The sequence below is a fragment of the Cajanus cajan genome, chromosome 7 (genome assembly GCF_000230855.2).
Source record: "Cajanus cajan strain Asha chromosome 7, NIPB_CcT2T_4, whole genome shotgun sequence".
Classification (NCBI taxonomy): domain Eukaryota; kingdom Viridiplantae; phylum Streptophyta; class Magnoliopsida; order Fabales; family Fabaceae; genus Cajanus; species Cajanus cajan.
Window position 1 is genome coordinate 51,142,617 of NC_138523.1, and position 144,179 is coordinate 51,286,795.

The window sequence follows — 144,179 nt, forward strand, 5'->3', positions numbered from 1 at the left end:
AAAAATTGCTATAAAATCTTTTACCGGCATTTTCACATTAGTCATTATATGTGGTGTCGCTAAAATATTTAGTTGTGGTATTTTTTTATTTTCTAGTCGATGTGCAACTTGTAAGATACAAATACTCTTTAATTATCTTATTCCTAGTCGATGTGAGACTTGTAAGATGAAAGTTTTCTTTTACTTATATATTCTTTAATTTCCTTATTTTTTTAATTATCTTATCTTTTATTGAGTTTGGTAATGGTGAGTAATCTAATACAACTTAGAATAATAAGTTATAAGTTTAATTCAACCATACAAAATAAACTTGTAAGGTGAGAGTTATCATTCATTTATATATTTTTTAATTATTTTATTTCTAGTTAATGTAAGACTTAAGTTTTTTTCAATAAATAATTGTCGCTATTAGTAAAGTTTGGTGTGATGTAAATACATTTTTAGTAGTCATTATATATTAGTCATTAATATTTGTATTAAATAATAAAATAAAGACAATTAATTTATTATCATTAAATAATTGTCGATAATAATAAATTTTGTTGTAATAATATATCTATGTATATATGAATGAGTTTAATACGTAGTTAGTCCTAAAGTTTTTATACTATTAACTAATTATCAAAACTTATTTTTTATAACTTTTATTATATATTTATCGTAAAAATCAACAAATCTAATAACATATATATAATATTTTGTAATTAAATGACAATGAAGTACATAAATAAGTTATTTTAGAATAAATTACATTATTAACATGTTTGAATATAAATTTAAAAGTGTTTTTAAGAATTTATCTACTAAAAAATATTATTTATTTTCAATAAAAAAAGTTTTTAAAAACACTTCTAGTTTAACTTATATCCAGACGAACTTAATATAATTTTTTTGTATTTTGGAATTTGACATTAACCTCTCATAAGAATACGTAGTATATAATGTGTTTCACATATTATTTTTGGAACAATTAAGGATGATATATCGGTGTGATTTACTCATTCTGTGTATATGTATACATGTTTTTTATATTTGACATAATGTTTTATCGATCCAATGATCTGATAATATAGTTAATTACAGATGACAGAAGATTAGTTATGATGGAGGTGTTGCACTATGCAGAGAATGCAAATTCTAGAGCACACCCGGCTAAACAATAATCGGATAAACTTTGGTGGAGGTCTCATGGTATGCATATGAAAACACTAAAGCCACAAGACACAAATGATTAACATATTGATATGGACAGCTTAGGAGTCTGTGATAGCTTCCACATGTCCAAAAAGCAATGGTGCCAAATGTCCAGGGACGGCGCACCAAACAGACAATTGTGAAACCTCAATGTGGTGAAGGAGGAGAAGAATGTGACATGCATGTATACATACACTAATTGTGTTTAATTGTTATATAGTGTGAGACCCTCTGATCTAGTGGAATGATTCATTAATATTAACCAAGCATGTTTATGAGACTATGATCCATTAATTGCATATAGTTAATAATATATTTGGTTAAAATTAAGCAGAACTGTAGCATTGTTGTTTAAAGTGATGGAAAAGGCTTAGGGTACAATATAGCGGTGGAAGGGGGTGGCGTGAAAACTCGGTGTCACGCCGTCCAAACAAAGACCTTTCCATCTATCTGCCACCCCACGCGCAATCAATAACCTCATCTACAATATGTTTCTATATATGTCTATATATATATTATTCTTCTGCTTCTTTTCTGTACAACATTCTCTGATCTCATGCTCTTGCAAATACATATATATATATATAACTCTTCTACCTCTCTTTAAACAAACATTCACCTTCACTTTACTTCAACACATCTCTCTCTCCCTCCTTTTCTCTCTCTCTCTCTCTTCCTTTAATCCTATTTCAGTGCCTTTAGCTAGCAAGGTCAAGAAGAAGATGACGTTAACCCAAATTCCTGTGAGTATTCATATGTATAACGGTTGTTTCTTTTTTCTTTTCTCAACAGCATGTCAAGAGAAGTCTGAAACCTCCTTGAATCCATTTGGTAATAATCTTCTGGAGGGTTTTTCCATCTCAAGGGACTACAGCATTTAAAAATTAAAAAAAAAAAAAAAAAAAAAAAAAAAAAAAAAAAGAGCTTCTGATGTGTTATTATTCATGTGATCATGTCATGTCTAATTGTCTATCTACATTCTACAAGCCTCAAAAATGATAAATGGGTTTCTAGCTTGCTTTTCTTTCACATTTGTTAGTACTTTAATTTTCTTAACAAGAATGAATGGCACCAATCCAAGTCTGGTATGATTTGGTTTTGTCAACTGAGAACGTGTATATATCATGATCTTAACAGTAGAAAAAGAGAGAGATATGATGAATTTGAAAATTTTCAAACCATGAATGAAATAGTCTCCCCCATTAGCGAGAAAAAAATTAAGTCTATTAGTATTAGTTAGTTAGGGCTACATGGGTAGTGATTGTGTCTCTGGAAAATTGTGAAAATTAGCTTAAGTTGATGAGTGGAACTTTATCTGTATGATGGTTGCTAGCTGCTACATGGTGGTCGTGAATTGTGATCACGACAGCTAGGGCAGGTCTTTCTCCACCACCAGCAGGCGTTGGGAGTGCACTGCACTCAAAGAAATGTGACATGCTTGTGACAGCAAAGTCAAGCTTTTCGGCCAACTTTTGTGTTCAATATACTTTTGCCAACTTCATGTCATGCAAATAAAGGCACAATAAAAAGTGCTTCTTAGGATTAATCATAGGCCTATCTTGTTAGTTAATTTTTTTTATTAATGGTGGGTTCCACACATGGTCTGCCAATTTTGTCATTGCACATGCTGCACAATTGTTGGGTCCAATAACAAAGTTATACATCATCATCGTCATCATTACTTCTAAATATCTCATCCCTAGAGTTTTCTTTAGAGCTATAAGGTTGTAAATTTAATGACTTTGATGAAGAGCAGTGCAGAGCCAATGGCCATTGAATTTTGTTCCCTTATCTTCCAGTGCTGCCCCTTACCTGGCCAAAAGAATTTGAGCATCTTTTTTTTTTATGTTTGATAATTATTATTTTTCTCTCTTGGTGCACGTAAAAGAGAACAAGACAAACTTAATTTTATACTCATATTCAAATCAAAGCTAAAACATAAATGGTCTTATTGATTTCACATAACTAATTATGATCCTTTTCCTTTGTTTCTTTCAGGAGAGATCATCATCAATTGATATGGAATCATGTGTGCCTCCAGGATTTAGATTTCATCCAACAGAAGAGGAGCTTGTGGGGTACTACCTCAAGAGAAAGATCAACTCGCTAAAAATCGACCTAGATGTTATTGTTGAGATTGATCTCTACAAAATGGAACCATGGGACATACAAGGTATATATTAGTTATCACAATGCAATTTTGTCACTAATGTTTAAAGGCTCATAATAATCTTTTAAGTGACAATAATTAAAAAACAAAAGTCAACTTTAGAGATTATACCAATATATGTCATAACACCTAGCTTACATGGAGATATACATATTATGACATTATATATTGTTACAATAAGTTGATGTGGTTGAAATATGCAGATAGGTGCAAGCTAGGGTATGAGCAACAGAATGAGTGGTACTTTTTCAGCCACAAAGATAAGAAGTATCCAACAGGGACAAGAACTAACAGGGCCACTGCTGCTGGATTCTGGAAAGCAACAGGAAGGGACAAAGCTGTAATGTCGAAAAATAGAATCATAGGGATGAGGAAGACCTTGGTCTTCTACAAGGGACGTGCCCCTAATGGAAGGAAAACAGACTGGATTATGCATGAATATAGGCATCAAACCTCTGAACATGGCCCTCCACAGGCAAGTTAATTCATTTCTTCTCTACTTAAATTATACATAATATGTTTGGACATGAGTTAAAAATATTTTTAAAACTACTTTATTGAAAATAAATAGTATTTTTTAATTAAAAAAAATTTCAAAGTTAGTTCTAAATTTGTGCTCAATCAAACTTTATATCAAGAATTATCAATTTAAGTTGTCTATCTACTAACAATGAAAATTATAATTCAATATGGTAGTTTTCAATAATTTGTTTACTCTAATATTATGGAGAAGAAAAATAATCTCGTATGCATTACGTAAGTTAAGGAGAAGCAAAACATGTCGCCATTTTGATCAATATAGTGGGGTCATCAAAACTATTTTAACCACTCAAAACAGTACTTTTCCTGCTCCATACACTTCATTTTCAAACATATACGCTCTCTTTTTCAAATTGCACCAATGGAATGACACTTTTGAACACAATTTTTTTGGAATTTTTTTATTTTTTACAATATCCTTGTGAGTCTTGTTGAACGGTATGGAATCCGGCCTCTTGCTTCTCTTTTCTCCCTTTTATATACATGCATTTGACCTTTAAATTCTTTCATGTAATAATTTGAACCAAATGGTTTTTAGATTATTTAATTTTTTTGGGAGAAATTCTATTTAAATATATACTTCGGGTTTATCCTCTTTTTTTTCTTTCAGTATTTCAATTTTTAATTATTTTGTTAATAAGTACTTAAAATACTAATTAAAGTAATATTCAACATATTATATTAAAAAAATTTATAGTTACCTTAAACAATTATTGGACACTTTTTTTTTATATTTTCAACATAATAAATATTGTTTCATATCAATGCATATTTTTTAATTTTATTTTCATATATCACTATCCTAACTGCACGAGTTAAACATTGATCGACCTTAAACTGTGGTGATGAAATCATGCTTATTAATTATTTTTTTTTACAATAAAACTCATTACAAATTTATATTATTATTATTATCATTATTATGAAATTTTCAAATCAAACAATGATGTGTTAATTTGTTTTAATTTAATGACATCCTTATAAATGAAAGCTATTTAAGGTTGGAAATTGAGTATCAAAATACGCTTTTGTGTTCAATACCAAACACGTACGTAGATATCCATTAGTATATATATATATATATATATATATATATATATATATATGTGTGTACATAGAATATTTCATAAATTTGAAAAACTTGGTAGCTAATCTCAGCAAAAGTTGCTTTGTGTGATTCAATATTTCTATTCCTATGATGCAAAGTAACAAAAGATAGCTTAAGTAATATTTGTGGAGAACTTTTCTATTTGTAAGCCTTGGTATATATTTTCACACTTATTTAACATAATCATAAAACGTAATTTATTTTTTGTCTGTCTTCATCGATTTGACATCTTACTGTGGAAGTGCGAAAGAGTATAAAAAGTCTATGCAAATAAAATATCTTTTTACTGAATTTTGTTTATATATAGTAAAAGAAAAAAGTTTGATATTGACTCTCTTTCATTTCCTTTACTTTTCAATCACCTTTTAATATTATATACTTTTCAAGAACGAGGCAATACTTGATAAGGGAAAAAAAATTACACTCGAAATTCTATACCATTCTTTTAATTTATTTTTTCTTTTTTGCTTGCTTTCCAGCAACAAGTAGAGGTATAGCTATAGGGTATAAAATTTTTGGATAGTAAAAGAATCAAATTATTTAGTTTAAGAGGTATATAGCATCTTTAGGACTCGTTACACATACCCAAATTTTCAAACATGCAATGAAAAGAAATCCACTTTCTCAAAAGGCACTTTGCCTTTCATAAAGCTCAAAGAAGCAAACGCAAATTACGACACGCTTGTCCTTCTTTATATTATGTTCATAACAATAATAATACAGAAGAACGTATCTCATGAAGAGGTGATGAAAAAAGCTGAACATGGTAGCAAATTCCCATTGCAGGAAGAAGGATGGGTGGTGTGTCGAGCATTTCGAAAGCCTAGTCCAAGTCAAAGGCAAGGTTATGAACCATGGTGCAGCAGTAGCAGTAGTCAACAACAACACTTCTTCAGAGATCAAAGCTACGCAAGACCCTTATCCATTGCTGACATTTTGAACGAAACAAATGTGGTTCAGGTTCTTCCTTCTGAAGGTGCAAGTTTTAGTCACCCCTTCAGCTCGGATCAGCAACACTTGATGAATTTGTCAAACCAAGCTGTTATGGACAACAAATTACAACTCATTGATCTTCCACAGCTAGATAGTCCAACTGAAATCAAAGAATGTAACAACCCTAATAATGCCCTAACAAATGAGGAATATTGCAGTGATGAAATTGAAAGGAGCAATAACAGTACTGGACAAGGTGGCATTGATTGGAAGAGCTTGGACAACTTGTTTGGGTCACAATTGAGTGATGCAGCTTATTTTTCACATCCAAACTTGCCCTTGATGATGCCACATAACCATGAGCTACAACCTCAAAATCAAGCTAGTCATATCCTAGGATGCTTCCCTGCTGATTCATAACTTGTGTGTCATGTCACCATCGATGATCCATAGCCGATTAATGAATAAAGTCTAAGTAAGATAATGGATATTCTTCGTTATATCATAGTTTTCCATTTATCTTACTACCATAAGCTAATTTAGAAGTTGCAGCTGGAGATTGAACCAAAGCCTTTTAGGTGATGATGATATATATTATATAGTATATTTTTTCGTGATAAAAGGAGATTCGCTTGAAGAGTGAATCTCTCCTTTGTTTAGATTTCAGAAGATCATTTTCTTTTTCTTTTTTGGGTACTATATGTTTAACTTTTTACTGTCCTTCCTTTGTTATGTCACTTATAAATGTACATTCTCTTTATTGCATGTAGTGTGGCTTTTCTTTGCTTTAATCTATTCCTATAAGACGTCATCATCTGTATTTTGTGAGAGCATTGTGTGTTATATATTCATCAATACATGAGAGGAGGGGAGTTTGACTTTTGAGTTCATTGCTATCTTCACTATTTTCTTTTCTCAATTAGAAGGAATATCTTAAGACCCACATTAATTACATTAAAATTATTTTCTGAGTGGTTGAATTATATATATATTATAATAACGATAATACGGCTCGAACTTTAAATATAAGTGAGAATTATTAAGTGTAATTTTTTTAAGTAATATTATTTTAACAATACTTTCTCAACTAAAACACTATTTAAGAAAAGAGAGAGAGAGAGAAAATATATGTGAAATAAGATGAGTGATGATAATAGAAGAAAAAAATGACTTGTAAAATATATTGTAATCATTTTTTTTTACGAGAACAATATCAATCTTCTATTATTAATAAACAACATTTTAATTTATAATACTATCGTGAGGTATTGAAATTATTTGTTCCTATTTTTCTATTTCTTTTTTTGTTCCTCTGACTAAAAAATAGCATTATCTTAATTTTTCACTCTTTTTTTTTTTTCTTGGGCCAATGTGTTGTTTTTATAATTAAATAGACGTAAGAATGAGTTGTAGTCATTTATTTTTTTACCTATATATATATATATATAAAGTAAATGAGTGATAATGATAAGTTGTGTATAATATTACATTTAATGTCAGATTTTTATGTATAAAGACTTTATATTTTAGTAATCCTTTGACTGGTTTTAAATTAGTGTGTTTACGAGGCAATTAATAAAATGTAGGCTTGAGTTTTTTCAACACATTATGAATTGGCTAAGATATATGAGGTTGAGGACCACATATGCTTTGGGAGACCCAACCAATTAGTATTTTTAATTAGTGAGAGAAGGAATGGAAACAAATGCTAATGTCATTGGTATTGACTTGAGCGTGGTCAACCAGACATCAACCACCAAGCCTGTGTTTTCAAAATATTCAAAATGCCTTTTTATTCTGTGGGGCATTATTGTGAGCTGCGAAATAAAAAATTAAAAGTAGAAATTCAATTATTAGAGGTCTGAAAATATTTGCATGTAAAACATGACTATATATATAATATAATTAAGAACGTACTGTATCATTTTCTTTAGTTTATTAAATATTAATATATACTATTAATTAGTAGTTCATGGAATTTTGAGAAAGCTTGTTGAAAAAAAAAAAAAAAAAACGGGTAAACAAAAGAATTACAAAGTTTTTAACTTAATTTATCTTCCTCCTTTGTTTTTTGTTTGGTCATTTTCGTAAACCAAGTAGGTCTCAGCTTACGTCAAACGACTAATTTCTTCTTTTTTCATTTCGCCTTTTTTTTTTTGTAAATCAGGTAAATCTTAGTTTTCGGTTAAGGATTTTTAAAATACTAAATATATTTATTTAAAGAGTTGACATTATCTAATAAATATTTTTATATAATTATAACTTGAGATTTTATTATATACTTAAAAAATAAAGTTATCTACCGATTTATTATGTCATATCTTGCTGGTATTTGTTCTTGTTTGGTATGAAATTCCTTAAAAAAAATTTGGTCTAAAATAATTAGTGCTATCTCATAAACATGCAACAAAAACTCACGAAGATGTGTGTCCCACACACTTGGCTCCATTTAGAACTAACTAATTACATCAATTGAAAATAGGAACCTTCAATTCCAATGCATGTGACTGCAAGATGTAAACGTTAATTGACATATATATATATATATATATATATATATAATTGAGTCGATTTAGCGGCGTAACCTGCGTTACACAAGAAAATTACAATATTGTTGTAATCATATTAGCCTACTAGTATATCATTGTGTATTAGATGACTGCAATTAAAATATCATATATTTTTAATTATATTTTTTTAAGTTACAAATAATATCTTGCTATAAAAATATTTAATGGAATATATATAGAAATATATTTATATTGTGAAAAAAAATATATAATTATAAACTAATAAAATAAATATTTATATCACGATTTAAAATAAAAATTTATAGCATGATTTTTAAAGTCTTATTGTAAATAAAAATCAAGTAATTTACACTTTTATTATAGATAAAGCTTATTGTGATTTTTATCTTGCACATTAAGAATATAGGCTAAAAAATTATTTTTATTAAAAAATTATTATATTTAAGCAAAAAATATTATTAATATTTATTTTTTACGTAATTAAAAATATTTAATGATAAAAATTTAATATTTTTTAACTTATTCAACTTAAAAATTTTCTTTTGGAATAAACTTATTGAACTAATACACGAGAATTATGAACTTATAAATAAACAATAAATAAATGACAAATTTTTAGAAATAAAATAAAAGATTTTAAAAAATTGAAAATATTATATTGAGTCAAATATATATATATATATATATATATATATATATATATCAATTATTCAAATAATAATATATATGATATTTTTTTAAGTCCTTCAGGTATTATATAATTTTATTTTATTATTTAACTTGATAAATTATTTTGAATAGTATTGGCTTTATTTTGGTTCAATTTTATTATGCTCAGGTCCAAAACATTTGTCTAGTTGGACCAAACAAATGGCTGACGCAAACCATTGACGAGGCTTAATGGGCTGCCCCATTGTTTTGCATAAATTTGTAAGCTTAACACTCATCCTTACCTTACCCTTACGGTTACTTTTATTTCCACTTTCCTTTTTTCTTTCTTTTTTCCACACCTCTTTCCTTATTTTGTAGTTTTTTAAAAAAATAAATTTTCTAAATCCAATTTCTAGAATATCTATTTGACAATACGTAAATATTTTAAAATATAGTTTCCAAAAGTATTTTATAACTTTTTAGAAACAAAACTTTGGAATCTACCCAAATGCTGCTTTTCATACTGTAACACTTGAAGCAATGCATGTTTTAAGTTTGTATATGATATATGAAAATGGCAACACACTTAATTAGAGAAAAGAAAATTTTGGTGAATGAATTCACCTTGCATGAAAATTTGACTGTCGAGTACAAATACTTCAATTATTTGAAGAGACTAAAGATTAACTGGTTGGATTGTGGAGTTTATGTAACATCCTAAAATTTTATTTTTATGTATTGGGATTGTTAAAAGGATTATCATATTTTTTTTTATATGTATTTTACTATTATGTATACGTATTTTACTATTCACGTATACGTATTTTTGAATAGTAATATATGTATTTTTGAACAGTAAATCCGTGGACGAACAGTAATCTCGTGAATGCACAGTATTTTACTATTAATATTATTTTAATGAATAGTGCATAGTAAATATAATATTATTTTAATCTGCATAGTAATTCCAGAATTTCTATAAATAGAGGCTAGGGACTGAAGGAAATTCATAACTTGAGATAAGGAAATTCTGGAGGAAGAAAGAGAGAGAGAGAGAAGAATCTAGAAAGAGAGGAGGTTCTGCTCTAGTTCCGGTCCTAGTTAATAAAAAAGAAGAGGAAGTTCTACTCAAATTTCTATTTAATCAGGTACGGGGGAAAAGAGGGTTATTTATATGTAAAATACATGAGGGTATTGGGTAGAATTTCTTAGAATAACGTTTGATTTATGTGAATGGACGGCCAAGCCTCCTATTGATTTAAAATTTGGAATTTATGTGAATGGACGGCCAAGCCTCCTATTAATTTCTAATTTGGAATAATTAGGAATTTCACTGTTATTCTATTAACTTTTATGTTAAGGAAAGTTAATTGCTATATTACTTGTAAGAATGAAGAATATTGATATAATATGCTTGAGGGGTATGTAGATCTTACTTTGTTAAGTTTATTTGTTATATGGAATTATACATGTGTTATAAATTTGATGAGATGTTGTATGGTTGTGATATGATTGTGATTGTGATGTCTCACATCGATGGCTAGTATGGCACGGCTCTGTATAAGTGGTGTTACAGGGAAGGCGTGACCCTAGCATGGTGTGAGATGAGAAAAACAGTTAACACCACCACTTATGTCAGTTATGGCAGCCCTGACATAGGGTTAATTGCAAGAGATTGTACTGATTGTAATGTGATTGTTGTTACTCACACTAAAGGATTAAGGATGATACGAACCCTGTGTGGTGGATACTTCAGGGACGAGCGTACTCCTCGTAAATCAGGGATGATACGAACCTTGGGTAGGTGATGCTTCAGGGACGAGCGTACCCCTGGTATGGTGTGAGTAAGGGAGGCAATTAACCTGTATCACTTGTGTCAGATGTGGCGAGGTCTTGGCATAGTGTTAATTGTGATATTGATGGACATGAAAATGATTTTATGATTGTGAAAGTGACATGTATAATGGTTTGTGAAATGGTTGAATATTTGATAATTAAATCTATATACATTTATATGAAATAAACAAGTTGTTATAATAAATTATACTGTGATGTGTTTGTATGTGTTTTGCATATAGATAATTTTTCTTTTCTCACCGTATAAATTGTGGATATTTTTAGGTGGAGAGGATCCAGCTGCAATTGGTATATAGTATGTCAGCAGTTTTATTTGGAAAAATGCTCTGATAGTGTGACATCGGGGCAGAGGATTTCTAGTTTAAGATATTTATGAAAATTCTGTAATATTATTTTGAAAACAATTTTAGAAACTCTTGTATTTTAGGTTTGATATTTCTATTAATGTGGTGTATTGAATTTTTGTTATGTGAACCCTTTTACCAATTTCAAAAGTTTATTTTCTTTAATTTTGTTACACTATTTCGATATATGTTTTGGGGTAGTAAGGGTGTCACATTTAGTGGTATCAGAGCAGGTCGATTCAATCGGCCGTGAGTTATGAGTCTATTGTGCTTGTTTGATAAATGAATGTTGTAGTAAATTGATTGTTGAACATATTGATTTGTTAAAACGACAATTGATTAAAATTGTTGTTTTTAAAACATAATTGTTAATTTTTCTGGGAGGACAGAAAAACAATGGCAGGAGGTAGAAATGATCTTGCAATCGCCGACGCTCTGCAAGCAATGGCTCAGGCTCTTGGTAATTTGAACCAACGACCAGAAGTTGATTGGCTAGAAAGATTCCAGCGAAATAATCCACCAAGTTTTCGTGGAGGCTATAATCCTGACGGAGCTGCTGACTGGATATTTGAAATTGAAAAGATATTCCAAGTCATGGGATGTCCTGTGACGCAGAAGGTGACTTTGGCTACCTTCATGCTCTCTGGAGAAGCTGGTATCTGGTGGCAAAGTACTTGGCAAAGAATAATAGCCATAGGAACCCAAGTAAGTTGGGATTCTTTCAAGCGGTTATTCTTGGAGAAATATTTTCCCCGAGATGTAAGACACAAGAAACAGGTAGAATTTCTTGAGTTAAAACAAGGAGAAGATTCGGTGGCCGAGTATGTGACTAAGTTTGAAGATTTGGTGAGATTCTGCCCTATGTACGACGGTGTGGGCAATGAGGAGGACAAATGCGTAAAGTTTGTGAGCGGTCTTCGCCCAGAGATTAAACAAGTGTTCAATTATCAAGGGATCACGCACTACCATGAATTGGTAAACAAGTGTAGAGTTTATGATGAGGACAACCAAGCTAGGGTAACTCATTATAAAAGTGGAGGACCAATGAGAAATAATAAGTTTGGTTCATCCAATAAAGGTAAACCTTATAACAAGCCTGCTGGAAATGCGAATACTAAAGTGAATAATCAGGACTTTGTGCAAGGAAACCAAGCTAGCCAACTTTCTGGAGGTGGAAATCGGAGTATTGTTCCACACAAAAACTGCTATAACTGTGGAAAGTCAGGTCATAAAGCAGCTGAGTGTCGGATGCAAAAGGTACTGATATGCTTCAAATGCAAAGCAGAAGGACACAAGGCTAGTGAATGTCCTCAGAATAGGAAAGAAACAACAGAGATTGAAGGGAACGCTAACAAACCTCGAACCACAGGAAGAGTATTTGCTTTGAGTGGTGCTGAAACTACTCAATCCGAGGACTTAATTCAGGGTATGTGTTTCATTAATGGAACTCCTTTAACCGTTTTATATGATTCTGGTGCAACTCACTCTTTTATATCACACGCATGTGTGTCTAAGTTAAAATTACCTGTCTCTTCCTTATCTTTTGAGTTAATTGTCGAAACACCCACTAATGGTTCTGTAATTACTTCTGATGTCTGTCCAAAATGTCCTCTAACTATTGAAGGTAGAGATTTCCTGGTTGACTTAATTTGTTTACCTCTAAGTCAACTAGATGTTATTCTGGGTATGGACTGGTTATCTTCCAATCATGTCCTTTTGAACTGTGCTTGTAAATCTATTGTTTTTGGTGAACCTGTTGAAAGAGTGAGTAAGGATTATTTGACTGCCAACCAAGTTAAGGTGTCTATGCAAGCGGATGCCCAAGTGTACATGTTGTTAGCTTCTTTAAATTCTGAGAAAAATGTTTCAGTAAATGAACTGCCTGTTGTATGTGACTTTTCGGATGTCTTCTCTGAGGTGTCTAGCTTACCACCTAGAAGAGAAGTAGAATTTTCCATAGATTTAGTTCCAGGAGCAGGACCTATTTCTATTGCACCTTATAGGATGTCACCCATAGAGTTAGTGGAACTGAAAAAGCAAATAGAAGAATTGTTGGAGAAGGGGTTTGTGAGACCTAGTGTATCACCTTGGGGAGCACCCGTACTCTTAGTCAAAAAGAAAGATGGTAGCATGAGATTGTGTGTGGATTATCGCCAGTTGAACAAAGTGACCATTAAGAACAAATATCCATTGCCTAGGATAGATGATCTTATGGATCAGTTGGCAGGTGCTTGTGTGTTTAGTAAGATTGATCTTAGATCAGGATACCACCAGATTAGGGTTAAGGAAGAAGATGTACCTAAGACAGCCTTTAGAACTCGCTATGGACACTATGAGTATCTAGTAATGCCTTTCGGTGTGACAAATGCTCCTGCAATTTTTATGGACTACATGAACCGGATTCTTCATCCATACTTGGATAAATTTGTAGTTGTCTTTATAGATGACATACTAGTTTATTCTAAGACTAATGAGGAGCATGAGGAACACTTAAGGGTAGTACTACAAACTCTCAGGGAGAAACAACTTTATGCTAAGTTGTCCAAGTGTGATTTTTGGCTAGAGGAGGTGAGTTTCTTAGGACATGTAATTTCAAGTGGGGGAATAGCAGTGGATCCATCTAAGGTTGAGGCTGTGCTTAATTGGGAGACACCTAAGTCAGTTAGTGAGATTAGGAGTTTCCTTGGATTGGCTGGATACTATAGAAGATTCATAGAAGGATTCTCTAAGTTAGCATTACCCTTGACAAGTTTGACTAGGAAAGGAGTTATGTTTGTATGGGATAGTAAATGTGAAGATAGTTTCCGAACCCTTAAGGAAAAATTGACTAGTGCACCTGTTTTAGTATTGCCTGATCTTAGTAAGACTTTTGTGGTTTACTGTGACGCTTCTAAGATGGGTTTGGGTGGTGTATTAATGCAAGAGGGTAGGGTTGTATCTTATGCATCCAGACAATTGAAGGTACATGAGAGGAATTACCCCACCCATGATCTTGAATTAGCAGCTGTGGTATTCACACTTAAGATTTGGAGACATTATTTGTATGGTTCAAAATTTGAGGTGTTTAGTGATCATAAGAGTCTTAGGTATTTATTTGACCAAAAAGAATTAAATATGAGACAAAGGAGATGGTTGGAATTCCTTAAAGACTATGATTTTGATCTTAATTATCATCCAGGAAAAGCTAATGTGGTAGCTGATGCCTTGAGTAGAAAATCTTTGCATTTGTCTTCTCTTATGATTAGAGAGATGGATCTTTTGACACAATTTAGAGACTTGAGTCTGACTTGTGAAGTGAACCATAATAGTGTAAGACTAGGTATGACTCGGGTGACTAGTGAGTTGTTGGGGGAAATTAGCGAAGCACAGTTAATGGATTCATTTCTAGAGGCTAGACGAAAGGATATAGGACAAGGGATTGGAGAAGAATTTACCTTGGGTGCAGATGGAGTGGTAAGATTTAAAGATCGAGTATGTGTGCCTAGTAACCCTACACTTAAACGACTGATACTAGAAGAAGGTCATAAGAGCAAGCTTAGTTTTCATCCAGGAGCAACTAAGATGTATCAAGACCTAAGGAAGATATTCTGGTGGCCTAGGATGAAGAAAGATATAGCTGAATTTGTGAGTGCCTGTCTAGTATGTCAGAAGGCTAAGATAGAGCATCAAAAACCTTCAGGACTACTTCAGCCTTTGAGTATACCCGAGTGGAAGTGGGATAGCATTTCTATGGACTTTGTAGTTGCTTTGCCTAGGACTAGGAAAGGGCATGATTCCATTTGGGTTATAGTTGATAGGTTGACCAAGAGTGCACATTTTCTACCTATTAACATTAGGCATTCTCTAGAGAAATTGGCTAGATTGTACATTGATGAAATTATGAGATTGCATGGGATACCATCTAGCATAATTTCAGACAGAGACCCTAGATTCACCTCTAGATTTTGGGAGAGCCTACAACAAGCCTTGGGAACCCAACTGAGACTTAGTTCAGCATATCATCCTCAAACTGATGGTCAGACTGAGAGGACTATTCAGTCTTTAGAGGATTTGCTTAGAACCTGTGTTTTGGACCAAGGAGGAAGTTGGGATAGCCTTTTACCTTTGATAGAGTTTACCTATAATAATAGTTACCACTCTAGCATAGGTATGGCACCCTATGAAGCCTTGTATGGTAGGAGGTGTAGAACTCCTTTGTGTTGGAGTGAGCCTGGAGACAATGTCATCTTAGGACCTGAGATTGTGCAACAAACTACTGAAAAAGTTAAATTGATACAGGATAGGATGAGGACAGCTCAGAGTAGACAGAAAAGTTATGCTGACAGAAGAAGAAAGGATTTAGAATTTCAAGAAGGTGACCATGTATTCTTGAAAGTCACTCCGTGGACTGGGGTTGGCAGAGCATTAAAATCCAGAAAACTTACTCCTCGATTTATTGGTCCTTTTCAAATTCTTAAAAGAGTCGGCAATGTTGCCTACCAAATTGCTTTGCCTCCTAATTTGTCAAATCTTCATGATGTCTTTCACATTTCTCAACTTCGAAAATATATCCACGATCCTTCGCATGTGATTGAGTCGGATCATATTGAGGTTAAGGAGAACTTGACGGTGGAAGCTACCCCGATAAGAGTCGAGGATCGAATGGTAAAGCAACTTAGGGGTAAAGAAATTCTTTTGGTAAAGGTTATTTGGGGAGGAGCTATACCTGAAAGTGCTACTTGGGAATTAGAGGAAAAGATGAAAGCTTCATATCTATTTTTATTTGCATCAGGTAATTTCGGGGACGAAATTTCTAAAAGGAGGGGAGTAATGTAACATCCTAAAATTTTATTTTTATGTATTGGGATTGTTAAAAGGATTATCATATTTTTTTTTATATGTATTTTACTATTATGTATACGTATTTTACTATTCACGTATACGTATTTTTGAATAGTAATATATGTATTTTTGAACAGTAAATCCGTGGACGAACAGTAATCTCGTGAATGCACAGTATTTTACTATTAATATTATTTTAATGAATAGTGCATAGTAAATATAATATTATTTTAATCTGCATAGTAATTCCAGAATTTCTATAAATAGAGGCTAGGGACTGAAGGAAATTCATAACTTGAGATAAGGAAATTCTGGAGGAAGAAAGAGAGAGAGAGAGAAGAATCTAGAAAGAGAGGAGGTTCTGCTCTAGTTCCGGTCCTAGTTAATAAAAAAGAAGAGGAAGTTCTACTCAAATTTCTATTTAATCAGGTACGGGGGAAAAGAGGGTTATTTATATGTAAAATACATGAGGGTATTGGGTAGAATTTCTTAGAATAACGTTTGATTTATGTGAATGGACGGCCAAGCCTCCTATTGATTTAAAATTTGGAATTTATGTGAATGGACGGCCAAGCCTCCTATTAATTTCTAATTTGGAATAATTAGGAATTTCACTGTTATTCTATTAACTTTTATGTTAAGGAAAGTTAATTGCTATATTACTTGTAAGAATGAAGAATATTGATATAATATGCTTGAGGGGTATGTAGATCTTACTTTGTTAAGTTTATTTGTTATATGGAATTATACATGTGTTATAAATTTGATGAGATGTTGTATGGTTGTGATATGATTGTGATTGTGATGTCTCACATCGATGGCTAGTATGGCACGGCTCTGTATAAGTGGTGTTACAGGGAAGGCGTGACCCTAGCATGGTGTGAGATGAGAAAAACAGTTAACACCACCACTTATGTCAGTTATGGCAGCCCTGACATAGGGTTAATTGCAAGAGATTGTACTGATTGTAATGTGATTGTTGTTACTCACACTAAAGGATTAAGGATGATACGAACCCTGTGTGGTGGATACTTCAGGGACGAGCGTACTCCTCGTAAATCAGGGATGATACGAACCTTGGGTAGGTGATGCTTCAGGGACGAGCGTACCCCTGGTATGGTGTGAGTAAGGGAGGCAATTAACCTGTATCACTTGTGTCAGATGTGGCGAGGTCTTGGCATAGTGTTAATTGTGATATTGATGGACATGAAAATGATTTTATGATTGTGAAAGTGACATGTATAATGGTTTGTGAAATGGTTGAATATTTGATAATTAAATCTATATACATTTATATGAAATAAACAAGTTGTTATAATAAATTATACTGTGATGTGTTTGTATGTGTTTTGCATATAGATAATTTTTCTTTTCTCACCGTATAAATTGTGAATATTTTTAGGTGGAGAGGATCCAGCTGCAATTGGTATATAGTATGTCAGCAGTTTTATTTGGAAAAATGCTCTGATAGTGTGACATCGGGGCAGAGGATTTCTAGTTTAAGATATTTATGAAAATTCTGTAATATTATTTTGAAAACAATTTTAGAAACTCTTGTATTTTAGGTTTGATATTTCTATTAATGTGGTGTATTGAATTTTTGTTATGTGAACCCTTTTACCAATTTCAAAAGTTTATTTTCTTTAATTTTGTTACACTATTTCGATATATGTTTTGGGGTAGTAAGGGTGTCACAGTTTAAGATGGCGAGTCTGAGTTGTGGAATTTTGAAGATGTATCCACGAGAGACAGATGAAGAATAATCAAGAAATTGTAGACATATGAAATGGCATATATATATATAAATATATATATATATATATATATATATATATATATATATGAAACCCTCTTCCCTTTATGATTAATTTTTAAAAAAAAAATATTATACATTGCTACGCATTTTGATTTTTTTTTTCCTACACTGACACACATTTTTAGATTATTATTATTATTATAAGTTGTAACTTCACAATTTTGTGACAGACTTTTTTGCGGTAAATAGTGACATACTTTTTTTTTTTACGAGGTCATTTATACATAAAAAAATTTCTTTTCTTTTATTAGTCAGTCGAGTGCGCGTTTTGATGGGTTATCTTTTTTCAACCTGCAGTTGCCAAATTGTCCATCTGAAACCGAAACTTTATATTATTTCATCCAATGCCCAAAAAACAGTAACCCAATGTGCATGCATTATCTGAGTTTGTTAGTTTACAAATAGTTCGGCAAATTTTGATCACTCCTATCATGTAGTGTTACAAAAATATACCATCTTTGTTTATGGACTAAAGTTGCATAATTAACATAACATATTTGAGGAATAGAATAATGTAATTGTCATAAAATATATAAGATTTAATATGTATACACTTACCAAACAAGGATGAAAGTCACTCGAATTATACTTTGCCGTGCTAGTCCAACAAAATTGTTATAACACCTTTTATAGTAGATTAAGGTGCACTGATGAGTCACATTTGAAGTAGCCTAACAATAACAAATGTCGTAAAAATACCTCTACTTACGAGAGATCATTCATTTGCAATACATTCATTATAGTGCAGAGTGGGAACATGTTACTTGCAAGTTGCATCCCTAACACGTGCCCACCAACAGGCAAAGGATGCGTCCTTCGTATATTCAAGCATCAATCGAGAATAATCAATGTTCAAAAAGTGCTTAAAAATCCATGTTTTAACTATATTTTACATGGCTAATTGAATTAACACAAATATACAACAAAACTCTATAAAATAAAATACACACTTTAATACTTGTAGAATAGTCGTATAATATCCTAATTCACATGAATAATATATAGAGTTAATCATCCATACACTACCAATATAAAAAACTTTACACTGACAATCGATCATATCTTTTAAATTATTTTTTTTATTTTTAGTTTATTAAATAAGCAAATAACATGACACTATTAAAAGATATGATTGGTTGACAGTTACACTGACAGTATATAGATGATTAACTCTAATACATATTAGTAAGTTTAGTCTAAGGGATATTTAAAAGTTATTTTTTGTATTTAAAATTTTATTTTTAAATATTTGTCTCTAAAAGATATATAAATATTTTTTTTTTCAAGATCCATCTCTAAAATATTTTTATTTTTTATCAAAAGATATCATTAATAATTTTTAAAAAAACTCACATTGAGATTTATTTTAGGCATAATAATATATTGGGTTGACATTGCATGTTAGCATCATCAGGATGATCAAACAAGTAAACAAAAATATATTCACCTTATGCATACTTGTCATACATCTAGAATATCTCTAAGAATGTCTCATCAACATATGTGACACTCTTGTTAACAAAGATGATGAAACACAATGTAGAAAAGTTCTTGTTGCATACTTAAAGCACCAATCAGTGTGTATCTTGAACAAAATTTGCAACCAACTTAATCCGATTTGTGTGTCCCCAAGTCATGAGAATCTATGTGAATGTCTCTAAAATGGTAACCTCAAGAAGATTCATAAGGTACAAGTAAGCATCATTTTTGACTAAAAATGATAATGAACACAACTCCGTAATGAAAAAAAAAGTATAAGAGAGTTGACACATTATCTAGAGTGATGACCATCTCCTTAATTGAAAGGTAAAAGGAATTTGTGTTCATGTGTCACCTCTCATCAAAAGTGAACAACAACCTCTATTCACTATGAAATAGTTGCATAGTAAAGGAGATGTTAACTTAAATGTCTAAACCATGGTCCAAACTTATTTCTTCTTCAAGATAAACCCATCACAATGACCACATTCAACTAATGACAATCCTACATAAATACAAACTTATATGTGTGTATAAAATATAACTAAAATTATAATAATATGAAGATTTGTTATCTCTCTTAGCCACAAGTAAGGATGATAATGAATCAAATTAGCTCAAACTTAGTTTGAGACTTAATTCGACAATTAATTCGTTAAACTTAACTTATGAACCAAATGAGAGAAACTTGGGTTAAAAAATGAATTGTTAAATTGATAAGTTAAACTTGAGTTATGTGTAATTCGACTCATGAATCATTTCAACATATACAAATATACATATATAAACACATATTATTAAATTTATATATTTTTTTAATTATTATTTTTATTTACATGTAAAATAAATAACAAAATATGTAAAATAATTATGAAAAAATCATAATAAATTCTAGTTGAATTTGATTTAACTAAACTTGATTCAACACATTGAGCAAGTTGTGTATATCTTTTAACATTATATTATTATATTTCAATTTTCTTTTAACAATGTTGATTTTTCAATTGAAACATAATCACAAATTCTTATTTTCATGATATCTAAAATTTTAGGTAGCTCACTAGAATCTTCCTTTGAAGACAACATTGTTTACTACACTATTGGACATTAAATGTAGATACTTTTCCAAGTAAAAATTTAAACATCTAATTGTGACGTTATGAAAGACTAGACTCTTTTCCTTATAGATATTAAAACGAGTTTCAAATTGTGAACTAACTTAACTTATGAGATAAAAAAGTTAGAAAAATATTGTCTTATTTTATTGTAGGTTAATTTGACCTAATTCAACTATTCTAACTACCAAAATGTGCTAAGCCAACCAACATTAACTTGTTTCTATTTTTTTTCTTTCTAACATTTAAAAAAAAAAGTCCTTTGTTTTTATTTTCATATTATTTCAGTTTGTTGTTATTTATTATTACATTATATGTCTTTTTGTAATTATGTTATTATATCTTTTTTGTATTTATTTTTTAAATTAAGTGACATAATTTATAAGTCAATTCACTTAAGTCACTAACTTGTAGCCAATTAAATTAAATTATGTATTTTTTACTTATATTTTATGAGTTGAATTAGATTAACTCATTTTTAAAGTAATTCGTACAAGTGAATTTGAGTAAACTCATTTTAACATTTTTGTTAGGCCTTACCATGTTGGTGGAATGGTGGTTAATAATTTTATATGCTGATTTTTTTCAAAAAATTTTATGATTAATCAATTTTATACGCTGATTTTTTCAAAATTTTTTTGTGTGTTTGTTGTTTGATTTCTCCTTTTAATAAGCAGCACATAGAGAGAATATTCTTCTAAAATTCTTTGGAATCTGGTCAAAATTGTAATAGACACTACTTGTAAAAGAATAAGGGATATTCAAATATGAAGTGATATTATCCCTTATTAAGAGGTTTTATTGGATTGCATTATACTTGCTGGTCCATTAAATATATCTTTTTGCTGAGAATGTGACATTATCTTATTTTAAGAGGATTTTTTGAAATATATATTAAGAAAACATTAATTACATAATTTTTAAAAAGAAAATTATTAAATATTATTCGTTTGAGAATATTGATTGATATTAAAAAAGTTCAGTATAATTGATAGATAAGTATGTTTTTATTGATTTTTTTATTATATTAAAGTAAAATTTATTAAAAATGATAATATGTTTTTAAAATTTTACCGACAAATAAGGAAAGACATGTTAGAAAAAGTGTGGCTACTTGATCTATTTATAAAAATAAAATCCTGTAATAAAATTATAAAAGGAAAGCATGAAACTTTGCAATAAGAATAAAAAAATGACCCTAAAAAACAATGACACTGTTCTTCTTTAATTCTTATGTTGTTCAAAGTTGAAAAGCTCTCTCTCTCTTTCTCTCTCTCTCTTGTTCAAATCCATTGCAGCGCAGAAGCATCCTTTCTCTCTCTAAATCTTAGGGTTTCCCCCAAATCGAAGGAGAAGAAGCATTGGGCGGTTGAATAGAATTCGATGAGACTTGGGTGATTGGATCTGAGATGGCGGCGCCGAGGAACGTGACGGCGACGAGGGACGAAGAGAAGGGAGAGGACGACGATTCACCCTCCGCCAAGAAGCCCAAATCGGAGAGGTTCCCACTGAACACGTGGGAATTCGCCGTCGCCGTCACCGTCTTCTTCGTCTTCTCCACCGGCCTCTTCTGCATTTACCTCACCATGCCCTCTTCCGCTTACACCAACCTCACACTCCCCCGCACCCTCTCCGATCTCCGCCTCCTCAAGTCAATACCCTAAACCTAACCTAATCAAAATCTTTTCTTTCTTATTTTTCTCCCATTGTTGTTTATTTGTTTCGATTATTGCAGGGAACACCTCTCGACCTATGCGCGAAACCACCCTGCACAGTTCATTCTTGGGTACTGCTCCACCTACATCTTCATGCAGACTTTCATGATTCCCGGCACAATCTTCATGTCCCTCTTGGCGGGGGCGCTCTTCGGAGTTGTTCGAGGAATCTTGTTGGTTGTTTTCAACGCCACTGCCGGTGCTTCTTCCTGTTTCTTTCTCTCCAAGTTAATTGGAAGGCCTTTGGTTTCTTGGCTCTGGCCTGAGAAGCTCAGGTTCTTCCAAGCTGAGGTTTGTTTTTCAAAACAAATAGTTTTTTGTTTTTATATGGCTACGCATTCCAATTTGGATTTTTCTTCCAGATTGCAAAGCGTCGGGATAAGCTGCTGAACTACATGCTTTTTCTGAGGATAACCCCCACATTGCCAAATCTCTTCATCAATTTGGCGTCTCCCATTGTTGATGTTCCGTTTCACATATTCTTTTTGGCCACGTTGATTGGTCTTGTTCCGGCCTCTTATATTACTGTCAGAGTAAGCTTCTGAGCCTGCTTTGCTATGTTATTTTAGGACATAATTGCATTTCTAGTTTCACTCAGATTACTATTTTTTTTTTTTTTTGAAAAGCTTGTGTTGTAAGTGTGCCTCGAGTATTTTGTGTTTGAGCTCATTTTAGTTAGTGAACATCTTGTATAGGATTTTTAAGGTTGTCAAGATCATGATTTTGCACTCCTACTATTTGTCCTGCTTCTTGGTGCTTAAGCCAATGCAGGATTGCCACATGGTAGAATTGGACTAGGATATGGGGAAACATGTGAACCCCTGTGATCTTTGCTCCCCACTTGCCACTTGTTTGAGCCCCAAAACCTACTGGGTCAGATTTTGCAATCCGGTATGTAAAGTTTCTGTTTCCCTAATCCCTTTCTGCCAGTTGCAGACGGGTGATTTTGTGGATCAGGTTGTGTGAGTGAGACGATAAAAACATGTTGCCTTATTGAACACCAAAAAAATATTTATTTAAATATAATTTTGTATTTTTTGTAGGATCTTACCATGCAAGTAAGATCCAAGGGATTACGTGTTTCTTTTCCCCCGTCTATATGATCTTGATTTCAACAACTCGGGCTTTTGCATTTGGAACTTTTAACTTTTGAAGCTTGAAACCTCATCTTATTTGGAGAAAAATGAAGAAAAGAAGGATGAAGGGTCTTTGTGCATGTTTCTTACAAAATATATTGGATGGATGATCAACTTAAGTTAAGCATCCCCAATCCTTGTGACTTAGGATTTAAGATATTTCCCTAATTCTCAAGCTTTGCAAATGAAAATCCACTGGCTGGATGAGGTATTTGATGTGATAAGGAATTGAGGACAGTTCCTTTGTTTATTGATCATATACATTTTGTTTTTCTTCGTTTGAACTGGGCTGTTGCCGATCACATGTTAGTACGGTTTTCTTAATTTCACCTTGTTATCTCATTTTGATTTCAATCAACATGATTTGTCGTTTCTTATAATTCCTAAGTTATGGATGAAGAGGTTAAATAGCTTCTATGCTAGTTTGTCCTCGCATTTGTGGTTACGATTCTTTTGCTTTTCTTTAATCATACTCCTAACGTCTCCATTGTTGTTCAACCAGGCTGGTCTCGCCCTTGGGGATCTAAAATCAATTAAGGACCTATATGATTTTAAGACATTATCAGTACTTTTCCTCATTGGTTTTGTTTCCATATGTCCAACACTTCTGAAGAGGAAGCGAGTATATGAATGAAGTTGCGCTGGCTGAGCTTGCATAATCCATTTTGTCAAAAGGCAATTTACGTGATCTAATTAGATGATGACAGTGGATCAGAGAAGATAATATTTAAGAAAAATATCCATGAAAAAGAAAAGAAAGAAGGATGTATCGTTATTAACTAGAACAGTGGCATATGCTCCATTTTATTTTCTGTGGTGGAGCCAAAGTGTTTTTTTTGTTTCCCTTTTTTTATTTTTGATCGTGTGGAGAGAGTAAGGGTAGACTTAGCTGAGTGGTGAGCTACCAATTCAGCTACGGCTCACGAGGCTTTGTTGGAGCATTAAATTACTACTCATATATTGGCCTTGATGGCATCAGGAAGGATGTGGTGATTGTTTAGCGTCAGCTATGCTGTATCAATACGTGCTTCGCACCATATAGGAACTGACTTTTTACCCTGTACTATTTTTCTTTATTCAATATAACATATAATATTAGGGAATTTCGATCATTACTCTTCCTGTTATTACATTCACCCTCTGATATTGTCCAATCCATGATTGCGTTTGAACTTAGGTTGAAACGTACTGATGTTAATATAATATCAGCAAATGTTGCAATCTGTACTTGAGTTGGTGTTTAGTTTCATTCCATTGCTTGCGTTCTAGATAAGATGAATTCATCACGATTTATTATGTACTTCCATCAAAATTATAACACATTATGTATAGTTATTACTTATTATTAATAATATTGTCGAATTCTGATGAACAGTATGCCATTAATAAACGAGTTATGATTTGCATTATCATTGTAAAAGATTTTATACTATCGATCAAATAAAAGTTATTATTGATACGGGATTTTAAGATAATTTTGTAAAAGTCAACAAATTTGACATAATTTTTTTTTTGTAATTGGATGATTGTGTTTTATGCTGTCAGTTTGTAACATTTTTTCTCTTAAAAGTCATTATTTAGAAGCTAAAACAGAAGAAAAGGGGTTGGGATATTTTTCTCTTAAAAAATTTGCTCTTGAAGTCATTATTTAGAAGATAAAACAGGAGAAAAGGAGTCGAGATATTTTTTTCTTGGCAAATGGATGTATGGATGTATATGTATGGCCAAGGGTGGATTTAGAGAAAGAGCCTATGGCCAAGGGTGGATTTAGAGAAAGAGCCTATTCGAATATGATTGATATTTTTGAAGTAGAGAATCAATATCGGTTAAAAGAAATGCCATAATCACTCGAATTTTCCTATTTTCCTATTTTCCTTTTGCATGGTTCGGGTACAACATTGGTAATTGGCCATTGGACATCAAGTGGCTAAGTAGCGCAATTGTCCCGTCATAAGTAGCACAGGTGCCAAATGGAGCTACATTAACAATTTTGAATCCATTGTTCCTTTCGTGAGAAAATATGAGAAAGGAGAGGAAATTCAAATTTTTTGAAATGATAGCAAACATGGGAATTTAGGGGGTTTTTTCCTCTTAAAAAACTTGAATATAAAGTTTTCTTTCTTTTAGTTTTATTTTTGACCAATCAATAAAATTTGTTCCCCTATTTTCTTATTCTCATAAAAAAAATGGAGTATAATTAAAAATCATTGTCAAAAATCAAAATAAATCCAATAACATAAAAAGCATGGAAAATGATATTGCAACAAAACAAGGTTCCTACAAGGTCTGCTTGTTTTGATGTGCACAAATAAATGTGTATTTACCTTTGATGTTTGGAGGGTTAAGATCATGACAAATTAAGAGAATAAGTAATTGAACCAAAATCATATTTCCAAAAATCACATTCTTAGAAACAATATATTTAGGAATATTGTTCCCATAAGTATGTTTGGTTTGTATTTAGTAATTTCAAAGAAAAAATATTTAATTAAAAAATAAGAGTGAAATGGTGATAAATAATTATTGTAGAAAATAACTTCCACTCCTATTAAAATACAAGATATCCATTTTTCTCTACGAAAATAAATAGACAAATGTTGGTCATTAGTATTTTTGCGAATCAACAATTCTCCTATGCAAAACTTGTACCATACAGGCTCATTATATGATGTTTCCAACTTCACTTACCCAGAAATCTTTCTTGATATTTTGAAACAAACTACTCTAGTTAACAGGCTCATTATAGGAGGGATTAAAATTGGCACGTGAAAATTGGAGAGAGAAAAATAGCAATGTATTAGGAAACATGGGATTACAAAAATACAATGTTACAATATGGCATACATTACATTGCATTTCTAATTAAAGCAAAACGAATAATGGCGAAATGATAGCATGTAATTAAAAAGATAAAGCAGCTACAGTATAGGCACAGTGCATAAGATGTTCATGATTGGGAATCCTCCGTTTGGGAATCCTCCGATTTTAAATCGTCCATAGTAACCTTCGGGTAGTTCTCATAGCCCATAATGCTATTTATCCGTAAACGTGTATTTGGCTGTTATATGTTGAAAATCAGCACAATGTCAAGCAATTCAAACACAAGGTCAAAATCATATTTTTAAATTAAAAAGCTAAAAGTTAAACGCAAATCTAACAAGCTTTATTTGGTGAGATGCTAATTTAATTTTCATATCAGATTCAATAAATCATTAAATGATTTTAATTAGCATAACATTAATTGCATTGTAAAATATCTTGCACCACTCAGTGTGATAGGTGAACCATTCTAGATGTGATTATAGCCACCTTAAGAAGGCATGGTGAAGTGATTATGACTGCCATGGAATGAGATATCTGATTCCCGAAAATTATGGTTCCAAAGGCATGAAAAAGAAAATGATAACCAAAATTTGCCATTTTGCTTCTACATTTCTCAAAAGCTCAGACAGCTCATTCTACCAAATTGTTCCACTAAAAGGGACAAGTTCACTAGTGTTTTGTCTCCCACTTTTTTTTTTTTTTTTCCTCTCCAAAACAAGATTATGAACTAATGCAAAACGGAATTTGTAATGGAGATTGGCCTTTCCTAATTGGTTCATCATAATGAACCAAAATCAGAGATAAAAAAATATGAAAAAGTACTATTTGAATGAGAAATAGAAGCTTAATGGAAACGATAAATATAAAGATAAAAAACAATGCAGTGGTTTATTAGTTTCTCCCCTGGTTGAGTTCAACTTCACCAAAAATAACTACATAAAAGAAATAGAAATTAAAAATTCAAGGACGGTAAATACATTTAAACAATTTTCATGCATGTATTACTGCTTCTTGTAATGACTTATTCTGACCAAGAACATATTTACCCCTAGTCACACACAAAAAAAATGGATTCAAATATTTTCAGGCTCCCCTCAGAGTTAAAGGTACAAGAATTCACCCCTTCAAATAGATAATTCTCAACTACTCTCTAGCCATGCAAAATATTTGATAAATAATTTGATTGCACAAGTAAAAGCAGAACTGTAGTACCTGTCTGTGTCCAATGGTTCTGCGATAGTGTTTCTTCTTTTTATATTTGAAGACAATTACTTTGGGGTCTAAACCCTGCATTAAGAGGAAAACAAAAAAAAAGAAGTTAAGGTAGAAGCTTTTTATTTGTTTTTTAATCCTACATGGAGAAAAGGAACAAAAAGAAAGAGGTGTACCTGCTCTTCCACCGTTGCATATACCACAGCATTAGTTACTATTGGTTTCCCAATGTAGCAAGATGTATCAGTGCCAACCAGCAAAACCTTATGTAAGGCAATCTGTAGTTCCCAACAGCTAAAATTAAACTAATAATAAAATAAGCTTTGAAAATAACAGCAGTTATTTATATAATATTATCACTTTAGCCTGAATCACCCCTAACCACTGGTAAATGATTTCATTCCCCAGCTTAGGCCAAACTCTTAAAATATATTTGTGTTGGAACCCTTAAAATTACAGGTCATAAGCGATGGTTCAGATCATTTATAAGTCTCAATCATATATTGACAAAAAAATTATAGATATAATCAGGTAAAATTTCACGATTATCAATCTTACAAACACAAAAAGGGAATTGAGAATTCATATTTTTGCGAGCAACATATGAGCCAAAAGTTTACAACATCTATCGTGTCCTCTGAGAGAGACAGAAGTTTGATTTAATGAATGAACAGATAATTGTCAGTTTGTTAATGAGATACTGTAATTCATGCATTTGTGCATACATAAACACTATACTGGTATTCACTATTCAATTAATTATTATCCAGCTTCCATCACATTAAAATGGCAGAAATAAAGTTTAAGGAGAAAGTGGTGGTAGTAAGCTGGTGATGGTCTTAATTAAATACAGAAAAAAAGTATTGAATGAATGTAAAAAATGATGCACAAAGCTTGACTATTGTGGTTAAATGACAGAAGTTAAGAACAAGTAAATAAGACATGTACCTTATCATTAACATTAGCACCTTTCAACCTCTGAACAACAATCCATCTCCCGGGGTGAACAATGTATTGGCGTGAACCAACCTAAACAAGGCAACAGCACAAGTTCAGAAGCACACAAAAACAAGATAATATTTGTATAAACCCTCCCAAAAGCACCTATTTACCCATCCAGCACAAACTTCAGTTAATCAGATTTAGCAATTATTTTACTCAATGACAATAGCACTAAGAAATCTAATCTGGGTCAATAATTTAAAATCAAAGCTTGCAACTTTTCCACATTGGGTCACCGAAAAAGAGTTAATTAAGAATTGAGCACTCACCATTACAACAGCGAAGAGACCAGGTTCCCAGGAGGGAGGCTGGGCCGGGACAATTTGGGCCGGTTCGGGGTCGGTCGAACCGGTTTCGGTTTGGGCCACCGCAGATTCTGTGGACTTAGGAAGGGGCGAGAGAGGTAAGCGGGGCGAGAAAGTGAGGTTGTAAGAGTGAGAAGAAACGCGATTGAAATTGAAAGGTTGAGAAAATTGTGATTTGGGGTTGTGGGAAATGGCGCAATGGGTTCCGAAAGTAGCGCAGAGTGTTGAAATTGAAACAGTGGCAGTCGCCATTTTTTGTTTCTGAGAGACCTCTCTCTCGCTCTCTCTGTCTCAGGCTCAGGCCTATCTATCCTCTCTTCCTTTCCTATCCGTTTTCTCTTCCCACAAAGCCTTTTTTTATTATTCACCCAACAAAATAATTTTTAAACGGGTTTTACTTCTCTCTCTCTCTCTCTCTCTTTTTTTTCATACCATCTTAAACATGTTTTATTTCAATTTTCTTTAAACCACCATCATCAGGAATTGAGATTCTCTACTTTTAGATTCTTAATTTTTTTAAAATCTTTTAATCTCAGTTAATTTTTTTTTTTTTTTTATTTTCAATTCTATAACGAGTTTTTAATTCATTTTATAGATCTTTTATTCCCTAAATAGTAGATTAATCCCTAAATATGTTCAAATTTTATAAAATTAAAATCGATGATCGAGCCAACGTAGTATCACTAGTAGTGGCCACAAGGTAAAGAATGTCTTTTATTCTCTATCCTTTTCTCCCTCTATTTGCTCGAAAAATAATAGCATCACATTTCCTTTCTATTTGGTGAACGCAACCCATTCAAGCCAATTTACATTTTATACATGTTGAATATAGTCAACTTCACTGAATGTTTCTAAAGAATTTGACTATGATTGTAACCATGCAGCTATGCAAAATTGACTATGATTTTTTTTCTATCATCGTGCTTCCTCTCTGTACAAAAGAATTTATGTATGTAGTATGTCAAGACTTCTTCACGCCAAATGCATCTGAAATATTGAAATTCAAATTCTCTTTCTTACTCCTGCTCCTACCAACATCTGGATTACCCTTTCTCATCATTGCTGCAAACTCCGCATAATCAATTTTCCCATCCTGGAAAAAAGGATATAGAGTTAGAACCAAAAGCCCCACAACATAGAAGAAAAAAATGCCTCAAGCACCTAAGAGAGAAAGGTATCGTAGATAACTTCATTCAAATATCACGGAAGGAAAAGCCGTATTGGGATATCTGTTTAGGCAAACGGAGCATACTAAAATCCCAAGGACTTGAGAGGCCATTGTCAAGAAAGGACTGCTAACATTTTCCCCAAAGTCAGCAACACAGATTAATGCAGCATGATCCATAGAGCTGAAATAAAAGTAATGTGGGGTGATGATATTTAAAAAGTTGTTTTAAAAACCTGAGTATTTTGTAAATATTTACTAAAAGCACTTTCCCTGTTGAATGAGATTAAAATAGACACGTCAATGGTAGAAATCAGAAGTGGAAAAACAAAGCAAAAGTTTCTTTGAACTAGAAATCCTTATGGAGTCACTATGAACCCACAACAGATAATTCATGTCAAACCCATACTAATGAAACAAACATTTGACTCCAGAATGTCATCTCTTTACTGTCATGAGAGGATCTAAATTATTATTTTGTTGGAAATTAATAAAGAATATTTCTCATGTATTAATAATGAAAAATATATTGAAGTTATAATTTGAGAAATACTTCAAACTTAATGTAAAAGACAACTAGTACCATAGTAGCCATTACTTGGACAGAATCAAGAAATAAATAGTTTCAATAAAATAACAAATAAATTGGAAAAACTCTATAAAAAAGATATTGGAGAGTCTCCCATTGTCTGCTTCAATATTGGGGTTCAACTTATATTTTTATCGGACAACTTTACTTAACACCAATTGACTTTTTGATGAAATCTAACAAAATATCAAAACCTAAAATCTATCTTTGTAAATCGTCAATTCTAGTAGACATCTTGTTGTGGATGGGGAGAGGAGTGTTGGATGCAACTTATATATCTGTTGGAAAACTTAATTTTAATTATTTTTAAGATAAAATTTAACAAAAAAAAAGAGCAAAACAATTCCACAATTATTTATATTCAACCCAAATCATAATCTATCTCTTTGCTTTGTTAACTTCATCCTTATAGAATTACCCATGTGGTGAGTAAGATTTTTTTTCTTTGTAACATCCAAAACGAATTCCACAAATGTTTACATTCAACCCAAATCATAATTCACAGCCCAATACATGATTATTGACTTTTATTCCTGTAATGGGTTAATTTTAAAATTCCGCAATCATAATTTTCAAATAATGATACAAACAACTGAGCTACAGCTTGCAATAAATAGCTAAATTTGGTATCATCCAAAATTTTCTTCTACTTAACTTTCCAAAGGCATCCCAGGTCTGTAATCCAGATGGCCGACTTCCAAAAGAATAAAAAAAGTAGAAGTATATTTCTCTTTCACTAACTTTAGAGATAATAAGTTCAAGTAATGTCATCAACTTTATTGTTAAACTAAAATTGGAATCAACAACGAAGTTGTTTGTGAACATGTACTAGTGATTTCACAAACACATATAGAGGAACTTACATCGTCTTGATCAATCTCTTTGATCATATCATCCAACTGCACATCACCTAGGCCAAAGTCTTTACAAGCCTGTTGAATCTCATCAATGGTGATGGAACCACTACCATCTTTATCAAAATAGGCAAAAGCAGCAACCAAATTATTTTCTCTTTCCATCTTATTCAAATGCAGCGTAGCAGCAAGAAATTCACCATAGTCTATTGTTCCATTGTTGTCTATATCAGCCTGCCAAAATTCACAAGGGAAGGCAATTAACGATCACAGAATAAAACATACACGAAAGAAGCAAAAGTTATATGAACTTATGTTTGTTTTACAATCTATGATAATGATAATCTACCTACCGCATCCATAAGTGATTTAATTTCAGATTCCATGAGATCACAGCCCACACTTTTCAAACCTTCCTGGAGTTCCTCAAAAGTTATTGTCCCACTATTATCTTTGTCAATCATTTTGAATAACTCTTTTAATCCACCTATCTCTTCCTCCGAAAGTCTCTCTGCTATGACCTGAAAAGAATTTTTGAATGTACAATATATGTGCATCATTTAGATGACACCAGACTAAATAAAAAACGGATAGAGCATACAAATCTTACAAAATATATATGAATTGATATGCTGAAATGAAGAGATTATATAAATAATTTAATCATCATTAACGGGAACAGCATAAACCTTGCAAAGGATAAAAATAACCATCAAATGTGGAAATCTCAAATATGAGAGAGAAATGGATTCATGGAAATTGGCAATTCTGTATATATAATTTCAAATAAATACTAAGTGACATGACATCCAGATTTAGATACCCCGTCTAATAAAAAAGACTCATGCAACTTCTATGTCATCTATAAGTTATGAGGTTATCTCATTGAACAAGTTGATAATATCAAGGCAAAATTGATATTATCATTGAAATCAACAAAAATAGGGTAAGGCATTCAATGATAACTAAACATACATGTAATGCCATCTTCTTAAGTTTATTCATTGTTGAGAAATGCTTTAGGCGTGTCAAAACAGCGGGATCCAGAGGTTTGTCCGGGGCCACATTATCATCAACAATCCAAGGGTGACCTGATTATACAAGACTCCATAATCGTTAGATCTTCTACAGAGCCTTGACACTAATGAACTGCCATACACCAGTTGCACATGAAAATCTAGTACTCAAGGAACTCACACAAGACTTCATGAGCAGAAATTCTTTTCTTGGGGTCCCTATCCAACATCCGTTTTATCAAATCCTTAGCACTTTCTGAGATACTTGGCCATGGATCAGAAACCAAATCAATCTCTCCATGTAAAATCTGTTGAAAAATTCCTGATTCGGTTGCTGAAGGTAATAGAAAAAGCGAATGCAACTCAAACACAAGGAAGATAGGAAGTAGATCAACAAATGATATATATAGAGAGAGAAAAAAAAAAGCTTCATAGTTGTTAGCCCAAGAGAATTACAACACACACGCATTAGGATCATTACCAGCCCAGAAAGGTGGGATCCCTCTCAATAAGATGTATAGGATAACACCAGCACTCCATACGTCTACTTCTGGTCCAGATTGTCTGTGAAACACCTCAGGGGCCATATAAAAGGGGGTTCCGACTATATCATCAAATGTTTGTCCTGAGAAGAAACAAGAAAAGGCAACGGTAAGTCATTCACGTGTACTAAGTAGATACTCTAAAATGACTGTTAGATTCTATTTTAAAACCGCACTAAGTGTCAAGTGGAGTTGCAATGGCCTAATCTGATCTATCCCTATATATATATATATATATGCACGTGTGTATGCGTGTCTTGTATCTTAGACATTAGCCGTGTCCCATATATATGTTTGTGTCATCGGGTTGGTGGTTGATAGCCTATTGCACTACTTCTCCAGCAATTTAGGGATTTGTCTCTGGAGTATTCCTTAGCCTAATAGAAGTTTGGCTGTCCACAATTTTCTAAAAAGTTCCTAGCAACTACCTGCAATCTTTTCATTTTGTTTGGTTCGTCTCCTTCAAGAATTTATCGACGAATTTTGGCAACCCGATTTGAAAATGTAATGCGAATTGGTACACACGTATTAATTTGTGGTTCTTAGTAAAATGAGTGAATCATGTGACCAAGATTTGGAATTGTATGTGAATGGGTGTATGATAGATTGAACTTTCACTTGGTACCCAAACCAGGGATATTTCGTGACTATAAAATTATTGCTCCATTAGAAAATTTTGTGATGCACAACAATGTGGGAAATCTTAACTGTCAAATAGAGATAAGCCTTTCCTCGTTCCATTGCTCGCGATTCTAATGAAGTTACTAAGTATCGATTCAATATGCTTTTCATTTATATGTTTCTCGACCCCTGTCTGGATAAATTGAATTGAATAGAAAAAGAATGAAGGAACCTGGCTTGTAGAAGACAGAGAAGCCAAAGTCAATAGCCTTCATCTGAGCATTCTTGGCAGTGGTATCAAACAAGAAATTCTCAGGCTTGAGATCTCGATGAATAACACCAAGAGAGTGACAGGCCTGGACCACTCCAACAATGTTCTTCATCAACTTTGCAGCCTCTCTCTCACTATAATGGCCCTTCTCACTGATCCTATAGAAAAGCTCACCCCCGGCACAGAGCTCCATGACCAAATTGATGGTGAATTTGTCCTCATAGGTTCCCTCTATTCTTGCCACATTGGGGTGCTCCGACAAATGGTGCATTATCTGAATCTCCCTCCACACGTCGTTGCAATCCTCTTGGCTCAACAGCTTCGCCTTTGGGATGGTTTTGCAGGCGAAGACCTTGCGCGTTTCCTTGTGCGTGCACGCGAACGTCGTCGCCAGGTGCCCTCTCCCCACCACCTTGCCCACCACGTAGTGCTCCTTCAATGGAGGGGTCGCTTGCGGCAACACATTTTTTGACCTGTTACTGTTACTCTCCTTCGCCACTTTGTTTCCTCCCTCAGACATTTTCTGTCAATTTTTCTATGCTGCTACTATTACTACTATATATTAATCTATATTTCCATTCCCACGATCACCGTGCCACATTTTCAGTGCTGTGTAACAATTGTCAACTCAATCCAACACTTTGAACGCATCACCACCATTTTCTCACTTCAATTCTCATCAACACACGTGCATGATCATTTCATTCAATTTTTTCTCTCTCTTTCTTCTATATCTACTTTAAATTATCAAAATTACTGGCTACTAAGCAATTGGATCAACTGTTACATGTTGTTCCAATATGGAGTTCTCAAACAGTATTACCTGTCGTCTGTACTAAAAAAGTAAAAAAAAAAAAAAAACTATAAATTTATGGACGACTAACAATAATCTTTTTATAACAATACTTTTTTTTTTTGTAAAGAAAAAAAATTGTGTAAAAATAAGTTATATGTTTAAAACAACAACTAAAATTTGTGTAAAAAAAAAGTAAATAATCATTTTCATCCTTATACTTAGAATGTGTTATCATATTAGTACCTAAGATTAAAAAAAATGTCAAATAAGTCTTTGAAAATGTAAATTAATAATTATAATATTCCTAAATTATTGTATGTCAAAAATGACAATATTGGAAAGATCAAAATATAATAAATAATAAAATTCAAGAGTTTATTTGACATTTTTTTAGTTTGATGAACTAAATATATAACACTGACTACTTTTATTCTTTGTAAAAAAAAAAAACCTTCTTCTTTTATACGAAAAATAAGCCGCTGGAAACTTAAAGTTTATAATTATTTCTTAAACAATTTTTTCTTCTAAAATTGATTTACAAAATAAAAGTTTAATTTTTTATTTAAACAAAATTAAAAATTATAAAAATATTTTTCAATAAACTTATGTAAAAAAAATATAATTATAATTGATTATTGAAATACGCTCGGACACACCGTACCCTACAAAACCAATTTTAACTCCACTGAGAAGAGATACAAATAATCTTTCATGTTCAGGAAAAGAAATGTTAATACACTAATGACTTGTCCTAACCCAATGTTGTGGCTAGTGTTACTCAAACTCGCTGCTTAAACTCCCACCATTTTTTTTTAAAGGAAATCACACCAATCAAATCATAGTTATTTATCATTTTTTTGTTCAACGGCCTAGCCTAATTAATTTTATATTTTATCCCGATGATCAGTTGGCTAGACCTTTGGGCTTTGAATTATTGTTAAATAATAATAAAAAGGTAAACCTGCCAGCATAATGACACTAGTGGCCACAAGGTGATATCATCACTATATTTCCTTTCTTTGGTGAACGCAACCCATTCAAGCCAATTTACATTATTCAAGCCAATGTTTCTAAACAAGTAAAGAGATTAAACCATTGCTTAAGAAGGTAAACAAAGTTCCAATACAAAACAGATTATAACCACGCAGCTAAGAAAAATTGACTATGATTTTTCTTCTACCATCATGCGTCCTAACTGTACAAAAAAATTCAGGTGGCATATCAAGAAGATTCTTTCATTCCAAATGCATCTGCAATGTTGAAGTGCAAATTGCCTTTCATGGTTCTGCTCCTACCAACATCTGGATCACCCTTTTTCATCATTGTTGCAAACTCCGCATAATCAATTCTCCCATCCTGAAAAAAAAAAAAAGATACAAAATTAGGACCTAAAGCCCCACCATCATATTATTAAAAAAAAACAACTCAAGTACCTCTTCCATGAGATCAACAATGAAGTTGTTAGTGAAACTAAGTAGAGTGAGAACAATCACATCAGCATGTACCAGTGATTACGCAAACACAGTTAGAGGAACTTACATTGTCTTGATCAATCTCTTTGATCATATCATCCAGATGAACTTCACCTAGGCCAAAGTCTTTACAGGCTTGTTGAAGCTCATCAATGGTGATGTAACCACTACCATCTTTATCAAAATAGGAAAAAGCAGCAACCAAATTCTCCTCTCTTTCCATCTTATTCAAGTGCAGAGTAGCAGCGAGAAATTCACCATAGTCTATTGTTCCATTGTTGTCTATATCAGCCTGCCAAAGTTCACAAGGAAAGACATTTAGTGATCACCCCGCTCAACATCCACAAAAGAAGAAAAAATGATATGAAGTTATTTGAAATAACATGAAACAACTTTGTCTACATACACTATGATAATGATAATCTACCTACCGCTTCCATAAGGGATTTGATTTCGGATTCCATGAGATTAGAGCCCACACCTTTCAAACCATCCTTCAGTTCCTCAAAAGTTATTGTCCCGCTATTGTCCGCATCAATCATTTTGAATAACTCTTTTAATCCACCTATTTCTTCCTCTGAGAGTCTTTCTGCTATGACCTGAAAAAGATTTTTGAATCTTTTAGTGCGTGATTTAGATGAAAACCAGTCTATATAAAAAACGGTAGAGCATACAAATTTTATAAAATTGATATGCTGAAAAGAAGAGACTGTAAAATTGATTTAATTATATTAACTGGAACAAAGAGAAATCTTACAAGGATAAAACTATCCATCAATGAAACAGCTATAATTAATATAAGAAAGAAATGGATTCATAGAAACTGACAATTCTGTATATATAATTTCAAATAACTAACTAACATGGCAGCTGTATTTCGATACTCCATTTTTTTGTATAATATACATTCATCATATCTCTTGACATCACTATCCTTAGATTTATCAAAAATTCAGATTTACAATCCCATATGCAAAGTATTGGTTAATAAAAATTCAAAACAAATCATGTGGTAATAATTAAGAAGCCCGACAACTGAAAGTTTTGTTCCAGTCAGTCAAATGTCTTGATAGTCTTAGCAATTATGGCACACATTACTTTTTGGAGACATTTGCATATTAGGCAGTCGAGTGTTTTATACTAATATACAACTTAAAGCTTTTAAATATATGATGAGTTTATCTCATTCATCAAGTTAACATAAATCTTAAGAAAATTAATATCATTGCTGAAATCAAACAGAAAAGGGTTAAGGCATATAATGATAACTATACATACACGTAATGCCATCTTCTTAAGTTTATTCATTGCTGAGAAATGCTTTAGGCGTGTCAAAACAGCGGAGTCCAGAGGTTTGTCAGGTGCAACTTTATCATCAACAATCCAAGGGTTACCTGATTATACAAGACTTCATAGTCGTTAGATCTGCTACAAAGCCTTGACACTGCAATGATCTGGCATACACCAGTAGCACATGAAAATCCAGTTACAACTAGTACTCAAGGAACTCACATAAAACTTCATGAGCAGAAATTCTTCTCGTAGGGTCCCTATCCAACATTTGTTTTACCAATTCTTTAGCACTGTCTGAGATACTTGGCCACGGATCAGAAACAAAATCAAGCTCTCCATTTAAAATCTGTCTGAAAATTCCTGATTCGGTTTCTGAAGGTAATAGAAAAAGTGAATGCAACTCAGGCACAAAGAAGATAACAACTAGCTGACTAAATAATATAGAGAGAAAAAAGGCTTCACAGATGTTAGTCCAAGAAAATTACAATACACATTAGAATCATTACCAGCCCAAAAAGGTGGAACCCCACTCAATAAGATGTATAGAATTACACCAGCACTCCATACATCCACTTCCGGTCCATATTGCTTGCACAACACCTCAGGGGCAACATAATAGGGGCTTCCCACTACATCATGAAAGGTTTGTCCTGAGAATAAACATGAAAGGGCAATGGTAAGTCATATACACATTTAATACATAGCAGTAAATATCCAAGGAAAAAAATCATGTTCAACATTGGGAAAAATAAAATAAAATTGCATCTGATGCAAAATATTGTTTTAAAATTCAAACAGTCAACCCCTTCGTCCAAACTATACTTTTTTCTTTCCAAGAGGGGGTCTAGGAATTGAAGATTCATTGTACTGTGTTCCTCTATCCAAATGAAAATCCTGGAATTGAAGATTCTTTATATCGTGTTCCTCTATCAAAAACGGGAATCATGGAATTGAAGATTCTTTGTACTGTGTTCCTCTATCCAAAAAGGGGATCATGGAATTGAAAATTCATTGTTCTGTGTTCCTCTATCCAAATGAGAATCATGGAATTAAAGATTCTTTGTACCGAGTTCCTCTATCCAAAAAGGGAATCATGGAATTGAAGATTCTTTCTACTGAGTTCCTCTATCCAAAAAGGGAATCATGCAATTGAAGATTCCTTCTGCTGAGCTCCTCTATCTAAATGCGAATCATGGAATAACCTTGCAATTTGTATGTCTATTTTTCATTTTATTTGGTGGTAAAAATATCCACCTACATGTTGATAATCAATAATAAATTTGTAGAGCATACCACACATTATAAGCATTGATAATATCACCAAGCACATGTATATGCATTCCAAAATAGACAAAACTTATATGCAACTTGTTAGGTGCTTATGACAATATCTCCCTATCAAAACTGAAGTTTCACCTCAGTAATCCATCTAACAAAGGTTTGTTGTAAAGGCCAACATAGGCTAAAGTCATAAAATTCCAATTCTGATTAGAGAACAACATCATTCCGTCCAACAAAGGTTTGTTATTAAGGTCAATACAGACTATCCTCGCAAAATTCCAATTCTGATCAGAGAACAACACCAACACGAGTGATTTAGAAAAGTGCATAGAATACAAGTTTTGTGTTTTGAAAAGGGTGAAAGGAACCTGGCTTGTAGAAAACAGAGAGGCCAAAATCGGTGGCCTTCATCTTGGCATCTTCACCAGTGGTATCAAAGAGGAAATTCTCAGGCTTGAGATCCCTATGCATGACCCCAAGAGAGTGGCAAGCCTCCACCACCCCAACAATGGTCTTGATCAACTTTGCAGCCTCTCTCTCGCTGTAATGCCCCTTCTGAATTATCCTATCGAAAAGCTCACCCCCAGCACATAGCTCCATGACAAGGTGCACGAACACGGAGTCCTCATACGTGCCCTGTATCTGAACAACGTTGGGATGCTCGGACAAATGGTGCATGATCTGAATCTCCCTCCACACGTCATCATAATCCTCCTGGCACAAAAGCTTCCTCTTGGGGATCGATTTGCAAGCGTAAAGCTTCCCTGAGACCTTGTGCGTGCAGAGATACGTTGTCCCGAATTGCCCTTGTCCTAGCTTCTTCCCCAGAACGTAGTGGTCCCTTAGTCTCGGCGTCTGATACGGTAACACACCTTTGCATTTCGATGCAAAACCATGCTTCTGCATTTTTCTTTCTTCCTTTTCTCTCTCCCTACGTGAATTCTTCTCTCAATTCAATTGCATTGCCACCACCCTTTATTTAACTTTTTCAGTGCTGCGTGCAACGATTGTCAAAGGCTATAATTATTGAAAAACTTCTTCTTTTTTTTACCTTTCTTATCATTTTGTGTGCTTTTTAATTGGAGGGTAATATAGAATTGAAATGGTTCATCACAATGAGGATTCAGATTATGATGTTATCTTGATTATGATGTGTCATAAGTTAATGAGTTTGTGCAAATAGAAATTTTCTATATTAACCATCCCGCCATGTGGCTGTAATAAATTGCAAGATTCATCTCTGATCTGAAAATAATAATGGTTAGGAATTCTCGCAACTCACATCACTTCATCGGTAATAAGAATAAACTACAGGAGAACAAATTATTACTTCCTTCATTAATTATAATCAATATAACATAAATTATTAAGATTTTATATAAAAAAAATTAATGTAATTATTTTTAATTTATTTCACTTTAAATTCAAAATTTATTCTAGATATATATTTTACTTTAAATGATTGTTGTATTAAATCTTAGTTATTAATAAAAGCATAGTAAATAGAAAAAATATAAAAAAAAAAGTTTAATTTTAAATAACTTTAATAATTGTTATATATAATTGGGATAAAAAATAATTTATTACTTATAATTACGATTAAAATAAGGAATATTCTTTTTAGTGTCTCACTTGTTAATTAATTTATCTCTTCTCTGATTTTATTGCATTCATTGTATCATTATAATTAATGTTATATTAAAAGTTAGAAAGTTGTAAATAAGAATTTTTTTAATGAATATAAATAAGGTTATGATTCGGATAAGGATATGATCAAAATAATAATAATAATAATATCGTTTTTTTACTTTTCAAGATGATAAACAAATATAGAATATTTTTTTATATATAAAAAAAAAAAGACAAATAAAAAGGCAGAAAAAATATTAAATTCGATATTAAAGTTTAAATAAAGATCTTCCATACTAATAATATGTTTATTGATATTTCTAAAAACTCTCATTTGACAAATGATCATTTGAATATGATGTATAGAAATGAATAGATATTCCAGTAAATTACAAAATCTGTATAAATTTTTTTATAATTATTTTTAAGTATTTATTAATTTTGTAAATAATTAAGTTTTATACGAGAACCTAATTCATTACTTTCAACTAGATCTCTCTTTTCAAGTATGTACATTCATGATTAAAAAAATTAAAATTATTCAATGAAATCTCAATATAATCCAATTTATATCTCAACACCATTAACAAAAGTAACCGAGTTGATTAATAATTACTTTTAAATAATTTTAGAATTCCCCAAAATGTTCGTAACATTTTAACCATTCTAACACTTAGGTTAATTATAGAAAAAATAATAATTATAGAACTTGTCATTTTTTCGAAATTAATGATATATTTACAACAAAAATTTATAAAATATTTAATTGTTTTTTATTTTTCTTTTCATGTTAATCATTTTATTTAGGGTAAAATACCATTTTGAATCTCTAGAAATATATGTCGAAATTACTTTCGTCTCTGAATGTATAAAAATTAAAAATGCTACTAGTGTTAAATGCAAAATTCAAAAAAGTATGACTTAATTGGTAATATTAATATATGTTTAGAGAAACAAATGCCAATAAGTAATTAAATTTAAAGATTTTAATAAAATTACTAAAAGAATTTAAGGTTTATTTTAAATTTTATTACTTCGGTTTAAAGTATTAGCAACATAAACAGTATTTTACAGAAGAAAAAAAATGTAATTTACGTTTAACTCCAATGATTACCAAAAAAATAAAGTTGCTAGACTTGAAATGTGTTTTACCTTTTTTATTTAAAGTTTTTCTCTTTTTCTTTTTGATATTCACTTAAATATAAGATTTATTATATAAAATTAGTAAAGTTGAAACATTCTATATCTTTATATTTTATTTTAAAAAGTATCAATATTTATTGAATCAATTAGTGTTATACTTATCCTTAGATATCAAGATCGTAAATTTAAATATTAAATTTATAAAAATAAATAATTTTTAATATTATTTTTTATTATTTACAAATATATAAAAAATATTTAAAAAATGTATATATTAAATTAGATTATCATCTTTATATATGTCATAAATTAATGACAATTAATTGTAACCTTTTTAAATTAAGATATTTTTTTCAAACATTATTTTATATATTTAAAACTTGAATTCAATATTTTACTTCAATGATTTAAGTTTAGTTTCATTCATATGAGCAATATATTTGAACTCTTATATTACGAATATAAATAATATGAAAATATAAAGTTTAAGAATTTGTTAACATTTTGAGAACTACATTCCCTTGATCACATTTACAAAATTGAGAAATTTTATAAATAATTTTCATCAAATGAAGAGTGTAATGTATTGATGCTGAGATTTGTTTGGTAAAAGAAAAAGAAATAGAAAGAGAGGAAAAGAAAAAGTAAGAAAAAGAAAAAGAAACAAGAAATAGCATAAAGAAACTTCTTTTTTGTAATTTTTCTTTTAAAAGTATTTTTGGAAGAAAAAAAATCTAAACATATCCTAAAATTTGGTTTGTTGCTAACAAACACTTACATTTTAATTAAAATAAATAAATAAAGTAAGAAATAGTAAGAGAGGAAAAGAAAAGAAAAGAAAAAGAAAAACATGTAAGAAATAGCATAAAGAAACTTTTCTATTTTATTTTAAAAATATTTTTGAAAAAAAATTATTTAAACATATCCTAACATTTGATTTGTTGCTAACAAACACTTACCTTTTAATTAATTTAAATTTAAATTATATATACAAAATTTTATATTAATTTAATATAATTTGATATTTTATTTTTATAACAAAAAATTGATATAATATATACATTTTAAAATATATTAAAATATGAATGTTTTGATTATTTTTAAGTTATTCTTAAATTTTTATAATATATATATATATATATATATATATATATATATATATATATATATATATATATATATATATATATATATATACGGAACACTATCTTTAAAAAAGAAAAAAGAACAAAAACAATTTTACACGGTACACACTTTGTCACACTAGTCCTCAAATATAAGTATGAATATTTTGGATAAAGTTACATTATCTTCTATAATATAATATATAGTAATAAAAGTTGATGACAAATTACCATGTATTTTAGTTCAGTGTCAAAACAGACGACTTACGAGTAACACGTTGGTCCACAATTATTGTACGGAACGAGTTAATCCGTTATGTGGACACAATACAAGAACTAAATTAAAATACAAAAACAATTAATAATAAGGCTTTAAAACAGTAAAAAGTATGCAATGAAAAATGATAAAGGGGAAAAGTTTTTAGACAAGAAATAAGAGAATTTTAGACAAAGAAAATAATGTGTTATGGGCAAAAAAACCATAAGAAAATAGTATTTTAACTCACAAAATAATTTCTTATATTAAAATTAATGACGTAAATATTTTAACATAAATCATATTATAATTAAAAATATAATAATTAAATATCTTTAAATATATAAATTATATTTGGAATATATAGTGAATAATTTAAATTACAATATTAGGTTACTTTAAATTATTGACAAATCTTAAAAAAAATAGTAAAATTAAATATAGAAACAACTATAAAAGAGAATAGATTAAAAAAGATAAGTGTTTAATAAGATTAACTATACAAATAACATTATTTATGTTGGCTTGATGTGCACTGGCTAGTTAGTTTCTTGTTAGTAAATTAGTTGTTAAATAACATTCGATAGTTATTTTTCAGTTCCAAGCTCCTTTTCATGAGAGTTCCACTGCTGTGCTTTTATTCTGATTTTTCTATTAAGGTTCCTCAATCATTTTTTAGATGGCGAATTTGATTTTTGATCTATCATAAATCCTTTGAGAATCCATGCATTTCTTTAGTCTTAGCTATCAATTCATTCATGATCTCTTGTGGATCAACCAATCCTAATGATTATTTCATCAGGTCTCTTAAAAGTCTGAATGAACAATATATGGTTGTTCGATCTTAGATCATGCTCATTTTTATTTTCTTTAGAAATTACAATTTTTGTTTTTAAAAATAAAACAAAAAAAACTAGATTACTTTGTTAAGGCTAACATGTATTATTATTTAGCTTTGACACAATTTGTTAAGTTATTTTATTTCTACCAGTTAAGTCTTGGGATAAAATTTTACTTTCTTCATGCGTTATATGTTTACTTGTGCTTGATTCTAAATTTTTTGCAATCAAATTTTGTTAAATTATATTTTTACTGATATTACAAATAAAATACTTTCTAATTACTTAATGCATGGCATAAATATGCCTCAATATTATTGTCCTCCACAATGGTGCAAACCATGAGGAATAATTCCAAGTGCCCATTGAACCCCCCAAGAACCATTGGAGAAAAGGACATCGACACCACCACCACCACAGAACTTCAGCCACACCCGAAGCCAATTAGAACTCTCCATCACTCGACACACAAGACTCACAAAAGAGAACAAGAACCATCACATCGATTCTTCCGAGACTTTTCAAGATCCAAAATTGCCTGTGTTGGTATCTTTTAAAAGTGATGCATGATCATATAAAGTGGATTAACCCATGAATCTAATACTTTCAGATTTTAACTCTTCAATCAGAATTTTCTTTTTCAAATTTCAAGAGTGCTCGCTATTATGTTCAGTTTTGCATCACTGCTCATGTATATCAAGAACACATAAATGGGTAAAACTAAATTCTGCATTATAAAGATTACCAGCTTAATTAAAAAAAAAAACCCAATTGAGTGATTGATCAAAACAAGTAAATATGTGATTAATGACAAAGACTGTAATAAGCCAGTAGCACTGATTCCTTTTTGACAACATGAGATGATCTAAATCTAGATGGCATAAAACATTACAGATAAAATCTGAAATCAATGTTTCTGTACTAGAAGCCACAAGGAAACAAAAATCTTATATCATAATTAGTCTTTACAATCAAACCAATCACTCCTCATCAGACCCTGTCAATACCTTAACCATAACCTGCATGACTTTCACTCTAGTTTGCAAAGACAATATGTAACTAGCTGTTTCTCTGAAGAGTCCATCCAACCCCAAGGAGTCACTGTTGGGTACAAGACTCTTCAATGTCCTGACACGTCGCCGAATCCCATTGGAGCCTCTTCTAGAGGCACCCCTTCTCTTCATCAAAATCCTTCTTGGCCTCCTAACACCTCTCTTTGTACCCTTCTTGGCTTGTGCTGCCAACACTTTGCTCCACAAATATGATGAAGTTCTGTTTTCTTCAGTTCCCTGAAGCAGATCTTTCAAAGAGAGGGAAACAAGTGATGAAGAAACTCCCATAATATTCTCTCTTTTCAAGTTGAGGCATAGCATAAATGACACAGCATGAGAGCAGAATTTATATGGTTTGCATTAAGGATTAGGAGGTGGGGGCCACAGCACAATTTCCAAGGAGGCTTCCAAGGGAATGGGAGAGAGACAGGTGTACCTAAGTGTGTTGCTTGTTGCTTTGGGCATGTTCTCCAACCCAATGCACATGCATCCACATGATTCTTTCTCACAACACCCAACCTCTCTAAACCACCACCTTTCATCACACACACCACCATCTAATAAGACCACCCTGGATTATTCCCCTCCCACTTTCCAAGTTCAATGCATTCACAATCTCAATTGCCTCCTTCACCCTCCTTCCAGCTCAATCAACGTGGCATTCCACATAACAAACTCATGACTCATGCCTTCATTATATATATTTATATTTTACTCCCTGCTGCTTCAAAGGAAACCATGTTATTGCTCACTATAAAATAATCTAAAGTATTAGAGGATTTTCATTTGCCACTGCTTCTGTAAACAAAAAGTGGACAATTTGGATCACAATGTTGGGATAAGATAGATAACCTCTCAGATTCATGAACCCTATTCTTCATTGAACTGATCAATGAATCACAAATTTTTTTTATATGCGTTTATATCATTCTTACATGTTGCTGATACTTCATCTTTACATGAACAATTAATATTATGAGTTATGACGCAATAAAAAATGATACATTATACTCACATACGATGTATGTGAGATGAGATCCGACAAACATTCTGCTTTTCCCTTTAATTCTGAATCTTCCCAACATTGCAAAGAAACAAAGGGAGCCATGGAGGTGCGAATTTCCGATTACCATGCCTCCATTCAAACATGAAACTACAAAAAATAAATAAAGGATTTGTCAGATGACATCTACATACATGCATGAGAATCTAAATAACATGTCTCTTTCATGTGGATGATATAAATTAGAGCTGCATGCTAAATTGAAATTTAAAAAATTATTGATACATTCTTAATAGAGGTACGAAGAATCTATAATTTGCTACATTCCAATTCATTTATGTTCAAAACTAAGTGACACTAAATCTTCATCCCAATGACATATAACAACAAACAAAAAAGTTCTCTTAATTTTATGCGGTGGCATTCTCTATCAGTCTAGTTTTTTTTATCACCGATGAAGCGAACATTTCAGGAGGACATGGAAGGGAACACTTAATCTGAATCCAATGTATGTAACCAAGTGTTATATTTCCATTATAAAAAAAATAAGGTAAAGACCATAGCCACAAGTGCTGAATGTTAACAATAATAAGAGGACATATGCAAGCAACAATTTCATGGCCTCCATTTACAGTTCAAAGAATCAAATTTAGCTCTCAATGCTTAACCGGATAATCAATAAGCTCACAAAAAAGTGTTTAAAATTTAATAAATTATTACATTTGGATATATATATATATATATATATATAAATTAACCGCCATAAATTTTAAAAATAAAAATTTAATTCTATATAATTTTTTTAAAAATTATTTTATAAATATCAACAACAAAATTATTTTACATATGTTCTTTTAGGAAAAAATAAAGTCAAGGAAGTTTTTAATAGGATAATGTAAATTTTTGCAGGGGAGAGATAGAAAAAAAAATTGAAGGAGAAGAGAAAAAATAAAGTAAAAATAAAATAAAAGCTTTTGAAAAGAGAAACAATTTTTGTTTTTGGAAAGAATAATGAAGTAAATGTTTTTTTTTTGGTGAATATTAATGAAATAAATATAAAATTGATTTTTACTTAAAAAATAATAAATATTTTTTTACATCAATGACAAAATTTAAATTTAAATATTTTTCAATAAGTTATCAGTTAAATAATAAATTATACTGAATAATTTATTAAAATAAATTAAAAACATCTTATAAATTATTCATAAAATATTTTATAAAATTTTCAAAATACTCTCATAAATATTTATAAAATAAAATAAATTCTTCATAAATTTTTTCAATGGGGGCTTAGTATAAATGAGACAATCTCTTTTTGATTAGTATAGATTCATAACACATGTATGTGAGATTTGCGCCAGTAATTGAAAAAAAAAAATAAAAAATAAAAAAAAGGTTCAAGTTACTTAGAGTATGCGCGATGATTATTAAAAAATATATTAAAAAATTAATGAGAGGATCGTATTAAAGTTTTTCAAATACATTCAATATTTCTTCTTCTGCAACATACATTACACGCCATCCTCCATCCTTGACATTATGCCACCAAGTGATGAATATTTGTCAACCACTTTAATTCACCCGATTACTAAAAGAAAATGGCAAAGAGAAAAGTAAAAGTAATTTCGTCAATATTAACTTCAATTTATTACAAGAAACAATCGCTCAAAAATATTAACATTTTAAAATAACTTGAAAATAAATAATAAATTATTTTAAAACTAGAGAAGCGACTTAATAATGAAAATTAGAATAAATACAGAAAAAGTGAATTTATTGCAGAATAAAAAAGTAAAAGAGAAATTGGGGGAAAAATACATTGAGATTGGAAGATTCTGGTTGGAGAGTCCCTCAGATCTAGAATCAATCTTTCTCCGTGACGATGTCGAGCGACAGCGACGAGGACGAGCTTCTCCAGATGGCGCTGAAGGAGCAATCGCAGCGCGATCTCAACTACGGCAAATCTCCCAACAATTCCCGCAAGCCCGTCGCCAACTACGTCCAACACCCTAAGAAAACCGCTGCTCCGTCCAAGCAGGCCAAAACCAGAGTCCCCGACGACGACGACGATTCCGAGATCGAGATGCTCAGCATCTCCAGCGGCGACGAGGACAACGCCAAGGATCCCGTCGCCGCCTCCAAGACCCGCGCCGCCCCCGCCGGAAGACCGCCGCCCATGGACGATGATCGCGCCTGGGACGGCGACGAGCCTAGTCGCTGGAAGCACGTTAACGAGTCTGAGGTATGCTTATAATGCTCTATGTTCTGGATTTGTTAATCTTCGCGTAATCCTTCCAAATGCACGAGGATAATGTTTGGAACCTGAGATGGTGGAGAAGGCTGTTACGGAAACATATCGTAGAGTTAGAAGTATATAATGTGCAGATAGAAAGAGCTCATCGTACATTTGTAGCTAGAGAAGTTACCGAGCTACGTGTGCACGAATTAACTAACTAAATGGTTAGAAACCTAATCAACTAACTAACTATTCAGAGAAAACTGATAGAATGGGAATCAGCTGCTGTAAGCGAGAACCCTACTCATAGGAATATAAATGCTAATGTATCATTACTCTTAGACTGTTTCAGTAAATTCGACGAGATAAATTCCAAAACGAAGTTGAAGAAGAGTTCGTGAAGTATTGTAGTTTCACTTTTGGTTGTTTTTCTTTCCTTGTCTTTTGCAACATGCATGTGTCGATATCCCTGCTTGTGTTTTTCTTTTGTTGTGTACTTGAACGAAGGAACTAATGTCTTTATCAATTCCCTTTTCTTTTTTTTTGGTGGTTTGGGGAGGGTTTTTTTGATGACTATTGTATTTCTTTGCATTTTGGCGTGCTCTCTTTCAGCCATTCAAATTTCAAATGAAATGTAATTGCTTGTTATTATGCGACTGGTGATAAACCATTGTGGAAAAACTACAACTCTACAAGTGGTCTGTGTAGCATACTAATAACATCCTAGATTGTATAATTGATGTCTGCATTGCAACTAGGGTGAAATTATACTTGTCTTAAATATAACATACCCTTGGAGGGGCTATGTGCACTGTTAACTGTAAGTTGGAACTTGGAAGAAATTAGATTTGTGGGCATCTTATGTTTTATGGGCTATGTTTGACTTGCATTTCTGTTTTTCATTGCTTTCTTTTTGTGCTGTTAATATTTTTTTAGTAATACACTACAAAATCTTTTGGAATATGTTTTTCATCATGAACTTGGAAGATTGAAATTTAGATGCTTCATTCATGTTCTATGAAATTAAATGAAATTCTCTTTATTAAATGAAAGTACTTATGAAATTCTGTTTAATTTAATGTAGTTGGGCTTCTTTGACAGCTTGCTCGTAGGGTTCGTGAAATGAGGGAAACAAGAACAGCACCTGTGGCTCAAAAGTTTGAAAGGAAACCTTCTGCATTGGGGGTTAGAAAGGGGCTTACTTACTTACAGTCATTCCCTCGTGGCATGGAGTGTGTTGACCCACTGGGGTTGGGGTAAAGTTCATTTTAATGCTAATCTTCACGGTTTCTGTTTCTGTCTTGTTAGACTTTGGCTCTATAGTTGGTGTTATTTCCACGTTACTTCAGTTCTCTGAGCAATTAATCCTGGAGATTTGCTGTTATTGGCATTTGGCAGGATCATAGACAACAGAACACTAAGGTTGATCACTGAGAATTCAGACAGTTCTCCTAAGATTGACAAGGATAATCAGGATGGCATGCTACGTGGTAAATTTTTTTGTTAGATGTTATGTAGCATATTTACATTATTAAAGTCAGTCTTTATAGTTCTCTTATTTTTCTATACATACTAATAATTTTTTTTTACAAATCACGTCTTGTTACAATTTTTGATTAAAAGAAAAGAAATATCTAGGAAGCACTCTTACTAGGAAAGGTCTTGTTTGCATTTTATCATCAATTCCAATTCATTGCAGTCCATTATTTGTCGATTGAGTAAAGGTTCTGTTCTGTTTTAGGAAGGTAAACAGGACCTGCAGACAGTAATGCTAGGATTGAATTGGAATATGGTATGGCCTGTAGAATAATTTAATGATCTGAATAGGATGTTTAATTGTTAGAACTTATAAATCAGAGTTAAAAAGATGAAGGAAAATGGAGAAAATATTAGGCTTTACATCACCTTGGGTTCTCAGGCATCATGGCTTTGAGTGAAATCACAAATTTTGACTAGGGGCTCAAAAATTTTCTGATTCTTTAATTACTTATTATGTCATTTGTTGGAAATTTATAGGAATATTTTAGTAGGTAGGAACTCCTTTAATGTTTAATTTTCCAAGTTGCCTGGATACCTGGTATAGCTAGGTTCAATGCATCATAGGAAGTACTGTATCTTAATTGTCCTTTTGTAAATTGTTTTGACATTAATTATCTTTGTAATTCTCTTGTATATATAAATAAATCTATTGGGCTGGGTGGAATTATCACTCTAGCATATTCAGAAAATGAGATCTTTGTCTCTCTCTTTTAACACATTTAAATAGGAGTATAGGACTGATCAAGTTTTGGGAGTTAATTAAAATAATGTTTGATCAGTGGATGCCATGTCTCATAAGCGCAAATTAGTTCTTGATTGTCGACTTTGGAACATTGGGTGAACCATATCCAAGGATAAATAAAAAGTAAAAAACATGAGCCCAATAACCAGGATAAATTAAGGAACTACTCACATAACTAAAGCCCTTTAATAGATTAAACTAATACCCAATTTCAAAAGATTGCTTTCATGGTTTCCCTTAGGTGTTTAGCTCATGGCTATTTCATGAGTTTCTATCTCTGATTTGCTGGGACTGGGAGACAACTACTTTTATGAGCTTTTCATGTTATGTTCCTAAGTTCCTTGTTGCATTTAAATATATTCCTCCTGCTTGTTTTCTTTAAGACTAAAAGGTAAGAAATTATTATTAGAAGATGGATTTTGATATTTGATGTTGAAAACATAATTTTCTAATTTAAATAAAATAGGCCTTGATGGATTTGGAATGTTTTGGACGATGTGTAAGCAGAAGGATACCATGTCTATTTTTTTGGGGGAATGACTGTTCCCTCATTCTGTGAAGTTACTTAGAAACACATTGTTTACTCATTCATATTCCCATTCCTACTTTCTGACTCTTGAATTCTCCCTTTCCATTTAAAGTGCAGAAGCAAGTTTTGAAACAGAATTTTATGCTATCATCTCTAAACATGTGATAGCATTTTCTGTTGCCTGTCTACCTTGTGTCAGGTTGACACAGTATGGTTGTTTTCTTCTTTATCAAAAACAAAAAAAGGCAGATGCTAATCTCCATGAAAATAATTGTGAAACTGTGATTATACCCAAGTACTTGCTGTACTAAATAATGGTTATAAGAATGTGGCTATAAATGGGTATGTTATAAAATGAGTTATACTTTACAAATGTAGCAAATAACCATTTGCTAGTATTGGTTAGATTGATTGGAAAACTTGTTGCAATTTTCTTCTTCGTAGCTCTCTTTTTGGTTTTTGTTTATGTGCTTTTTGGCTAGGTTGATAGCATCTTTGATGCCGCTATGCAGAAAAATTGCTGTATTTTTCGGAGAACTTTGATGCAAAGCTCTTCTTATCACGGATACACAGTAATACCAGTGCCGCTGATCTGGAGGCTGGTGCACTTTCTTTGAAAACTGATTTCAAAAGTCGTACCGAGCAGAGAAAGCAGTTGGTTAAGGACAACTTTGACTGCTTTGTTTCTTGCAAAACAACAATTGATGGTAGGAACTTTATTTTTGCATGGTATTTAAACCATACTTCAACCATTCAGAAGTAATATTTTATTCTTGTGTGACTGGCATTTCTATCATGCTCAAGCTCTTGCTCTTTCTTTCTCATTGGTTGTTCAAGCATGATAAAAAAAAAAAAGTAAAGTGTAGTAATGTCAAATCATATCTATTTTTTTTTTCGTGTGACACTTCTTTTTTTAATTTACAGATATTGAGTCAAAGTTAAGGCGGATTGAGGAAGACCCTGAAGGGTCTGGGACCTCTCATTTGTTTGAAATTATTCAGGGAGTCAGTTTGCAGGCTAATCGGGCTTTGAAGCCTTTATTTGAGAGACAGGTGACTGAAGTCTTTATTCTAGATTTTTTTTAGCTGCAGTTCTAGATTTCAAAATAATTTTATTCATGACTTCTATGAACTGTGTAGGCTCAAGCAGAAAAAATTAGGACTGTCCAAGGTATGCTACAGAGGTTTCGGACGCTTTTCAACCTACCAAGTACTATCCGTGGCAGCATTAGCAAGGGTGAATATGATTTGGCAGTCAGGGAGTACAAGAAGGCCAAATCAATTGCTCTGCCCTCCCATGTATAAAACTTTTATATTGTTTGTCCTTTCTGTAGGTTTCCTTTGTTTAATTAGTAAACAACTTTAATTTTTTGAGGTTTCTTGAAATTCTAGTATACAGGCTCATGAATATTTGCTCTGTAGTTTCATCCATTGTTTCATACAAGAATTGAATCCATTCAAGGATTTATTAATTTATGGTATATCATTTTTGGGGTTTTATCTGGTAATTCTAAGGATCTGCTTTATTATTCTCTTTCACTTTCTGAACTCAAACTATTCTTTTGGTCTCAATTCAGATTCAGGTAGGTATCCTAAAACGTGTTCTCGAAGAGGTTGAGAAGGTGATGAATGAGTTCAAGTCTATGCTTTTCAAGTCTATGGAAGATCCACAGATAGATCTGACAAATGTAAGTTTTTAGTTTCTTCAGTTTACCTGCTATGTTGAAATGAATTTAATTAAAAGAAGCATTGGGATGTAAACAAGGTTGCATTCATTATGCAATATCTTTGTGCTGACCTGCATTTTTATGATTGCTCCTGGATCTTGCTTAGCAGTAACTGATGCATAACATTACATGAGTGTTAGTTGTTCTTTAGTCCAATTTAGAATGAAATTTCATTAGTTTTTCACTTTTTTGATGGATTAAAAAGAAATGCATAAATAAGGAGAGAGCTCATGTTTTCTTGCAGATTGATTTTTACTTAAAAGCTTTACCATTTTAACTCCTCCTTTCTGTTTTTTTAGCATGATATTTTGACATTTATTGAAGCACGTCGTCTTGGACATGCCCACTGGTAGTGGTCTAGCAGCAAGGTCTTTGGGTAGTTTGCAGGATATACTAGGTTCAAATATCTGTGCAACCATTTTTATGAAATTGCATTTCATTTGGACATGACACTGATATGGTTTATTGTTCGATTTCTGGCAAGAGTACCAAGTCTGCTGTAGTATCTTTGAAGTACGGGTTGTCGTATCCACAGGGACTTGTTAGATATTTTATAATTTCTATTATCCTAATTAAAAATTGTGAAAGAAAGATTTACAATTGTGCATAAATTTGTTGTTTTGCAGTTGAACATTAAAACTAATGAGCAACAAGTATAACAGCACAAATATAATGTTAAGAAGACAATTAGAACAACTGTTGGGATTGAACTTCATCTATCACATGCCTCTACACCTAAGATTTTTACATATGATTCCTATCACTCAGTGTTATTGACTTCTTAAAATCATTCCAAATCAATTCCTTGTCTTTGGGAATCCTAAGGATCCTAATTTAATAACCAATTCCTAGTTTACCAAATTAGATTCCTTTCATTAAGCTCAAGAATTTATCAACTAACCACTCTAAATCTATTTCTAGCATTTAGAATTTTAGGTGAATTGTTTTGATTCAAATCAGATTTAGAAATTATTTTCCAATCAAAAGATGAATGATCAATTCACCCCAAGCATTAAGCACAAAATCCAATCACTAACACTAAATAACAGGATATCATATATATATATATATATATATATATATATATATATATATATATATATATATATATATATATATATATATATATATATATATATATATATAGATAAATCAAAAGGGTTATATAAGAGTCTGATAGATTTACATTTAAGGAGGAAGATTAGCTACTCATGGTAGTGAGAGCTATTCCCTTTACAATGAAAGCGTAAGTAAAGAAAATGAACCCAAGATCTTCTGCCCCCAGAGGTTTTGAAGCTCTCTCCTTTCTTCCGTACTTCATCTCACCCTATTTCTGCTTACTTGATGCTCACTTTCTCACTCCAATTCCCTTTTATATCACCAGTAAAAAAAAAATAGAGCATCACATAAGTGAGCAATCCACTTGGCTGTTTTGGATTTGGCTGAGCGGAATATAAATTCTTCATGATGAAGAAAGTTCAACCCACCGGGTCGTTTCCAATTTGCTCAACCCTTTTTGGAATGTAAATTTCTTGGTTCTTTGGGCCAAATCCGCTCAGCCCTTTTAATTTGGCTGAGCAGATGTTCTGCTGCAGAACTTTCTTTGCTCTCTGGCTCGAATCTGCTCATCTCCTGATATGGCTGAGCCAAATCTTGGTAGAAGCTCATCTTCATTTTTCTCCAATATGCTGAGTGAAATCCAATTGGGTGCACAATTTCCATGATTTTGAAGGCCTAGGGACTTGATCAAGTATGCAAGAAATAGGGTTCATTAGTCCATAAAATTCATCGACTCTGCAAACATCATTTGATCAATAGTCAATTTTCTAAAACAGAACTTAAGTTCTGTAGTTGTTGAAGAATATTTTGAACTGTTGTATTAGTTCTTGTCAATATTTTATGTTAGATTGTGGTGTTCTTAAGCACATAGAAGAGAAAAGAAGCATCTTAATCCTTACAATTATCTTGTTTGCATGGACACTAGTAAAACCTACCTATACCGACAACATTGTGGGTTGGTGGTTATATTTAATATGTTAATAATGTGGTGATCAAGTTAGAAATGGATTGCAATGATCTTGTATCAGTGGTTGCTAGGGTGATTATAACACTTGCTTGTTCTTCATGTAGCTTGAGAATACTGTGAGGTTACTGTTGGATTTGGAGCCGGAGTCAGATCCAGTATGGCATTATTTGAATATACAGGTTCAAAAATTTGTTTTCATGCCATGTTTGAAATATTTTCCATTTAGTTTTCATATTTTCTGCTATAGTTGTTTAACTATATACTGAACAATATTGACGATTAAGGATAAAATGTCATTTGCTAGAATGTTGCTGTTAGTAATATTATTGTAGACTTGTTATGAGGACTAAATATCATGTTGACTTCTACCTACTGCCTGCCCCCTTGATTTTTTTCACACTTCTAATTTTTCACACTTTGAGCTTTGAATCCTTTGATTGTTTTTAAAACTCGTCATTTTCACTTTCAATGGGATGGCCAAATTGTTGAGTCAATTGGGTTTGTTTCTTTCACAGAATCAGAGAATCCGTGGTCTGCTCGAGAAGTGTACTTTAGACCATGAGTCTAGAATGGAAAATTTGCATAATGAGTTGCGTGAAAGGGCTCTTTCTGATGCAAGATGGAGGCAGATTCAAGAAGATATGAATGAATCTGTAAGTGTAAAGTTTATTTTCGTTAAGCTAGGTTAAAACATTGGTGTTAAGTTTCTTGTTAATATTATTTTTACGACTATTGTCAGTCAGATATCAACAACTATCCTATTGGTGATACCTATCCTACGGTCCAGTCTCATCCAGCAGATCTAACTGGTGAAGAGGTTGATAGTTTAAGAGGAAGGTATTTCCACAGATTAACCGCTGTAATCATCCATCATATACCAGCTTTCTGGAAGATTGCACTCTCTATTTTCAGTGGAAAATTTGCCAAGGTATTATTATTTTTTTTGCCAAGGTATTATTATTTAGTGTATACATGTGTGAGTTATTTCTAAATTTTTATTTCCATTCTTAGTTACAGCACATCACTGAAATCTTTTCTTTATTATCTTTTTCTTCTTTTGAGTTTTCTTTATTCTCTGTATCTTCTTTCAAGTTTTTAATTTTTCTTCCTTGCTAATCTAGACTCTGTAAGATTCTTCTGGAAATGCAGTTATGGTCTTGTTTGTTGTATTTTACCATTTTTTATTTTTTATTTTAGTGTGTTTATTTTCTTAATGTTGTCATTCATAATTACATCTGCTATATATTTGTGTTGTCATTTTTGTTTTTCCAGTCTTCCCAAGTTCCCACTGATTCAAATTCCAACAGTTCTGCAAATAAAATCGAAGAAAAAGCTGGAGATGGGAAATACTCTGGTCATTCTCTTGATGAAGTTGCAGCAATGATATGCAGCACAATATCACTGTATGGAGGAAAGGTAAATAGTGCTCACTTATTTTCTCTGTAGTGCAATATATTATTTTCAATAGTATTTTCTTTTCACTTGTTTATTTATATAGTTTGGTTAACATCATGTGAATTTGGAGATTTGGGTTAGAAGTATTTGTCAAATTTTTCCTGGTTAAATTATCTGTTCTTTTGTCTGGCTAGAGATGCGAACAAAGAATACTGTTTTTATTTTTTTATTACATAAAAAGAATGTTGAATGTCATAAAGGAGGTATGTCAGAAATGCCTTGTCTTCTGTCCTGGATACTATTTTCTTTGAACATCTGTCATTCTTGTGCTACTAGGCTAACAAGGTTTTCTGTGAGTGCTATTAGTCTTGACGGTCTCCTGAATTTAACATAGATAACTCGTTAAGTCTTGGAGTTATATTTATGTTTAACACTTTCTTTTCCAAGATCTGGCTTGTATTTGCCCTCTCTTCCTTCTCTCTTTAGTCCTATTTTTTATATAAACACAAAATCATGGGGCTACCTGCATGTCAATACCTAATCTAGTAATTTAGAGAAGTCTTGGAATTATATCTGTGTGAAATTTTCCTTTTCAAGATCTGGCTTGTATTTGCCCTGTCTTTCTTCTCTCTGTAGTCCTATTTTTTTATATTTAGAAGCTTATTTTTTATATAAACATAAAATAGTGGGGCTACCTACATGTCAAAACCTAGTCTAGTAATTTAGAGAAGTGTATATTGCAACATGAATGATTTGACCTGTAGAATTTATCATGGTCTTCTCTTTATGCTATTGGTGTTGCATGTGTTCTGATCACCTACCATTTGTGCAGGTTACTAACATTTTTCATGAACTAGAGGAATCAAATGTCCTCCGGTCCTACATGAGTGATGCCATAGAAGATATATCTAAAGCATGTGCAGCTTTGGAACTGAAGGAAGCTGCTCCGCCAATTGCTGGTATAAGTTCTTCAAATCTAAAAGTTATTGTCATTTGTCAAGGTTCTGAGTGCATGTCTCTTTCTTTGTTCTAGTTGGTGCTATCCGAGCACTGCAATCAGAAATTATAAGGATTTACGTACTGAGGCTTTGCTCTTGGATGCGAGCATCTGTTGAAGAGGTTTCAAAGGATGTGACATGGGTTATTGTTTCAATTCTTGAAAGAAACAAATCCCCATATGCAATCTCATACATGCCTTTAATGTTCCGTTCAGTTGTAGCCTCAGCAATGGATCAAATCAATTCGTAAGTCTAAATATTTTCATGTAGGATCTGATGCCTTAAAGTGAAGTGGGTGATTAGAAATGCAATAAAACCTAGCTACAAAGTAATGAAATGGGTGATCAATTTCATTTTTCCTTCTTTTACATTTGTGATGCCTATTCATGGTATATTGCCTCCTTCTGCATATATTGTAAGTTGGCTGTCCAACAGCACCCTAGCTTATCTCAATAGATGTAGTTAGCAGCATGAATCAGTACCACTGAGCTCGATCAGGTTTTGAAAACAAATTTTCAGTAAAACCATTAAGAGCTTGGTCTTTTTCATAATGTTTTCTTAGGTTTCTCTCTAAAAAATTTAAATTTAATTAGAATAGGTTTTTAATTTGAACTACTTTTCTTATTGGAGCTTTTCTTGGCCATCTTCTCACATGATTACTCATTATTTGCTTCTGAAATTTTCTCCCAGATAGATTGGTTCCTAATCTTAGTGTTTTAGCATGAGATATTTATTTCTTTATTTCATTTTTGTACAGATTTATTTCAGAATTATTTCCTGTAATTAGTTTTCTTTAATTCTGTAATCAGGACAGCAGATCATTTTCCTGTAACTAATAGGTTAAAATTAATTAGTCATCCTAGGTATTTGTAATCTCCATGTACATAAATTGTCTGAGGAATAATATTCAGTTGTTCACTTATTTCAAGTTTTAGCTTTCTTATAAAGTGGCTGTACCATAGTTATCAATTACACACTATTGCAGCAGAGTTTTGCATCACAGCCTCTGGTCTGGCCACTATTTCCAGATTGCATCACATTTTTCATTCATGGCAGTTGCAGCCACTGTTGAGCCAGAAAGTGTAAAATTGCTGGATGCAACTGATTACAATGCAAGGTAGGGTGGGGGTGATTTGTGACTTCACTCCCCCCTCTTCTGTTATACAATGAAAGGGTTCAAAACCCTTCTTTCATTCACAAAGCTGCAAATGATCATCTCTTTGTCCCCAACCACTTCAGATGTTTTCCGCTGCTGCCACCCTTTTTCTTGTGAACCCTATATATATATATATATATATATAATTTAACTACCTTCTAAAATTTCAAATAGTAATCATCCCATTATTCGCTATCCACTATAGCCATTATTTGGGATTGATAACTATGAGCTGAATATATGAAAAGGAAAAAGGGAAAAACTATGGGAAAATATTGGCAAAATGATCCACGAAGGAAATAGTTTAATACCAAAGTTCTTAATAGAAGTTGAATACACCAAGAACTATTATAACTAAATGTTGTTTGCTTCAGAACTCATTTGCTTGATTCTTATTTGAGGCATACATGAAATTTTCTATATAGTTGATCTCTTTGTCTTATTTTTTTATTTGTCTAGTCCACTATTTTTGGATTGAGGTTTAGTGTTTCTATTTATGTTATGGTCCAATAAGAAAAAAAATGTCTATACCTTAATTTGGATAAGAACCCATTTCCCCTGCTTTGCAATTGTCTAGTCCACTATCTTTGGAGTGATGTTTAGTGTTTCTGTATATGTCATGGAACAATAAGAAAAAATTGTCAAGATCTTAATTTGCATAAGAGCCCCTGTTGCCTGCTTTATGATTGTCTTAGTATTTATTTTTTGTGAAAATTTGTGTTAATATTTCATTGATGATCTCTTCAGAATGCTTCAGTCCTTAAGTAATGAGGCAACAAAGTCAGAGGATATGTTTATGCAACTTCAAGAAGTTCAAGAATCTGTCAGACTTGCATTTCTAAACTGCTTTCTGGATTTTGCTGGTATGTTGGATTAGTTGGCTTAATCTTATACCCAATGGCATGTTTTTCGAGATTAAAGGAAAAAAAAAGTACAATGTTGAAAGGATTTTGCTGCTATGTTGGAGTAGTTGGCTTAATATTATACACAATAGCATGCTTTTCAAGATTAAAGAAAAAAAATCAAAGTAAAATAGTGAAAGGGCAGAATGGTGTCAGAGCACATAAAGTTTCATTTATAAATTGACTTCTGTTTAATTTTCAGGTAATTTACAGAGTATTGGAATCGAACTTGGCCAAAATAGATCAGACAAAGATGGCTCCCTGTTACCAAATGGGTATACACATCAATTGGAAGAAAATTCTCTTTCTGATCTTCATGGAGGTGTTACTGATCCCCATCAACAGTTATTGATTGTTCTAAGCAATATTGGATATTGCAAAGATGAACTTTCTTATGAGTTGTATGACAAATATAGACACATCTGGCTGCATTCCAGGTACTTTGTCGTTGTTCCCTGACTATATGAAAAGTTCTGGTAAAATATTTTGGAATTCATCATGAATGCATGCTATTAAAGTGGAGTAAGGTGTTTGCTGATTTCATTAGGTTGCAACTTGCATGCTAACCCTACTTGAAAATTATCATTTGGTTTGTGATTTCACACCTCAGAATTTTCTAGTTTTTTTTTTTTAATCAGATAGTCCTGTCTTTTGATGTCTTCACGACCATTTGCTTGTAATCATTCATTCAAAATGATAGTCTGTATATATTTCATTTCTTTTATATAAGATTGATTTCAATTTGGCTAGCAATAAATTTCCTCTAATCAAATTCTATTGTAATCATCTCATATATCTATGTGACTGACTAGGCACTCTGTTCTATAACATTTTCCATGAAAACATCGTGCTTCGTATTTACTAGAGCATTCTTGTTCTTGGTTTGCCTTTAATTCAGGGGGAAGGATGAAGAAAACAGTGATGTAAAAGATCTTGGGATATGTTTCTCAGGGCTTGAAGAGAAGGTCCTGGAACAATATACTTTTGCAAAGGTAATGAGAAAATATTGTTCCCCTTCAGGAAAATAACTGGGAGGGAAGCAGATGAACATAGAGGCTGTAATCAGAGTTATAAGAGCATATATTTGCTTCTTTGGATTTTGAATACCATAGCATTATACTTGTTGATTTTTCTGAAATCAACTTTTGTGGATTATCTGAATTACCTGAAATAATTGATAGTTTTTTCATGAATGGTTGTTGGACAAATTATTAATTAGAATTAGAGATTGCCCTTTGTTTCTCAAATATCAGAGTATAGACATATTATACACTATAAATTATAAGGTTTTGTGTATTGATAAATGAAGAAATTAATATCTTCTCCTGCTTAAGTTATACAAAGTTCTAAACATCAGGTCAGCTCATAAGGTCCATTTGGTGGCTGAGATATGATAACTATCTTTTCTGGCCATCCATCCATCCATCCTTGTCCCCACAAAAGGTGGGGTTTGTTAGGGTTTGAACTTTAAAGGAAGCAGGTTGATATTTTTTAAATCCATCGGTCGGCCTTGTTAGGGTTTTTTTTTTTTTAACATTTAATTTTACTCCTTTTGTGTGTGTGTGTGTGTGTGTGTGTGTGTGTTTATTGATTTATATTTAGATGTGTATATAACAATTTATATTTATTATTTAAAATTTGTATTCGACATATTATCTTATATATATTTATAATAATTTTGACATGCGAATTTAAAGTATATTATTAATAAAAGTATTTGAAATTAAATAATTATTATTCAAATATTTCTTGAGACAAAACTGGATACAATACTATAGATATGAAACTCTAATTCTAATTGGAGAATAACATCAACCTTGTTTTATAATATTTTACGTAAGTTTTGTCCTATTTCTTAAAGAAAAATATTTGAATAATGATTTTAAAAATCTTATATGATTTTTTAATAATTTTTAAGAAAATTAACTACATAAATAAAAAATAATTGTGTAACTTAGTTAAAATTATAGTTTTTTAATTTGTAAAGTTTAAAATCATTTTTTTTAGAAAATCATATGTAATTTTAACAAACATTAATTTTTTCATTTGAATATAATTTATATTCTATCGTATCATTATTTGATCCATGTCAAATATAGAACCTGATAATACAATAATGTTATATAATTTGTTATCTGGTGTGAACTAAACATTGGAAAAATTAAAGTTTATCTTTTTCTTATTATATCTTATTTGTACTCATATCTTATTACATCCGGATCACCAAACGAATCCTTGGTATAAATGTTGAGTTGTGTTTGATGTGCTGAAATATTGAATGTTACAAGTACTATAAAACATTTGAATTTAGATTAGTAGTTGTCCAGATTAAAAAAGGCCGGGTATTCTGAAGCAGGACAGGAAAGACAAGGGTAGTAACACTGGGCGTGCTCTTGTAGGAAATATTTGCACTGTGTCTACCTGCTTTCATTTCAATACCATGATGATTTATTGTGTTATCTTCAGGCAAACTTGATCAGATCTTCTGCCACAAATTATCTATTGAATTCTGGCATTCAGTGGGGAGCAGCGCCTGCAGTTAAAGTGAGGAGCTAGTGATGATAGTATTTATTGGAAATTTGACAGTTCTCATTATTTGTTTGTTTTCCTTCAAAAATGATTTTTGCCCATTACTTTTGGAAAATGCTGTTTCTATATGATGTTCCATTTTATCTTGGTCTCTTCATGTTCCAGGGTGTCCGGGATGCAGCAGTTGAGTTGCTGCACACGTTGGTTGCTGTGCATGCAGAGGTAAGTATTGCATGTCATTTGGGATAATGAATCCTACACTTTGGTTGTTTTTCTTGTTTTCTAAATAGATTACCTTAAGTAATACACTGTGCTGAACACAACCAAGGCCATAAAATACTGATATTTTCAAGTAAATCGTGTCACAGTTTTTTTTTCCACCAAAGATACTAAACATGTAGAATCAGATAACTCTGCTATTATGCTGCTTGATCTGGAAAAATAAAACCTATGATACGAAATGCTCCACCTTGAGTTTCGCTAGAATTACAAAATACCTGCTTCCAGTTATTGCTGGATAGTGTGCATCAGAACTACTGTCTTGACGAAGGACTTGTTAAGGAAGGGTATTTTCTATATCTAATGGGTTTTGAAGAAAGAATAGTGTTCAGAGTTAGTTTTATGGCCATTCGACTTGTGTGTACCTTTTGTGGACCTCGTCGTAATGTATTTTACTTTGCTAAACTTTTGGCGGAAGTTTAGCTTTGAGCCCATACACCTATAATTCATAGGAGTGAATAAATAACCTGAACATGATGCATTGAGCATTTTAGTCATAGCAGTCTTAGCTTTAGAAATTTGATTCTTAAAACTTTTTTTTATGTCTACAGTTAAAACAATATTTTATCTGCACTATTATAATATAAATAATGATTTCATTATATTTTCCTAGAGATAGTCTGCTGAGATGTAATGATTTTTGTCATAGGTTTTTGCTGGTGCCAAACCTCTCTTGGATAAAACACTTGGCATTCTTGTAGAAGGCTTGATTGACACATTCATCAGCATTTTTCATGAAAATGAAAATACAGATCTTAGTGCACTTGATACAAATGGATTCTGTCAGCTCATGCTTGAGGTAAGTTGTAGTACTGTGGCATATTAAGCCTTCCAATGATAGTAGATGACATATTAAGCCCCTGCTGAAATTTGCGGCATGCCTTGATTTAGGACTGGGACAACCGTCCCCCTAGATTTGGGTGTATTTGGAAAAGAAAAAGATTTATGTAGTATAGAAAATACCTTCTGTACTCGGGTATTGTAAAATAATAAGGAACCAGGAAGATATATTCTTTATTCCATTATTTTTTCTGTACCAAGATAAAACGAAAGATGCTTCTATCATGTATGTTTCATGTCATTTGCCTGCAGTATATATTTACAAATAATGACCAAGAACTTAAGTTTTAGCTTAGATTGTTGATTAATCGACCTGTATCTCTGCAGCTGGAGTACTTTGAGACTATATTAAACCCATATTTTACATCTGATGCAAGAGATTCCTTGAAGTCTTTACAAGGATTACTTTTGGAAAAAGCCACAGAGAGTGTGACTGATGCTGTCGACAATCCAGGACATCATCGTCGGCCAACTCGTGGTAGTGAAGATGCAGTTGCAGATGATAAACAAGGAACAACTGTATCACCCGATGAGCTCATTGTAAGCAACTAGTTAGTGTATTTCTTGCTCATTTCACGCGACATGTCTAATTGCTGAGTGAGGATGCTGAATAACTTGTTTTGATTCCTTAGTTTGTGCTGCATGTGATGTTACTATAGACTTGTTTTGCTATACGAAAATGAGGTTTATTTTGACGTGGATTCTCTATGTTGTGAAAGCAGTTCTGATATTAGTCATTGCCTGTTGAATTCTGTTGCTAAATTTACAATCTAACGCTGTATTTGCACATTTCAGTCTCTTGCGCAGCAGTACAGCTCCGAGTTCCTTCACACAGAGCTTGAGAGGACACGCATTAACACAGCGTGCTTTGCAGAATCTATTCCTTTGGACACTGTGCCAGAACCAGCCAAATCTGCCTACTCTCCCTTCAGGAACTCGATGGATTCTCCTAGCAGAAACTACAGAGGTGCCCATAACATTGGATCCTCTGGTTTCTCTCGGCATAGACATTCATGAGTATAAATTAACACCCTTATTCTTTAGTCTGTCTGCCATTATGTATTTATTGTAGTATATTTTTTGTTTAGTAGTTAATGAAAATTTGTATTCTTTGCACTGTTATCTCCTTGTAAAGGTGGATGACAATTACCACATAATGAGTTTTGGAATGTATGTCGGAGTTCCTGTATGCCAACAGCCAACCCAAGTGCACTAAGTTTTGTCATTTGAGTTTTAAATGTGGATTATTTGTTAGCTGAATTGCCGGAGCCTTTGGATGTGTACGCGGTGAATAAAGGATATAAAATGAGATAAATGAATCTAGCTTATCCATCGTCTTGGCAAAGCCATGCATTGAACAAACCAAAAAACTGGTGCCCTTTTCTTTGATCGATCAACTATTCAAATTTATAGATATCTGGTACAGATAACTCAACCCACATAAAGAATTTCCCGTACTAGTAGCATAAGCTACATTTGATAATTTTTTATTTCTCACCTCAAAAAAAAAAAAGTTTTTTTTTTCTTCTGAAATCATGAATATAATAACATTTGGATTCTAATTTGACGTTTGATGAGGTTATGTATTATTTACTGTATTATATACTAGTTATTTTAGAATGTACATTTCACAAGTTTAGGGTTTATTATATATGAGAAAAATTAATAATATTATATATTTTAATACACCTAATTATTTTTATTTATTGATATTTTATTTTTAAAGTATAAAAATTTAACTTATAAATAAATATGAAATTGAACAAAATAACAAGAGAATTTCTTAATAGTGTGTTTGGATGGAGAATTTAAATGGAGTAATTCATTTATAAGAAAATTTTCAAATTCTTTTAGATGAAATACCTTGTTTGGATGGAGAATTTATAAAGAATTTAAAATTCTTCATATTTTTTTTCTTCTTATTTCGCTTATACATTTTATCTTATCATTTATATCTTCATATTTTTAATTATTAAATATTCAAAAATAATTTTAAACTTATTAAATATTATTTAATATTAATTTTTAAAATTATTAAATATTTAAAAATTAACTAATATTTACTTTTATAAAATTTAATTTAAAAATCTCAACATATAAATATATTTTTAAAATCAATTATATCATGGTAGAATCAAATTATCATATCCAACTTAATAACTTAAAATTTAAGAAATTTCAAATTGATTTATCCAAACAAAATATTTTGTGAATGATAGAAATTAAAACTAAAGTAATTCAAATACAAAAAATTTAAAATTCCTTGAATTTATAAAATTTCTCATCCAAACATATCATAAAACTTCGCTGAAGAATAGTTTTTAAAATTATTTTTGTACAAGATAATTGTTTGGATTTAATATATAAAAGTTGATCAGATAATTATTTTGATATTCTTGTTTTTGTATGAGATTTTCTCACGATTGTTATATGATTAAATTTCATTCAATTAAAAGTTTTCGTGTTTGGGATTGGGAGAAGGGGCGAATGGAGGGGAATGAAACAAAACAAAAATAAAAAGTTATTTTCCTTGCTTTGCTTACATACTCAAAATCTTCCAAAATTCTTTATATAAAAGGAGCTTGAAAAGTGTTCATAAAAAATTGGGATGGTTTGGAGGTTATATAATAATTACCTATTGTCACCTCTTTTCGAGAAATTCAACTGAGGTTTAGTTAAACTTCTCATTTATTTATCTTCTGTTCGAACTCGTTTTTGTTGTTTCAAACGCATAATTTATTCGACACGTATAGAGAGAAAAAAACATAATCAGAACAAAACATGGTGGGTAGATAAGGGAAGAGAATTTTTAGTTACTTCCGTACACTAAAGAAATTTTCGGCAACAAGTTTTCATCCACGTTCGTATATGAATTATTCAGATCATTTTTAGGAAAAATAAGTTGAATAAATCAAATATAAATAAGAATTTTAAACAGGGCATAATTTGGTGTACATCAAACATAATTATTTCATCTAAAACGCTTTTAGGATTTTGCAGCAATATATTGAGAAGAGGGAATATGAGGTATGGGAGTGATGAGTTGTTGAGTCACCAAACATAATCATGCAACACACACGGGTAAGGTTTTGTTGCACTTTAGATGTTTTCCCTCTTGACACAAATAAACATCATGTTCATTGAACTAAACATGAATCAAAACAAAGGTCCCAAATGAAGGTTTACCTACCATTCTTTCCCAAGAACAGCTTATCTCATGAGGCACTTGCTATGTCTTCATCCGCACGAACAATGCGTCGTTACTGCCGACAAAGCTTTCAACAATTATAGGTTCCACTATCAAAAAAGTTCTTATCATTCATTCACACACGTACATAAAAACCTAGTATAAAAAAGATAGAGAAAAAGTTCAAGACAGGAAAACAAATATGAAAAGAAGACCTTGGAATTATCACCACACACGATTGACAAGTGTGATAGTTATCAAACGCATACACACCTTAATTAGGTCATCACAAAAGAGAAAGGGAGGGGGAAATCACTCCTTTTTTTCCTTTCAAAAAACGGTACATAAACAAAAGCCTAAAAACGACAATAGTGTAGGGGATTTTCATTGTATCATAATGTAAAAGTAAAACACATGTTCTATGATTCGTTAGTTTAACTTTAAAAAATAAATAGTAAGAGTTCATTTTATGATATAACTTTTTATTAGCTTTTTCTCAAAAGATGATGTTCTTGGTTTAGAAAAATGGTAAAATGTTTTTTTTTTTTTTAAGTTACATAGATATTTAATTTGTTTGCAAGGCTTTTAATTATTGAATTCTACTAATCTCCTACTAAACATTAACACGTCAGTATTAAGTTATGAAAGAAAACAAAACAAAATAAAATTTATAGATCTTAAACAAATAATGGTAAGTTCTATTATGATTGTTTTGTCTAAATAATGAGAGAATCTAAATTTCCATTATGTTTGATCACAACATATTTATATCAAGATGAGATGCACTAAGAATGTGGATTGTGGGAACTTTTTATCAGTGTAAAAGATGACAATGCATGGATCATCAAATCCCTATTTCGAAGACAAGTATCAAATTGTACTTCTTTCTCTGGTTAATTAATTTTTTTTTTTTTTTTGTCTTAAATGCAATCATATATGAAAGTGTGGCATGGAAGCCTTATATAAAATAAGATTAATTATTGGGCATAATCCTTATAAAACGAAATTTAATGGGACTTTTAAGAAAGTAATAGCGTGGATGGACGCCAAGTATGAGTAGTGACAAATGTATAGAGGAATTTTAAAGGAGAAAACGGACACAGTATATTAAACATGTATTGAGGAATTATGCCGTAGCATTTTAGTTGTGTTCTCGACACGTTAATATTCTCAGTACAAGCAATAGATTTTTTTTTGGTTGGTTAAAAAATGATGCCTACGCATTACTAAAAGTATACTTAACTTTTTTTTTGGTTGTTGGCTCAACTTTTTATTTAAAGTCACGTAAAACTTTAAACCGTACCTACTTACCAGTTACCAAGCACAAAACAATGAAAAATATCTTATTTATTAATATAGATTTTCAAAGCACTTTTCTATTTTAATTAAATGAAAAATTGGATACAAATAACTTTTATTTATTTAATACCAGTGTAATAATATCGACAACGGATATTAAATTTACGATTTAAATTTTTTTATATTATTTTAAAAATATTAGTAGATATATTTTTTAAAATTTTAAAAAAATATTGGTACACACAATTTTCACTCATACTATAATGTTTTAAGAATTATTATTCAATGAAAATATTTGGTTAAATTGTACTTTTCATCCTTTTAATTTTTTGTTAATATGTAATTTTGACCCTTCTAAATTAAAATAGAGACATCTAATTCTCTAATTTAAAAAATATAAAATTTTGGTTCTCTTGTTAAATTGATATATACTGATCTTTAAATTTTAATATTTATTCATATTTAAGTAATATGACGTTTAGATATATGATATTTGAAGATAAAAAACTAAAAAAAAAATCATGCAAATAAGATTTATTAATAAATAAATATCAATCACTCATCTATAAAGATTTGTTTTTTTGTATATAATTTTTTAATTCTTATCTTTAAGTGCCATGTCATTTAAGTGGTGACATGTTACTAAATAATGTCAAAATTCAATAATCAACAAACAATAAATTGATGTTATGACCAAAAATTTTATATTTTTAGAATTAAGAGAACTAAATGTCTCTATTTTAAAATAGAAAGACCAAAATTGCAAATTAATAAAAATAGAATAACCAAAAATTCAATTTAGCCAAAAAAATTATGAATTTTTCTTCAACAAGAACGTTTTTAAAAGTTAATATATTTTTTAATTTATATTCTTGTCTCTATTTATAATTTAAATTTAAATATCTTTAATAAAAAAATCAACAATTAAAATGTATCATGTAACATTAAAAGTTCTATTTCTTTATTATATTTTTATAATAATTGTATGTGTGATACCTTTATTGTGATTGAGTAACTCTGGAGAGTTAAAGAACTCCCAAAGAGTTGTTGAGGTGTTTTGAGGGTTTATCTTATCAAAAGTCCAATTGACCTTATAAAAGAAGATATTTAAGGTTTCTTTTGAACTTGAGCCTAAAAAATTCAAGTCCTAGAGAAACTTATAGTGAGAATAAAGAAAATTAGAGTGAGAATTAGAGAGAAAGACTATGGAGCTAATCTTCCATCTTCTTCTTTCTAGGATTTTTGGTGGAGTAAAAGATCTTTGAGGATCAGAAGGTGTCGATTCAAAGCTTCTAGATGTGTCGATTCAAAGCTTCTAGATGAGAATCAAGTGTTGTAGGTGTGGAGCTCGGAAGCTTGAAGTTCTTCCTTCTTCCTCTTCTTCTTACTCGTTTAGCTCGGAATCGAGGTAAGAGAAGTTAAAATTGGATTCATGTTGCATGTCTGAATTGTGTGCATAATTTAGATGTTAAATGGTTGCAATTGTATGGTGGGATTGCATGGTTTTGAATGGATGTAATTGAGCTTTGGTGTCTTAAGCTATGAAAGTGATTTTTATGATTTGAATGATTTGTTGGTTGCATGTGGTTTGGATGAGAAATGAATTATATGTGATGCATGTGTATGAAATGTTGCAATGCATGCATGGTTTGTTGAGTTTTAGATACCTTGGGGGACAATTTCATGGATCTACTATATGCAAAACTTATTATCGCACCAGGCATGTCTTCATGGCATCAAACATGGTTCAATCAAGGTTATTTTGTCTAGCTCACGTCGAACGTAAGACCAGTGGCACTAGGTGTGAGAAGAGATAATCATCTCAGGGTTTAATTGACACTAGACATAGTTTAAGAATGGTGTCGCGTAAGGCAAGGTTAGTTGAAGGCGAATGGTGTTATATGGAGCCATGTTGATGGCATGCAGCTAGATGCTACTTTTGAAGGGTGTCTTGTATAGATGTGCTTAATCGACACTTAGATTGTATATTTGACATTTACTAGATTATTGTACTTATATTATTTTATATATGTATTGTTGTTTTATATTTATATGCATGTTATATGGTACATATCCAAGTATTTGTAGACAAATTTATTTCTTAGTATTTGTAGTCGTTATGCTACTAGTATTCCAAATAGTATAGTGACTATGATAAATCGTTACATATCATAATATAAATTATTTATTATAAATATATATATATATATATATATATATATATATATATATATATATATATATATATATATCTATCTTAAATTTTAATTTTGATGTAGTTTATAAATTCAAAAGCATATGTTCATTATAAATTTTAGTTGAATAAAAAAAATTTATCTTATGCATCACGTGTTGAAATACTAACTTAAAAAATTATTATTTAATTTATATGAATTATTAATGTAAAAATAATATTTAGCATATTATTTAAAATAATTATTATAAAAATTAATAAACATATTAGATATGTCAATTTATAATTACATAATAATGTGATATTATTAAATGTATTATTTATTCTTAGTCTTTACATTCATCACATAATGTGTTTGTAACTCTTAATGGTCCAATGCACTCTAACATGTGTGTGTAAATCCCCTTTTACTATACAATTGCTTCAATTTTAATAACTTTAATCAAATTAATTCAAAAGCCCCTTTTACTTATTTATTCTTAAACACTCTTAAGTTTGGAAGTTGGGATTTAATTGATTTATAATTTTAATATTGTAAACTAAGTTCAACACATGTATTTTACATTATAAAAATTCATTTCATTATAAAAGTATAACTTTACTTCTTACATAATTAATTTTTAAAGGTATCAATAGATCTAGTTCAAACTACTTAACATAATATATGAATGTTGAAAAACTCTCTTAATATCTGAATTTGATTTATATAGATGAACGAAAACAATAAATTTTTGAGAGTAGCTAACATAATTCTTTTTAGTATTCTTTTTTATTATTAATCAGAACTTATTAAAATTTGCTGACTTTTGTACCTATTCTTGTCCAATAGTAAGAATGTCAAAATCAATATTCTTCATAAATTAATTATAGTCCATAACAGAGAGTGTAGTTATCCTTCTTTGCACCACTTTTTATATAAAAAAAAGTAACATACTTACTATGATAAAAAGTTATATATATATATTTAAAAAAAGAAAAAAAAGGAAAGTAGAAGGTGTTGAAAGAAAATTGTGATTGGGTGGTGTTAACAATTAACATACCTAACAAATGGATAAACAGAAATGATTGGTGGATGGCAAAAAGGCATTGGGTTGTTGAGTGGGGTATGTGGTCCAATGAGAAGCTCACAACTCATAACACAGTCAAAAATGAAACAACTCAGTGGGGAGCACGTGCCATTTCACACGTGCTCCTCAATCTCACTCACTCAACCTGCTGCGTGACAGCCCAATGGAGGGTGACGTGTTACATTAGCAAAACTCTGTTGGTCTTTGGGAAAGACCAAATCCTTTCAACTTTCAAGTAAAGGCTATTGTTAATAGCTGATTAAGATATTGCTCAAAGAGTTTATATACAAAAAAAAAGTTATTTTCAAATAATAATGGGTAGCTATTCTTTTAAAATTTAATTAATAAAACTTTCTAAAAATATATTTATTCACTTAATTTAAAAATGAACTCACGTTAAAATAAGTATATTCACCTACTTTAGCTTTTTTTTTCTTCTACCGGATAGAAATATAATTATATATCTATCAATTGTGTTGCAACTTATTAATTACTTTAGCTTTCTAAAACTATATATAAAAAGTTTGTTTTTGATTTGAAAGAAAGATTATAAAAATAGCAATAAGGACGAACATAGATTTTTGCACATTTAATTTAATCTTTTATCTTCAACCACTAAACTAATTCTAGAACTATAAAAGTAGTACTATATTTCCTTTTAAAGAAAAGTTTTAGTTTTATTTAATACTCCTTTTGATTTTTTTAATAAAACTCAATTAATTATTATTTTTTCAATCTAACAATGATGAGACATATTCTTATTTTTTTTTCACATATTTTTATTAGTTTTATTTCTTTAATACCTCTCATCATTAATATATTTATTATTTTATTTTTTATTGGCTATGCATGTGATTAGGATTCTTAAAATGTTTTTTACACAATACAAAATTAAACTCCTAAAGAGGCTAAGCTACTAATGCATGCATTTACTCATTATTTATTGAGCTCAGAAAAAAACAACTCATGATTGAGAGATTTTGTGAAAAAGTAATTATTGCAAGAGTCAATTATTTATTTTATTTTACATAACACCTTAGATTGGTTATTCTAAAAAGAATCCGTATACACCTCTAACTTGGTTCTTATAGAAAAAAGGTTTGGAAGTAGTAATATTTTAACTTTAAAATTTAGTGAATAAAAATATAAAACACGATGAAAGAGTTAAACTCTTTTAAACAATTTCAATTATTTGTGATTCAAATCAGTCACAATCAAATATAATTTTTTTAAATAAAAAAAAATAGACGCGTACGCACACCATTATATAAATATTGACAACTCAAGGTCGTGGAAGCAATTGCCAGAATCAAATATTCCGAAGCTGAGTAACTCTATCATGCCCGTTGCCTTTTAATTTTTTTTCTTTTCTATTATTATTATTATTATTATTATTATTATTATTATTATTATTATTATTATTATTATTATTGTTATTGTTGTTGTAATATAATCCTCAAAAATACATGCATCATGCATGCATGGGTGGAGTTACGTACGATAGCCAATTTTTTCAGCAACTTCATATATGTGCCTTCTTGTCTCAACAAGTAATGCCTATTCTATTCATCATATATTTATATATCAATGTCATCGGCAACTCACCATATATTAAAAGAAAATATATAATAACTTTTTTTTTCCCTAAAAAATGATTGCATATATATATATATATATATATATATATATATATATATATATATATATATATATAATTAAGCTCCTTTATATATTGGATGTGTTGTGGCAAACCTTGTCCATGGTTGTAGCCACTCCTTTTTTCACGGCGTCGTTGTCGCGGGATAACTTGATCTTGAGGATTATAAAACATTAAAATGTATAAAGTTTTTAAGACTATAATATAAAAGTGCTAATCTGCATGCTAGAGAGCTCAGCTCAAAAAATTAAATAAAGTAATTTTATATTTTTTTACTTACTATTTCTTCACTCGCTCGTCTAATAATTTTTAATTATATTATCCCATGATCTAATTATTCATTTTTATATATATTTTGTCTCTATTCTTAGAACTGAGATATTTTAACCATACTCATGCATTCTTGATTTTATTTTCATCCATGCAGTTAATTAAAATCCATGAAAAAATTAAAGGGGAAGTTAACCTATATATACATATATATATATATATATATATATATATATATATTATGTATGTTAATTAACTTATTTGAATAAATTTGAAAAAAATGTTCGTTAACTTATTTACTTTAACACGAATAAAAAACTTTATGTTAGATCATTTAAACATTTATTCATCTTTTTTAACAATGTAAAATATATCATTACATTTATTAATAATGAGAAATATTTAATTAAGCAGGATATTATGGTATTTGTTGTCATACTCCGGTTTAAAATTTGTCTTTGAATACATGAGTGATGAGTAACAACTTTATTCTACATTTCTGGGTATCTATATATCCAACTAGATCCGTTAATAATATTTTAATTAAATGATATTAATTTCTTTTACTAATATATTATTATTAGACAATCTAATGATATTAATAAAATTATTATTTTTATAATACGTACTAAAATTAAAATAAAATCTGAAAAAAAAAACTGAATTGAAAATACATTTAAATTTAGTAAAAATATTTAAATATATTTTTAATGTTAGTTATAAAACTTGACAAAATAATACTAAATCAAAGTTCAACCCAATAAAATAGTTAATTACAATTTATATTGTAATGTGTGAACTAAGCTAATGGTAGAGGAGTTAGGATAATATAAACAAATTTTAAGTTTAAATTTTGGTACCATTTTTATAATTTTTATAAATAAAAAAATATTATAATGTGCGAACATCTAAAAACTCAACTTATATTTTTTTTTATAACTATAGTATTGATATGAAGCAACGAATATGGTCCAAAATATAAAAATATAAATGATATATATTTATTATGAATTGAATAATTATTATTGTTAAATACATTTGAAATATATACTTACACTTATTCTTATTATTTTATGCTATTAAATACTCAGATTCATATTAATATTTAATAAATAATTTATCCTTTTTATAAATATTTATTAATTTATATTCACCTATATTTTTAGTTAAAGTAAGTTAAAAAATTATAACTAGAATTATATTAAAAATTTATTATACTAATGTATTTCAACTAAAACAACTTAAAGAAATAGATTTGTACGTGTTAGGAAATACTTGAGAAGTTTGTTAGTATACTCTTACTTCTTTTATATAAAAAAAAAAAAACACATTAACAAATTATAATTACAATTCTTTCAAAATACATTTGCATTATAACCTGTTAATTTATTCAGATTAAAAAAATAAATAGGCATAAAATAACATATATCGTATAAAATAAAGATGATGATGGTTCCATGTGATAATGTCAACGCGCAATTTAATTAAAATTTGAATCTAATTAGTAATTACCATGTAGATAATGTCCTCACACATATATATATATATAATACGTATTATTTAATGAATGTTTAGTGGTGTTTTGTCGGTGTGCCACCGTCAGACAACATTCTATTAAAGATAAAAGTATTTTGTTAACTCGTTAAATTACTCTTTGGTAAGTTTAAACTGACGCCCCAATCTTTTAAAATAACAATAGAATCATATGATATTTTGAAAGACCTTACTCTTTTTTTGATAACGACATATTCGCATCACATTCAAAAAGTTCCTCTAAGGAAAGGTTTAGGGAATCTTTGAGATTAAATGGTATGTTTAGACTTTTAAATTAAGATTAAATAATTTTTTTATCTTTATATATGAGTGTTGTGTTTTTCCTTTTTTTTTTTTTTTAATAAATGAGTGGTTAAACTTTTATTTTTGCTAACATTTTAACTTATTTAATATACACGTTAAATATTTATTATATATAATAAAAAAAATATAATAAATTATATAAAAAATATATTATATTAAAATATATGAATCATATTTAAGATTTATATAAATAGCTATTTTAAATATAATAACTAAAGTCGTTTTAACTTTTATTTGTCATTTTTCTTTCAATTTTCAATCTAATAAACTTTTTTTTTTCTTTTTTCTCTTGATTTATCTCTTTTAGGCATGATATTTTTTGATTGTATCGAAGCAACACATGCCTATCATTTATATTTGTAGGGATCAAAACTCTTCTTAAAAGATCTTTTTTACCGCATAAGATTTTACATAATTTAGAATTTGCTTCTCTATGTGATTTTTTTGTATCGGTAAGATTTTCTTGAGTATCAAATCTTCTTTTTGAAACTTTTAGAGACAAATATTTTTATCATAGACTCTCTCCACCTCTTTTTATATAATAGGCTGTGATATAAGATATTTAATTTTTTTTTTCAATAAAGTTTAATTGACCACAAGGAATTTGAACTCATTTAACTTTCTCAAGTTTAGTTTTGTCGAACACCAATTGGATCTCAAGTTTAGTTTTACCCAACACCAATTGGACAATTCAAAAGGTATTTTTGCCTCAATTAGAAGCACAACTTCCATACACCAATGAATATGAAGTTGTCCTAATAGTCCATACACCAATAAATATGAAGTTGTCCTAATAGTCCATACACCAATAAATATGAAGTTGCCATAATAGAAGTATGAACATAGGTAAAGAAAAAACAAATATATAATGCCATTCCTTATAGATTAGCATCATCTTTTTGACAATTTTTTTTTAAGTATTCTTATTTGTTATTACTATCGCTCCATTCACCTTAGAATTATAGATGAATATCAAGTACAATTTAAAAAAAAAACACATAATGTCAATGTAATTTCCTCTAAATTATTTAACAAGTGATGTAAAAAATGCATAACAATATTTCACAGCTTTAACAAATTTTACTGAATTGATTGTTTCTTAATCGATGTAAAATACTAAATTCTAAATTCTAGGTCGATTTAAGTTTTAATCAATGTAGAAAAGGATATTAAATGAATGGTTATGTAGAATAATCTTTTAACTCGCTCTGCACCCAATTTTTCTGTTTATACTTTAATTTCTTTCTCCTCTCAGGGTTTTGCTTCTTTTTTTCAAAAAGGCAACAAAAGTAATGTATTATAATTTCTTACCCAAAGATTGTCACAAGCTACAATCAATCTAAGGAAATAATAATAATAAGAACAAGTTTTGGGAGTTACAAATATCAAGCCTCAGCTCAAACAACAACTTCATAAATTTTCTGCTACATCAAATTTACACACCAATAACTGGGATTTGCTGTCAAATTGCTGATAGTAGTTTCTGTTTTTCCTTGGATGAAAAATGGATGAATTGAATAATATTTTAGACAAATTATAATAAGTTAGATAAAAATAGTCCATTAAAAGTTCATAATTTTTTTTTAATCCATTCAATTTATTTAAAATAAAAAATCATCAAATCTATTAATTAATAATTTTTTTCATGAATTGATATCAAATTCATCCATAAAAGTAATATTTAAAAATTAAATAATTTTTATTTTTTAAAATATTTTATTTCTTTTATTTTTTTATAAGTTAGTATATTTTTTTAAAATTAAAAAAATACTTTTTTATGTTAAAATAATTTTTTAAAATTTTAATCTATTAAACAACTTATATTATAATCAAATGGATTATGAAAAAATAGTAAATAAATCACTGATTATCCATAAAATTAAATACATGAATTGAATCCAATTTATTATTTATTTTTATTATAATAGATAAATTAGATAGATTTACTTGTAAATAGATCAAATAGATAATAAATAAATAGATTTATTTGTCATTCCTATGTTTTTCTTTTTTGGTTATATATATAGAATTTCATTCCTCTATGTCCATAAAGTCCATATTAAAGCCATCCATGGCACATCCAAGCATCCCCACCCTACTTTGAAATCGTTTTCACAATGTTGTCTAAGATTATCTTTATAATTAACACGTAAAGCTCTTTCCTCCCCCACCCACCAGTACCACGTATTCCATGCCTCATAAGAAAACATACATCCACTATAGGAGATGAATCAAAGTCTGCAACAAGATATGAAAACTACATACATATATATAATTAAATATCTTCACTCATATTGAATTTTTCACATTAATTAGAATTAATTAATCACACCAGCTGGAAATAAACAACCTCGGATACCGCAAATGTTGAACCCACTACCTAGGGCCAAAAGAAAAGTCATTCAAATTCAAGCCACGCCACAAAAAACCATGCATGCAATCAGAAACCAAGGTCAATGCCATGGCCACCATCTCTCACAACTTATACTACACCACTGCTATTACTCCACGTCAACAAAAGCCACTAGCATGTGAGGTAGTAGTTTAGACACGATTAATTGATGAAAGGATGTTCAGTTATTCACAATCATCATGAATGTTTCTTGTTTTGGAAAAACAAAAACGAAAAAAAACAAGAGGGAAATGCCTGAGGTGAATGAAGATTGTGACTCTACCATATCGTAAGTTTTGACATAACATGACCTTAACTGATATACGAATATATTTGTATATATATTTCAATATTTAACGTTTTCTAGCATTAGAAAGTAATTAAAGTGATTAATGTCTTATTATCTTAGCTAGATAGAATACTTCTCAATATTTAAGGACTAACATAATTAAACCCCTTCAGTTTTTAGAACTAATTAAAATAGGCATGAACTCCAATGATTTAAATGATACATGGTAATTTTGAGAATTACTTATTAGTATGCTTTTAGAAGAAAATAAAACAAGGAAAAATATAAATAATCATGTGTTTTTTGTTTGCCCGAAAAGAAATATAAAGAGAGAGAGAGAGAAAAAGAGATTTTTTAAATAAAAAAATTCAAAACAAATATATTTAACTTTTCATTCAAATTTCAAACTTTTTTTTCATTCTTCATTTTCTTTTCACTATTCCAAAACATACCAAATTTTTTCAATGAAGAAAGTGGAGATGATTTATGAAAACAAATGGGGGGTAAATATTTGTTTAGTGGTTAATAATATTAAAAAAAAATCAATTCCATTTTGTTAGAGGTTTCAGTTTTTTTTAAATATTAAGAAATATAATTAATATTTCAAATTTCATAGTTATTATATAATTTCTTAATATGTTTATTTTTACTTTCATATTAATTACATTTTCTCACATTTATATTATTTTTTATGTTTTCTCACTCCATACTAAATAACTAAAGATATTCTAACAGAAAAATAAATTTAATGCTTAATAATGTAAAATTAATAACTAAAATACATTCTTTTAAAACATTAACCAAAATATAAAAAGGGAGTATTACACTGTTATGATAAAACAAAAGATAAGAAGAAGAAAAGATGAAACGTGTTACAATCAATATTGAAAGGACGTCCAAATTATGGGAACAATAATTGAAAGCAATTGTTCACTATTACAGAAAATGTTTCCATACAAATTGATTTGTTACGGAAAATGCATCTTAAAATTTCAATTCATGTCTCACCGCCTCAAACCTCACCGCCCCAAAGAAACCCACAAATGAAGAAAAGAAAATAAAATACCGAATGAAGATTTTGACACATTAAATGAATGGATTTTTCTCCCCATTCACCAAACACTGATTTCAAAGCAATTCACAAACAAAAAGAATAGGAAATAAAAGATTTGGCCACACACTATTTATGGCATAAGTTAATTTAGTGACGTCCTATGAGATTTTTTTAATAAAGTCAGATATTTTTTTTATCAAGAATTTCTCTTATATGATATATAATGTAATACATATTTTATGTGAAATTGTCAAAATTAATGTATTTAATAAATTTTCAGATAAAACATTATATTGAACAAGAATTACCATTTCTTTTAAAATTCTTACCATTTATATATAAAAAAAAATCAAACTCTTGACCAAAATAATTATTTTCTAATTATGTTAAACATTATTGAATTTTATAAAGTAAGACAATGAGCGTATATATTAAGGAAAACCATTCAAACTTTTACTATCATTTCGATAATAATAAAAGCAAATAAATAAAGAATCTCTAAGTACGGATGACATTTTTGGATAAATTATCTACCTAATTAATACTTCCTCCGTTTTTTTTTCATAGTCGTTTTGTCAGAGTTTGTTGTTTTTATTTCATTGTCATATTACTAAAATTAATGAGTTATTAATTTTTTTCTTTTATTTTTACCCTTAATAATTAATACATGTTTCTTGAACAATGTGTGTATTTATTTTTAATGTTTACCTAATTTTTCTTTAACTACTCACATAAAGTTAATGTGCATTTATAAGAGCAATATGTTCTCAACAAAATACTATAAAAAAACAAAAAAAGGGACAACTATTTAATGGAATAGTTCAACAGTCTAAAACATGCAAAAAAAAAATAGAGAGTAAAATAGGAAAGTAAGTAATAAATATTTTTGAAAACTAAAATATCAATGATTTCCTTAAGTCCCGTGCAAAACCTTAAACGATTATGAAAAAAAAACGGAGGGAGTACAATCGACTTTAATGTTAAAATTTACTAAAACGGAAACACCTGTGAAGCGCATATGAATTGAGAGAAGGGTAAATTTTTTCGACAGCTGAGAAAAGGGTAAATTCATGCACACAAAAAAAATTAATTAAAATTTTGACAAAAAAAAGGGTTTAATTTACTAATTAAGAATAACATATGGATAAAGAAAACACTAATATTAATAAGACAATTTTTAAATTCTAGTAAGTAATTAAAAATAAATTAATAAATTTTAAACTATTAGTTTAACCTCAAGTGTTTCCGAAATTTTAAAAAGATATTTATAACTTTTTTTAAAGGTTTAGAATTTCAATAAGGAAAGTATAATGATTTTTAAATGAATAGAATTAATATTTTTGAATTGAAGTATTCTATTTTAAGTTTCGTGAAATAACTTTTAACATTTTCAAAAGTTCAAACAAGCATTTGTAAATTTTTAAAATAACCAAAATTATTAAATTTGAAATTATTTACTTAACCCCAACTATTCCCAGTTTCAAAAAAGAATTTATAACATTTTTTAAAAATAAATTTTAAAAAAATATATTATTTTTAAATAAATAAAATTAGTAAATTTGATAAATATAACTATTTTTTTTTTAAAATATTTTTAAATTTACAGATGAAAACTTTATAAAATTAAAAATTAGATTAATAAAAAAATACTGATTTTTAAAATGATAAAAATTAATTAATTTCACAAAATTAGAAAAGAAAACAGTTTAACAAAATTAATAAATTTTTTATTGTATAAAATAAATTTAAAATAATTTGGAAGATTAATATGTAAGATTATTTTCAATTATTTTTTAGAATTTAAATCAATACAATTTAAAGTTTTTCATTTGAAAATTACATGAGTTTAATTTATAATATACATTTTGGTGTAAAAGAAGTTATACGATCAACTAATTATGTTTAAATATAAATTTAAAATAATTATTACAAAAGTAAAAAATATTATGACACAATTATTAGGGTGTAAGAGTTTTATTTAAGGTGATTTTTATTTGGTTAACAATATAAAAACTTATAGATAAATAATGTACAAAATCTAAACTTATTTAAGTCACTGATCAGGATTCAGGACTATATAATTTTTCAATTTCATATACAGTGAAGTTTAAACTTGAAACAGTTGATGTGTTTTTTTTAGCATAAAAGCTATATATGGAAACAAAAACAATTAATCAATTTTAACATCTTTATAACTAGCTGTATGAGTGTTTGTGAACCATTGAATTTAAGAGATTTTGGCGTGACGCCGCCACTGTTCTTTCTGAATCGAAAACCCGAAAAGAATATAAGAATATACATTAATTATTTCAACGCTTGAAAGGTTTGGTTTGCTAGTTTCAACTGAAGGTCGTCTCATAACTCATAAGTCACATTCATGGAAAGAGAAGGTGAGTTATGGTATGACATGGACATCCATTTCAACGTTCAAATCACCATCATGCCCAAAGCAAACATTTATGGATATATAGAGAAAGAATTTTATATTATATCTATGGTTAATCACTTATATATTGTTAGTATGAATTTTTTTTACATTAACAGTCAATCAGAGTCGTTAATAATGTATTTTTATTTGTTTATTTAATTAAATTAAAATATAAAAAATATTATTAACAATAGTGTAAAAAACTTTACACCAGCAATATATACGTGATTAACTCTTATATCTATGTCCTCCTCACTCCTCTATATATCTCATCCATGAATTCTCGTATTTGTGCCCTTTGAATGTTACGTGCCATAATTCTGATTATGATATATTTCAGTTCTTTTCTTTCATTTCATCATGATTCATGGCTTCAACTTCTGCCATACAATGGAGAAGATTGTCAAGCAAAATGTTATAATTCTTTCATCCTATCTTTTATATTTTATTTTGCCTTTTTTAATAAAGTAATGAAATGTTTTTTTAAAAATAATACTTTTTGTTATATTCTAATGAGAGAAAGATATAAAATATATATTATATATAAAGAAATTTATGATTACTTAGCTATGTCGATTTAATTTATAAAGAAAAAAGAGTTTTTTAATAAAGCGTTTAATTCAGTTAATATATGTTTGATTTTTGAATATGAAAAAATTCTTATCTTATTTGTGGATTACTAATTAATTAATTACAATGAACTCTTTATACTTAAAAATATTTGTTGTGAATATTATTAACTTAATCATTACACTTAAATATATAGTTAGTTGTTAGAATTGCAACTGAGTGCATTGTGTGGATAGTCTATGATAACTTGAGTCACTCATGTAAAATTTCTAACTACTCTCATTCATTGTGACTATATGTAGCTGTTAGCTAGGAAAAGAATACAGTCGTTATCAAATAATCAATTGCTTTGTGTTTCGTAACGAAGATTCAATATAGACTTTTCACCATCGCTAGGTATACAATTTTTTATTTTTTTATTTTATAAAGAAGTATATAAATTATTTACTTAGTCAATCTCTAAAAAGATAAAGTAAAACTTTTAATCACAACTTCATATTTAAAATAAAGATTAAATTTCAGTTCTTAATTAGTTAAAGAGTACTTACCAAATCATTAAGACGTAGTGAAAACTTAATTATTTAATTTCTCTCTAAAAAAATATATGCAATATTGATTAATCATGTAGAATTGGAATTATTAAATATATTGATGATGAATTTAATCGTAGTCACACTTGACTAATCGATGGAATTGCGATTGAACTTATTTTAGACGACTCACGAGTTTGGTTATTTATGTAATATCTCTATAAAGAGGTTTCTACTATCATCAAATGTGGAAATAAAAATTATTTCCTGTCAAATAATTTTATAGAGTATGCCTAACCCTAGTAGTCAAAGTAGGAATAGCTATTACATTGTTAATTAGTCTCCTATTTCCTTTTTTTTGCCGACAATATCCTACTTTCTAACAATAACTACAGTTTGGTTAATTTTTTATGATTTATTGAAACCGAATTAAATCAACCTAATTATATACTGTATTTTATACTTTTGTTTATAATAAAAAAGTGTATGAAATCTTTTGGTTATGTTAAATAATACAAGTTTATGTAATTAATCACGCATGCATATATGAGTTGTTATGTACAATTTTAATTATGTAGACATTTATATGGATTTAGGTATGTTAACAAATATGTAGCTTGAGGAACGCAGAAGAGTGTGTAATGAAAGTATGCTAGGTCCTAAAAAGGATGTTGGAGGTTTGACTTTTGTTCAAACCCTTTGAAGAAGACCATACATGATACATGTGTTGCTACAAGTTCAAAGTGGGTATCCTACTAATTGCTCGTGGCACATGTTCAACCCACCCTATTCCTTACTTGAAATTAAAAAATAAAAATAAAAAAAAGGGACAGAATACTTTATTATGTTCATTAAGATTTGATCAGAAAATCGATCGAGATCTGATAAATATCCCGCAGTACAGATGAACTCATCTCATGCTGGCAATGGGCAACACCATCAACCATGCCAGTACATTTTTCAACTTCTCAACACTATTTAAGATTCTCCAATGCAAGTGCCTCCTCCAGTTATTAATTGGCTTATTATGCACTTCCTTTGCCTCCTACTACATAAACTCTTCCGTAACCGATAAGCTTGGTTGAACACTTGAACATACATGAATATCTCAGGTATATATATATATATATATATGCTGAAAAATGTTTGATTTTCTAATACGTATGGAGCATAATTCTAATCATACTTTTGTTTAAAAATAAAATAAACAGTTCCGTGAGTAGAATGGATGAGTTTTGTGAGAATTACATTTAAGAATTGCGAGCATTTACAGATTGAGCACAGCGGCTGAAGATACGTAGTTGATGTATTTTCTTGGAATAAAGAAATAAAAATCCAAGTTAAACTTGGGTTACTTTATGATTTGAAAAACAAAAACTGAGGGAAAAAAGAAGGAAAGAGATAAAAGAAAGAAAAAGGTATGAGGATGTGAAGTGGAGCATTCCACCATTCCAAGTGCATGTGTATGATTGCCACGTAGCAATTCGAAATTGGTAGTTCCACTTTAACGTGGCAGTGCCATGGGTTCTGATCCCTCCATAAATACCCCATGGTATTCCTATCCCTTGTTCCTCTCACTTCATTCACTCCTAACTCCGAAGCCCTAACACACTTGCCTTATTCTTATCATCAATATTTCATTTCTACTTGTACCCTTTTCTCCTCCCTAGTGAGCAAGGAAACAGAATATCAAACTAAGAAAAATAGTAATGCCAACACCAACACCAACACCAACGGCAGCAGCGTTTGGTGGTGTAGAAACTCCTCCAAATGGAGACTCATCTAACACCAAACACAGCCCTCAAGAATCGCGTGACCTCCCACCTTTTTTGTCTTGTTCTTACCCCATCACTCTGAAGGTACTATGTTTAATTTATTTATTATTACAAACAATAACTAAACGTACTAATATTCGTGTCTAGCTCAGAGTCATCATGAGTTTGACTAAGTCATTGTCGACCCTCAACCCTCAACCCTCAACCCTCAACGGTTCTTTTCCCTTACCTAATTATCATTTTTTTAATCGGAATCGGAAAATAATTTTACTCTTCATGCAACGCAGTTCATGGACGTGGCATACCGCTTGAAGATAGAGGACAAACAAAGAAGCGGAGGGAGCATCAAGAGATTGTTTGCTACGCACGAATCCTCACCGTCGGATCAAAGATCAAGGCAGGAGCGAACTATTTTAAAAGGCGTGACGGGGATAGCGTACCCAGGGGAGATCTTAGCGGTGCTGGGCCCATCAGGGAGCGGAAAATCAACGCTCCTAAACGCGCTCGCGGGGAGGCTCCATGGCCACGGCCTCACCGGAACAATCCTCGCCAACTCCGCCAAGCTCACCAAACCGGTTCTCCGCCGAACCGGCTTCGTCACGCAGGACGACATCCTGTACCCGCACTTAACCGTGCGCGAGACGCTCGTCTTCTGCGCCATGCTGCGCCTCCCGCGCGCGGTGCCTCGCGCGGCCAAGATGGCGGCGGCCGAGGCGGCCATCGCCGAGCTAGGGCTGGGGAAGTGCGAGAACACCATCATCGGGAACAGCTTCATCCGCGGCGTCTCCGGCGGGGAGAGGAAGCGCGTGAGCATCGCGCACGAGATGCTGGTGGACCCCTCGCTCCTCATACTGGACGAGCCTACCTCCGGTTTGGACTCGACGGCGGCGCACCGGCTCCTGGCGACGCTGGCGTCGCTGGCGAAGAAGGGGAAGACGGTGGTTACCTCGGTGCACCAACCTTCGAGCCGAGTCTACCAGATGTTCGACAAAGTTTTGGTGCTATCGGAAGGTCAGTGTTTGTACTTTGGCAAAGGAGGCGACGCCATGCGCTACTTTGAGTCGGTTGGTTTCGCGCCGTCTTTTCCGATGAATCCGGCGGATTTTCTGCTCGATCTCGCCAACGGTACGTCATCGTTTCAACCCTTGTTTCTTAACTAATTACGGTTAGTTTAACTTTTTTTTTTTTTTACTCGTGTCTGTTGAATATTGAATTGATTCGTTCCGTTAATTGGTGTGAATTATTAGTGATATGTTATTGTGAATGAGGTTGATAAGTTGATATGATGTAGATTGTAGTGCGGTAGTGGTGATGGGGTTTAGTGAATATCATATCCGGGTGTGTGTGGGGTAGAATGTTATTTGAATATGGGCATGATGGGTGTGAGTGTGTGAACGTGATCACATAAACTAGTTCATCAACGTCATTCAGGGCATTAAGTTGGACAATATACTGTGGCTGGCAGACATCATACAATGCAACTGTGTTGCTTGTTGCCATGAATATGATTGCATGATATTGTGGGTTTTTGTCACTCGTTTGAGCCTTTCTTGCTTCGCTTATACCTAGTGATTAAGCCCCATGTTTAGTTAATTAATAATATATATGTAAGTAGGTCGGCTTCAATCCAAGCTTAAATATAAGATATGAACAAAAAATATTTAATGTTTATTATTTTAAATATTAATATTTAGTAAAATTAATATATTAAATTTTGTATAACTCATCTTCTGATTCTTGGGAATTTTGAATTATTAAATGTTACTTTCTCATTTCTTCATGCCTCCTTTTCCTTTGTTGAGTCTCTTTATTGGAAATCAGGAAGTAGACATCACTTTAATATTCGGATCACTCCTAGGACCTAATAGGATGTAGTTCAAAGAACTTGATAGCATTTTTCTGGCAATAAGTTGGCCATTCGTACTGTGATGTGATGTCGATTATTGTGTGTAAAGAATGCTTGACACTAATAAATAACGATATTCGTGGTACCTATACATCTTTTAAATTTACTTTATTTATATCATATCACTTGTTATATTTTTCTTTTATGTCTTTCTTGGTGTAATCAATTTTTCATTTAATAAAAGTGCTAGTATATTTTAGGGTATAATCGAAGAGAGAAAGAAAAAGATTTGTGAGGTTGAGTCATGAGTGGAACAAATCGATTAGATACGTAATGGGTTTAGATTTCGCATCAATATTGGGATGCTTTATTTTAAACAAAAGGTTGATGCTTACCACGTGTCCTCTTTTTTTGGAACTGTCTGTCGTTGGCTCTACTTTTTCTTGCCTTTCTTGTATAGCCAGTTGGTTTTCCTTTTTCCGGGGCCAGCCAGATTTGACTCCATATGCCTCTGGTTTATCCTCTCTTCATAGCCAATACTGTTTCTTCTTCGCCAAACCAAAATCATAAGCATTGCCTCCTCTGGAGAGGCATGCAATTTTTCCCTTTAATCTAACTACTAACTAGCAATTTGATAAGAAAAATTAACTCCATATATTTACCAGATATTTTCGAATTAAGATGGACGCGTCTCTCTTTCTAGATCTGAAATAATGAATTTACTAGGATATGGAGGGAACTAATGTATGTTTGCTCGGGAAGAAAGAAAAAGTAATAAAAAAAATATAAATAATTTATTGTGTTTTGTTAAAAAGAAAATGAAAAAAAAAAAGTTAAAATTTAGAGACAAAATTTTGTAATTTTCTTATCTTTTACTTTCTTAAAATTTAAATAAAAAAATTTCTTTCTTCACTCACTTTTTCTCCATTGATACAAGCATACATTTCCTCGTAAGAGTGAAGACTAAACTTAGTTATTAGCCCATTTTTGGAAACATGAAAGGATAGTTTAAGAAAGTCATAAGAGTTTCCAATTCCCACTCAAATTCGGTTTGGTGCCAATTTTTATGTGGGTCCGAATATATTCCAAAATTGGAAGAAAAATAGCAGGGACGCATATCAAGCATTCAAATGGACTTATGCAGGTATGGCCCCTTGTTAGTTGAACCATCAACCATATCCTTTTCAACAGGAACAAGTTGATCTACTACCTTTGGGAAAAAAAAATAACATCAGCATCAAAACTACTTTTGTTGTGATGTCGAAAATAGGCATTTGAGTTGAGGCGTCGAGCTTCTGCAGGACCATAAATTATTAGAGTAGAAAATTAACCTCTTGGTGCAGATATGTATTGGCGCGTTTAATTATCACAATCAATAAACCGCTATGTTTTCAAACTTACATTTGGATTATTTTGCATGTTTCTCTTTTCTTTTTCGTTTTTATTCTTCCTTGCCCAACTTTTTCAACTAAACGTCTTTGTTTCTCATTTCTGTGTTTATTAGCATATACAAGCTCTCTTACTTATTTACGAGTTACAACCTTTAGTATCTGTTAAAGGAGTGATGTAATTAGAGTACTTACATTGGAAACGCTGCCATGTGGACCAATCTATTTTGTGGACGGTCAAAAGAGAACTTGCATATGGTATAAAGTTGCAAATGCTTAGGTAGTGGACTGGAGTCTTTGAGTTGTAGATAACTGACCTTTTTATATGTGCTGCTGTTTGCTTCTTTTAGTATAGATGGTTGGTGATATCACTAAGCACAATCTCTAATTAATTTATTTATTCATAAATAACTGTATGGTAAGTGCTCTTTGACTAGGTATTTTTATCTTACATGCGGTTCAACATCTTTGGCACTAAAAGATTATTATTAAGGATATGTGCCTCTCTTAACCTTTTTGGTTGATTCTTGGGACCATGATGATAATATGGATATTAAGGTGGAGGAGTTATGACGACATTGATAGCGTGAGAAACCATCAAACTGCGGTAAAAAGAAAGAAAGAAAAAAAAGCATACAGAGCACCTGGAAAGGTGGCACACTAAATCCCTGTTTGCCCTAAAAAAATAGTGATAAACCCACAAGTATTTTAGCCACGATTAATTAGTATCTGGTATTCTATGGATATGGAGAAGGTTAGCCCTGGGAGAGTATAAGAGTTATATATTAAATTGGGGTTTAGGATATATCTTTGTCAATATCCTATGTTTGGTACTTGGTTTGCTCTGCATAATTGTTGCATGTTCCAAATAAATCTTTATTTTATTGAAAAAAGAGAAAAATAATTTTTCTTTCTTATAAAAAAGAATTGTAGAATAGACGAGTAAAATATTGAAGTATATGAATAAAAGTTGAATTTTGGTATAAACTATTCTTGACCTACTCGAGAACATGGTCTTTGGGGCCGTTCTGTATTCATGATTACATCTGGAGAAAAAAAAAGGAAAAAAACTTGACCTTCACTTCTTTGACAATGATCTGGCCAATTTTCAGTGATTCTCTTTTCCCATTCACTTTTTCTTTTTCTCTTTTCCTCCTACTTTTTTAGAATCTCCATCTTAGGATCTGTAATAGAGCTACACGTGTTGGGTTGCTTTACATCCTTATAAACATTTCTCCCGGAAAGTGAAGTCTGATGGAAGAAAGGTCTAATGAAATAAAAGTAAATAGGTACATTGATATTATGCAAATGAAAGTGGGAGCTGGTGGCCCAGTCAGCAGTGCCAGCACCAATCTTAGTGGAGACTCACCATAACACTAACATAAGTCAGCTTTTACAAGTCCCACTATCCTGTTGAAGCACGTTCATGCCCCTAATCACCCCTTTTAGAATAATCAAGTACATGTTTAATTAATTTTAACATGTTTTGATTTAGTCTATCCCTAGTTCGACCTATCCTATACTTTAATTTGTAGGTTCTTCAGCTTCAGTATTTTTTTTTATGTAAATATATCCGGCTATTTAAATGCTATATTTTTTTCCATAGGACATAGCCATGGTGCTGCATCTATCACTTTCTATATATAGTTTATTCCGATGTATACCATTGATTGAGAAATTGAAAAGAGTGTAAGGAGAGAAGTGAGAGAAAAATGAGATAAGATGATTAATGCAATAGAAAGAGAGAAAAGAAAAAGAAATATTATTGAAAATTTTATATAGATTTATGTAATATGTGAATGACATAACTTATGTTGCTTTGGATAAGGACTTTTCCTAGAAATCTTCAATCTCCTGTTTTAGTGTGGATACTGGATAATATCTTTTCTTCCTACCTCTTTGTCGTGGTCCTACTCCTACCTCCTCTTTTCCTAAATTTGAAATTTGAATAGGAATTTCTTTAAATTACTTCTCATTAAGTAATTAATAAGATAAAATAAAATAATTTTTCTAAATTAGATTCAACTTATTCATATACTATTTTCGGTCTTGAATCGTGCAGGTATTTGCCATGTGGATAGTCAAAGTGAAAGAGATAGACCAAACATAAAGCAAAACCTAATCCAATCATACAACACAGTACTGGGTCCCAAGGTAAAAGCTGCCTGCGTGGACACTGCCAGTGTTCCTGCAAAGAACACACACCCTTTGAGAAGCAGTTCTTCAAAAGAACGTAGACGTAGCGACAGGGTTAGCTTATTTGACTGGTTTTACCAATTCAGTATTCTGCTCCAGAGAAGCCTGAAAGAAAGAAAGCACGAATCCTTCAACACTCTGAGAGTTTTCCAAGTCATTGCTGCAGCATTACTCGCTGGTTTAATGTGGTGGCACTCAGACTATAGGAACATTCAAGATAGGCTTGGCCTACTCTTCTTCATTTCCATCTTTTGGGGAGTTTTCCCGTCCTTCAACTCAGTTTTTGCATTCCCTCAAGAACGTGCCATCTTCATGAAAGAGCGAGCTTCTGGCATGTACACATTGTCCTCCTATTTCATGGCTCGAATTGTTGGAGACCTTCCCATGGAGCTTATTCTTCCCACCATTTTCCTCATTGTGACATATTGGATGGGTGGATTAAAGCCTGATTTGTGGGCTTTTGTGTTGACTTTGTTGGTTGTGCTTGGATACGTGATGGTGTCACAGGGTCTTGGCCTTGCTTTAGGTGCAGCAATAATGGATGCCAAACAGGCTTCCACAGTGGCAGCAGTGACAATGCTAGCATTTGTGTTGACTGGTGGATACTATGTCCATAAGGTGCCATCTTGCATGGCTTGGATCAAATATATATCCACAACCTTCTACTGTTATAGGCTTCTCACTAGAATCCAGTATGGGGATGGCAAGAAGATATCATCTCTATTGGGTTGCTATCATGGTGGCAGTGATATGGGTGGCTGCAAGTTTGTTGAAGAGGATGTGGTGGGCCAAATTGGCACTCTGGGGTGCATTGGGGTCTTGCTTTTCATGTTTGTGTTCTACAGATTATTGGCCTACCTTGCTTTGAGGCGCATCAAGAGTTGAAGGAAAACTTTGAATGCAAAGAAGGATCGATCACGGATGGATCAATTTGTTGGCTCCTAGTGCAGCAGCTGTGTCACCACTTTTACACTAGGCTAGACTGGCCAGTTGATTCCTGCTAACTGTAATTGAAGAATGAGTCAGAAATTTCATGCTGGAATTGTAAAGTTAGAGAATTAATTAACTAGCAAAATTGAAGTGAACAGGGAAAAGAAGAGAAATTGTAGATTTGAATTTCGAATCACTCGCCAAGTTCATTCTGTATTCAGAATATTAAGGGAAGAAATAAAGAAATTTCTTCCTTATGAAATATATAATCTTTAAGTTTTTACGATTCTTATTCTGCCATTTCATAGATTACGTATCATTTATTATTATTATGCTTAATTTTACTTTTTAGTTCTCAGTTTTCTTTCTTTCTTTATTATTTTTTTTGTGTATTTTACCTTTAAATATTTTTAGATTTTTGTGATTTGTGCTCTTTCTTTAATTACCCATCAAAATATTATTGGAGTATTTATATGATATGTTTGCTAAAAGTTTAATAACATGATATATCTAATTGTAATTTGTGTTGTTAAACATTTATTTTTTTTTTAGAATTTTGTTCCCAAGTAACTTTTTTATAATTAATGTTCCAAAATTTTAGATTTTGACAATTTATATTTTCTCATCAATTATCTATCAACATATTATTAGCAAAAATATATTATGGTAATATTAGTGGATTAACATGTTTATCACAAGGTCCATAATACATAGATGCTACTAATTATGAAGTACACATATAATAATTTAACATATTTTTTAAATGTAAAAATATATGCATGTTAAATTTACACAAACAATATTTTTTAAATGTAAAAATATATGCATGTTAAATTTACACAAACAATACCCATTCTTATAAATGTGAGAATTTGTTAAACATGTTACTTTTATGTGAGATATACAAGATTTATATATTAAAAAAATGACTAATTACTACATTAGTTTAAAAGTCCAAGTATTAAATTGCCACAATTCAATCACAAGATAAAATCACATGATCTATACTATTTGGACAATCCATCCATTTTAGATGATAGTTAGAAATATCCTATTTTTATAAGATGGGTTTGTTAGGATCATAACTTCAACTAAAATTTAGTTTAATTAAATTTTAGTTTAATTAATCAAACAACTCTCAAATATAAAGTCATAACTAATTGAATAAGTAAAAATAAACTTACTAAAGAGTTATTTGACCTTATAAAAACACTCTATCATAAGAAAGGTAAAAAAAAAAAGTTAACAAAGATGATAACAACACTTGTGTCAATGTGTATATATGAGAGTATAGATAAGGTATATGAAAAATTGTAACGCAAGCTACCAAACTCTATATATACATGTATCCACTTTTTTGGATGTCACTTTTGTATCATATATGAGATTGAGATTAAATTTTCTCTCAACTTCAAGAGTTTTTAGAGTTCATCTATTTGAGTGTAACTCCATTTGAATCTCTTATCAATGATCATTTCTTTGTAGTGAAGAAACCTTCTTGTCTTATCTTCTTCTTTGGAAGTGGCATCGCCATCTCTACATATTTCCATCATTTTTCAAGTTTCTTCTTCTTCAAAGATCCCATGGATGAAAGATCAAGAGAGTAGGAAGAAGCTAGAGGATTCACCAATCATCCTTGAAGCTTATTTCATCATTTTTGATATTTCGAGCAAGGTCATCTTCATGATGTTGAAAAGTTCTCTAGTCTTTGTTTTTATTATTTTCATCATGTTTATGCTTTCTTTTATATCTTGTTATATTGTGTTGTAGTATATCTAGTTCAATTGTATGCTAAGTCTTGGATCTACTTTTTGTCTTGAAAGTTTATGGTTCATTTTTTTAGATCTAGTCTTATATGAACCATATTTTATTGTATGTCTTTAGGATTCATATTCCTTTGATTTCCTCTTCATTTTTACTACTAGAAAAGTACTATTCAATATCGTTATATCTACATCGGTTCCAATAGAAACAATGTAAATAAAAAATGCGGTGGCAATTTTGTAAATAAATAGAATATGTAAACATATTTACACAATTTTGCAGAGAAACAATGTAGATATAAAAAGTTCTACATTGGTTTTGTGATTGACCAATGTAGAAATGAAATGAGAAAGTTATTCTACATCGGGTTTAATTTTGACCGATGTAGAAGTGAAATCCAAATGTTCACGCGGGCAAACCCTCTCAACACTCGTTGGCGATCGCTCTTCTCTTCTCTCGATATAGAAATGTATATATTTTCTAAGTCGCTCTATTCTACATCGGTTCTAAAATCGATGTAGATGATTTCACAAAATCGATGTAGATAATGCATCTTGTAGTAGTGTTTGATGTATGTTGTGATAAGTTTGAAAATACAAAAAAGAAAATCATGTAGTTCACTTTATAAAATATATGTAAAGCATGTTGTATTACATCCTCTTACACCTACTCAAGTGATAAAAGATCAAATACAAATAAAGCTTATGGGAGAAGGAGAAAATAAGAAAACAAAAACAACTCCCAAAGAGTGAGAAGAGTGAAAAGGAGGAAGATGTCTCTTCTACAAAGATTATTAAGAAAGAAAGTCACTTTTTTTTTTTATTAAAAGTGAAATCAAGAGGACTTTCTATTTTGAACAATCAATCGTTCCACCAATCAATGAGTTAGTAAAGAACATTCTTCCTTCCTTTTGGGGTGAAAAGCTTGATGAGCATGTTTCTTAACCCATTAAAAGTGAGTTCTTTCATGCAAATGTTCTAACTTTTCCAAACATTTCTAAAACTTTTGAGTTAGAATATCATACATATAGATTAGGTGTGAGAGTTATTTTGTTGAAGGGTCGACATTCTATTACTTCTTTAAAAATAACTCCATATGGTGCATCTCTCAACTACCCTACCTATATCAAAGAGTTTCAAACTCTATTCCAAGCCTTCCAATCTTAGAGACATCATCTTGTTCTCAAGAAGCTTTTTATTCATGGTGGCTCTCTAGGTCACTTTTCTTTAGGAATGCAAAGAAAGTTAGTTGTAGATAGTTTAGTTCTTAGGAGCTAGCCTAGGTGATCACATGGACACTAAAGACATATTTTTGTAGATTGTAGAGAAAAACCTCTTTTAGAAAAACTAGAAAAATATAGTTTTAGTTTAGATACTAATATAGGTCTTCTAGTTAGGTCAAAAAGGGTTCAAGAGGGTCCCAAGAAAATAAAATATATTAAGGATAGATCCACTCACATCTAGAAAGGACCAATAAGTTAGACATATTTCATGTTCATCAAGACAATAAACCTTTAATACTCGTGACATACTTTCTTTTGTAGGTGCTGAAGAAGAGGAAGAGGATGCTCTGAATTTGAGGAAAAATAATCTTCAAGAGGGAGGATATGATGGAAACTTACCTATGAGTCACATCCAATAAGAGTCAATGGGAGTGAGTTGAGCTTGAATGAAGAAGGTTCAAACTCATGATGAGCTTTGAGTTACTTTTTGTAGTCCATTTTTTCTTCTTTGTTAACACTTCTTTGTAAATATTTTATTATTTTTGACCTTGTATTTTTTAGCAATTTAGATTAGAATTTATTTACTTATAATTTTTGTCTATAAGGGCATATTTAATATTTTAGGAGGTACAACTAGTATTTGAAAAATGTGTTTGTTGGACTTGTTTAGGCCAATGGAGAGTGAGAAGTCTTTTTCTCAATAGTTGGACATCAAGTTATGAACCATACACTCTCTTATTAGATTCACACATCACCTACCAAGTCACATATTCTATATATTAGTCACACATTTTGCATACTTGCTTTTACACCCTCTTTCTTACTAACATCCCTTTCCCCCTTTCATCACACCTTTTGCACCAAGTCATATGACAAACTCTCATTTGTTTTTTTAAAGCTATGATGCAGACATCCACTTTAAGAGAAAAAATTCAAATTCAAATTTTAAATTTGAACTAGAGTTAACTAGCTCGAGTATAAGTTAACCAAACTTTGGTTAGTTTAACTTACACCACAAGTTACCAAATTATATATATATATATATATATATGTGTGTGTGTGTGTGTGTGTGTGTGTGTGTGTGTGTGTGTGTATGTATGTATCTACCCTTTTGGACATCACTTTTGAATTATATATGAGTGAGATTGAATTTTCTCTCAACTTCAAGAGTCTTTAGAGTTCTTCTCTTTGAATACAATTCCATTTGAATTTTTTTTATCAAGGATCATTTTCTTGTGGTAAGAAACCTTCTTGACTTATCTTCTTCTTTAGAAGTGGTGCCACCATCTCTACATCTTTCCATCATTTTTCAAGTTTCTTCTTCTTCAAAAATCTTGTGGATAAGAAATCAAAGGAGTAAGAAAAAACTAGAGGATTCACCAATCATCCTGGAAGCTTATTCTATCATATTTTTATTCATCTATTTCTCTTTTTTATTTTATTTCACACCTATTTCTTTCCTCGCAACTAAATACACTACTAAAGATTTTCTTACTCCTTGGCAAAAAGTAGCTTCTAGGAAAATTTATTTGGCTTGGCAATTAGTCGGTGCAAAAAAATGCAAAGAATAGTGCAATGGAAAGCCTTTTCTTGATGATAGGGAAATAGTGAGGAAGAAGGCTTTGGCAATACCTTAGTCTAGGAGAAAATAAAAGGAAAAAAAAATGAAAATGAAAATCATATATCCACCATCACCTCAATGTCAATGGACTATTATTTATGGGCATCTAACAATATTGATTGGGCTTTAGTCGAATTAAGACCTCAACCTCAAAACACCTCTTCCATAGTTTAAAAACTTAATGCATGTTCTGAAGTTTGGTTTTGTGTATCTTGTAATTTAATTATTTTTGAATTTGGCTCTTTTTTTTTTGAATTTATGAACTCACTATACAATATCTACAAAATAGGCAATGATTGGGCAAGATGCCTAAGCAGCTTTTTGGAGGAATTCATTATTTGTTTCCTGATAACCATATGACCATAGTTTTGGCTGTAACGTTATATTGGTGGATTTATGATCATCATCTTCCCCCCTTAAACAACCTGTGTCCAATAAAATTAATTTCCACTGTGCACATGCATACTAGTGCATGAAAATGTGCAAGACAGGCTATCATGAGAAGTTTGATAATCGTAATACACTATGGAATATGAATGAGAAAGGGCATTATCATCAACTACCTGTCAAACATGAAACTCGTAAAAGGTAATAAAATTTGCAGCATGGAACAATTAGCTTAATTAGCGTAAAGTGGTGAAAGTATTAGGATATGCAGTCTTGCTACTCATAACAAATCCCTTATACAAGAATTCACGAAAATATCACAAATTCCCTGATAACACGTTGCATATGACTTCAAAAATATCTCAACCATAGAATTAGTTCTACATAAGAATGTTCTTCATACATACCCCTTTGAATCTAACACTTTGATTTTATATGAGATTGAATAAAATTAGAGACTGAAGAAAGAAATTGAGGGAGCTTGAGGGAGTTAGCGCTTTTGTAGAAGAGAAGAGAGAGAAGAGGTACTTCTATTTCTTATTTTGACGGTGAAAGAGTAACAATCAATACCTAGAACCATTATTTGATTAAAATAAATAACGCTAATTATATGAAGTTTTATTTAAAAAAATTTAAAAATATATTTTTCTATAATTATACTTATTTTATTTAATCTTTATAATCTAAAATAAATCTTTTTAGTCTTTATAATATTTTCTTTAATCCTTTTTAGTCATAATTTTTTTAGTTTTTATATTTATAATTTTTTAATCTCTTAATCCTTGTTATTAAGTTTTTGTAGCATTTTTATTTTCACATGTAACATTATTATTGAGATACCTTTTTTATATCTTCACAAAAAAAATTAAAGTTAATGACTAAAAGTAGAAAAAATTATAAGGATAGAGAATAAAAAGATTTATTTTAAACTTTAAAGACTAAAAAGGATAAAAAAAATAAATATATAATCATAAAATTCTATTTTAAATTATAAGAATTAAAAAATAAATTAAATAAAGTTATTGAGACTAATTTTTTTTTTTAAAAAAATGATTCAGGTTACCGGGCCAATGATGGTTCACGAAATTGGGCTTACCGGGCCAAATGTGGACTGTTGGTGCAGCAGCCTGTTATCGGAAGAAAAAAAAAAAGCTGAAGATATATACACCTCCATTTTTTTATACATACACCCCCTTTTTAAAAAAAAATATATTAAATTCCTAAATTATCCTTAATATTATTTGGAATAAAAAAAATTATCTTGGAAAGTTTTTTTGGAGGTGTATTTGTACATAATTATGGAAAGTTCTTTCCGGAATACTAAAATTACTATTACGGAAATAACTTTCCGTCGGAATAATTATGGAAAGTACTTTCCGTAACACTAAAATTACTATTGCGGAAAGTTCTTTCCAGAATTATCATAACAAATACACACACTGTTAATATTCTGGAAAGAATTTTCGCAATAGTAATTATAGTGTTACGGAAAGTATTTTTCATAATTATTTTGACGAAAAGTTATTTCCGGAATAGTAATTTTAGTATTCCGGAAAGTACTTTCCGTAATTATTCTGACGGAAAGTTCTTTTCGGAAGGCTCATGATATATACACCTCCTGTTTTTTTTTTATAAGTACACCTTCTTTATTTTTTTAAAAAAATTATAAAATATTATATATATATTTTTAATTTTATACCTTTAACTTTCAATTTTCTAATTTTTTCTTTTTTTTTTCACACACTTTTTTTTTCTCTTTCAATTTTTACATGCTACCAAAATAGATGGGGTGAAGGAAAGATAACGGGTGCATGTAAAAATTGAAAAAAGAAAAAAAAGAAAAAAAAAAGAAAGATCTGTAAAAAAAAGTACTAAATTAAATGTTGTGAATGTAAAATTTAAAAAAAAAAAAGCAAAAAATTAAAAATATTTTAAAATTTTAATTATTTTTTTTGAAAATGAGGTGTACTTGTAGGAAAAAGGAGGTGTATATATCATCAACATTTGAAAAACACTTTCCAGAATAATTTTTTTTATTTCAAATAATATTAAAGATAATTTAAGAATTTAATATTTTTTTTTTAAAAAAAGGGGGTGTATGTATAAAAAAATGGAGGTGTATATATTATCAACAAAAAAAAAATACATTGTTTAAAAATGTTGCTATATGAAAGTTATACGAACATAACTATGAAAATTGACCAATCACGGAAGAATATATATAAAGATTTTTCATTAAATGCAATGTAAGGATTAAAATTTCGTGATTTGATCTCATATAATAAGAGTATGAGCTAATAATTTTTTTTAATCATTTTTATTTAGATATTTTTTTTAAGAAAAAAACTATTTTAGATGTTAACAATTTTATATAATATTTTTTTTATAAAATTATTCTAAATATTAACAACGTAAAAAATCACTCCAAATACTAACAATATTATATAGTAAGATAAGATAATTAATTTTTAACTCCTATTTTGAACCAATAAAAATTTCTTTAATTATCTATTTGATTAATTTTTTTTGGAAGAAAAATTACTCTAAATGCTTATAACTTTATATAATAAGAGCATCTATAGCGAGGATTCGTATTCCGTATCTTAAAACTAAGCACATGTTGTTATTAAGTAACTTGCGTTAGAGTTCGTTGAGTTAGCAAGTGAAATTGTTTAAAATTAAGTACCATCTCTTATTTAAGATGCAACCACTTAAGAATAAAAAAATTATTTAATTACTCAACATCATATTTTAAGAAGAAAAAAATACTGAATGTGAACTTTCATTGAGCCACTAAAGAGAGAAAGTGAGTTTTTTAAAGATTACTTATAAGATACACCATTGGAGTAAAATATGTAGAAATTACTTATAGTGTTACTTAGATACTATGTGCATTGTGAAACCCACTAAAAATAAGATAAGATATCAAGATGGAGAGCTTATTAGATACTCTATTAGAGATGCTCTAAGATTCAAATGTTAAAAAAATTATATAATAAAATTTTTTTTGAGAAAAAAACTATTTTAAATATTAACAACTTTATATAAAAAGATAGAATAATCAATTTTTAACCTTTATTTTGAGTCAACAAAAATTTCTTTAATTATTCTCTATTTGACGAAATTTTTTGATGAAAAAACTATTTCAAATATTAATAACTTTATATAATAATATTTTGAGTCAACAGAAATTTTCTTAATTATTTTCTATTTAGAGAAAAAATTTAGGATAAAAATGTTTCAAATGTTAACAGTTTTATATAATAAAATTATTTTTGAAAAAAAAAAAAAAAAAACTACTCCACATGTTAACAACTTTATATAATAAGATTTTGAGTTAATAATTTTTTTTATTATTTTCTATTTTGACGAAATTGTTTTGAGAGAAAACTACTACAATGCTAAAAATATTTATACAATATAAGATCCTAAATAGATAGTGTGTAAAATTAGTTTAATTGTAAAACAATGGACACATATTGGTGCTAATATTACTAATGTAGGTACTGATTATGTTTACATCTTTCTTAAGCAAAACAGTCGACACATATTGGTTCTAATATTACTAATATTTTCATTAATAAATATTATAAATTTAGATAAATAATAACATGAATAAGAAAATATCAATACATGGAAAACTATATAAAAATAAATATTACTTGTTAGTAATATGGAACTAAAATAAATTGTTTATTAAAATATTATATTTATTTTATTTTATTTATCCATACACCGTTATTTATGTTATTTTTTATTAATTGTATTATTTTCTAAAAATTCATATTTTCCTTTATAAATTCTTATGATATAATTTCATATTACAAAATCTTGATTATAAATTTATTTTAAAAAAATCTTAAAAATCATTATATTTTTATTAAATTTTTTAAAATTTATAAGATTTGTTTTGTGTTAAAATAATGCTATAAAATCTCAATTTAATCCACCCTAAATACAAATTAATATACATGTTGGTATATATTAAAACAAGTTATTACATGTCAAATTATTACTCAAAAAAATAAACAAAAGTAGATATATAATCAAGAAAATAGTTCAGCGGTAAAAGAAATCAAATTAAATTTTATTGTTAGGATTACAATCTTCTAAGTCATTTTTGTTTTATGAACTAACCGCACAAGTGAATAATAAGTAATAAATATTATTTTGATTAAAATTAAGTTTAACTTTAATCATGTTAATTTAGGGGGGTGTATGTTTAGAATTTCGTAGGATTTTAAAAGACTTTTTTTGAGTAAAAAAATTCATTAGTATTCAATCAGGATTTTATGTCACTTAAAAACAATTCAGTGGTATTCAATCAGGATTTTCAAGATTTTTTAAAGAGTCCATTAAAATCCACTGGTATTCATTTGAGATTTTTTACAACTTAAAAACAATCCATTAGTATTCAAAAATATAAGGATTTTAAAGGATTGTTGTTTGAGAATGATTTTGAAGGACTTTCTAGTGTTATCTATAAATACCAGATTCATAAAACAATCCCATTCAAACCCATCAGATTTTGAAGGATTGTTTGAAGTGATTTTTCAAGTATTTCAAGAATTTTCAAGTGAGTTTTTCATCTTTTTTTTCTATGCTCCTATCTTCTCCATTTTTTCTCTACTAATAATACTACACTATTGTTCATTGCTCATATATAATATTGTAGTTCTCATCCCATTCTCCTATTTTGTAAAACTTTGATATGTAAATGATAGTGTCATTGACTTGCTCTACTTTTCTATTCGTTTTCTTTAATTGACTTGCTTTGTTTTATTCTATGTAGTTGAATTTGTTCCTTTATATAACACAAAAAAATGCTTGAAATTTTAACTTTTAAGTGGTAATTTTTTTATAACACACGTTAAGAAAAGAAAAAGGTGAAAGATGAAATTGATATCATAATCTCTACAATATATATATATATATATAAGATGAATTTGTTAGGGTTTCTGTGGATAGAATGAAATGAAAATGGATCTTAGTTTGGAGAAGAACCCTCTCAGCATAAAAACTGCGAACTCTCTCCTTCCCTTGAATTTGTTACTCTTATCCCTCCTCTTTTTATGACTCAACAATTATTTTATTTTTTTTACTATGAAATTTTAATTTTATTTTTATATTGTTTATATTTAAAAAAAAAAAAAAATTAACATAAGACATTGCAATATCTAATTTTTTAGGGTTTAGGATTTATGCCTTCATTAGCTTATTTTTTTAAAAAGAAAATATTGTTAAAATATTTGTTAGAATAATTTACATTTATAAATATCGTTAAAAATTATCATATAATATATAACTAAAATAATATATATATATATATATATATATATATATATATATATATATATTCTCTATATCTTTTTTTTAGGGGAATATTCTCTATATCTAAATACTTTCATTTATATAAAAAAAATTATATATCTAAATATTTTTTCAGTATCGAATATACTGATTTTTTTTATATAAAAAATTATCTTATGTTTCTATATTTTCGTTTTTACATGTTTTTTTTTATAATGACTGAGGTATTTGATCCATTTGGTAGCCAAGATATATTCGATCTTGTATGATTGGTGTGCTTCTAAAAATAATAATATAATTTTATTGATTTTGTCTCTTATCCATAATTATTTATATAACTAGTTTTCAACATATATTGCTTTAGTAATTCAAATGGGAGATTCACAAGGAAATAATAAAGAAAAAGAAAAAGAGAAAGAAAACTATGAAGCTTGGACCAAGGAGGATTCCGATGAATTGTTACAATTGACAGTGAATGCTATAAAAAGATGATAGGATATTATGGAGAATTATTATTATTATTTATCTAGACATTATTTTTTTAATTTTATTATTTTTGTCTTTGAGACTTTTTAAAATTTGAATGTATGAATTTTTTTTAAAATTTTATCAAATGTCAAAACTCCACAAAATCCGACAGAATCCATTAAAATCCTGATTTAAAAGTCTTGCAAAATTCATTAAAATCCTGATTTTAAGTATTGTAGAATCTTGCAAAATCTTAAAAGTCATAAAAATCCTGCAAAGTCTTTTAAAATCCACAAGATTTTTTTTAACTAAAAAAGTCCTTTAAAATCCTAATCCAATACACCCCCCTTATATTTAACAAACAAAACTTCTCAAGAAAATAATAAAGTTTATGTTAAAAAATAAAAATAATTAATTACCCAAATAATTTTTACCCCTTTATTTCTTTGCACCTTCTCTTTTGAATTTTTTTTTAAATAAACATGTAAAATTCCAGAAAATATATACAAACATACACAATTCTAAAAAAGAATACTTTTCAGAATTATATATGTTTATTCTCTTTTTTTTTTTAAGTACTTTTTGGTATGATACATTTATTTCAAAAAGTTTTTTCCGCAATAATATATGTTAACTAAAACACAAGTTCAACCTTAATCACATGAACATTATCTTTATAAAAAAAAAAAAAAAAATGATGACGACTTCTCAGAAGAAAATCCACGAACTTTTTTTTTTTTTCCCTTCTTTATATGTACCCAAACTTTTGACTGTACCTTGGGACAAACTGAAATTTTGCAGAAGTAAATAAATTGAGGCGTAACATCTTGAAACATATATGCTGAATGTATTTATGGTTGGATGTGTATTTTTTGTAGATGAAATTAATTGGCTGTTGTTCCGAATGATAAATTTGATTTAAATCAAATCAGCACCTATGCATTTTGGCCAGCCACCTCCATGTGAATGCTTCTTAACCACTCTTTATGGTAACCTCCCTATTTAAGACAAGGATTTGTCACCTCCATGACTATTTATTTTCCAACTTTGTCCCCCTCATCAATGCTATGGGGTCTTTTTGTTACTCAATAATATCCTTTTCTTTAACCACAAAATTAATGTTGTTTATAACAAAATATCAAAGCATAACATTAGTAAAATATGACTAGTACTCTTGTCTTTCTCTTTTTGCCTATATAATAAAACGTGCCATGAGACTGAGAGAGAGTTTTTGTGTGACACATCTTTTCTCTCTTCTTCACAATGGATTCTTCTTCATCAGCAAGTGCCAAGTTTGTTCCAAAACAATGTGACATCTTCCATGCAGGAAAGTACCCTTCATCTCGCAGGACTCATTCCTTTTCCTCCTCTAGTTCATCCCTTTCACCCTCTTCTTCCTCCTTTGAATCATTCTATTTTCCTGAGGATCCACTTCTTAGTCCTGCATCTCCACTAAGATTCTCAGGTGTTCCATTTTCTTGGGAGCATTTGCCTGGAATTCCAAAGAAACAGAATTCCAAAAAGAATAAGCTGCAGGAATCATCCTTCAAACTACTACCATTGCCCCCTCCAACTACCACACACTCTTCCAAAAAGCTCACTCATGAAGAAACCAGGGTAAGGAAGAAGAATTCAATACAAAGGGATCCATTTTTTGCTGCACTGGTTGAATGCTCAAAGGATGATCATGAGGAAACAAGTGGAAATTTGTGGAATGGAGCTAAGGTGCCGAGGAGTATTAGTGATCGTTTTGGGTTTATTAGCCTTTATGCTTCTTGCAAGAGAACTTGTGCTGTTTCTGAATCTTTAGTATACCTTCCAAGCTCAAGAAGAAGCACCTGTCAACATGTTAGTCCCAGGTCCCTCTAAGCATGCATAGCTAGCTGTCAATGTACTTTTGTTCATGTTGTTATAAGAAAAACCAGAAAGAGGTATTTCTTTCCCCCCCCCTTTTTTTTTTTTTTTTTCAAACCTTGATCTTTGATCTTAGTTTCTAAAATATGGTATGTGAAGACAATTATGTCTTTGGAAACCCAAGTTATTGTAATATGTTAATACACGTATAGGAAGTAGTGCTTGTCTCCTTTTGTTCAGAGATCACTGATGACTGATATTGTTTCTAATTTTTTTATCACTTTGGATTTGGTTTTTTTGGCATCAATTACCTAAATCTCTAAATACAGTATACGATCTTGGCTGTATTTCATGTGATAACAACACATTATGAGTGAATATTACATGATCCCATGTGGAAACCATGTACCGGACCACAGCGGAAAGAAACAGCCAAATTATTGATTTGACTTTTCTATTAACTATGCACATTTTGTATTTGCAAGTGTATGAATGTGACTCCCTAAGACTTTTCAGTGATGGCTATATTTCTGTGATGCTGATAACATCTAAAAAAGTTGTTGAGCTACCTTGGCTTTCTTTTAAATTATTCCAAGCAACACATGTACGTAACTCTCTAGTCTATACAGATTAGAATATACTCCAAACAAAGGCTTCGGTTAGGCTCTTGCTAAATCATATAAATGATGTGGCTGTATAATTAGTAGACCTTTTCAATTTTTTTTAAAGGTTATTTAGTGGTGAACCAAATCACTACCCTCAGCCCATAATATAGAAATTTGGATGTCTCGACTGAAAACTTCACAAATCACAAATTTGAGAGTACCATTTTCCTTTCTTTTTTTTTTTTATTTTTTATTCAGATGAGATCTCATTAGCTGCTTAGGTGATTTGACTTCGAGTTTCTAAAATATGGGCAAAATTAATTTAAAAAAAATTCACATATTTGTTTGGTGAATATCACAGCACAATCAATCTAAGTCCGCACGCTCGGTTTGGTTTTGCATTTTGAGGCATTTCCGTGTATATTTTCATCAACCAAAAGTGGGAAACTGTTTATCTATTTGGATTATTATAATGATACTTGTAAGTTGTAATGTACATTTAATACCCAAAATTACACGTGTGGGTCACATATAAGTACGTGGGGTAAATTATATTTTTTTAATAAACCAATCTAGACCTAGTTAAGTGAAAGTCATTATTATTCATTAAGTGGAGTTCAACTATTGGTAGAAACTATCATCTGATACATTACTCTACATCACCTCCCCTAAGTGAAAAAAAAAAAAACCGTATTTTAGAAAAGAAAAATAAAATAAAAAGAGAGAGAGAACAAGTGAGGAAGCACCCAACTATCATGATTCAACTATCACCATAATTGAATTGGACAATCTTAGAGCTCAAGTTATGTAAATGGGTCCATCTGGTTTTCCCCCACATGGTTTCAATATTGAATATTTCTTATGGCAGGTCTACTAACTAGTATTAATTTAAACCCATGGACATTTAAAGGAAATAACCATTATTTGATGCTTGAAGTGTCTATGTTGGTGCAAAGGCCAAAACCAAACAACCCTCTATCTTTGTTCACTTTGGCTGTGCAGCATATGATGAAAGCTACGTGAGCATATACCTTTATGTCATGTTTTACGGTAGTGGATGTGCTCAAAGCAGAGACTATATAATGAGCAAGAGGCCCATCTGCCTTGTGATGTAGCATCATTCTACTTAGTGGTATCTCTAGGTTATCATAACCAATGCCCAAAAGAGCATTAAAAAATGGACCAAGTTCAAGTCAATGAGACTGCCATGCTTTGTTTGGTTTTTATTATTGAAAAGTAAGGTAAGCTATAGTGTCACTAATGTACTTAAAACAAAATTAAAATAAACCCTCCTTCATAATCAAGTACATATACAACTGGAAATTGGAACAACTCTGTAGGCAAAACGTGACTAACAGATGCCAATATCCATGGAAGTACACGAGAGGGTCAAGACACAATTCTACCCGATTAAAAAACCTTTGTGTTATTAAACATTTGTGCTAACAAATTTAGGTCGTTATAACTATATATGTGCATTAAAAGCTGCAGCCCAACCAACAGTTACAAATTTAAGTGGTAGAAGTAATTGGATTAATTCAGATGATTGGTTATACCAACCACCATATTTGTTTCACACTTAGCATGGCAACAAGTCCCCGACTATTGATATATTATATGCAATTGAGATTAATTTATAGGCATTTTAATCATATTGAATAATTGTACCAGAAAATATTTTATGGAATACAAGTATAATTTCTTTGCTTTTTTATATAATCCCGATTTGTTGAGTCAACTATAAAATACATATATATTAAGGGAGTGTTTGTGAATCAGTTGAGTTCATCTCAATTCAAGTTAAAAAAAATTAAATTCACAAGATTTTACTTTTTTAGCATTGGAACATGTTTTTTTTTTTTTTTATTGAATGTGATTTTAAATTGGTATACAAATATTCACTAAATAGTTGAAATATAATTCAATTCCAATACTTGATCCCTTTTGTTTGAGGGAAAAAACATGTGGACTTTAACACCATTATATTTTGTTTTGTAAATTGATTTTTTTTTAATTTTTAGGTATTCCCATTATATTGCTAAAATAATTTCTTTTAAAAATATTTTCATTCCTTTAGGATATTTAATGAAATGTCTACAAATAATAATGATATATAATAATTAACCCGTGACTTCAATTATTTTGCAATTTTATAAATGTTAAATTTTATCAAATTTTTAATATATAATATTATTTTATTGAGTGTTAGTGGAATGATCATGACCCGAGATACGAAATTCAAATAAATCAAAGTTCGACCCAAAATTGACTAAGGATTTCATGCCACCAAATATAGAAAATAACAGGTCACCATTGTATTAATTAATTAAGACAAACACATGGATCGAGATTCTCTAACATTTTTTTTCTTTTTCAGAACTATCTTGGAATGCAATCATATTTGAGACATATTAACACTTCTCTAAACCAGAATTTGAACCTTAATTCATCATGAGAGGCTGGTCTAGCCTGTTCCACTAAATCCAAACCCCCTCAGTACGTGATTCTCTACCATTTTATATTAACAGCAAAATTGCAAAGTCAATATTTAACGAGAGAAAGAAACAATGCATTAAGGTTTATATAATTTTAAAAGCATGCAATTATTTATTATATATGTTATGGTTCCGGTTCTTGCTCTCAATAATAGAAAAGTAAAAGGTGGCCCATTTTCAAAAAGAATTCATTTCTTGCTTAAAAATTATATTGTCTTTAGAAATATTGATACATAGTTTTGTGTTTCTTGTGGAAAAAAGCATAGGCAGCTTCACGCAACAAAGAAGAAAACCACAACAAGCTTCCAATAATAATAAATAACAATTTGAAAAATATTGCATTTATGTATCTAATCTCATGATTCATATTGGTCGGGAACTTGGGAAAGAGAGAGAGACAGAATATCACAAGCTTATTCTGTCAGATCAACAATTTCTTCATTTTCTCTTCCAACTCTATTTTGTTGAATAAATAATAATACACATATTCATGATAATGTTTTTCTTTTCTTCTCCATAACCCCCTTCATCTGCCACAACTCTATCATTGCTCCAAATTCCAACTATTACATATTCTCATTATTCTTCAGTACCATATGGGCCACGTAGATTACTATATGCTGCCCCAGTTCGTGCGCTTCATTCCTATAAATGCATAAAAGATGGTTGAAACATAATAATTAATTAATAAGAAGGATTTTTTTCTTCTTTTTAATTTGGAAAAAGATATAATTTTGTATTCCAATAACAAGTACATGATGATTTTTTTACCGATCATCATAATATGAAGTGAAGTGGCAAAAATAGTTTCCCACGCCGACAGATTTTCTGGAAATAAATTTGGCTATATTGGGTACTTTTTTGCTTCATGTTAAAGACTCCTTAGGCATTGGTCCTTACCCTTTCAAAGAGCACCCCCAAAACGTGGATCTAATGCCAGCATGCGTGCTGGGAGAAGAGTTATAAGAATGATACATAGCCTGCTACATATTAAATTCGTGCATATCATCTAAAAATTTTAAATAGTGAGGCAATATTAATACATAAATTTAGTATTAAATATATAATTTTACATTTTTTTGAAATATAAATATATATTAAATTATTTTTTATGAGATTTTATATTTTAAAAACATTGAATGATTTTCTTATTTTTAATATTTTTAAAAATATCTCTTTCTATATTTGGTATCAAAATTTTAACCTTTTTCATTTTAAAAATAGTATAATATGAATTTAGATCAATTATCACTCCTTAATTCTTTTACTGGCTTGATTTAACTATAACTAGTACTCTCTTTATTTTATAATAAGTATCATTTTAGGTTGTTTCATACAAACTAGAAATAAAAAACTTATAATTAATCTTCTTTATTATAAATAATACAATACAATATTCACTTTCTAAAAAATATTATGAAGGGTATAAATAAAAAATAAAAGATAATTAATATTATATTAAAAAACTAACATGACATTTATTTTAAGATTTATTTTTTTCAAAAACTTAATATATTAACTTTGACTTTTTTAACAAAATAAAAATATAGAAAAGAGTGAGAGCACTTAGTTTTTAACATGACAAGTGTGAGTACATTATTATAAATTTATAATAGACTTAAATATGTTTTTAATATCTCAAATTTAAGGTAAATTTATCTTTAGTCCCTCAAATTAAAAATTGGTCTTTTTAATCCTTGTAAATTTTAGAAAACCTTGTTTCAATTTTTATACTCAAATTTTGTCAGGGAATCTATCAAATATTGCTGTCTAAAATCTATCTATTGATATCTTTATCCGTAAAAACATCATATCAAATCCAATTGAAACTACATTACTATCTTGATATGTCATTTTTATATATGTTATTGATGACTTGAGAGACTAAAATAAAATTTTAAAAAAAATATAAAAATTAAAAACAATAATTTTACAATTAAGAGAATGAAAACACATTTAAATTTTAATATAATATAATATATATATATATATATATATATATATATATAAATTAATAAAATATAGAAAAATGTTAGTGGGGTTGACCCACTAGAATACATGTGTATCCGTGTCCTTGTATATATACAAGAGAAAACTAACATTATTTCGGTAAATTTCTACCTTTAAAATTTTCAGCATGCACACAGTATTTAAAATCCATACATTAATTTCAACCTATATCATCATAATACATTAATCAACAAAGTCGATATATCGGGTAGATGACTAAATTCTTTAAACATATTGTCATATACTTTCTCTGATATATTTTTTTAATAAGAAACAAATAAGTACTTTTTAATTTTAATTATAAAAAATAAGGATTTATTTTAAAATATATTAATTACTAATTTTCTTTATATTAACATACAAGAAAATATATTTATTAATCTATTAACAATAAGTGGACATAGTGGTCCTCCTAGCTACCTTATCCATGATCCTTCAGCATCCAATTATGACTTAATGCTAATTTTTAACATTTGCGAATATGGCAAGACCCGCAAGAAAATATGTATAGGGCTGTCAAATAAGTTACTAACGATTAAAAATATAAGGTAAAGCTTGTCAAATATTACAAGTCACTAAGACTTTCAAATGTAGACGTATATTTATATAAGACAAAAAAAAAGGGTAAAATATGAGTGGTCTGTCGAGGACTCAAAGGGCAATAAATTATTGGATTATAATCTATAAGGATGGCAAATAAATTCATATATGTAAGTAATGTTCAAACTTGTCCTAATTTTAACTAAAAGTATCTAATTTGACTAGGTACAAGAAATACTCAATTGAGTAAATTGGGTACAGGAACAAATCTCACCTTGTACTCATACATATTCATGCTTTAAATTTTTAGATACTTAAATTTTTTTTAGAATTTATTTAACATTTATGTAATTCTTACTTTATTTTTAATTTGTCAAATAAATTTTAATTAATATAATTTTGTAATTATTTTTTATGTTAAAATTCTTTTTTATTTTTTTAAATAATATTTAATTAATTTTTGAACGGAAACTAGATAAATACGGATATACCCAACAAGTATGAGGATGGAAACATAAATACCATATCTAACAAATATGAGGACAAGGATGAGTATAAGATATAAGAACAAGGATGGGGATGGGGATGGGGACAGGGATAAAGAAACTCATACCTATCTCGTCTTATTGTCATCCCTAATAGTGTATTATTTTTTTATATTTACTTTGAGTTGATAAAAACCAGAACAAGAATAATTATGGGGTTTGAATTCATATGTGATACTTATATTGGGTAATGTTTCATATTTTCATTAAAAGTAAGAGAGAAAATTTAAGTAATATAAAATGTTATGGTGTTTTAATTAGTTGTAACGAGCTTCTAGTCCCTACATTTAACGGTTCACTACTAATGGCAAAAAACATATAAGTTAATTTCTATTTATGGTTAACATATATGCAGCTTCTAGATATACAAATGATAATATATACATGCATGTACAATGATTTTCACCAACAACTGAATTATTATACAAGTGTATATGTATATACAATAATCCAAAAAGTTGTAATGTATGAATCTAGGTTGCCAGTCAAGTAACACTACAACACCTATGCAAAAGTAACATCAAGCTACACTTCCATCCAACATGACTCTAACAACACACCAAATTCTTCTAGCCTATCTTTGCCCTATTTTCATGTAAATATAATCATCGCATTCCAACTACAAGGAAACATGCAAAGATAAACTATTATTCAAAAGAATAATCATATAGCAATTATACTACTCATATACTTATGTAAACCACACAACATAACACCTCATGGTCTACAACATAGCAACACAACAAAAACACCTCAATATGGCATTCAACAACCTTAATAGGGTAAACAACATTTTTATCATACACCAACAACAATGTCATTCAACAACCAAAACCATACATCATATGAACAACACCAAAATCATCACATCATATGCATAACACCTCAAAGATATATGTCGTCACGCATTCACTATGAAGATCTCCTACAACAAAGGTAATAGTCTAAGTAGTTTGACCTTGCCAAATCAACATGATCCTTTTACATTTGCTAGATCAACAACCAATTAAGATATCAATCCTAATAACATGGTTTCTCATATATCATCACTTAAAATAGGAAATATAATATTCTTATTACGGTAATAAAACAATTTGGATATGAACTTAACATGACATTAGCTTGCAACACCAATCCACTTATGAGATAGCCCATCTACTACCTTCCAAATACACTCTTCCAATACTCAATTAGGAACTAAACCCTCAGCCATGTACCTTACTCAATTGGTCACTTTATACATGTATATCTTGACCTTGCTCACATACCAATCAAAATTGATCACTTGTAATCAATATAGCTAAACCTAACCCTTATATTAAGGTCATTTGTAGTTAGTATGCCTTGACTTGACCCACATATTGCATCAACTAAGGTCCTAGAGAAAACTCAACTATCAACTTCAAGAGTCAACTACTCAATAAGGATTTTCAAAAACTAGACTAATAGAGCACTACATCAATATCCTCATAATTTGATATCCAACTTTCAAAAACACTCTCCTCTAGTCCTAAGTCAATCAACACTACACACCACGATGCCCAAATGCCTTGAGCACTCAACAACATCACCTTACCATTCAACAATTAATCAATATAATATGTTTAAATGTCTAAAGCATTTTCAACATCAATGCCTCAACAGTTCAACAATTATTCATTTATATACATTATCCCAGATTAATGAATATAAAACTATCAAAATTAATCAACATATAACATACAATAGATTCATCTAACCTATTCATGTTCACTATTTTATGAAACAAACAACAAATTTTCATAAGGAAATCCACACATGGTGCCATACACCTTGCACTCAGTGTCATTGAGACAAGGAGCTCTCGAATTTGCCCATGTCTGACACCATTTAATCGACACCCAATGTGGATGAGATCAAAGATTCCCTAGGACAATCACGTTTGACGTGGTTAAACACACGTCCAACCTCATTTCAGGCAAGACAATTATCTCTCCTCACATTCGATGTCACTTCATTGGCATCCAATGTCACTTATACAGAAAGCTTCTATATTGGTCAAAATGACCACCTCACAACTCGAGATCTAACGTCACCAAGTCAAAGACAATTCTCTCACCTCACATTTGGTACCATTCAAACCACACCAAGTATGACCAAGTTAGAGGTTTTTCTCTCTCTTCACACTTAACATCATCAATCTTGCATCCGATGCGAGTGAGATAGATGACCCCTGATTTGAGCCACATCTAGTGTCATGAAGGGGTGCCCACAATGATGGTGAAATATGCACATAATAGATTCATGAATTGGCTTTCCCCTCACTTGAAAATTATGAAATCCAACATGCAACAACACAATCGACAAGTATGCATCACATACAATTCATCTCTCACTAAATTAAAAACATGCAACCATCAATTAACTCAAATCATCAAAATCCATATTCACATGCTCAAAGAACCAAAAGTTAACAATCTTAACATTTAATCTGAATTCATCCGACATGATCACATTTTAATGAAAAGCAATCAATCATGCATCTGAAACAATCTAACAAGGATCCAGTCCTAGCTTTCCTTACCTCAAAAATCACTCTGAAAGGGGGTGAAGAGGAGGAAGAGAGCAAGGAACTCTGAGCACACACCAAAAAACTCCACACCATTTCAATCCTTGACTTAGGGCTTCAAATCACCACTCCGATACTCAACAGTGAACTTCTACAACTTTTAGGAAGTTGGAAAGAATAAGAAGAACAACTTTAGAACTCTAAAGTTCCTCTCACTACTATGTGTCTATGGTTCTCTAAGAAATATGTTTATGAAGCTTAAATCTCAAAATAAATCTTATATACTTTCTCCTCGAGGTTAAACTAGACATTTGCCTAAAGAAACCTTCTTAACCACCTAAAGTCACAAGAACTCCTTAGTTCTCAAAGTTTCTCAATAACAACAAATCCCAAAATACCACAACACATAATTATTAAAAGAAAATAACAATAATTAACAACAATAAAGTACAATGCTACATTAATCATAAGATTTATTTTAACTACCATGATCAACTTAATAGGAAGAATTAGAGTAATATATACATGATTTTAAATTCAAACTCTTTTATGAATAAAGTAATTTTGATAAATAAAGATAGTCATGAATTTTTATTTGAGAAAATTCAAATGAAAAATTTAATTGAGCCAATCCATTCTCAGTTTAGGAATGAATGCGTAGAATTTATATAATTTAATAAGATTAATTGTATAAAAAGTAATAATGAGATTCCAAGTTTGTAACAACAAACATCGTGATCAATAATAAAATTTTGATGGCCTATTAGTAGAAAGTTAAAGTATAATGCACATGATTTTAGGTTCGAGTGTGTGTGTGTGATGGCCTATTAGTAGAAAGTTAAAGTATAATGCACATGATTGTAGGTTCGAGTGTGTGTGTCAAAATGAGAAATATAATAATAAATTTGTTTAAAATATGTTTTCAATTATGTAAAATTTATAAGTTGATTTTGATTTTAAAAAAATTATTAATTTTAATATTATAAAATTGAAAATTATTTCCTTCTATCTTTATTATGTGTTATTTATGTGTTAATAAGAATGTCAATTTATCATCTTACATGATACTCATTAGTGGATGTAGTACTACATTTCTAAAAAATTTAAAGATGACAAAAATTGATCATTGGGGACTAATATTAATGATTTTAAATATTGTAAAGATGAAAATTAAATACAGATATTTAAAAAAAAAACCAAAATCTATCTATATTTTAAAAATATATAAAAATTAAAATAAAACTTATTTATTTTACTGCAAGAACTAGAATATTTTATAATCTAGGTTAAATAATATTTTTGATATTTTATCTTGTTTGTTAGATTCAATATGATCCTTTATTTATTAAAATATTCATTTTGATCATTTATCTTTTTATATTTAGATCAATTTGGTTCTTTTAAAATAATAATAATTTTTAATTTTGTAAAACAATTTTGAATCAATTTTTTTACATATTCAATATTTGAAACTTGTAACACTAGAATTATCTATATAAAAACAAAGAAATTTAGTTAACTGTTCAAATTCAAAAAAAGGCTATAAATACAATGAAAATTGCATGAAAAATATAAATCACAAATAATTAGAAAGTATTATGAAACTAATTTTTTTTGAATTTCTTGGACTTACTTTTTTATGATTTATAATGTGTTTATGACATTTTCTATTTTGAACTTCAATTATAATCAATAGTTTTAATATAAGTGAATATAATGAGATAAATTTCAAATTTTGAATCATTAAAAAATTAATAAAAATTTTGTTTTTAAATTAAAAATAATTATTGTTTTAATAAATTACTAAATCAACTTAAATTTAAGAATTAAAGGAACATAATGAACATATTAAAAAATAAAAGATCAAAATAAATTTAAAAGTAAGATAAAAAAAATAAAAATATATGATTTAATATGCAACAAGTTACAACTCATTGTAAAGTAAAATAATTATTAAAAAAAAAGTCAGAAAGAGAGAGTATGCTATTGGAAAAATCACACGCACATAACCATCTCAAATTTAGTGATAAATCGATATTTGAATAGTGATGACCTAAGTGTGACGCACACGTTAGTGTTGGAAGTCTTCCCATCAATCCCAATCTGTCTGAAATTAACTACTGAAAATTGACTCTAAATCAACTATTAAATACTGCATATTGGTGATTTAATGGCATAATTAACATCATTTACTGGGATTGCGCTGTCATTCTTCATTAGTGAACCATGAAGGAACATCTTGTGTCCTACGACATTAGGCATGCACAAATGCAAACGTATTTATCAAGGAATGTTTCTATAGTCAATCTTAGGGGCTGTTTTGCAGTATGTTCATTAATAGTGAAAATGGAAAATAGTGTTGAAAACATGCTTATCTAACTTTTAGAAAGTATATTCGATACGAAGTAGTAACATTTTCCCAACAAAAGTCAAAATTAAAAATAAAAAATATATATTTTTAATGCTCTCCTACAAAATAAAAATACAATAGAATAAATTATAGTTATAAAAGTTTTTTTCTTTTTCAAATCTCATTATTTTATCATTTCTTTATTAATGGTGATAGCAACGATAACAATAATGAACATGACAACAGTAATAGCAGTGATGTCACTATTGTTATCGTCATTGTTATTATTATTATTATCATAATAGTCATGATAATAAAGTCGTTATCATTATTACTGTCACTATCATCAAATCATTATTTTTATTATTATTATTATTATTACTTCAATTATTGTCATGTTGACATCGTCACATAATGACAATAATAATGATAATTGTGGTGATGACAATAATAATAAGTTTATCATTAATTACTTTCGCTAACAAAATAATAAGTTTATATTTACAATGCAAAAAGAAAATAAATATTTTTTCCTATTTTTTTTAGATTTTCAAGAAAAATAATCTAATTGACATTGTATAAACACTTTCATCAACTACTAACGATTGACTCTAACAAAAGAAATTAGTCTCCTACAACTTAGTATACCAAAGTTCGATTCCCTGCTCAAAGATGATATGTGTAAAACCAAAAACATTTTTCATTAACATACTATGAACTGGTGTTTTACCTTTTTAATTGATTTTTTACTGATTTTTTTAATCTAATTTTTAATTTTCTAACAGATTTTTCTCCAAACTAATTTTACAATTTATTTAAACAAGCTACTTGATCAATTCAGCAGTTCGAGTGGTTAATTCAATAAGGTCTTCAAAAGATTGGTGGTTAATAGAGTTCAAGTCTTGTAAGATGTGTCCGTAACGTTAATGTGTTGTGTGGTAGGCCTACATTCATCTCTCCTGACCCAACTGTGTGCTCATTCAACCGAAGTTTCTACGACTCTGCCATTTCGCTTCTTACATTGTTGTCCCCTCCTTAGCCGTGAAACTCATTCTTTAATTTGTCCTATAATCACACCGACAATTATAACTACCTTCTTTCTTCTTTTAACGAATTATTATGCCAAATAGGTTCCTTATTTCTGTTCCACGGACCGACGTTTTATACATTATTGTATTTTCATATAATTTTAGTCCACACAGAATAGTATATACAACCATAAAACCATCATAAAATATGTGATAATTTTATACGAAAAACACTTGGCAATGTCCTGTTTTTTAAGGATCAAGAGAAGGAAAGGGTGAAGAACCGCTTTAACTCATTTTCCCATTTCAAAGAAAACATCTCATTAGCTTCTCAATTTTAGAATTGGAAATTTATGTATTCGAGATATGTAGAATAACTCAATTTCACACTCTCCAGAAAATTCAATTTACTATAACTGGGTATGCCACAAATGTATTAAAAATATATGGCTAATGAATCTTCCCGTGATCGCCTATTGGTGCTAAAAGAAAATATCATAATATTAGAATGGGAAAATCCCACGAGTCCTATATGTTACCCCCATTTGGCAGCAAAGCTACATCCTCTGAAAATTTTACATGTATTATTGATACTCACTGTTCAAATTAGATGCTCGAGTACAGGTAACACTAGAGTATCACATGATCTCATAACTTAGTTGGACAGAACATAAACAACTTTTCTAACTTCAATCTGTCTGTACAGCCCAACATTCTTTTGTTAGCAGTTGACTTTGAAATCAAGGCCATGAAAACATCAATATTCAAAGTAAAAACAATACACGCAAATTCTGTACGCAAGCTCGCCAACCTAAAAATGCAAGAACCTCAACCAGCACATGAAAATGAAACTAACATCACAGAGATGCTACAAAGTACACCAGGTGCCAAAGGAGATAGAGATAGGGAACGCCAAAGCATTGCACAGGACTCGTTACCAGTCATCACATCACATGGCCACATTTTAGTTCAAGACTGGGCAATCATTGCTTCAACTGCATGGACATCTCAATCATATGATATAATCAATTTGAACAATTTAACATTCCGGAAGGGAGTGTGTTGATGCAAATGGTGAGAAGCTTGCAGCTGACTCACTATATCGGAGAGGATGCTGTTGATGACTGGATGAACCGAGATAACTTACTGAAGCATTGCTTGGACTTGGAATATGTGGAGACATGTACCTCGAGTTAAGAGAAGACAAAGATGGATATCCCGTGGAACGTGGTGAATTCAAGTGAGAAGCTAGCGATCTTTGGGATGCATTCCTAAGATCTACAGAGCTTCGGCTGATGCTTAGGGAGGGGGATTGATGGTAGGAGGACCTGAGAGATGGCTGAACATAAGGTGTACTAGATATGGAGTGGTTTCGGGAAACAGATGGGGTCTGTGAAGCTGTCCGGACAATTTGTATTGCTGAAGATGAAGCCAGTGACGATCTCACAGAAGATGCAAGAGAGGATGCCATAGATGCTGGGCTTGATGAGAGCAAGGGAGTGGATTCTGAAGGTGGTGGATCAGTTAAGCCAGTTCTTGCATCACGCTTGCAAACTGGACAAAAGGTTCTCCATGAAGTAAGCCAAGAATCCACACAGGCAGCATGAAACTCTGCATACAACTCATCAGGAAAATGGAATTAATATAATCTATAACATAGTCATAATTTAATATGCACGTAATGCAAATATATATAAGTAATACCAATAAAGGCTGCAGACATTAATTTTGCCAGGCAACAGACAATGGAAAACAAGAAAACAAAATTGTAAAGGCCAGGTCTCAGCCTTCAGAAGGCTCAAACCAACACAAGTACATCGTCTAGAAACATAATATACAAAGAATAGAAGTTCGTGTAATTTGCATACATTTTTTAGGGTGTGATTTATGAATAATTATAACTCTTTCATCCGGTGCATTACAACATTCATTTTGCAGTTTTACAATTCATAGTGCCACAGAGGGTTCAGGTAATTCTTGGAATTCCAATTTTTCCAAAAACCTAGATGACAGTTCTTGATCTTGCATCCTAGGTCTATCAACAATCATCTGCACCTTCCAACCAACTGGGTTGACTATTTTAGACATTGAGATATGGGTTGTTAATTAGAAAATTTGTAAATTGTTTTCCTTGCCAGATCATGTGATGATAATTTTATACATTCATCCATCAGCAATCAATTTTCATATACCACTAGTAAGTCACAGACTAAGATTCTACATAAATTAAGTCATTTGTTTAATTTGCAGTACTTAATGGCATTTGAGGGGTATGGGGACCAAATAAAACGACTAATGAAACTGTCCCATTGTTCTACTGCAAAAAATTGGCTGCCAGATCTGTAGTATAGCTACTCTGCAGTGGGCATACTTAAGGTTTCGAGATGAAGATGGAGTGCTCTGTTGCAACCTGAACTACTGCATGTATCCTCCACCTTATTTTTTTCTGTGGCAGGTTGATGGTACTGCCTAAACCCAAAACCTCTATTGTTGCAAACTAAACTACTGCACGTAATCAAGTATCATCCACATTACTGTTCTTCTGTGGTAGGATGATGGTACTACCCAAACCCAAAACCTACATTGTTGCCATTGGTTCAGTCCTTGGCTCTCCCCTTGTGTCAAACATAGCGCTTCTTTAAATTTCTGCCTCCTCTTTGCACCCAAAAATAGACCCATGTCATCTCTGCCAATATGATTCTTGATTTCAAGTCTCAACAACTTCAGTTTTGCTTCTGTTTTCTAATTCCTTGTCCAGAAAGTTGTTGGGTTTCTGCCAATTTTTGTAGCCTTCTTGAATTTGTTTCTTGCCCTTCAGTGGCAGGTTCTGTTCTCTCCAAAGCTTCATCTTCTGTTATGTTCTCTTGCCTCCTTTCATCATCTGCTTCTGCACTCCAATCCATTGGTTCTTGGCCCTCCTCTTGAACTTCATATCTGTGTCAGTTTTCTTTCTCCCCACTTTCTGAATCTTGAAGACAGACTCAAACTTCTAGCTGGAATTTCTTGAGAACTGCCTCCTGTACAGTCCACCAGGTTGCTTTCTACTTGTTCTCCTTCCAATGCCAATATGACCCACAATAGTAGCATATCTTCATAAACTTGATTGGCCTATACTGCTCTACCTTGATCAGCCACCACTAGGCCTCCCTTCCATCAAATCTGGGAATCAATCTTTGAGATTTTTTCACAACAATAGAGACCTGGACTCTCCCACAACAATCTGAATTCCCTCACAAAATACAAGATACTCCTCTCTTTCCACCACTCCTTATTTATAGGCAATCTGCATAACTTTTTCCTATCTCAGCCCAGCACAATAATAGACTTCAAAAATTAACAAACTAACTCTTTAATTACTAACAGATTCAGAACTACTGAGCCAAGTTTAGGGAATGAGTTAGGCCTGATCAATTTCTAATATAGTATCAAAGCCTAACTAGTCTTAATGTTGGGCCACCAACAAATGTCCCCAATCCTGTCAACTCCACACTCTAAATGTCCAATAGATTTCCAAACAGCTAAACTAACAAATTTTAGGAAAAAAAATAAAAATGTAATATTGTCTTCATAAAGTCTTAATTACAAGTTTGAGTGGTATTTCAGATTTTCGAATGGGTATTTCAAGGTGACAACTTCTCATCTAAAAACTGTAAAGGGGGTGTCCAAGAAAACACTTAAGAAGAATCCCAAGTCTGAATTCCCCTATACGGATTAGCAAAGAAGTGGGTAGATTCAACTATCAAAAGTAAGAGGAAGATGAATTGCAAAATGCAAGTGAGGTAGAACCTAGAAAATAAAACTGTTCCCGGTTTTCCATTCTCAAAAATCCCATTAAAAGATTTCTTTTTGATAAAACAATTGATGGATGCTGAAGATCCAACCAAAAAAAGTGATATGTTTTCATATGTTGCAATGAATATTGGGTTGTGCTTTCTGTTACAGCAAGGATTGAGTGTAACAAGACATCTGATGCAATATAGTCAAATTGGAAAAGTCTGAGATTTTAAATCTCACATTGTTAGGAAAGGTATGGCAAAGGCAAACAGCACAGTTCAAAAAAAATAAATAGTAATTACTTAAACCATAGTGTGTAGAGGAACAGAAGGGTGGGAGAAGCTGTAGCATGAGTGTAAGCCCTCAACTCTCAAGCAAAGAGACATACTGTTTGAGGCCTCCAAGCAAAGCAAATTATTTCATAACCTATTATTCACCTCAACTAACATTTACTGTATATCACCAACAAACCCTAAGAGGCTGGCTTCCAAAATAACCAAAACCTGCCTCACGATCAAACGCATCCTTATTTGCCAAGTAATGGTAACTGCTATTACACCAGAAGTTTACAGCATGTGATGGCTATCATATATACCTTAACAACAGATCAACACTAGATCCAATAATCAACTGCACTCAGCTGACCAATGCCCCCCAGTATGTAACAGCAGGGAAAAATTGGCGATAAGCATACACTGAAGATAAAAAAACCAACAAAATAATACACTGAATTTGAAAGAAAAATGGCATGGGAACACTTACTGTGACAGCAGGGCAGAATCCTGAGCTTCTCACCGACACAATAGTCTTCAAGGCATATAGCACATGTTCTTGATGTACAGTTATCTTCCAAAACAGCAGTAAATATCAAACTTGGCATTGCTTTCACTAGACGACTACTCATACCATGAAATTCACGAACAAGAGAAGCTCGAGGCCTTTCTCTTCTTATGCGATGCCGGCGGACAAAGAAACAAGTTGCCAGCACCGCAGACATAGCTAGCAGGGAAATAAATGAAATTGCCATGATAGACCATGCTGAGTTTTCAAAAGTTGGAATGAGCCAAATTTCCACATTAGTCAACCCAGCATATTTCTTTAGTATTTCACCCGAAGCTTTTGATACAAATACAGCATGTATTCTTATACCAGCAGAATTTCCTGCCACTGTAACTCAAAAGAATTGTGAATTAGAAATTCTCAGAATATGACGCAGATGTGTGCAAACATATACAAAATATAAAATAAAACAAGAAATCTATCCAATGATAAGTTATCTTTATTAATAGTCATTCTTTTACAGAAACTTCTATAGAAAATATTATAATCTCTTTTAGAATTAGAGTTACAAAAATCCTAATTAATGTAAAATCAACAGCTACTACACTCTTAAAATGATGAATCTCTAATCTATCCAAAACTATTTTGCCTCAGGCAATGAGTATACATTGGCATTACAATTTACAACTCACATCATCTTGGGTTATAGGAGAAAAAATAAGTTGAATGGCAATTGCATGTTGGGAGAGAAAGATAAACAACAAAATGGAGCAACATGTAAGAAGAATTGGTAATTACTTGCAACCAAGACACCGCCATCTTCATTGTCATAGACAATTACAGCTTTGAAGCCAGCCATTTGTGCCCTTCTGACTTTTTCCTCAAAGCTACATCCCCCTCTAACAACCAAAGCAAAAGGTGAACTCGTATTGGGTAGTTGTTCAACTTTATTTGTCAGTTCTGTACACGCATCAAGCGGCTCTGCTAAATACAAGACCCCATATTCTCCAGAACCTTTGATTGTTGGGGCTGAAACCAAAGACATTTATGTCAACAAAAAGGGATTGATAAAATTAACATCCACACACCATCACAGGCAAAACAATGACATCATCACAACAACATAACATCAAACTTAAATTCTTCTTCACTATTTTTTTTCCCGCAAAAGAAACATAAATTCAGTCACACAAAAAATCAAGAATTCACTTTACAATGGCAGGTATATTCTTTAAGCACATGCCAGCTTAGTCAATACTTGCATACCACACATCAGCAGCATCTACTGTTTGATATCCCCCCAAAAAAAAATCATTTCAAAACCTTTTTTCAGTTTTCCCATCCTCTCTCTCTCTCTCTCAAGATGAGATTATTTACTTTCTAACATGACAAAAAGTTTCAATTGAACCAAACTCCATCTTAAAGAGGCTTGCCTTCATGGACAATACCTATAATCCTAGATCGAAAGGTTCAACTAGTTTCCCACTAAAAAGGCTCCACAAAGCACTACCAATCACCCAAATTGAAATTTTCAATACTTGAATGATCCAAAGACCAAAACCACGTCTTCCCTTCACCAAAACAATTTATACACAAAGCACACTAACTCCCAACTAGGGGGAAAATGAAACTGCCCAGAAAACTCACCAAAATTAGCTTCAATATCATCGAAGGAGAGAGTGATATTACTCCCAATCAGCACCACCTTGGAAGCCGCCATAGCACACAGACTCAACAAAGAGAAGAACAAGAGAAGATTCGAGGTACCCATCAAAGCAAAAGATTCGGAAAGCACAAAAGCACAAATATTCGGTTAAAAATCATCCAAAGCAGAAAGAGGAAAGGAGAAATTGGGATTTCTGAAACTTAGGGTTTTGAAAACGCAGCAAAAATGATAGAAACATCAGCTTCCATCTCAAAAAGAAAAAAAATGAATCTTCTGTTCTTCTATTCTGTGATTCTCTCTGCTCTGTTTCAAATTGATCGCTAATAATGTTTTGACAGCAAAATAAGAAATATAATATCAGAAGATAAAATAAAGAACAAATCAATATATACCAAAAATAAATAAATCGATATCAGAATGTCTTCAAAAGTTCCAAATGGTACGTGGATAAGCAAGATTGATGTGGAAATTGGTAAATTACCAGAGATAATATAATAATGTGACTGAAGAAAATGATTATAAAATAAGCCAATTGTTGTTCGTTTCTTATATCAGAACAAACAATAAATATTCTTTTTTACATAATACAATAAATTTTCTACATATAATCGTTCATATATTATTACTCTAAAAAAACAAAACTAATTATTTGACTAAATTTTAATTTTAATCTTTTTCTGATTTATTTTTAATTTTTAATTTATTAAATATTTAATTTCATTATTTAACTTTTATAATTAAATCAATTTTATCATTTTAAAATAATGATTATTTTTAATTTTGTGACATAATTTGAATTAATTTTTATAAATTAAAACATTAAACTTATTTATATGAAATTATAGAATGAGATTGGCGTTTGAATCCAAAAAAAAAAATATAAATATAATAAAAATTATGTGAAAATATATATCATAAATAATTAAAAAATAATATAAAATTTTATTTTAAATTTTTTTTATTATATTTATAATATATTTTATTTGAACTTCAATAATTATGTTCAAAAAAAATTATATAAGTAAATAAGTTTAAAATCTTGAATTAATATGATAAAATATTTAAATTAATGTTTGTATTATTCTATTTTTTTCTTTTAAAATGATACGCTATTTTATGAGTAATAAATTTCCCTAACGCAAAAATAAATGGAATTTATTCGTATATACACAGAATTTAAATTCAAAAGAAAAAATAGTATATACAATCACAATGAAAACGTAAAGAATTTCTACATAAATTTAGTAACAGTCTAATTTCTGTTTAAAATATTCGTATTACAAATTTCAATTATTATGTATGTCTCTTAACTTTTTTTCAACATACAAAACATATTTTTACACTTAATTCTAAAACATAAGTTATATGTTTAAAAATATTTATTTACATATAAAAATTATTATAAATTTTTATTTCATCAAATTATTACCTTTATTATCTCGAAGGAAAAAAAAAGTTGAGGTTTTTAATTAATTAGAAAAGGGTATTGTATGATACAGACTAGCCGCCAGAACAAAACAGCGGGCAGTTCCGGAGTCTCGTTTTATTCATTTTAATATAAAGATGGTAAGATGGAATCTTAATCATCATAATTCTAATTATCCTAATTTTTTTAATCTTTTCTCCAACTAGTAAGATAATCCTAGTTGCTAGAGTGTCCATTACTCTATAGACCTGTCCAATCTCAAATATTTATTTATTTTTGCTTTTTAATTAATAGCACTTAAATGCTAATAAAATGGAATGTAAGAACAAAACAAAACAAAAATTAGTCATGACACTCTCGTAAGTCGTAACAAAGTTGGGTTTCGGGACACGATTGTAAATTTCAAGGAAAATAAATTATTATTTTTAGGATGTAAATTTTATCTTTCTTACTGATACACAATTTCTAGTGTTGTTTTCCTTGTTCAGCGATTTTTTTTCATTACTTTTTATTATTTTTTTCATAACAAGGGCATTTATTATTCAAAATAAATTAATAATTTGGATTTGAACAAGTAGTTATGCCTTTTCTCCACGTGCAGAGCATGGGCTCATGTCCTGGTTTGTTTTAATACAAATACTATTAAGATTATTTTTTTTCTTCTTGATTTGAAGTATGTATTATTTAGTTTTAACTTTTAATCAATTAAATTATTTTTAAATAAATTAAAAATTTCCTCTTAATTTTATTTTATTTATAATTCCTGAGTTCCCAGTTTTATCTACAAATTTAAGATATTTGATAGCTATTTTTTTATATATAAATGTCATATTTAATTAATAGATGATTAGAAGATCAAAATTTTATATTTTTTAAAATTAGAGTAATTAAATATCTTTATTTTAAAATAGAACTAAAACTATGAATTAATATACAATTTAGTTAAAACATATTAAATGATCAAAGATTGTTTTCCTTTATTCTTCCTTTCTTATAATCGAACTAAACAAAAAAAAATTATAAAAACTCCTCCATTTTCCCTACATTTAGAAAATGATTTACATTTTTTAACTTTTTTTTTTGTTGAAATGCAAATGAACATTACTTTTTTTATATTAACCTTGTTCAACTATGATGCAAAAAAGAAGTATGATCTATCCATACAAATCAAATAAAGACTAACAACAATTCTAACATGTACTAATAATGCTTAAATACATTTTTAATCCCATAAAATAAATAAATTTTAATTTTATTCTTTATAAAATAAATATATGCTTTTATCTTTCTAAAATTTATAAACATCATGTTTTGATCCTTGCAAAATATTTCTTATTTGATTTTCACCCCCTCTAGAATCTAAAACACAATTTTTAATCTCAAATGATGATTGTGAGATAAATAAATAACATTCATTTTAAGGATTTATGAAAAAAAGTTAAAGATGTAACACTAGCATTGTATTACTAACATATTTACAATTATGGATAACATCTAAAATGATCACTTAACCTTTTAATAAATAAATACATAATTAAAAATGATTACATAATAACAATGATTAAAAATAATAGTTATAAATTTAAGAAGGATAAAAAATAAAAAAGAAATATTTTTATGAAGATCAAAATCAAAACTTGTTCATTTTATAGAGACTAAAAACATATATAAGTCTTCTAATATCATCTAGGAAGGATGTAAATTATAATAAAGTTAACAATTTCATCTTTGGCATCTTTAAAGTAATAAATAATCCTTTTTCATGTTAAGAAATAACTAGTGAAAACGTGCAAATGAAATGTAAGAGTTTAGACAGTAGTCAAAATTATGGAGATACACAAACTCAAAATATATTTACACATACCAATAGGTACGGTAATAATTCTAAAGCCAGCTATTTCTATAATAACCCTGATCAAGTTCACTGATTATCATTTTATTTGTCAATTTAGTCTTCCTTGTCACCTGGTTTATACTCTTTGCTTTCAACTTCTGAAACAGAACTGCTTGCATGATCAGTTTGAACTTGATTTGGTACACTTTGATATTCATCACCTCCTTTACTGAAGCTCTGAATAAGCATCAGCACTGCCACCACAAAAACAACGATGTACACCATCCTAATGTCAAAAGACCGACGGATGAATCGCATTAGTGAAGGCCCACTAAATGATTTCTTTACAATTCTTCCTTCCCTGTATCCTTCTAGAAATTTACTGATTTGAGTTCCTTGATCCTCCCCCTCAATGCTTTCTGAATCAACAACCTGAAGATTATTTAAGAAATGGCATTGGTTCCCAGATTATGAAAATCTTAAGCACAAATGTACACAACAATCGGCAGATAAAAAGTTCATGTTACCATGATAACTCGATAGCAATGTAGCATGGAAGTCGACTAATCAAATGCATTAACTAACCGGAAAAAGGATGTGTAAGAAACTTTCAAATGTAACAATGACATTGATAATATGCTATGGACAAATGCATTTCAACCCTTCATAAATCATAGCTGATAAGCACAGCAAAGTGCACAATTGATCAGGAAGGCATACAAAATGAGGAAGAATTTTCTAACACAGCTGCATTAATATTGAAAGTGACCAAGACATAACAATGAAGAGTAGTTGTACATTGAGATTTAATAAAAGCTCCAAATGACAGTATATTGACAATATACGTTCCCTTGAGATGTAGACAAGAACCTTGAAAGGAAGAATGATAAGATGTGGAGAAGAGGTTCAATTCGTTTGAACAAATTTTCCAACAATCACTTGCCCCAAATAGGATATGAACATTATGTACACATAACAACTCTCATAACCCTAGATATGTCTATACTGGGAAATCTTTTAAAAAAAATTGGGTGGGCAATTGAGGGAATCCTTGAGTTACTATTTTTTTAAAAAAACAAAAAGGTAAAAATATGGAAAATCTCATCAACACCAACCTTTAAAATGAAGAACCAATATAGGTTAGTTCATGCCTTCCAGGTCAAATATCACAAATCAATCCTTCAACTGATGATCAAAGGACATACAGCTCTATAGGTACACATTATGGAGACATTTAGCATGCTCCACATTTACACATCCTCACCAATAAGATGCCCAAATTTAGGATGCTAATGTTTGAAATGATGGGTTTATCGGAATGTGTGACACATTGCAATCCAAAATCTTACTCTTGACTATACCAGTTTATACATACTGAAAAGAATTTTAATAGCCACATTAATCATAGGGAATTAAGTTCTAGCACGTACTCTTTCTGGACCTATATATAAGCAAAAATGATTAATTTCACATAGATTAAGAAAGATAGTTAAATGTATTTAATTTTCACGATTTCATATAAAATATATACATTTACTAAAAATATCTTTAATCACATTTATAATAGATAGTGTTCTCATTTATTGCATTAGGGGTATTTTTGGATTAAGAGCATTAAATAAAGTTGACTTAGTTTAAATTTGCTTATATTTGAGTCAAAAAAATTTAAGTACTTTTTTGCTTGTATATAGGTCCAAAGGGAGTATTTAATACTGGGGAATTTCAATTCTCACTTCTATTTTATAATGCTAACTGCTAAGTGTACCCTACATATAAATAATCCGAGATACCTATTTACATGACATTGATGTCAGCATACAAGACTTCACAACTCATCTTGCAAATACACAAGTATATAAATATAGATTCAAATTGATAACAATAAGATATGCAAGAGAAGAGTATCAGAATGAGAAAAAAAGGAACTTGAAACTAGGCATGTAAACAAGAGTACAAGACAAATAGAGACCACAATACACATCATTTACAGAACTACAATTAGGATAAACTAAAATAACTATTAAAATTAAATATCATTGACTTACTGTAAGGTATTCATCACTTTTATCCCAAATGACCATTTTGGGTAGTTTGGTGTCAATATCAAATTTTTCAGCAAATTCTTCCAGCTGGTTAACTCCGAGGTAACCAAATATTAAGTCACGATTCGCAGATGCAGCAGCCTTCAATAACTTGATCAGTTCTTTTGATCTTTCTTCATCTTCATCCTCAACAATTGTCAAAACTATTTTCCTACCATCAGCTTTCACCAACTTAAGTGTTTCAGGGGATACAGGCACAACCAAAGGAATCAGGTTTTGTCTTACAAAATCTTCCAAAAACTCCTCTGCTTTATGAAAACAAAAACATTACTCACCAAAAGATTCCTATAATGATGTATCAAAGTTAAAACATTAAAAGAGCATACTTACAAAAACAAATACAATTCCAATACAACACAATGTGAGAGAAGGTAAAACAAAATATATTACAATGTAATTCAAGAAGTGCTAATGAGCTCACAACATTAACTTCTAGTGAAGCAAGAAAGGCATTCTAGAATCTAGATTAATAGCTGACATTCAAGCTCAGATTTTATAAGGGAAAAAGAAACATCACTGTAGTATTAGAATTCTCAAACTTCCGTTTCTACCATGAAACAAGAAAGGCCTTTTAAATGAACCTATTACATGTTAAAGCTTAGATTTCATCTTCAGTCTACCTAAAAGCTTATACTTTTAGGTAGGAGAATTAGTCTTTGACAATTGACATATACTAACAGGTCTGAGTCCATGAGGCATGTTTACCAAGATGAGATTAATACAACAATGTGTGCGGCGTATAAATCCCATACTAAAAAGAAAATAGTATAAAAAATTAACTACCATTTCCTCCTTTATAAAAAAGGTTAAATGAAACAGCATTTCACTATCATGCCAGCATGTATTCCTGGAAGTGTCAAATTCCAGTCAAAGACACAAATAAATGTCTATAGGAAAAGTGGAGTTCAAGAAAGTTAGATAGACTAACTAACAAACACATAAAATAAATAACCATAAGTGACCTTGATTATCTACGATGTAAACTAACCTTCAAAGGGTCCATAGAACGTGTTCCGCTCATTATACTGTTGATTAAGGGAAACCAATGCAGGAATCTTATCAAAGTCATACAATACCATGAGATCCTCTGAAAAATCCTTTGCCACAGAAAACCATGCATTTTTCTTGTACTTTATGCCAAAATTTTCTATAACTGAATTGTTCAACCCAAAACCTATAAAAATCGGAAAAAAAGGGCCAGCTTCTTCAACAAATGTATTCACAGCAGAATCTGAATCCAGAATGGAAACATCAGAAGCAGCAAATTTCTTCAGATACCGAACAAGTAAATCTGCCTTCCTTGGTCCACGGTATTCTGTGGGGACACCATGATTAAACAGCAAAATGGTCGGGTATGCACTACACAACAGAGTAGAAATATCGTGTGAGTTCATTCCAGAAATAAAAGCATTTGTATCCTTAATTGTTGAAACCATAAAAGCAACAGTTATATCAAAGTTATTAAGAAACAGAGACAGTTCCAACAGCCATATATCTTTAGGGCCACAGAAACATACTCAACATCATGTTTTTTCGCAAGGCCGGTATGCTTGTCTGCATCTACTTTTGCTATGACTATGGGTTCCTTCAAGGCTGCAAGTACAGGAGCAGCCGCATCTAACTGCAAGGCAGAAAATCACACCCTTTATTCTCACACAAAATGCAACATAATCGACACTCATTAATCTCTCATCAAGCAAAACTATACATAAACGGCAATCCAGCATAGTATCACAACTCACATCACAAGTCTATTTATATCTCAATGACCTTTGATAAAGTTCACATCTGACAGGAACAAGCAACAGTATTATGATACTACATTTAAAATCAATACTCGTCGAACAAACCACTAAAGACAAATATGAACATCGTGATAGATAAGATGCATTGTCCACCATCATCGACACATACATGCTTCCATACATACAACCATGACCCATGAAGCAAAAGGAAATAAAAAGAGAGTTATGAAAGAGAGTATGGAATCAAAATGAGAACTTGAAGAGACCCATGAAAGAAGGGTAAAGTGGTACCTCGGGAGATAGACGCTTGCAGTGGCCACACCAGGGAGCGTAAAAGTCAACCAAGATGTGATCGAAGGAGGCTATGGCGGAATCGAAGTTGGATTCGTCCAAAATCAAAACTTTTCCATCCACCGAGAACGTCTCGGCCTCACCACGCCAAAACTGGATCAACAGGAACACACTGTAAACCACCAAAACCCTCGTCCTCATCTTGGCACGTTTGTCTGTGTTGGATCCCAATCCCAACAGAAACCCTTTTATGTATTTTCCTTAATCCGTATTCCGTTAACCTTTACTCTGATTCCTTTTCACTACCCATGGATCAGATGCTATTCAAAAAAATGACCTCTTCATTGTTGCTTCGGTACGTCGAATACGACTAAATCGACCTGACTCATAATTTTCTATTAAAACAAAGTTTAATTAAAAATATTATTATTTTTATTTTTATTTTTATTTTTATTTTTATTTTTATTTTACTTTCGCGTAGCTTCACTTATTTTACTAAATGAGAAAGTAAGTGAAAGTGTTGATTAACTAAAAATATTCTTATTTAGAATCATCAATTTTGTCATTCACCTAAACTTTTCTTTAAAAAAAAAGTCAATTTTATCACATAATCGATTGAGTCCAATCTAAAAGTAACATCCCAATTAAAAAATAAATTAAAAAAAATTGAAAATTGAAATAAACTGATTTTTTAAAAAGTTGGATTGAATCATTTTTTATTATTATGAAAAAATCAATATAATTCAAATTAAATCAAACATTGTTTTTATTATTAAATATATATTAGTATTAACCTATTATTAAAATTAAATTATCATCAATATTTAAAATGATGTTTATTATTTTTATCTTTATTCTTTTAATGACTTTTTAATATTCATATTTATCACTTATTAACTAAAATTATTGTTTTGTATTTACTATTTTACCACAAATATCTTTTCTCTCAAAATCGATCTAATCCAATATGTGAAGATCCTCATTTGTTATAATTAAAATATTTATTTTAATTTTTATGCATTTTATTTTTTTGATAAAAATTATATTTTAATCCTTATGCATGAAAGGAATTGAAAAATTAAAAAAAAATTATATATATAAGAACTAAAATAAAGATTAAAAAAGTTGAAGAAATTATTGGAAAAAATGTAATTAAATCATAAAATAATTATCATATCCTTTATAATGCGTTATTTATTATCATTTATTTTGTAAATTTATTTTATCTCAAAAAAAAATGTGTTAAGACTTAAGAGAGAATGAATCGATTCTCTCTCTCACCTCCCACTATGTTATATAATTTTCTCTCTTTTATCTATCTATATATAATATATATTTATATTATAAATTTAGTTATATAAAATAATTAATTATTTTATATATTGCAAAGACTAAAATATTAATTATCTATAAAACACAACATAATATAAACTTAAATATATTTTTAGTTTGGATAAAATAAGTAAATTTTAACTTTAAGTCCCATAAAAATAATCTTTAACTTTCATCCTTTAAATTTGATATCATTGTTTTTAATCTTTATTATTTTGTTATTCTTTGAAACAACTTTTGTATTTAAAAGAAGGTTAAATAATAATTTTAAAAATCTATTTGGTTTAAAAGATATGAGAAAAAGAAAGAAATTTTAATGGGAAAAAAAATATAAAAGAGATGAGTTAAAAATTTTGTTTGGTTAAAGAGAAAAAAGAGAACATTTTTTTTATTTGATTCACAAGAAAATGAAAAAACATAAAATTCAATTTATTTTTATATCTTTATAACTTTAAAGTTAAAAAAATACATATATAAGGATATTTTATGCATTTTAGTGAAATATTTTAAAATCCTTTTCTTTTCCTCCAAATCCTCCTAATATTAGAAAGAAACTAAAATTAAATGAGGTAAAATTTTACTCCACATTCTTCCTCTTCTAAAAATTGAATCAAACAAAAAAAAATTATAAAAATTCATTTCCGCCTCTTCTCTCTACTTCAATCAAACACTATGTAAATGACACAACACTTGTTTGCGATATTATGTCAACTTGTGACAATCATAAATTTGTTTATAAATCTTTAAAATAAATATTATTACCTATCATAAAATAATAAAATGAACATTATTGGTATGCGTGACTTTAAATTTAAATTTTAATAGAAAATCAAATGTTTTTTTTAAATGGAAAGAAAAACTATTTTTAAAGGGGAAGAGAAGGCATTTTAAAAAATTCTAACATGCAATACCATTTGCACACCGATACAAGTGCGTATCTATTTCCGCGGTGCATCCGCCTCAAGTAACTTTCATTATGTCATTCCACCGCAAGCACATAAAAGTGAAGGTTTGTGCTACGATATATTATGTCTCAAAATGCATTATGTTCCTGGGAAGATAAAATGCAGAGACTTCCACGCTACGCAATTGATGTCATTACAATATTATCTAATAAATACAAATGGTTGCTTGATTCCTAATAGGTAAGCTCAATCTTCAAGTGCCGAGGGTATGCACAATTTGAATAAATATCTTTAAACAAAAATAAAATAAAATAAAAAGGCTACGATATCTATTTCTCACAGTAAGCCAAAAAAATAAATTATACTTCCCAAAGTGCAAATTTACATCCAAAAGTGAGAAGGAACTACTGTGCTAGGCTTTATAAAATTGTAAGTGGCAGGGAAACTTCACCACACAACCAACCTCGCTGAAGTTACTGTAACTTAACACGCTTAGAATTGGTTTCTCTCAACCATTCAATGCATTCTTCTGCAGTTCTAGATGGATAGGCAAGTTGCCAAGCCATTGCTTTATCCAGCTGCAAGTGAAAATGAAAACATTAAATTTCAAGGCAGAGTACACCTGTGTGCGAGTGAGTGAAAATGAAAATGCACTTAGCAAAGTGACCTACCGACTGCTTAACAAGAGGTCCACCTTTAAGCTGTAGGGCATCCATAACATCTTTGCCATTGATCAATTGTTTTATGTCCCATACTTTTTCAAGGCCTGCTATCCACAAAAATGGTTAATTAAAAAAGAAATTTGAGAACAAACTGAGTATCACCAGCATAAAGTAGAACACATCTATTGTCAAACACAAACTATAATGTGTGACATGATATGCAATCAATTTTTGTCTGGTCTTTTTTTATTTCATTTGTAATTTTCTACCGTAAACTATACTTTCTACCACAACATAGTTCATTGACATTCATATTGAATTATTGAAACAAACTGTCACCAATTCAAATAGCTGCATGCCTGCTTACATCTAAGAGCATTTTCACTTTACAGAATGTGAATTCCTAATCACTTTTCACCTTATACATTTAAGCTCTCCTATTTTAGCTAACTTGGGACATGACTGCACTACAAATGCAAAGCTGTCCTAGATTAGGACAAAGCGTCCAAATCAAAAGAAAAAGAAGAAAAGGATTATAAGCCAAATGAACATTCAATTATTCAGATCAAAGAACACATTGACAAATTTACATATAAAATAAATAAATAAATTAATACAAGTTCAAATTCTCTGATAAACAGGATCATTGGTATGAATATGGTTGACAGAACAAGTATTTGACTTCAGACGATATAAAGAACAAGAACAAGAAAAGGCAGTTACAAAATCTAAAAGTTAAGGCATCACAAAATTGACAAGAGCCACAAAGCTTACCTAGTTTTATGATAGAATTCTCCACAGTATTAAACAGATCGCTTCGTTTTTTCAACTGTGAGGGCTCATCCTTAATGTCAATAGGATGATGTAATATAGTGGATATCAACAGTGCAACTCGCCAATAATCTTTAACCTCTCTTAAGAGAAACCCTAAACAAATAAAATATAAAAGCCCTGCTCAGCCACAACAGATTCACATCATAAGGCACAATCGCTTAGCAGGCAAGAATCACAGTGCAATACTCCGTTTAATTCAGACCTCATAATTTAAGGAAATCCAATATCTTCTGTTTTGTTCTTCTATTGATGCAATTTAGTCTAGTGGTTTAAAAAAAATTTATGTCTGAACAGGCAAAAAAGTGTTACCTGTGGCTTGACTAAGCAAAAGTTGAATATAAGAAAAATGTGACTGCAAAATGAATACAAGGAAATACGGGTTGTAGCTACTTTCTACTACAAAGACAATAGTAAAATTAAAACTGCAACATATGAAATCATGAAAAAGTAGAGTCTGCAGAACTATATGTCAACATGAAAATGCATAACTGCATATTAAGGTCAACAATGACTATTTGTCACCAAGTAACCATCCCAAAAGCTTAAGCTATTAGGTGGAGACTCAAATAGTTTCAAAGTATATTTCTAACATGCCCCCTTACACGACCCATTTAGACTTGAAGCATGAACAATGCACAGGTCTAACTACTTATATGAAATTAAACTTTCTTAAAGAATGGTTAAAGCAAGGATTGAACTTTAGACCATTTGGTCGTAGAAGCTCCAATACGATGTCAAGAACCAACAATTCCAAAAAGCTTAAGCTGTTAGGTGAAGATGCATAAGTGATTCTATATTAGATTTCTAACACAAACCAAAATCAGCATTCTGCCATGTGATACTAAGGTAGCAAAGCAAGAAAACTGTACCTGTTTGTACCCGGACTCTAGAAGAGACAGGGACATCAACTAAGTCTCTCATCCAATCATGATCAACAACTTGAACGTCATCACTAGATACAAGGCAAGGGATCAATGACAAGAATTTATGTGATGCTTGGTGTAAGTTAAGCACCTAGATTTTGAGGAACAATACAAGACATGTTAACCAACACAAAATATCAACCAGAGACAATAATACTGAATATAATTCACATCATAAAGTTCTAATACATCCTTTGGATTTTACTAAGGCTAAGAGGATAGGAAACTGACCATTTCAGCATCTTTAGCTTTTCGCTTGAGAGACTCCCGGATAATATGATTGACAACAGGAATCTATAATTCAGAATCACATATTAGGCTATTTAACCATGATGTCACTTGAAATAATAATCACATGAAAAGACACAAGGTACAATGAACACATGCCCCCATTGAGCACACACAGCATACATATTAGTCCCCACTCTGCAGGGGAGGAATTGAACCAAGAATCTTCAAGTTTATAAGCTCAAACACCTGAAGTTTAGATCAAGGCTTGACTTGGCTAAGTTCAAACCCGATCATCATTTTAATTTTTTTTTTAATTAGAAGTGCCAGAAAACTGCAATGCAGGTACCAAGACAATTTTTTTTATTTTTAGTTAAGAGGAAAAAAGAATTTATTTCATATTCATTTACAGAGATTGAGATTTATAGGCAGAGTTGGTTAGAGGTTTTCTAACCAATTCAAATTCAAAAATAAATAACACAGGAAAATTAAAACAGAAAAATAAGGACAAGATCAGTAAAAAACTAATCTATCCTGAGGGTCTAGGATTAATTTATTGTACAATATCCCAACAACTTTGAAGTTAGAACCCCCCCCCCTTCTTTTTTTTTTTTTTTCAAGTTAAAACATAGATACCCAATTTGCCCAACTTGCTAACAAGACATTCAAAATGAGGCCAAAACAGTCCTTTGGTTATAAAATCTACCAACTGTTGGGAGATTGGGACAAACTGCATACAAATAAACCCTTCATCAAAACCTTTGGTAACTGGCTCAATTCTCACTTGACAAATGGCATAAAATAACTAGAGTTGGAAATCTAATACGGACATTGTGCTAGATGCATCAATTACTCAATTCAAATCACAGAGCTCCAAGTCAACGCAATAGCAGCTTAATATGCCAAATCAAAAATAGTACTAATATATATAGAAAGTAATGAGTATATATACCTTCTTAGCTTTCTTTTCTCTGTAAGTAGTATCTCTAAGAGGGAGAAACATAGCAGCACAAAGCGTTAACCTTTGTTGTTCAGCCTAAAATATACAGAAATTGCATATCAGCATATAAGATAGCCAAACAAACCTTAAGTGGTATGGGAACAAACATGCAACTCCCTATAATGACAATAAAAATGTAAGAAAATAATATATTGCAAAAAATAAAGTTTAACTGATTACTGACAGTAAAGGTTGACCCTCCAAGTAAATGGATAAGGTTCCATGCAGCATCCAAGCAAGAAATGCAAAGCCTGGAAAAAGTTTTAAAAATACCTTATCAGCATGACCAACAAAAATCCATCTCCATACAAAAGAATAGACAAAAACAAAATAAAGAACTGAGCATGATTATAAGGTTTAGCGGGGAAGTAAATAATGAGAGAATGGAGACTCCAATACCCAGATTGATATAAGGTTTATATAATACATAATAAACCCAAACACCAATGTCACACCTACTTTATACAAATAATTAGATCAAGTGTAATACTGCAAGTACTAGCAAAGCTTAATTAGACTTCTAACCTAACAAGATTAATGACATCTAAGAATCGTAATGTTCTAACAGCACAGTTGAAAGATCTTGAATTTGGGATGGGACTGACTCAACCCCAAAAGCTAAGTACATGAGGCAATGATTGCCTAAGCATGTATTAGATCTACTTTAGTCATATTTATAGTCGATGTGAAATCTCAACACCCCCTCATGCGAAAGATTGGACATCTAGAGTACGAAGATTGTAGGAATGAATTTTATTTATTGATTGCATTTGGAAACCCAGCCAGGGTGGCCCAATATCATCTCTATGATAGGCTTTAGATAGGCTCCAAGACCATCTTCAATTAAGGCCACGCTTAGTTCAACCACAAAAGCTAGCTCATAAGGTGAGGATTGCCCAAGCCTATAATAAGCTTTGCTTTTAGTCTCAATATAATTGGGACTGAATATTCAAACTGTTCATACAAGGAGGTTGTGGCTATTAAAATTTTAAGATGTAAAAGAGGTCAGCATTTGGGAATGGAAGAACTCAAAAAACAACCCCATTCAATCTATGCACATGCAAGTCATTTAAACACTCAATATACCAAATGAACTGTAATGTGATCAAATCATCCGGTAATGCCTTCCAGAATCTAGATTTGATATATATATATATATATATATATATATATATATATCCTCCTAAAGTCCTGTCAAATAAGTTCCATACAATCTTACATAAGTCAGGCCAAAGAATCTCTTACATTCATAGGTTTGTAGTTCTTCAGCACCTTACTCTTGTATCTGTCAAACCATTTGTATAACTTCACAGACTAGATGGAAGTGGAGACTTTTGTATTGGATCTGGTTTTCGGAACTAGCAACATTATTAACTATTGGGTGTTTGTGCCAAAACATGGCACTTAAAATCTTCAATTAATGACCAATTGTTGATAAGAAACCAGTTCAAGATTACTGAATTATAATTATGTTATAGCAACCCACACCCAACTTTATGGTTTTCATCTATTTCGTCTTCTACAGGTTCAGCTTTAGTCTAGTTCCAATTTATTGGCTAAATAAAAATATACATATTGTAAGCAACGCTTCAATAACCAGTGAGACAAAAGAAAAAGGAAAGAAAATAATAATCTATCTTCAGAGTGTCTGTAACTGTGAATACACTTGCAAACATCTCAAAAAGGAATACTGTTTCAAATGTGAAGTTCATCACAAACATCTATCATTGTTGTCGCATTTTTGTTTTTTGGAAAAGAGGCAATAATATCAAGCTAACTCTTACTCTGTACAAAATATGTAAATGAGATTGTCATCAATAAACGGATTTGCAATCATTATGCACATTCAACCTGCAAAGAAACATTTTTCAAATCTATCTACAAACTTTACCTTTCACATCCATCTGAAATGGTGGGTTCAAATTCAGGAGGAAGACTGAACACGATCCAAAATAGTGTCAGCTCACAAATATAAGTCATTGCTTTGACAGGTTGATTTCCGGATATCATAAGATCAATCTAAAAATACAGACATAGACATAAGAGAATGAATGGCAAGATTTTCAGTACTGACAAAAAAACACGAGCATATCTTTATACACAAGGACATCTTCATACACAAGTACCAATAGCATTCCAAAATTGAAAATGACATTCTAAGATATCTACACTGAAGTAATGGAAGAGTTAGAACTTTAAACACACTGTTCTGAACCTTCGCATAGGAACGAGTCACAGACCTGAACACAAAATAATTCTTCTTGCAACCTATGGTGAAAGCAAGTAGACTAATCCTTGACAAGCCCCTCCTAGACTAACACAAGTTTTAGTGAAACTTATTTCTAAATCCTGACATCCAATCAAGTCAGCCCTTTAAAAACGCTACAAAGATATCCTTAATTAATAGGATCATGACTAGCAAGTATCCTAATTGATAAAATAAAAGAGAACCCTAATTAGTAGGATCATACCAAGCAATTTACAGAAACTGAATCAGAAATGGAAGAAAGAATTTCTTTATTGGTTGTGTGTATCTTTACAAAAAATTCCTTGAATATTCGAGGGATCAAGGCCTCTCCCTAGCCCCAATTCTGTTTCACCCAAATGACTATCGTTCTTCTCAACTCTTCTTCCTATTTAATTTATTTCTTCTAATTATGTCAGCTTAATGAACTAACAGACCTATCACAATTATCCTGATTAATAAAATAAGGATCTGAGATCAGGATTTTGATATCCAGATATTATTTAGATAGAAAAAAGATAATGAATCAAGATAAACTGAAACAAATCAATAGCAATATTTAAATAAAGAGGTATGATAATCGCAATTAGTGGTCCACATCACACACCTCTGTTCCAATGCGCTCTCTGCTAATTTTAGCAGCTAGAGCATCTTTCACATCATCACATGCAGCAGCTACTTTCAGATCTTCATCAAGAGTAAATTCAAATCTAGCACCTAAATAATGAAAATGTCTCTTCAATATAGCGGGAGAACAAGTTTAAACTTCAAAAGGATGGGACAAGAGATTCACAACACACCAAAAAAAAAAAAAGATTGATCGTAAAAAAATATAACATACCAAATCTAATGGCTCGAAGAACTCGTAATGGGTCATCAAGAAAGGTGGCCTTTGGAGGTAAAGGTGTCACTATCTTACCAGACTTGAGATCCGAGATCCCTAGAAAGTGCCAAATAGATTATTATAAGGACAAACAAGTAGCTCATAAAATAGTAAAATACTTGTTTAGGAAAAAGATCCTTTCCAACCTCTCTTAGTGAAATCTTCAACTGAGTCAGTGTTGATATTGTAGAATAAGCTGTCATGCACAACTAAATTGATTTACGAAACCATCTCATAAAAGGGGTACAAAAGGAGGTGAATATTCAAGTACACTCAAACCAACATATACATTAGCAGCGCAGCATAATTCTTAGTTGTATTATTCTAAACAAAAACACTTAGAATGCTAAGAAGTTTTTTTTTTAATTTATCTGTCTTGTACTTCTCTCTTTGTCTTGTTTAATGATACATTAAAAAAAAAAAAAAAAAGGACAGAAAGATACCTGTTAATTGTCAAATCCCTCCTATATGCATCCTCTTCTGCTGTGCCAAATCTTTGCTGTTAGACATGAAGTAATCTTTATTCCATTGAATTTGACCAGGATATGGAAAGGGGGGAGACCAAATATTCCAAATGAAAAATACATGTTCAATTCATCTTAACATAAAATTAGCTTAAATATGAATAAAAGTGCAAAGTATAGAGGAATTTTACCTTAATAATAATCATACATCTTTCTTAAGCATTTAACTAATCATGAGAGTACATACATGTGATTTCAACTTAGAAGAAACTAGATAAGCATCTTACATGACCAAAATAAACATAAAAATAACAAATATAAGAAATTTAGAGCAACTGTATTGAAAGTACAGCAGAATAAGTAAACTCGTATAAAACCAAAGGACTGAGCAACTGTATACCTTTGATGGAATGCGGCTATTCTCAGTGTATTCTTCACTCCTCAGGTTAACAAAATCAATCCACATATCAAACAAACGCATCCTTGCTGTTTCCAAATGTTTTGATTGGTCAGGATTGCTGCAAAAAAAAAAAAAACAGAGAGAATAAATAATGCTTTACAAAAAACAAATGGTAAAAAAAAAAAAAAAAAAAGTGGAATGCCTGCAATTTTCAGATGCAAAACATTAACTGAAGAAATAGTTTTGAAAGGAGGAACCAGAGGATACCTGTGGTTTCACACCAAAAATAAGATTTGGGCAAACTATAAGAAGCAGGAGAGGGGGGGAGACCTAACAGTAAGACCCAAAACTTATCCAACAGATGGCTGGCTGGACTTGTGCACTACAGACCACCCAAACAAATTCCAGATGCCATCAAAAGAAAAGAATCATTTCCTTTCATAATTTCTTTTCATTGTTCCCAAGTACTACTACTATGGGTGCATTTGATAAAAACTTATTTATAACTCATTTGAACTTGTCTTATGGCATAAGTACTTGTGTAAGTGTTTGGGAAAGTTTATGAAAATAGCTTATAATATATCCATAAGTTGTTTTCACCTTTTTTTCAATAGAATCCAAAATAACTTATAAAAGCAGCTTATAACTTGTATAAAAGCAATTTAATCATTTTTCCTCTTCAATGATAAAAACAACTTATATACAAGTGCTTTTATATGATAAGCATTTATTCAATAAGTGCTTAATTAAGTTGTTTACCCAAACACACCCTAATACTATAAGGGAAAACCACGAAAATCAATACTTAATATAACATTAGTAAGCATAGTTATCAAACTTCCACATTTTCTTGTAAATTGAGGCCAGCGAGCCAACTAGCTTCCAGTCAAACTCAGCCATACTCACCAAATTCAAATTTTGCAGATAACACTCACTTTCTCGCTTAAGTATGCATAGGGCGAAATAGTTTCGAGAAAAAAAGAAGAAAAAAAAAAGTGAAAAACATGATGTGGTTTGCTCGAGTTAGACCTCAATTATGTAATATCTAAACACAGCATTACTTTCATGATTCATCAGAATTCAGTAGTAATCTTTTGCAACAGATATCAAGCCTATAGTTTCTATTAGGTATTTTACCGCGGAAAGTTAATTTGGCGAATTTGAAATGACAACGGCCTGCACAGAGAAAATACAAAAAAAAAAAAAAAAAGGTACCTCTCGATAACACAAACTCCCTGTGCATCTTCGCCGATGGACAACAAGTACTCCCTCACCTTATCCACAAACTCAGTTCCCATCATATTGTCGAGAGCAATATCAATGTCATAGCACTCTTTCCCCAGAAGCTGCAAAACCAACAAAACCAATCAGAAAACGAGAAGAACGAAGGAAGAAGGAATTAGGGCTAGGCATTGTTGGACCTTGTCGCGAACCCAGCCACCGGCGACTCGGAGCTGAGTTTGGAGGCTGAAGTGGCGAAGAGTGGCGAGAAGCCTATCGAAGATGGCTCTCTCGGTGTCGGAGAGGTGGATTTTGTCGCGAACCAGGAGCGTAGACATGGGCGCGCAACCGCAACACCGAAACAACGGCGTGGCGATTCGAAGGAGGGTTTTGGCGGGACGGTGGGAGTGAAGAGGAAGAAGAAGGGTTGGTGCGTTTGACTGTGGAAGTGAGAAACCCCTCACACTCAAATTGGGTCTGGGATGCACCACAACCAGCCTTGTCACACTTTTCAAACTCACTCTCATTTCATGCCCTTTCGTTTCTTTAAATACTCACTCACAGACTGAAACCACATCCCATTTGCTCTTGCGTGTTATATATATTTGATGGAAAGGATCGTGGTATCGCCACAGCCTAAATGGGGGAAGGAATTATTAACAACGTAATAAAGTATCATTCATTTTTTTAAAATTAAAAACTTTAAATAAAAATATACTTACACACTCCAAATATTGATAGACACCTAAATATATATAATGTGACATGAAAAAAAGAAATAGAAAAAAAAATGATAAATTTTAGTAAAATATTTTTAAAAAAATTAAGTGTTCAGAAATTATAATTTTTAATAGCTTTACTGTATAAAAATTTTACATTTACAGCATGAGTATAAACTTTTTTTTTTTTTTTGGAAGATGCAAAGAAATGAATATTTACTTTTTATTAAAAGGTTGTGTAAAAAGTTTCTCGAACATTTTTTTCCCTAAAAAAATCATATTATCATTTTTAAGGTGCTTTCATTCTCATGATAAGAGGGTAAAAAAGTTATTATTGATATTTTTATCACACTTGTAACTTATATTTTATGTATTTTCTTAAAACTATTTTGAATTTAAAAAATATTCTTAGTAATAGTAATATTAAATGTAACCAAACAGTTTTTAAATATATTCTCAAAATTGTGATTTTATGAAAGTAAAATGATACCTTAAAATATAACCAAATATCTTTTTTAATATATTCATAAATAACATTATTAATTATGATATTCTTGGGAGAGTCATTTCTAGGAATGCAAAAACGATACATTAAAACAAACATTCCCTTAAATACATGTCATGGGAAGATTGGTTGTGGGTCGGAGGGGTTAAAAAAATAAAACAAATGGAATATAATCCATAATCTTGTTTCCTTTCGTTCAAATGTTACTTAGCTCACAGAAACAAACAATGAGCCTCTATACAGGTTGCAAGCTTATATTCAATGCATCTATCTCTATGAAGCAGAGCTACAAATTTAACCAAAAAACTCAACCTAGCTTCTTGCATTTCTTCCACCTTTTCTGCCAACAGCTTCACATAGTCTGCATGGCAACGTGTCAAGGCTCACAGCTCGGGTTTTTCCATAGTTACCTAGTACACCGCACCTTCTCCATGCATGGTATTCTGCATATGCTACCGGGTCATTAGCCACGGCCTTCACATATGAAGCCAACTCTTCCAACGACCTGAATTTTCTACCATCTATTATTGAATGTGGAGGAACAAAATCCATGACATTTGGTGCACCAAAATAGATAGGAACTGCACCAGAGTCTAAGGCATAGAATAACTTTTCCGTCACATAACTCTCGGTAAAAGTGTTCTCAATTGCAAGAACAAACTTGTAGTGAGACATGGCGCAATGTAAATGATCCCACCATTTTGGTGTAACGTTGGCATCATTTGCACATTCGGGATAGAGAGAAAGAGCCATGTCTAGACCACCAACATTATTTAGGCACTTTCCAAATGAATGATGCGGCAGTAAGCCAAGGAGTTTCTTGGCAAGTTCATTCCTTTGAGAGAGACACCGTGATGAGGACCAATAAACAAGTATATCCTACAGATGATAATGTGGGTTAGGTTGTTATAAGTTACTCTTCTTTTATCTGTCATTTAATATACTCTTGATAAACTACTTAGTACTTACACTGTTTTTTTTGTTGGAGACGTGATAGTTTCGACCGTTGTGAAAAAGTGCACCAGCATAGGTTGCCTGTACATCATCCTCAGCATGATAACTAATATATAAATCCTCTCGACCTGATCTCTTTCGGCCAGCTTCGAGATCCATATATACACGAAGAGGTTCTCCCATGCGTCTCTGAAATAAAAAATAAACCATAACCAATGGGCCAAATGCAATATCACAGTATATGTTATCAGCCAAAAAATCCTGAAAGCCTAAACATGCATTCACAAGACAACCAAGCATAAGAAGCATTTGAGAAAGAATAGTGGACAATAAAAGCACCGTCAGTACAAAACTAAGGACATGGTGCCATGGTGGGATTTTGAAGTGCTTAAAATAGTAAGTGCTTATTAAACTCATCTACAAAAATAAGGATACATGAGGGGAACCAAAAGAAACACTCTTCTGGAAAAATGCCTTTGCCATTAAATCAGATGAAAATGCAAGAGATAATCATATCAAGCTAATGAACTAAGCACTGATGGTTGATACTGTAGGCTTGTTTTAACCACATCTTAAACACTTAAAGGCTCAAACCGATACATGACTTGAGCCAATAAGAGTGCAAATAATTACCACATTCATACTACCAAATAAATAATGTATGGTTTCGTGCTTATTTTTGTTTGCTGAGAGGCAAGAATTACATTCCAATAATTAGATATGCTTTGAAAACAACTGAACCAAAAGGCATTTTAGTTGTTGACTTTCTTAAATCTGATCCCTGACAGCAGAAAAATAGAATTAAAACCAAAGACAGAGAGTTAACAAAATAGAAGAAAATGGACGCAACCACAGCACAGCCCAAATGGCAATGAAGCTAATAACATTTTGGAAAAGGGGAGATATTATCACCAATAAATTCTTTCATCAGCTATGGATGATTAAGCTGTTCAAGAAATCAAGAAGAACTTCTTGTTGCTATTAAGACCTAAACGGTATTAGGGTAGAGGTAGAAACACAAAGGAACTAATATGAAAAAATGTGGCTCTTTTGCTTAAGAAATCTCAGAAGTGAAAAAGGACTATTTTGCTATTATACACTGTTTTTACCTCTATCAAACATTCCTAAAAAAATGCACTCCAACACAAAGCAAACAAAGCTTTTTTGAATTACTACACTAGGTTATGATGGAAAAAATGATATCTCCAGATCCTAACCCACTAAATAGTCCTCAACACAAGCATTATATCAGATGTCTATATTATAGCTACAGCTAGTTTATCGAACTCCAATAAAAAAACACCAACAGTTTTGTATGTTTTACACATAATCTCAATTCAAGATCCATTAACCTAATCTTCACACAAAGATCATCTCACACTTCAAGATAATACCACCTGGATAAGCTGATAATAGAATACTTAGGGCACATTTGTTTTAAAGTTGGGTATAATTGTTTTTGATAAAATTAATTTTGAACCATTAAAAATACTTAGAACGTGTCAAAATTAATCTCAGTCATAGATTTACATTAGAAGTGTATTTTTCATTGGAAAGTGTGATAATTAATCTTCCAATGCCAAGCCAAACAGGGGCTTAGTAATATAATTTGCCAGCAGATTCCAATGACTACCACTCCCTCCTTCTGCACCAATGTATTTCACATCATAACTACTTCTAGTTGCAATATAATCACTTCTATTCATAAGAATTTGTTCATCATATCATCTCATAACTATCTACAAAACACATAAATTTAGTATTTTATTAAAAATTGACATCCAAGTGAAAGTTTTGAAAAAAAAAAAAAAAAAGGTTCATTTATGATGTGTGAACATATCCTTCTCGGCTAGCATGATAACAAGCCAAATGTCCCAGATCTAATCCAACATCAAGTCTTCAACAGCAATATAAGAACACTGGTGAATCAAATCATAAACCACAGAAAATTCTCACTATCTATTAATTCAGCCGTGAAAACTGAAATAATAAACCGAAACCAAACTTCAAAGGAGACATCAACAAAGCAAGCATCACAAATCGAACCCTCAATATCACCTGGATGAATCTGCCACAGCCGAGACACCATTCATGCCAAATTTACATTCCAAGACAAAGCTCTCAACTCCAAAAGACCCACAATAAAAAATGCAATTTTGTTACAAAACCAGCACACCCATTTACACTCCCAAAAAAAAGAGAAGCAAAAACCCACCTGAAGCGGAGGCGTGGACGATTCAAACAGCAAAGCATCAGGCTTGTCAGCGAGAACGGGCGATTTGGTCCACAAGCAGCTCAACCCACAAGAGCATGAGTACAAGTTATCCAAGTTATCAGGAATCCAAGTCCACCCTTTGACCAAAACGCTAACATGGTTCAGTTCCAACCCTCCACAGGCGCCAAATTCCTGCAAAGAAGCAACCTTTGAGTGGTTGAGGGACACCCCATTTGGTTTCTCCCTGAAGCGAGCGCAACCCACTTGTTGGTCCCATTTCCTGAAGGCGGCGAGCAGATCGGTGAAGGGCTCCCCCGTGGGGGGCGTTATGGGGCGGACGATGGGTGGGAGAGAGGAGGAGATGGAGGGGAAGTGGAGGAAGCCGGAGAAGAAGAGGAGGAAGAAGGTGCAAGTGAGCATGATTGTGATGGTGAAGGTGTTGATGGGTTTGGGGGGTACCGGCATGGCGGAAAGGAGAAGGTGGGGTTCAATCTATGCCTCTCCTGGAGACATGGGAATAGTACACGCGCGATCACTTGCTCCTCTTCTTCTTCTTCGACTCTTCGGTCTTACGTTTCTTTGAATGAGTTTGGTGTCGTGGATTAAGGTTAAGATTTCGGTCGTTTTAGTAATTGTTGTATAATACTTTTCAAACGGGTTTCGGTCATTTTTTCCTTGCCTTATGGTGGGTGTGTTCCTTTCGGTTGACATGGGACTTGGTAAAGTTAATTAATCCGCTGCTACTTCCATGATTTCTCGCTTATTTGTCGATTATAAAAAATTTAAATATATTTTCA

The 144,179-nt window shown here is 30.8% G+C and overlaps 13 protein-coding genes across 19 annotated transcripts; 6 read left to right on the forward strand and 7 right to left on the reverse strand.

Annotated features, from left to right (window-relative positions):
* The first annotated feature begins 1,627 nt into the window (after nucleotides 1-1,627).
* Nucleotides 1,628-6,773, forward strand: VND7 (vascular related NAC-domain protein 7). Of its 2 annotated transcripts, XM_083060010.1 has the most exons (4): nucleotides 1,628-1,937; nucleotides 3,193-3,367; nucleotides 3,568-3,843; nucleotides 5,803-6,773. In XM_083060010.1, exons 1-4 carry the CDS (start codon nucleotides 1,683-1,685, stop codon nucleotides 6,363-6,365), a joined length of 1,269 nt encoding a protein of 422 aa, XP_082916136.1. In that variant the 5' UTR covers nucleotides 1,628-1,682; the 3' UTR covers nucleotides 6,366-6,773. The 2 variants fall into 2 exon arrangements, with proteins under 2 accessions (XP_082916136.1, XP_082916138.1); XM_083060012.1 differs by lacking the exon at nucleotides 1,628-1,937 and having other exon boundaries at nucleotides 2,054-3,367.
* A 4,951-nt stretch (nucleotides 6,774-11,724) lies between these two features.
* On the forward strand, nucleotides 11,725-17,617 carry LOC145950070 (uncharacterized). The gene is made up of 4 exons (XM_083060997.1): nucleotides 11,725-12,754; nucleotides 13,772-13,985; nucleotides 14,637-14,781; nucleotides 17,552-17,617. The coding sequence occupies exons 1-4, from the start codon at nucleotides 11,725-11,727 to the stop codon at nucleotides 17,615-17,617; spliced, it is 1,455 nt and encodes a 484-aa protein (XP_082917123.1).
* A 4,128-nt stretch (nucleotides 17,618-21,745) lies between these two features.
* On the forward strand, nucleotides 21,746-24,522 carry LOC109795481 (putative membrane protein At4g09580). Its single transcript, XM_020355002.3, has 4 exons — nucleotides 21,746-22,210; nucleotides 22,295-22,565; nucleotides 22,637-22,807; nucleotides 23,913-24,522. Exons 1-4 carry the CDS (start codon nucleotides 21,969-21,971, stop codon nucleotides 24,042-24,044), a joined length of 816 nt encoding a protein of 271 aa, XP_020210591.1. The 5' UTR covers nucleotides 21,746-21,968; the 3' UTR covers nucleotides 24,045-24,522.
* A 1,660-nt stretch (nucleotides 24,523-26,182) lies between these two features.
* On the reverse strand, nucleotides 26,183-29,110 carry RPL21C (Ribosomal protein L21). The gene is made up of 5 exons (XM_020348296.3): nucleotides 28,717-29,110; nucleotides 28,394-28,474; nucleotides 27,622-27,723; nucleotides 27,446-27,520; nucleotides 26,183-26,468 (listed from the first exon to the last, which is right to left on the reverse strand). The coding sequence occupies exons 1-5, from the start codon at nucleotides 29,002-29,004 to the stop codon at nucleotides 26,358-26,360; spliced, it is 657 nt and encodes a 218-aa protein (XP_020203885.1). The 5' UTR covers nucleotides 29,005-29,110; the 3' UTR covers nucleotides 26,183-26,357.
* A 332-nt stretch (nucleotides 29,111-29,442) lies between these two features.
* LOC109790997 (calcium-dependent protein kinase 11) lies at nucleotides 29,443-34,354 on the reverse strand. 3 transcript variants are annotated; one of them, XR_003803693.2, is made up of 8 exons: nucleotides 33,772-34,353; nucleotides 32,858-33,001; nucleotides 32,558-32,710; nucleotides 32,336-32,451; nucleotides 31,714-31,881; nucleotides 31,370-31,594; nucleotides 30,005-30,101; nucleotides 29,707-29,845 (listed from the first exon to the last, which is right to left on the reverse strand). XR_003803693.2 is itself a non-coding variant. In XM_020350256.3 (7 exons), the coding sequence occupies exons 1-7, from the start codon at nucleotides 34,328-34,330 to the stop codon at nucleotides 29,714-29,716; spliced, it is 1,497 nt and encodes a 498-aa protein (XP_020205845.2). In that variant the 5' UTR covers nucleotides 34,331-34,350; the 3' UTR covers nucleotides 29,443-29,713. The 3 variants fall into 3 exon arrangements, 1 of the variants encoding a protein (XP_020205845.2); XR_014427958.1 differs by having other exon boundaries at nucleotides 29,739-29,845; nucleotides 29,941-30,101; nucleotides 33,772-34,354; XM_020350256.3 differs by lacking the exon at nucleotides 30,005-30,101 and having other exon boundaries at nucleotides 29,443-29,845; nucleotides 33,772-34,350.
* A 1,234-nt stretch (nucleotides 34,355-35,588) lies between these two features.
* On the reverse strand, nucleotides 35,589-39,786 carry LOC109814425 (calcium-dependent protein kinase 4). Its single transcript, XM_020378850.3, has 7 exons — nucleotides 39,021-39,786; nucleotides 37,878-38,021; nucleotides 37,591-37,743; nucleotides 37,357-37,472; nucleotides 36,510-36,677; nucleotides 36,146-36,370; nucleotides 35,589-35,962 (listed from the first exon to the last, which is right to left on the reverse strand). Exons 1-7 carry the CDS (start codon nucleotides 39,556-39,558, stop codon nucleotides 35,828-35,830), a joined length of 1,479 nt encoding a protein of 492 aa, XP_020234439.1. The 5' UTR covers nucleotides 39,559-39,786; the 3' UTR covers nucleotides 35,589-35,827.
* Nucleotides 39,787-47,492: 7,706 nt separating this feature from the next.
* Nucleotides 47,493-63,858, forward strand: LOC109814415 (exocyst complex component SEC5A). Of its 3 annotated transcripts, none has more exons than XM_020378832.3 (21): nucleotides 47,493-47,943; nucleotides 49,039-49,193; nucleotides 49,336-49,427; nucleotides 51,260-51,454; nucleotides 51,672-51,799; nucleotides 51,887-52,045; nucleotides 52,324-52,434; nucleotides 54,604-54,678; nucleotides 55,015-55,152; nucleotides 55,239-55,427; nucleotides 55,772-55,915; nucleotides 56,727-56,853; nucleotides 56,928-57,138; nucleotides 58,796-58,911; nucleotides 59,153-59,387; nucleotides 59,849-59,942; nucleotides 61,417-61,494; nucleotides 61,645-61,701; nucleotides 62,408-62,557; nucleotides 62,926-63,138; nucleotides 63,394-63,858. In XM_020378832.3, the coding sequence occupies exons 1-21, from the start codon at nucleotides 47,584-47,586 to the stop codon at nucleotides 63,613-63,615; spliced, it is 3,249 nt and encodes a 1,082-aa protein (XP_020234421.1). In that variant the 5' UTR covers nucleotides 47,493-47,583; the 3' UTR covers nucleotides 63,616-63,858. The 3 variants fall into 3 exon arrangements, with proteins under 3 accessions (XP_020234421.1, XP_082916139.1, XP_020234425.1); XM_020378836.3 differs by having other exon boundaries at nucleotides 47,803-47,943; nucleotides 49,022-49,193; XM_083060013.1 differs by lacking the exon at nucleotides 61,645-61,701.
* Nucleotides 63,859-82,949: 19,091 nt separating this feature from the next.
* Nucleotides 82,950-89,819, forward strand: ABCG25 (ATP-binding cassette family G25). Its single transcript, XM_020354795.3, has 3 exons — nucleotides 82,950-83,251; nucleotides 83,455-84,292; nucleotides 88,464-89,819. The coding sequence occupies exons 1-3, from the start codon at nucleotides 83,102-83,104 to the stop codon at nucleotides 89,480-89,482; spliced, it is 2,007 nt and encodes a 668-aa protein (XP_020210384.2). The 5' UTR covers nucleotides 82,950-83,101; the 3' UTR covers nucleotides 89,483-89,819.
* Nucleotides 89,820-101,442: 11,623 nt separating this feature from the next.
* Nucleotides 101,443-102,392, forward strand: LOC109795198 (uncharacterized). The gene has a single exon (XM_020354636.3). It carries the CDS (start codon nucleotides 101,563-101,565, stop codon nucleotides 102,166-102,168), a length of 606 nt encoding a protein of 201 aa, XP_020210225.1. The 5' UTR covers nucleotides 101,443-101,562; the 3' UTR covers nucleotides 102,169-102,392.
* Nucleotides 102,393-114,836: 12,444 nt separating this feature from the next.
* LOC109812166 (receptor homology region, transmembrane domain- and RING domain-containing protein 2) lies at nucleotides 114,837-120,956 on the reverse strand. Its single transcript, XM_020376063.3, has 4 exons — nucleotides 120,476-120,956; nucleotides 119,627-119,857; nucleotides 118,811-119,215; nucleotides 114,837-115,885 (listed from the first exon to the last, which is right to left on the reverse strand). Exons 1-4 carry the CDS (start codon nucleotides 120,597-120,599, stop codon nucleotides 115,314-115,316), a joined length of 1,332 nt encoding a protein of 443 aa, XP_020231652.1. The 5' UTR covers nucleotides 120,600-120,956; the 3' UTR covers nucleotides 114,837-115,313.
* A 2,700-nt stretch (nucleotides 120,957-123,656) lies between these two features.
* Nucleotides 123,657-128,263, reverse strand: PDIL5-2 (PDI-like 5-2). The gene is made up of 5 exons (XM_020376109.3): nucleotides 127,893-128,263; nucleotides 127,374-127,477; nucleotides 126,845-127,215; nucleotides 125,800-126,101; nucleotides 123,657-124,186 (listed from the first exon to the last, which is right to left on the reverse strand). The coding sequence occupies exons 1-5, from the start codon at nucleotides 128,091-128,093 to the stop codon at nucleotides 123,869-123,871; spliced, it is 1,296 nt and encodes a 431-aa protein (XP_020231698.1). The 5' UTR covers nucleotides 128,094-128,263; the 3' UTR covers nucleotides 123,657-123,868.
* A 2,035-nt stretch (nucleotides 128,264-130,298) lies between these two features.
* Nucleotides 130,299-139,583, reverse strand: LOC109812192 (Polynucleotide adenylyltransferase family protein). 2 transcript variants are annotated; one of them, XM_083060015.1, is made up of 15 exons: nucleotides 139,190-139,583; nucleotides 138,984-139,114; nucleotides 137,769-137,886; nucleotides 137,348-137,403; nucleotides 137,051-137,100; nucleotides 136,863-136,961; nucleotides 136,629-136,738; nucleotides 135,668-135,795; nucleotides 133,961-134,027; nucleotides 133,729-133,812; nucleotides 132,780-132,842; nucleotides 132,495-132,639; nucleotides 131,566-131,742; nucleotides 130,801-130,895; nucleotides 130,299-130,707 (listed from the first exon to the last, which is right to left on the reverse strand). In XM_083060015.1, the coding sequence occupies exons 1-15, from the start codon at nucleotides 139,514-139,516 to the stop codon at nucleotides 130,603-130,605; spliced, it is 1,755 nt and encodes a 584-aa protein (XP_082916141.1). In that variant the 5' UTR covers nucleotides 139,517-139,583; the 3' UTR covers nucleotides 130,299-130,602. The 2 variants fall into 2 exon arrangements, with proteins under 2 accessions (XP_082916141.1, XP_020231697.1); XM_020376108.3 differs by having other exon boundaries at nucleotides 131,566-131,718; nucleotides 139,190-139,580.
* Nucleotides 139,584-140,358: 775 nt separating this feature from the next.
* Nucleotides 140,359-144,030, reverse strand: FUT13 (fucosyltransferase 13). Its single transcript, XM_020376122.3, has 3 exons — nucleotides 143,383-144,030; nucleotides 141,183-141,356; nucleotides 140,359-141,092 (listed from the first exon to the last, which is right to left on the reverse strand). The coding sequence occupies exons 1-3, from the start codon at nucleotides 143,845-143,847 to the stop codon at nucleotides 140,526-140,528; spliced, it is 1,206 nt and encodes a 401-aa protein (XP_020231711.1). The 5' UTR covers nucleotides 143,848-144,030; the 3' UTR covers nucleotides 140,359-140,525.
* Nucleotides 144,031-144,179: the final 149 nt, after the last annotated feature.

Bases quoted from the DNA above. Each gene is read 5' to 3' on its own strand.
- VND7 (XM_083060010.1), top strand. From the start codon at position 1,683: ATGTTTCTATATATGTCTATATATATATTATTCTTCTGCTTCTTTTCT. The intron at 1,938-3,192 runs GTGAGTATTCAT...TGTTTCTTTCAG, and splicing joins TGACGTTAACCCAAATTCCT to GAGAGATCATCATCAATTGA. The intron at 3,368-3,567 runs GTATATATTAGT...TGAAATATGCAG, and splicing joins GGAACCATGGGACATACAAG to ATAGGTGCAAGCTAGGGTAT.
- LOC145950070 (XM_083060997.1), top strand. From the start codon at position 11,725: ATGGCAGGAGGTAGAAATGATCTTGCAATCGCCGACGCTCTGCAAGCA. The intron at 12,755-13,771 runs GTATGTGTTTCA...TTGTCTTTATAG, and splicing joins ATCCGAGGACTTAATTCAGG to ATGACATACTAGTTTATTCT. The intron at 14,782-17,551 runs GTAAGATTTAAA...GAATATTTTTAG, and splicing joins CCTTGGGTGCAGATGGAGTG to GTGGAGAGGATCCAGCTGCA.
- LOC109795481 (XM_020355002.3), top strand. From the start codon at position 21,969: ATGGCGGCGCCGAGGAACGTGACGGCGACGAGGGACGAAGAGAAGGGA. The intron at 22,211-22,294 runs GTCAATACCCTA...CGATTATTGCAG, and splicing joins TCCGATCTCCGCCTCCTCAA to GGAACACCTCTCGACCTATG. The intron at 22,566-22,636 runs GTTTGTTTTTCA...TTTTTCTTCCAG, and splicing joins TCAGGTTCTTCCAAGCTGAG to ATTGCAAAGCGTCGGGATAA.
- RPL21C (XM_020348296.3), bottom strand. From the start codon at position 29,004: ATGGCGACTGCCACTGTTTCAATTTCAACACTCTGCGCTACTTTCGGA. The intron at 27,724-28,393 runs GTACATGTCTTA...TGGGAACTACAG, and splicing joins GTGCTAATGTTAATGATAAG to ATTGCCTTACATAAGGTTTT. The intron at 26,469-27,445 runs GTACTACAGTTC...AACATATAACAG, and splicing joins GAACCATTGGACACAGACAG to CCAAATACACGTTTACGGAT.
- LOC109790997 (XM_020350256.3), bottom strand. From the start codon at position 34,330: ATGTCTGAGGGAGGAAACAAAGTGGCGAAGGAGAGTAACAGTAACAGG. The intron at 33,002-33,771 runs GTTCCTTCATTC...GTTTCTTCTCAG, and splicing joins CTCTGTCTTCTACAAGCCAG to GACAAACATTTGATGATATA. The intron at 31,595-31,713 runs GTAGGTAGATTA...GAATTTTGGCAG, and splicing joins TTAAATCACTTATGGATGCG to GCTGATATAGACAACAATGG.
- LOC109814425 (XM_020378850.3), bottom strand. From the start codon at position 39,558: ATGCAGAAGCATGGTTTTGCATCGAAATGCAAAGGTGTGTTACCGTAT. The intron at 37,744-37,877 runs GTAATGATTCTA...TATTACCTTCAG, and splicing joins GGTTCCACCTTTTTGGGCTG to AAACCGAATCAGGAATTTTC. The intron at 37,473-37,590 runs GTGAGTTCCTTG...TTGTATAATCAG, and splicing joins TTCTGCTCATGAAGTTTTAT to GTAACCCTTGGATTGTTGAT.
- LOC109814415 (XM_020378832.3), top strand. From the start codon at position 47,584: ATGTCGAGCGACAGCGACGAGGACGAGCTTCTCCAGATGGCGCTGAAG. The intron at 61,495-61,644 runs GTGAGGAGCTAG...TTCATGTTCCAG, and splicing joins GAGCAGCGCCTGCAGTTAAA to GGTGTCCGGGATGCAGCAGT. The intron at 63,139-63,393 runs GTAAGCAACTAG...TGCACATTTCAG, and splicing joins TATCACCCGATGAGCTCATT to TCTCTTGCGCAGCAGTACAG.
- ABCG25 (XM_020354795.3), top strand. From the start codon at position 83,102: ATGCCAACACCAACACCAACACCAACGGCAGCAGCGTTTGGTGGTGTA. The intron at 83,252-83,454 runs GTACTATGTTTA...CATGCAACGCAG, and splicing joins CTTACCCCATCACTCTGAAG to TTCATGGACGTGGCATACCG. The intron at 84,293-88,463 runs GTACGTCATCGT...TGAATCGTGCAG, and splicing joins TCTGCTCGATCTCGCCAACG to GTATTTGCCATGTGGATAGT.
- LOC109795198 (XM_020354636.3), top strand. From the start codon at position 101,563: ATGGATTCTTCTTCATCAGCAAGTGCCAAGTTTGTTCCAAAACAATGT.
- LOC109812166 (XM_020376063.3), bottom strand. From the start codon at position 120,599: ATGGGTACCTCGAATCTTCTCTTGTTCTTCTCTTTGTTGAGTCTGTGT. The intron at 119,858-120,475 runs GTGAGTTTTCTG...CTTTGGTTTCAG, and splicing joins TGATATTGAAGCTAATTTTG to CCCCAACAATCAAAGGTTCT. The intron at 115,886-118,810 runs GTAAGTGTTCCC...AGTTGTATGCAG, and splicing joins GATTCTGCCCTGCTGTCACA to AGTTTCATGCTGCCTGTGTG.
- PDIL5-2 (XM_020376109.3), bottom strand. From the start codon at position 128,093: ATGAGGACGAGGGTTTTGGTGGTTTACAGTGTGTTCCTGTTGATCCAG. The intron at 127,478-127,892 runs GTACCACTTTAC...TCTGCCTTGCAG, and splicing joins GCAAGCGTCTATCTCCCGAG to TTAGATGCGGCTGCTCCTGT. The intron at 126,102-126,844 runs GTTAGTTTACAT...TTCATAAAGCAG, and splicing joins GTTCTATGGACCCTTTGAAG to AGGAGTTTTTGGAAGATTTT.
- LOC109812192 (XM_083060015.1), bottom strand. From the start codon at position 139,516: ATGAGAGTGAGTTTGAAAAGTGTGACAAGGCTGGTTGTGGTGCATCCC. The intron at 137,887-138,983 runs GTACCTTTTTTT...TTTTTTTTGCAG, and splicing joins GGAGTTTGTGTTATCGAGAG to CAATCCTGACCAATCAAAAC. The intron at 130,896-131,565 runs GTAAGCTTTGTG...TGTGGATAGCAG, and splicing joins GAATTCTATCATAAAACTAG to GCCTTGAAAAAGTATGGGAC.
- FUT13 (XM_020376122.3), bottom strand. From the start codon at position 143,847: ATGCCGGTACCCCCCAAACCCATCAACACCTTCACCATCACAATCATG. The intron at 141,357-143,382 runs GTGGGTTTTTGC...TTTTTATTTCAG, and splicing joins CGTCCACGCCTCCGCTTCAG to AGACGCATGGGAGAACCTCT. The intron at 141,093-141,182 runs GTAAGTACTAAG...TATCATCTGTAG, and splicing joins TCTCCAACAAAAAAAACAGT to GATATACTTGTTTATTGGTC.